This window comes from Coturnix japonica, chromosome 1, assembly GCF_001577835.2.
Source record: "Coturnix japonica isolate 7356 chromosome 1, Coturnix japonica 2.1, whole genome shotgun sequence".
NCBI classification, from domain to species: domain Eukaryota; kingdom Metazoa; phylum Chordata; class Aves; order Galliformes; family Phasianidae; genus Coturnix; species Coturnix japonica.
Genome location: NC_029516.1, coordinates 148,796,988 through 148,913,723, shown reverse-complemented (window position 1 = coordinate 148,913,723; position 116,736 = coordinate 148,796,988). Strand labels below are relative to the sequence as shown.

Below are 116,736 nucleotides of genomic sequence, written 5' to 3'. Positions count from 1 at the left end.
ATCCACAGCCTATGTTCAGAACTGAACGCTCAGTTCCTCAGTTATGTCCTGCTGACAGATGTGTTCCCACAGTCAACTTATTAGGCCTTTTGATACAAGTTGGGAAGCATCACAAAATAAGTCTATAGAAAGGAGCTCTGTGCTGCACGGAGACTGTTTCAGATGCTCTGAGATTCTTATCCAACACCTTGGAACATGTTCTGGAGTCACATCCTTTCCGTGCATTGTGTTTACTTTGAAGGATGCGATAACACCGTCATTATGTTACACAAGAGCGTACAAATAATAACCAGAGCTAGCTAGGGAGTCAGATTTTTATTCTACAGGAAATTCCAACTTGTCAATATTTTGTTTCATCAAGCATAGGAACAAAATGCATTGGCTCTGAAGCCTTTCTGGCAAAAAAATGGAACAATCTATTTCTTTGCCAGCTGTCGTGCCTTGGGGAGCCAAGAAACCAACTGAGCTGTCGGCAGATTGCCAGGGAGAGGGAGGGAAGAGAGGGGGGGATCAGCTCCGCCAGTCAGCTGAGCTAAAGTAAACAGCCAGCTTGGTTGGATTGCTGGCCAGCTGCCACAGCCGTATCACGGCTTCAGCTTCTGTCAAAAGTTTTGATGGAACCACTACTAGCCAACATTTCCGCTGCCGATCTGCTCAATTGGAAACTGCTCAAACAGCCTCCAGATAACTGACTACTGTCAGGAAGGAGCGCGACTGTCCTTCACTTTGGATTACTTATGGATTTCTTCAGCTTTGTCTTGTGATTTATGCACCTTTCCCCCTCTCTGCCAATGAATAAAAATGAGCAAAGAGTTTTTCCTTAGAGAAGTGATGGCGCTCAGGCCTGTGGGGGATTATTCAGGGTGTTCATTGTTGCTACTTTTGTAGCTACAATTATTAGAATAATACTGGATGCTAGGAGTACCTATTAAAATCTGTTCTTGTATGCTTGCTAACCAGAAGATTTTGCTACTGTGGACAGCTCACAATGAGATTGAAATGAACTCTTACGACTGTTGTCAGATACGCACTGACTCGTCTTCTGTTGGCATTTATGGATGAAACTAAGTTAGGATGAACTTGCTAACATGCAATAATGAGGAAAATATATCTTCTGAACTAGGTAAAAGATCATGGTCTTTATGCTGTACTGCATAGTTGGTAATATCGAGGTCAGCACTAATACAGACAGACCCCTTCATCTTCAGAACTAGCAGTACTGAAGTGTTAGGTTTGCTGAGGATAATCATAGAATCAGAATGGTTTGGGTTGGAAGGGACCTTTAAGATCACATAGTTCCAACCCCCTGCTGTAGGCAGGGACACCTCCCTCTACACCAGGTTGCTCACAGCCCCATCCAGCCTGGCCTTGAATGCTTCCAGAGAGGGGCATCCACAGCCTCTCTGGGCAACCTGTTCCAGTGTCTCACCACCCTCACGGTAAAGAATTTCTTCCTACTTTATTTAGTCTAAATCTACCCTCTTCCATTTTAAAACCATTTGCTCTCATTCTGTCGCTACATGCCTTCATAAAATGCATGCTTCCAGCTTTCCTGTAGGCCCCTTCAGCTACTGGAAGGTCCCCAAGCCACCTATTTGAAACATCTCAATAATTTCTGTATTAGGATAAATCTTATTATTTTTACGTTTCTGCAAGAAATCTCTCAGTTGTTTCCAACCTGTTGCTGCACATGCTGATTAAAGCCCAAGGATGTCATATACCATTGTTAGTTCAGCTGTGCTAACTGTAGGGAATAATGAATTCCCTTACAAAACTTAAGGGGTAATTAAATTTTCTGCATCTTCATCTGTTTAAGTAGTCTCTTACACTCCTGCTGTGAAATCAGAGGAACAACGGATGCTTTGCTGAGCTACATTTTAAACCTTGTTCCTTCCGCTTGTAAATAAACCTGACTCTTACTTTCGAGTCCTCTCTCATTCATTCAACTGCAGTGTCAATGCTACAGCAATCTTGGTGAATCCCACTCTGTTACCATCTGGATTCCACATGACTTTTATTGTGATTGCTTTGCTTTACATTGACCTTTGTCTTTTATATGCATGGCTCACTTTATTGCTGCTTTTAGAGCATATTTTTGAACTGGAAATAATTTGCACTGCGAACCTTTTCCCACAGTAAAAATAGTCTTAAGTGCAACCTGTGGGGTACTTTTTTTCTGCACTCCTGGTGGAGTTGTGCATTTTGCTGTGCACTGGTTGAATCGCCATCCCTGGATGTGTTTAAGAGCTGTTTGGATGTGGTGCTCAGGGATATGATTTAGCAGAGGGTTGTTAGAGTTAGGGTACTATGGTTAGGCTGCGGTTGGACTTGATGATCTTCAAGGTCTTTTCCAACCAGGGTAATTCTATGATTCTCTGATTCTTAATACATCCTTATTATATGCATTAACTGTGGGCTAAAACATGTATGGAATATGGGGTCTGCAGTCTGTTGGGCCAGTGGGCAGGGTAAATATAAACTATGCTCAACTCTAAATAAGAATGATTTTAAAAGTCTCTGCATCCAGAGACATCTGGATAATGATCACAGCAGTGTCTGTAATGTTCTATAGATAAGTTAAGCTGCAGCTTGTGCAAGAGCAAATCCAGCACTTTCTAGAAGAAGCAACTCCATCATTTGGGTTTGATAAGTAAAACTGTGGGGAAAGGGAACAGACTGTGGCTTCTAAGAACAAGTCCCCATATTTTCATGTTGTGGATGCCCCATCCCTGGAGGCATTCAAGGCCAGGCTGGATGTGACTCTGGGCAGCCTGGTCTGGTGGCTGGCAACCCTGCACATAGCAGGGGGGTTGAAACTGGATGATCATTGTAGTCCTTTTCAACCCAGGCCATTTTGTGATTCTATGATTCTATTTTTCTATGATACATCCTGGTAAGACCATTAGTTGCTTTATCAGACCATATTCTCATGATGTACTAGTCATGCTCCTAAGAAAATAGCTGTTCTATTAAGAAAAACAATTTCAAAGTTTGCTGAAAGAAAAATATCATCTTCTATGTAGTCACTGATGCTTTAAAACCATGACAGTGTTTAAAAAAAGGTTTGCCATTGATTGAAAGGGGAATGACACATTCTCTTCTTGGTTGTTTGCAAGAAAAGCGACAAGGAATATTTCAAAATGTGAATAATAATAGTAATAAGACTATATTAAAATTAATGTGTTTGAACTTAAACAATGTATCATCATTTACAATGGATAAGATGCTGTTCTCATCTATAAGCAAATAAAGAAGCAGAAATAACATTTGCTTTCAAATATCTGCGTGGGTCATGTGCTGCATGATAAAACAGATGTGCTATTGATAAGCTGCCATTTGATTCTGAGAGCTGTGCAGTAAAAATATAACATTGTTTTTCTTTTTCCTTGTCTACTACTACTACTACTACTGCTGCTACTACTACTACTACTAATAATAATAATAATAATCCCGAGTTGCCAGCAGCTTTTCATTTCATCAGCTTTGAAGATGTGGAAATACTGAGGCTTGTCCCTGTGAGATGGTTGTCTTGAAAGACTGTAGTGAGAAGGTTTCCTAAGCATTGCCCAGCCCTCAGAGGGCTGGATCACCTCCCCTGTGAAGACAGGTTGAGGGAGCTGGGCTTGATCAGCCTGGAGAAGGCTGTGGGGTGACCTCATTGCAGCCTTTCTGTACCTAAAGGGAGCCTATAAACAGGAAGGGAGTCAACTTTTTGAAAGGATGGATAACAGCAGGACAAGGGGAAATGGTTTTAAGTTGAAGGGGGAAAGATTTAGGCTGGATGTCAGGGGGAAGCTCATTACCAAGAGAGTGGTGAGGTGCTGGCACAGGCTGCCCAGAGAGGCTGTGGATGCCCCATCCCTGGAGGTGTTCAAGGCCAGGTTGGATGGGACCCTGGGCAGCCTGGTCTAGTATTAAATGTGGAGGTTGGTAGCCCTGCCTGTGTGGGGGTTGGAACTTGATTGATCCTTGAGGTCTTTTCCAACCCAGGCCATTCTATGATTCTGTGATTGTCCTGCTACTGACAATGAAGCGAGGGTTGGCAGATTGCAAATGTTCTGCTTTTCAGGGGCAATGAAGATGGGACAGAGGAAAGAAATTAATGGTGAAGCCTCTGTAGTACTCATAGTTCTTTTACTTCATATTAAAAAGCACACAACTAAACTGTACGATCCTTTATGAGCTGAAGTTAATAGTGTAATAAAGTCACAGAAGGGTAAGTTATATTTACATACAGATGATGGATTCTGCAGCAATACAACATATAAAACACATCATACCAAAGGAGAAGAATGGAAGTGGATTGCATTTTCCTCTAGGCCTAACTTTACTGTTTTTATATCAGAAAACAAAGTTACATTAATCTGATTTAGGAACTTCATTGGCAAAATTACATTGATTTTTTAGGGCTTTGGAAGCATTCTTTGAATTGATTGATAGGAATGGCTTGTATGAGGAATACCAAGAACTTCAAGGTTTCTAAAAGACCACTCCCACTAAAAGAATCTCTTTTAGTAGGGACAAGATATTCTGTCAATTTGACAAAAGGTATCTCCTTTGAATCACAGAATCACCAAGGTTGGAAAAGACCTACAAGATCATCCAGTCCAATCATCACCAATAGCTCCCACTAAACCATGTCCCTCAACCCAACATCCAAACATTCCTTGAACACATCCAGGCTCAATGACTCCACCTCCCTGGGCAGCCCATTCCTATACCTGACCACTCTTGAAGTAGCTGACGAGCAGCTGCACAACATACACATACAGTCGTATATAGTACAAGTTCCAAAGTATTATAGTCTGAGATTCCTGTAGGTGTTACTGATATGGATCTGATCCCCCTAAACAGCATTATGACCTGTTTGGTTTTCTTTTAAGTGAAACTCCTGCAGTTCTTTGAAAGTCAACTATGGCAAACTACTGATGGAAGCAAAGCTGTAACTGAAAGGCTGGACCTGTGCAAAATAATAATAATAATAATAACAACAACAACAACAATAAATAAACAAAAGAGAGATGTTATGAAATGCCAAGTCAGCCATGCTGAGTTTGGCTGTGCTACACCACGGGCAGGGCTGAACAGTTCACACAGAATCACACAGAATCACAGAATGACCTGGGTTGGAAGGGACCTCAAGGATCATGTAGTTCCAACCCCCCTGCCTGGCAGGGCCACCAAACATACACATTTACTAGATCAGGTTGCCCAGGGCCCCGTCCAACCTGGTCTTGAACACCTCCAAGGACGGGGCATCCACAACCTCCCTGGGCAGCCTGTTCCAGGGCCTAACCACTCTCTCAATTCCGTATTTGCAGTTACTACATAGGCACCAAACAAACAAACAAACAAACAAACAAACACCTCACCTCTCAACTGGGATGACAGGGAGAATTTAGCTAAGGTGGAGAACATCAGTCCAGTGTGAGATTCAGACAGGACTGACCATCACCAGAATTAAGGCACACTCTGAAAAGCCCCATAGACCTTGAATGGCTACAGCTGGTTGTTTTTTTCTGCTTTTGTCCCACTGGGAGGAGGAAGGAGAGCTCCCTTAGTAAGCTGGGATGCTGGTTACACCAATAGCTGTCACAAGGAACTAATCAGACAGCTACAAAATTAGCAAGCACCATTTCAAGAGAGGCTTTTTTGGCTTGCTTTGGAGATGTCACGTTTCCAGTATGGAAACTGCTTAGCTCACGGGTTTTTAATAGCACTTGTTAAAGGAGTGGGGCTTTTCTCTACTGGTGGTGACATTCTAGAGAAAGAGAAGTTGCTGGTGTTTCTAACTTAAGCTGCTTTAGTTCAGTTAACCCATCACATCGATGCGGTCACTGCCTGTTCTTGCCCATGTTAGGGAGTTACAGGAGTTGGCAAAGAAGTCTGATAGAAAACAGTGCTGGAGCTGAGCAAGCTGCAGAGAGCAAGGCAAGGAATCAGCAAGATCAGCTGGTGTAAAGTCACAGTCTGAAATTTCTGCTCTTCAGCTTTCATTATAACACAGCTCATAGTATGGATTGAATAGCAGCAAGTAGCTTCACGCTTTAAGGGGAGCGCAAATGAGGGGACACGCTGCTGGCTGTGGGTTTTTCCCTGTGATGTAGCTCTGTAAGCGCTAGGTGGCCTGCTTCGAAAGGAAACTGGAAAGCCCGTCTGGTTCAGGATGTGAGAGAGGACTAAAAGTGCGATTCGCTCGAAGTTATTTAAGTATTTTATAAATAGTGTTATTCTATGAAGAATTCGGGGAGTATCTATTGACATTTATTACAGTGCAGTGGAATCACAGAGCATTGTACTCACCTCATAAATAGTAGAGGTGATTTCTCAGATTGTTTAGACACCAGATCAAGTTAATAAATGAAAATATCTGCATGCAGGCTCTCGCTGTCCCTTAGTTTAAACTTCTTCCATACTTACTGTGACAGATGCAGAGTTACCATTGCTCAGCTGACATGGTATCCTATGATGTGATCATAAACACGAGCTATTTGGGGCCATACTTTCAAGTCAACAGAAGACACAGCAGTTAAGGACAGATTCTGTATACTACGGTTCAATCTGAGTTTCCAGAAGTGAACTGCCTCATTCCTGGGTTCCCTCCCACAAAAAGTCTTAAACTCTTCTGTAAAAACACAGTCATATACATACATGAGATTACAACCAATGTGGTGTTGGGTGCCCTCAAAGCTACTGAGGGGAAAGGGAGAATGGGAGGTAGTGTTACCAACGGCCTTTTTGATTCAGTGTTATTTTTTTCACTATCAAAAGGGGAAGATGATGAGAGAGAAAGTAAAGATGGGATTCAGCTGAAAAAAGGAACAAGTGAGTCTAACAGTCGCAGTGGGTACGTTAACAGCTAAGTAAAATGTCATGTAACACCTTTCCAGTGATGGTTCCTGTGTTGTTGTTCCAGGCAGATCCCCTCCACCAACCCAGAAACAACTTAAGGATCAGCCTCCCACAAGTCACAAAGCAACCTACTGAGGACCTTAAATTAATGAATATCTTCTCTCTATCCACTTCTCTGGGAGTTGGTTTGGATATCAAAAGCTGGATGCTAGGTTTATGTTAATAAAAGAAACACAAAGCTTGATGGTCCAGACTTTTCTCCACATAATCCATCAAGAGAAAATATCTTTAATAAAATCCCAGATCAATTGGCCATCTCGGATCCCACAGGACATTGGATCATACTTTCAAAATATATACATTTCAAAAGGGAATTTACATTGACTAAAGCAGACATGACCTACTATTTACTTTGCTGGCAAATAATATGAGTTAATAATTTAGCCTCTATTTAAGAAATAGTGCTTCATCAAACCTTAGTTGAGCTTAGCCAGCCATTAGTTATGGCTCTTATTGACTGAGAAATAAATGGTGATTGATCTTCCTAACATAATTAATAGTTATTGTATTTTGGAGGTATTTAGGCTCATTTGCCCATGCTGCTCTAACTACAATGTTAGGAAAAATTAATTAATATCCCTATCAATATTTTAAATAGGCTCAAGAACCTGAAATCTGGATCAAATGAAAACTGGAGCCTAGAATCCACCTGCCCCTCTCAGTGCTTTTAAAAGCTGGGAAAATCTATAAGGCACTACCTGGCTAGAAAGCATTACCTACCAAGCTCTTTCTGCAGATATTCTATAGTCACATGTGAAACTACTATGCCAAAATTTGCAGCTTCCCCCCACTCCAAACAAGCTGTGTTTCCCAAGCAGCTCCATGGCATCTTCAGCCACTCTTGGAATTTTCTTTCTATTTCACTCACCTGAAAATATTCGTCTAACGATTCTGATTGACCGAATCCACGCTTTTAGTCGAACAGCTGGGAAGTCATCAGGCATAAGTTTAAAAGCACATATTCTGGTCGTGCCAGGGCAGCAGCTGCTTGCAGGCTTCAATGCAAGAACTTGCTGACTTGACCTTCAGAGACCTGAATGCTTCCACAGAGCGATGGAGTTTTGGCAGCATGTGAGAAAACACGCTGCTTGTTAACGAGTTACAACATTAGCAGGCTTTTACCAGGGACAGCGTGTGACGATTCGGAGGTGTTAAACGTGTGATTTTTAATTAATGAACTGAGTAACTGAGAGGACAGCACAGTGAAGCCATGGGCTCAGGGGGTATGTGCAGACACAGCTCTATGCTGCTGCCAGATATGGCGAATAACATGAAGTAAAGCCCCAGCAGAAATCCTGCTGCTTCAATGTGGAAGTGCATCTGCCACATTCCAGGATGTCCCATTTCATCACTGTGAAATCTATCCACCTCTCCCCCTATAAAAAGAAATATGCACTTCCTTGTAGATCCTTTCAGTTCCTGTTCGGAAGAAAAGGACACTGATCAGCTGCTGTTCTCACTCATGTGTTATGCATTCTGATGGGAAAGAAAATATTGCACCTCCTTTGTTCTGTAACGCTTGGCATGCAAATCTGATCTGTGAAGCGTTCCTGCCATTAGGTGACTGGGGTGAACAAGGTCCTAGTTTGCTTACCATGGGTTATTTTATTTCCTAAGAGCACGCCAGCAAATGAGATCAGAACTGCAATCGTCTAGTTCAAAAAACACTCCAAAAGAATTGGAGTCAGTAGTTAATTACTCGACCAGTTTGGGTTAATAGCACACTCTGTCATCTGTTTGCAAGACATGGGAACACAAACACAATAAACACAAACTTCCAGTGGCTTGAATGGCATCATCTTTAATTAGTTTCCTTCCCTGCTTTTTACCACATGCGTGTATGTGAAAGGCTAACAGGGCTAACACGAAGTGGGGGAGCTGCTTATAATGCTGCCAGTTTCACTTTTCCTCCTGTATTTTGTCTCTCCATGCTCACTAAACCTTTTTAAATAGAATCACTGAGGTTGGAAAAGACCTTAAAATCATGAAGTCCAACCATCAACTGACACTAACAAGAACACCACAAAACCACATCCCCACTTCAGCGTGTGTTAGGAATGGTGACTCTACCACTTCCTTGGGCTGCATGCTTTAATGTCTAAACACTCCTTCTGTGAAGAAAATCTTCCAGATGTCCAATGTAATCCTCCCATGACACAACTTGAGGCTGTTGCCCTGCATACTGTCACTTGTCAGGCCAACATTCTCCTCTCAGGTAGCTGTAGAGAGCGATGAGGCCTCCCCTCAGCCTCACATTTTCTCCAGGCCAAACCACCCTAGGTCACCCTCAGCCACTCCACAGAGATCTTGTTTCTTAGTTCTTTCATCAGTTTTGTTGCTCTTTGCACTTACTCAAGCAAATCACTGTCCTTGTTGTGAATGGCCCCCAAACGAACACAGTACTCAAGGTGCGGCCTCACCAAGTGCTGTGTACAAGGCTTATTTCACTTCCCTGCTGCTGTTGGCCATACTATTTCTGATGCAGGCCAAAAAGACATTGGCCTTCTTTGCCACCAGTGTATGCTGTTGGCTCATGTTGGCTATTGACCAATAGTATCCCCAGCTCCTATTCTGCTGGGCAGCCTTCCATCCACTCTTCCTATACAACTGCATGGGATTGCTGTGACCTAAGTTTTCCATTACATGATATGTGATGGCAGTCATGATGATCTGCTTCATGACATTTCCTGGCACTGAGAGAATCTCTGTTTGGTTTCTTCTCCTTCCTACATGACCCTTTTTGATAAACTGAACAGATGAGAATACCTGTAGACTTTCATCTAGGGGTTTCATGCCTTCAGGAGATGGAATATAAACTCTGGGCTCCATCAAAAGAGGTGTGGCCAACAGGGGGAGGGAGGGGATTATCCCCCTCTGTTCTGCCCTTGCGAGGCCCCATCTGGAGTCCAGCATCCAGGCTTGGGCCCCCCAGCACAAGATGGATGTAGATGGAGTGGGTCCTGAGGAGGTCACACTGGTAATCAGAGGGCTGGAGCACCTCTCCTATGAAGAAAGGTTGTTCAGCTTGGAGAAAAGAAGGCTTTGGGGAGACCTCATTGCTTTCTTCTGGTACTTAAAGGGAGCTCATAAGCAGGAGGAAGACCAGCTTTTTACATGGTCTACATTAAGGAAATGGAATACACACAAAATGCACTCAGAATTAAAGTACAGGCTTCAAATGCTACAAGAGCTTGTAAGCACCTGGAATTCACTGTGCATTAAAACTTACAGCTCTGACCTTTAAACAATCTAGACTATCCATAAACATGCCTCTCACACACACACTCACATCAGGACAACAGGATCTCAGCTCCAGGACCAGCCCCAAACAACCGGCTTAAGCTCACCTAGGCTGTACTTTGTCTTCTGCCATACACCGTGACAATTACTCTCACATCACGCCTTGAGCTAAGTGCTAACCTAATAGCTCACTGACCCACAACGCGGTAGTTGATCGTTGCCTGCAGAATCGCCTTCTGTCTTCAGGTCTTGGCATGGAATAAACTCCAGCGACTGTTTACCTGGGTCGTTGTTACAGAGGTTCAGCATATACCGCTAGGGAAAATGTGTTTGTTTTACTGCTGCTGACCTTGGAGAAATGGGCACTACTGTATATTATGTTTTAACGGCTGTTGTTACTATGGATGCAAATGTAAGCCTATTTTTACATTTAATACGCTGTATGCCAGCAAGACCTAGCGGAAGATCCCTGCAAATGTAAACACCTACATGCAGGGTGACCTACTTACACGTGGCCTTGCACGTAGCCATATAAAGTGCTGCATTCAAAGCCTGCAATTTAACACAATTTCAGTGCAGTGTGTGGCAGACTGAACAGAAATGATGCTTGGTAGTCATTCATCCACATTTTATTTATAGTTTTAACATACACGGTTTTCTTTTAAGTTACAAAGGCTTACACTGTGCCAAGAAGTTACTGCTGTATTGATTTCAGGGGGGGAATTTGGTTTTAGATTTGGTGACGTCGCTGCCAGCACACGTTTTGAGTGGGTGACGTCTAAGATTCAGTGTAATGATCGAGGATCTCCATCCATTTCCAGACACAGAAAGAATTCAAAGACTTACGTACATTGAATGCATTCTGTTTATTTGAGAAGGAAGATCTCGTATGAGTGCCCGATACGGAAGGCATCTTTTATCATGTACAATAAAATCAACCATTGCTTCCAGCAGAATACAAAAATACACATCTCAGTGACTTCCATACAATAATAAATATGTAATCATGCATCCAACAATAAAAAGGCACGGAAAACTGGTCACTTAGTAGTCATAAAAATTACTAACTATATTAACAAAGCCACCCAAATTATCTGTACAAGGAAATGTAACAATATATTCCAAAGGTGAAAACACATAAAACATCTTTAAAATAGTATATGCAATAAATACCTCAATTGTTTTTATATATTAAAAATAAAACTGTGCCATTGTAAACAGTATGTAAACAAACAAAATTCACTGTTCCTTACCATTATTACAAGTAAATAAAGCTGAAAGTTACACCCCTGCTCTATTAGATAGACTTCATTGGCAAGTTTTGTCAGGCAGTTTAAAGTTTGACTCTTTTCTGCAGCAAACAGAGCCCGCTATGATGCACGTAATAATTGCAGTACTGTAGCAATTGCTAAGCTTCAATACTGACTACTCAGGATGTAGAATGTCATTAAATAGCCAGAGCTGAAACCGGAATAAAAGCCATTTCTGCAGTGTTAAGGACCAAAGTTATTTATGCTACATAGAATAGTGTCAGTAGAACTTAGCCACTTGTGTATCACTGCTTTTCTATAGGGTCCCAGGGGCTGTACCAGGTGGTGAGCATTCTTCCTTCCCACAGGCAGAAAAAGAGGCACACAGAGGTAACCCACCTGTCCTGGTCCTCAGCACATGAAGCCAAAAGCAGAACCTGCGGCCCCCATCTGCCCACCTACCTCATTCCATCTGATATCCTGTACCCATCGCGGCCCTTCTGATAAATAACAGTGAGTCCTGAAGCCCATTCCTGATTAGAATTACAGAAAGACAAAGAGCAAGCAAAAGGAAAGCTGCCTGCTTGCTTGGGCACCCACCTGCTCCATCTAACGCCCATGTCAGATCGACATCAGCAGACCAGCGAGCCCAGTCTGAGCCCTGTGCATCCCCCAGGAGCTCACTGCTCGCCACCACTGCTCGCCATTTGGGATTTCTATAGCTAAAAAACTCCTGGCAAGTTCAACCAGCTGCTTCCTTCCTCGTTAGCAATGTGAAGAGCGCAAACTGGCATATTATCCTTTCTTAAACAGAAGTACAGCAAAAGATGCTTGGGGGTGGTGGGCGTGTTCTGTACAGAGGTCTTCAGAATGAGGCTTAAAGGGTAGTATGGTAACATACTGACAGTACTGTTGATAAATACCTCATTTTTAAAAAGTCCTGCTGTGTCCCTGCGATGACTCCCTATAATGATAGGTAGGAGGAAATTTTAGAAGGAAGTTTTTCATACAGAGGGTGGTGATGCACTGGAACAGGTTGCCCAAGGAGGTTGTGGATGCCCCATCCCTGGAGGCATTCAAGGCCAGGCTGGATGTGGCTCTGGGCAGCCTGGTCTGGTGGTTGGCAGCTCTGCACATAGCAGGGGGGTTGAAACTGGATGATCATTGTGGTCCTTTCCAACCCAGGCCATTCTACGATTCCATGATTACAAACTTACTTATCCTGGACACACACTTTTCAAAGTGCACAACAGCTCTTGTTTGAAAACAATATTTTTAGCCTTAAATAAAGAAATGAATTTGTATTTATGCAGCTGTTTCTCATCCTTCTGCCTTTTTACAGGAAGAATAAACACGTAGCATCCACAATTAAAAGATACCCTGGAAAGGGATTTAGGAAGCACTGCATGACAGTAATTTTCCTCCCTGCTGCTACTGAAGAACTGATCCTTCTGCCTCTAAACAAACCATTTCTCTAATATCAAGCAGTTGTCTGGTTTACCCTCCCACTTAAACTTTGCATAATTTTATTCACTTGTGAAACATTACAAGAGTCATCCTTCAGACAAGCTCTGAAGTTACCTCCATGTCTTGAGATAGTTTAAAGCTGTATAGAATATAAAGGATGTTTTTAGGTAAGGTACTTTTGGATAAGGTACTTAAAAGTGACTCACTTCAGGTCCACAGAGCCAGGCGAGCTGTAGGAAATCAGTAGGTATAGAAAAGAGAAGGGACATTTCTATTGGCCAATAAATAGTCCTTCATTTTCGCCTACCACACTACATGCCAACTGTGTAGAGAGGTGTGAAACGTGATCAATTTTTATAAGATTCTGTATTAAATCTCACAAAAAAAAAAAAAAAGGTCTTTTAGAAGCCATTTTCACAGACATATTCAAGGACCGGAACAATGAAAAAGTCTGTACATTCAACGAGGTGTATATTCCCACGGGTTGTATTTTGCAGGTTCTCTAGAAAAAAAAATCCAAACAGCGACTGCAAATTTCACATTGGGGAAAAATAAATACATTTCACTCGCTCCAAAACAAATAATAACAATATCACAGTAGGAAAACAGCCTTTAAACAACAGATTCAGAGGGGTTTCATCTTGGCCGCCATGAGGTCAATGGGAGTTTTGCCATGGATTTCCACAAAGCCAAAACTTCACCCAGAATCTTGCACAATTCTTTAGCTGACAACCATAAGACATCCTGCCACGCCGTTGTATAAGTTAAATAGTAACGAGCATCTGTAAATATCCTGCCATTCATCTCATATATAAAAAATATTATCATAAAAACAATGCAGCATCTCAAGCACTGTATATATGTAAGTTTTTTGGCTCTGCACACAAGCTGGTGTCCTTACATTGGGCAAAACCAGGGTGCGTATATACATATATATATGTACAAGTGTGCATGCACACACACACGACTGACTACATACTGCATATATACACGCATGCACACACAATACTGGCAAGAGAATAACACTCATAGGTACAGCATTCAGAAGCTCACCAATGATCGATCCGAAGACAACTTTCACATGAGGAAGAACTTCTACCTACCCAAAACTTCTGGAGGCTCACGTATAAATGCGAAAAGAAAGGACTAAAGTGCTGTTTGAAGCTAAGAGCGTGCATTAAGTGCCAACAGATCCGTGGCCTTACTCTGCATATTTGCAAAAACAACAGATCTGCCTGTAGGGTGAACAGGACCAAGTGAAAATGAACAGTAGAAGCTACAGAAGCTGGTTGGACCAGATGACCTCCACCGGTGCCTTCCAATCCAAACCACCCTGCGAGCCTGTGATTATTTTTTATTTACCTAAGAGAGAGCAAATCATGTTCAGTACTTCCCTTTCCTCATGGATATATATATATATATATATGTTAATATATATATATATTGAATGGTGCACTTCAGCTTTTTGCTTCAAAACCTCATTCAAACCCAAAGATAGGAGTCGTGCATAAAATGACAGCGCCGCATTTCTGAATGCAGTGCATTCTGCAGCACTTGCTTGTGTGCCTTATGCAGTCCCTCATGCAAACAAGTGAATGCTACAGCATTGGTTCACACCTGTGTAATGAATACCAGCTGAATACTCACTGAAGAGACAAGCCTGGCTAAAAAGAACACCTCTGTAATATGATTAGATGAAATCAGCTCTTTTTTCTACATGCCAGAACACACACTGCCAACAAAATCATACCATTCTGTAGCACTCCTCATTTAAAGATACCTTCACTGTACACAGTAGGGAAACTTTCTACCTTTCTGGAGAAAATAGTAATGGGCATAATAAAATAACCATCAGTGGAGAGATTTAAACAAGGGCTGACTTAGCTTCTGGATTTGACTGGTGTTTAAGATATTATTTATTAAGATAGTTGATATGTATCTGGTCTGGTGGTTGGCAACCCTGCACATAGCAGGAGGGTTGAAAGTGGGTGATCATTGTGGTCCTTTTCAACCCAGGCCATTCTATGATTCTATGACTCTAAGAACAGTCATGTTAATGTCACTGTCAGGTTATTAATTAAGAACTAAGCAGTTTTCCAACGTAATTAGTTGATTCAAAGTAGGACTCCCTGTATTAATTCCCTCTAAATATTCACTGTAGGTATTTGGGGCACTGTGGAGGTTTGTATTTATTAAAAAATAATCAGATGGCTTTGAGCTTGCAATTTGTCTGAGAATACTTTCAGGTCTATAGCTGCCAGAATGCTGCTGGTTTGCCAAACTGTTATCAGTACTAATATTTTATTACTATTATTATTGTTTTTACTGATAATAGTGGATGATACGACCCTGCTCATGGCAGGAGAGTTGGGCTAAATGAGGTCCCTTCCATCTCAAACAATTTTATGAGTCCACAATTCTATGATAGAATTTTTAGTTCCAAAGACTTCAAAAACACAACTTTCACAAACACTCCCTTAGCTTATCAACTTGAGGGCAATCATATCAAGCCTACGAAAGTCACTATGAACGCTGTCATTAGCCCCAAATGGCTGCAGGAATGGCTTCCTGGAACTCTCCAGATGGCTTCCAAATGGAATACACTTGGTGAGAAACAGTCTGGGCTTCCGTATGGCAGAAAATGAGCACTTCAAGTATATAAGCCAAACATCAGCAGAGATTTTTAACCTAATGCAACAGTGGTAGAAAAGAACTAGAAATTTTCTTCTCCTTTTGTAAAAAAAGATTGAGTTGCACACCAAGTTCTCAATATAAATACAGGAATTTATACAACCAGTAAAGTTTTTCAGCTGACAATTACCACGTGATGCTCTATCAATCCTGCTGACAGATGAAGAGGCAGCAGGAAGAGTTTAAGACCTGTCCAAACTCCTCGGTTTCCTCAAGTGATCAAAAACCTCTTTTGCTTAAGACAAACATACAGTCATGCACAGAACCTGCAAACATTAAATCTTAGTAGTGAGCGTAAGCAGCATCGAAATTGATGATATGAAAATCATACCGCGAAACACACAATCTAAGAGAACAACCAAAAAATGGGAGAGCCCGTGGCACAAATGTAACACTCAGGGCACTGCAGCTGAGAGGTACATTGGGGTGAAAAAACAGAACTTCATACAGTTTTCTGTGGCTCTCACTTATACAAGTGACCAGATGATCTCCTGGCTGTAAGTAGAATATACTCCTCCAGCACTGTTATCCTCAACAACATACACTGCTTGTAACATTAACGTTCACAAATAAACTTTACACTGCTAATTATTAAGTTACCAGAACTGTCAAACTTGCATTCAATAAATTAATAATTAGGGGCACGGGGAAAGCAAAGGGAAAAGAGCAGTAAACATTAGCAGTGCAATCATTAATAGCAAGCATTGAGCAAAACGGAATCACTGGGGTCTGGAGGTTTTATTCCAACATATCCACTGTGGAATGACCTGTGAATAATATATCAATTTATATTTATTTTAAAAGCAATACTGCTGTATTTCCTCTCCTATTTATTTTATATATTACTTTTATATTACATGTGGAAAGGTTTTCTGCCAGTCTTCTACAAAAGAAAACGATATGCAGTAAGAAAAATGGATTATTTTACGCCGTAATAAGATCTATGTGCTATCAAGGCTTTATGAATTTTTCATCATTAAGTGAATTAGTATTACTGAGTTCAATTAAAGAGTCAAAATGGGCAGGTTTTGTGTTTCTATATGAAGAGCACAGGAAAATACAAAATGGGCCATTATAAAACAAATCAATTCCTCCTGCCTGAATTACAGTCATACAGTGTTTCAGTCTGAATTTCTCTAAGCAGGGATGGAGAGAGAAGGATGTTTTCTATTTGTTATTAAGAGGACCCAAGGATATTTGCTCCAGTCCCAGAGTAAGGAATACTGGATTAACATGGTTTAGGAGGGTTTTTGAACACCTGCTTTCTATTTTACCATTCTTCAATAAGTTTAATACATTTTTCTTTGACAGAAATTGGTATTTGGGAGAAAAAACGTCTATGGGGAAATAGATAAAAATATATCATGAATAAAATTTTCAATTTTTTGCCATCATATGAAAAAAAAATGCACTTTTTTTTTTTTCTGTAAAGAACTGTAGAAAAAACAAAACAAAACAAAACAAAACAAAACACCAAAACCCTAAGAACACACATTTGGATGATATGATCCAGTTTCTAAAAAGAAGGCATTATGTATCACAAAGGCAATATTTGCATCACCCAAATCAGAGGCTGCTACGACACCTGGATGTAGTCAGCTGGAAAAAAACTATAGGAAAACGATGAAAAACAGAAGCATGTTGAGCAATGTACTGCCATTTTACAACCTGCTTCTCCTCTTCTTTTTGAAGTGCAGCACATTAATCTACATGAATACCATCCACTTCCAAAAAAATGCTGGTTGCTTGGCATTGCTTTTGTGGACTTTAAGGTACAATGACAGACAGTAGAGTTAAGTGTGTTAGACTACAGAAAAAAATGAACCTGGTAAATCCTGTATAGTGAATTTCATCTTAATGAATCTAAAACATTGAATTAGTCACCACAAAAGCTACTGGGATAACTAGTTTTCCAGAAAATTAACTACTTTAAGGGAATTTGATTACCTTCTTTGTGTTGAAAGGCTCCAAGAAGACCTCACTGTGGCCTTTCAATACTTGAAGGGAGCATATAAACAGGAGGGGAAACAGCTGTTTACAAGGGTGGATAGTGATAGGTTAAGGGGGAATGGTTTTAATCTGAGACAGGGGAGGTTTAGGTTGGAGATTAGGAGGAAGTTTTTCCACCACTGAAAGGGGAGACACACTGGAACAGGTTGCCCAAGGAGGCTGTGGATGCCCCATCCCTGGATGCATTCAAGGCCAGGCTGGATGTGGCTCTGGGCAGCCTGGTCTGGTAGTTGGTGATCCTGCACATAGCAAGGGGGTTGAAACGAGGTGATCACAGAATCATAGAATGGCCTGGGTTGAAAAGGCCCTCAAAGATCATCTACTTTCAACCCCTCTGCCACAGGCAGGATCGCCAACCACCAGACCAAGCTGCCCAGAGCCACATCATTATGGTCCTTTTCAACCCAGGCCATTCCATTATTCTATAATGATTCCATGAAATGTTAGAAAGCATAATTTGAAGTGATCTAAGCATCGAGATTAGAGGGTAAAGAATTCTGTGTGTTAAAAATGAAACTATGTGTGTCCTCAGTTCTGGGAGTTGGGACTTTGAGAGCAGTAGGGAAAAAAACAACGCTTGGAAATCTACAATAATCACAAGATAGTACCATTGTGTTCGAAAATCAATCTTGATGAAAGCCACATCTCGTAACACAGATACAAAACATCACCTCAATAGAGAAATTCTTTAAAATATTTTGAACCTCCTTGTCCAGCATGTTTGGAACTAATATTCAAAACCATTCTAAGGCAGAAAGTTGCATGAAACGCGCTCTCTTGGACATTTACTAAGTATAACATAACTGTTGCCTAAAACACTTATTCTACTTGCACTTGTTTTAAAAAACCCTCTGCTTTAGGACAATAAAAATTGAAATCTTTGGTGGTCATTATAAATAATGGAACTTTGTAAAAACAAGTTGTCCTATAATGAGGTACTTTGAAGACTGTCATGAGAAAGCTGCATTCCAAAACAACACTTGGTCATTCTCCCGGCCTAAAAGCATCTCTCATGTTTTTTTTATACTCAGTGTAGGCCTTTGTAGCTGTCATCACATGGCCTTATCTCAATCCTGTTCTAGAGCCCGTCTTACTGCAGTGCATACAGCAAGACTGAAAGCTGTGGTGAAAGTGAATCCTACAGTCAGGAAAGCAAAGAAAATGATGTCATGAATTATGTCCTCGACTTGACCAGGAGGTTTAACTACATCATCAACCACAACACTGATGTTTTAGAATCGTGCAACACATTAAAATATAGCTTAGCTTACAAGGAAACAAAAAGAAAAGGAAATATAACTTGTGAAGACTCGACAGAATGACATTTGGTCATCATTAAAGGGGTCAACGTCAAGTACATGGAAGAAAAACCTTTCCACTGTTTGCATATGCTTTTAATACAACAGCATGAAAATAATGTCACTTGGTGAACAGCTTCTGTTTTTTTCTGGACTGAAAAACTAATGGAACATTGCCTTTTACTTTTGTTTGTTGACCAGAACAATCAATTATGTCAACAAAGCTCTCAGAGCGCTGACGGTTTAACCTACAGCAGCAAGAACATGCAGTACTATAAATGGATATAAACAAAGCTTGCCTTCCTCCTTTTTAACGTTTCTTGCAATAGAACGATGAGGAGAGAACATCTGACTTCCCAAGGGATAAATCCCACCATCGTCCTGAGAAAGGGAGGACAAAACCTGGCTGTGGTACTTGGCGTTGTCCCCTTTAAGTAAGGAAAAGCTTTCGGCAACACAAATGAAACCTTACTCCACTGTCTATTAGGAAAACACAAATAGATATTAACATGGTTGTTAACTTGTAAGAATCAACAAAGATACTCAATAATGTATAAATCAAGAGTTCCTGGGGTGGGAATGCTGCACTGATCAGAACAGCAAGACAAGCAAGTTCTCTGGCATGTGACACAGCATCATCTCATCTCAGCCACTGAAGTAGGTTCTGTGTGTCTTAACCCCTAGATATATGTATGCTGTTTTTCTACTAGATTAATACTTTGTGAGAAATTAACCAGGAAATTCAATTATGAAGCTATGTTTTGTTTAAGTAAATTGTAAATAGCCTTATAAACTCTAGTCTAATGCAATTACTAAACAAAGATGGTTTTCATTTTTAACCTTATAACACTCATAGATTACTAGTTTGCATGTGAATCATATTTGCATGCATAGTGTAAAACTTCAGAGTCTTAATTTTTTTTATGATTTACTGATGTAGGAGTGCTGACAAACAAATTGATGCCTCTGTAAAAAAACACATATATATAATTTTTTTAAATTAATAGTAAATAAGTGATGAGTATAAGCTGACCCCACAAAAATCAAATCAGCTGCTACATTTTAACACTTTCCTTATGTGCGATAAATAGATCAAATTTTCCTGTAAGAAATTTTCATTAATCTTTCCACCTGCTTTTTGCACAGCAGAATAAATAAAACCATTAGTTCCTAAAAGCTCCGATATGCTACAGATGTTTAAGATATCTGGATAACTACATTTAATGCACCGTGAGAAAATTCCTTATCGTTTTCCATGCAGGAAGCCAACTGATATTTTTGTGAGGTACTGGTCTTTCAAAAATACTCATAAGTTAAGTTACCTGATACACCTTCTGTACATGGTATATTTAAAAATCTAACTGTACAACGTCCCAATCATATATAATGCATATAACTTGCTGAATATGGCACAAATGCTTAAGTTTCCACACCCACACATCCTTTGCCATAGAACTCATTTAGGAATAACACAACACTGAAGAATAGAAAAGTGCCTGGAACTGAAAAAGGACACTCAAGTAGTAATAAATTAATTCTCATTCAAACCGATATAAAAGTTGTTCAAGTGTTTAAAGTATCAGAAGTGTCATGCAACGGAACTACAGACAAGTCAGGCAGGCACACCATGCATTATAGTTGGCATTCAGAGTACAAGAAGGTATCTTTCCCCATCCTGCGTGGCCCGTGAGCGCCTGGTACCTGAGGCATTGCCAGACCCGCGTGTGAAACCTTGGAAGCGGCCAACTCTCAGGCTCCTGCACAGGAAGCTGTAGGGGATCTGTGCCCAGGAAGGGCAACCAGACAACCTCGTGCTATACGGCGGCATCTTGCTGCGTTGTAAGAGAGGCATACTGAGCTGCATGTAAGCAAAGCGATCATTTCCTTGATATATTTTCCAGTCAATACAGTTCACCGTCAACTGATTTACCAAAATGTGCTTATCTGAACTGGCCAAGTGTGAACACCAAGAAAACTCCTTCACAGAATGTATAACCATTTCCTCTTTTCTCTCTTTTTTTTTTTTTTTGGCACAAATTCTTTTATGCTCTTGCAACAAGCTCTTCGCCACACAAGTACTGGGCAACGCTAGCCTGCATGAACATGCTAGCACTTATTCTTTCATAATAAACTACAAAGACAGCCAAGTGCCTGCAACAGCTTTGCTTCTCCAGCAATGTTCCCTCTTTCTTCTGAGAGCACCAGCACAATTACACTTCAGACAAAGGGGTGTTCTTGCCAAGCTCCTTAATTCCCTGGAGAATTCGCTTCATATGACCCACTTTCGTTATCCCCAGGTCCTACAGAAACCAAGAAAAAAAGGGAGAGAAAAAGAAGAAAGGTTATTGATTTATTTATTAAAAGGCCACAGCTATGATTTAAACATCCAAAAGATGTCTAGAAATGTGCTTACTGCAATCAACGTTAACTTGAAAATAACCTATGGCTCTAGCAAGTGTCACCTAAAAAAATGCTTACAGCACACAGCGTATCTCTGTTGGAAAGTTACTTACCTGCAATAACCATGTTACCAAAAGTATTACAATCTATCAAAAACATCTTTTACTTGACTTGTAAGTACAAATCATTTCGTAATTTCTAGAAAAGCGAACAATCTCCCTCTCCTCTCTAATGCAGCAATCAAATGCTTGGTAGGATAAGATGGATTAGAGCTTCAGTCCAGCTATGTTACTTGATCTGTGGCCCTATGATGTCTGTCTTCAGCAAATAGCACACATGTACCCAGTCTCTCAAGTGAAAGTGGACATAATGTCTATTGGCATGTAGGACAACTTCCCTTCAGAGAGCAACAGAAAATGTAAGCATTTGTTTTTTCATTCTAAAATGGTTCAGCTTCCTAACATGGATTGCCTTAATGATTACAGAGTTGGAAGAAATATTCTCATAGACATTACTGTCACATCCTGAGGGAAATGGTAGAAACACAAATGCAGAAGTCTTTTAGGCACCCCTGACACAAACATAGCAGTCAAAGTATTTCTAGTATCAGTTTCTTGGACCCATCTCTGTGTAAGTGACAACAGGCATGAAATTTTTGCAGCAAAACTCTTCCAGCATTAACAATAGCCTAAAGAACATTATTTTCCTATTTTTGCTTGTCCAATGATCAGAGAAACAGAAGGGGATGCCCAGCTGTGTTAATCAACTCCAACTGCACTAATGAATTTTCATCTAATCTGGGTGGAAACCTGTTTCTATTGTCTGTCAAACCCAGCTTTGAGAAACTCTTTGAAATCCTTGCTTTGGTCATGTTGACTAAGTGGTGGATTCCAATAGTATAGTAATTTGTAGAATAAACCTTATATAAACAGATGGTGATTAAATAAAAATCTTAACAAATTTCTATACCTATCCTCCTGAAATAAAAATCTTTTTGTTTTAGTAGGAGACTTTTCCATTATGAAGACATAAAAAGGAATGGAGTTGAATTAATGGCTTGAAATAATTGCTTTCATACGGAATGAAAAAAGAATCTAAATAGAACATTCTTTGAAACACTCACATAAAGGCTGCATCTAACCTTCTACAGCCACAGGAACCTCAGAAAACCTGCAGTGCACATTATTTAAAAGCATGCAATTCACTTTGCATTTGCATTTCATCAAAGCAAGAAAAGGTTGTCATGAATTAATTATTTGGGGCTAAACGCACAGATTAAACAGGTGCATTAATTTTCAGAGTCAAGGCTAGAGATTAGAGATGAAAAAAAAAAAAACACCTGGTTGTTATTAAGTGTAAATAACCACAATACAACAACATCCATTACAGCACTTTGGCATAAAGGTGTCAATGTCAAAGAGTTCACAGTGTGCTCAGGTCCTCAAACTAAGTGCTGTTCACAAAGCTATCAGAAAAAAAAAAAGAAAAAAAGAAAAAAAAAAAAAAACTTGATTTTTTCTGTGTCGCATACATTTGTATTTTGTTTCCACTAATGCATATTCACATCAGTTTGTGGAGAAAAATAAAATAAAATTAAGAACAGACTATAAGGTAGCACTCATTTTTAAGTTAAAAATGTTGGCAAACTTGTTAAACTCATCCAACAATGATGTTATCCTTTTTCATTGTGAATTTGAATTTGCTGGAGAATGTTAATCTTAATTTTTCAACGAATCAGAACTATGTGAGCGTATTGAAACTACTGAAATTTCCCTGTTGCTCTGTGGCAGAAATTTTTAAACATAAGGAGAAACTTTTTCTCTCAGAGTGTGGTCAGGCACTGGAATGGCTGCCCAGGGTGGTGGTGGAGTCGCCACCCCTGGCAGTGTTCAAGAGGTGTCTGGATGAGGAGCTATGAGAGATGGTTTAGTGGTTTGCTGTAGCTACGGGAATGGGAGGATGGTTGGACAAGATGATCTTGTAGGTCTTTTCCAACCTTGTGATTCTGTGATGCTATGATCCAGTGAAAAACCTGTAGGACACTTTCCAAACTGCAAGAAGCCACGTGTATGCAAGTTTAAGTACATACAAATCTTTCAAAACAGTACTCATGAGTAGAACTGTTGGATAAGCAACATAGCAACATTATGTCACACTTCAAAGATCAGAAAAAAGATTTGATATTATGAAACTCCCAGAAAGCTAAGCCACTTTTTCCAACAGCTTTCTCAAAGTGTCATCACCAATGCCTATGCTACAATGACTAAAGATTTTAGTTTTGTTTCCATCTTAGTTGGACGTGCTATAACATAGATGAGACGATGAGCAAATCTCAAGAGATTTACCTCAATTTATGCTAAATAAAAAAAACAAAAACAAAAACAAATGAATAAACAAAACACCCCAATCTCTGAATTTCCACATCTGTGTAATAGGCTGGTTTGAAGGAAATTATGAGTTACGCATTCTTGATGCCAGATGCTATCTCAATTTACTACTGATCTGGGGAAGTCTGCAGAAATTCTTTCATCTCAGGCTAAAAAGGTCTGCTACAGAAGCCTTCCAAGCATCATTCCCAAAATGATCTCTAAAGATACCTAAACAGAGTATGAGGAAGAAACCAACCTGTTTTTTAATGTTTTCCTAGCTATGGCCTTAAAACTACAGGTAACCTCTCCATATGCTCTCCCTACCCACTTTAACCATCTCTAATCATCTCTATGTCTTCAACAGGGAAGCCTCAAAATATCTTCAAAAAACCCCAAAGCCCCCCCCACCACCACCAACAACAAAATACAAAAACAATGGGGATGAAAATTATTGCAACAGGTTCACGGAGTTTTTCATCTGCATTACATAATAGTGATTAGCACTGTCTGCTTAGCGAACAACAAGTTTATTCTAGATTTGCCCAACAAATGTTGTTGGTAGAATATACAACCAGTGTAAAACTACCGAGCATTTTACATAAGCAGGGCTCAGGGCTTACTATTGATGTCTTCCAGATTAGAACCTAGTGGAGCTCCCATTGCTAAAGCACATCACGAGTTCCTACAGCCTAGTAAATCTTGCCAACCATTTTCCATGCAAGAAGTTTTCCTAAATGTGATACTGCAAAAGATGCAGGTGAGATGCCATAGTCCTTAGCATGTTCTTAGCCTTTGACTCCTCATTAAGATGACAATAAACATGGAAAACCTTCATGGAAGACAACATTGCTATGGAGGAGTTCTAAGGAAACTTCAACCTAGTCCTACCAAATGTGTTGCAATTCTGATTATTACTAAGTTGCACGTATAGAGACGGTGCTAGAGTCTAGTTTTCAATGAATTTAATCATGAAAGAAGGCTACAAAAATCACAAGTCTCTTTCTGTATTTTCTACAGCACATTTCACAGTTTCCAGCCTTTCCTCAGTGGAGAGCAAATCAAATGGTTGCAAAAGTCTAAGATTGCCCTAACTAAGATCAGGAATATGAGGCTAGAGAAAGGGTATTACTGGAGGTGACAGAGGGACAGAGGTATCTGTTTCCTCATGTAACATTTGCCATTTGCTACACATACAGCTAAACTGGAATAGGTCCACAAGCTATGCAGGTATATAAAGACAGATATCCTACTCAATTCTTCAGTAACAGTACTGATCTATTTCAGTGACACTTGCAAAGGGAGTTTCATCAAATCCATCCCCTTACAGCTTTTCATTTCTGCTTCTGACACACATAGAAAGGTGAGCCCAAGGGACTGAATTAATATGGGCACCTTTTTTTCCAGTTATAGACCTGAAAGGTCACCAGGATAAATGCACATGGATTTAGAGATTGTGAATTGATGACTGTGCCAATTACTTTGGCAAGAAAGCACAAGCCTTGCACTGGAGGAGTGGCTGTATGTAGAATATTGCTCACAGAGGAACCAAAGACTCATCTGCACATGTCAATAGACAAATAGAGAAAAATTTAGCAGGGCAGCTTGTGACATCTGGACCTGCTGTTCTACATATCACATTCTACCTTGACACTAGTTCAGGTCACTAGTCAGAAAAATGCAGTGCTCCAGAGCCACCCTTAATTATCTACCTGCAGAGATCAGGTCCCACATGTAATGAACAACATGAGTACCACATCCTGTTATTTAAGCTCAGCTCAGTTTAACACTGGTCTTCACCACTATCTTTGGCAGTTGAACTCAATTATCTTGGTACATCCCTTCAAACTGAGCTATTCTACTCATGACACACTTCAACAAACTTGACATTGTATTTTTATAAACATTCCATAACATTTTAGAACAATTTTGCATTGTATGATGCTAAATTTCCCAGTTAAACTTCAAATGTAACATCCATCACTGGAGCACTATGGTTGCTTGCCTGGAAGGACTGCCATGCAGTTTTCTGTGAGGAGGGGGATAGGAGGATTATCTTGTACAATCCTGAAAGAAAGGAATTTAACTCCCACAGAAAGCTTACATGTTCTAGAACCAACAGGTGAAATAATATACAACAACTGATCACATCATATCTAGACACATCTATCATCAGCAGCTACACTATTGTTAACTCCCATGAAATGCCAGCACTACCTTATAGGACTGCTAACTATGTAAGAAACTTTACGAAAAATGGCCCATCTGCCTGAAAGTATTTCCCATATCTGGAGACTACTGCACCATGGCTGGAGTGATGACCTGCACCCTAAAATGTAAATGTTTGCCGTTTATACTGTATCCTATTTCCTCTCTTACACGCTAAAAGCAGTTGCAAAACACATTACCAAGGACTCATTACTACTGAGTTCCTGGAAAAGCTAATGTAATGAATCCCCAAAGATATGGCCCCTATTACATGAAATGGATGCACTTAAATCATTCTTGAAAAAGACCAGCAAGCTCAAATAACCATCTCAGACTGCTAGGTAATATTTATCTCTGCAAAACTTTAAGACAATCAGAAAGACAAAAGAAAATGTTCTTTTTTAAGCCTATATAGCTAAAAAGCAGGAAGAGGTTGGTTGGAAATAAGAAATGCTACTGTGAAAGTCTACTCTGATGCACAAACATCAATTCCACGTATGTCCAGTGCTATCATTTATTAAGCTCCCTGTCTTTCCCACACCTACTTTATCCAGTTTATGCACAATAAATCACTTGAAGCAGGTCAGCTGCTTGCAGCTGCTGACCTTGTAGGAGATATATTCACAATCATCATACCAGCTTAAGAAACTGATCCATACTGATCCTGATTAGTGGAAACTGACCTCTTGAAGATAACATTGTATTACACTGATGTCAGTAAGATATCAACACACTTTTCCTGTGCCTTCTGACATAAATTATAATGCTGTCATTCTACATAAGGTGTAAAAAGGAAATTTCTCATAACACAGGTATTTCTGGTTGCAAACTACAATTCAGCACTAAGAAATTCAGGCCAAAGGACAGCGCATATTAGTTTATTGCATATTTGCACAGTGTAAGCCAAGCTAAAAGCATATAAAAAGTGCAGGGAAAGAAGAAAAGTTGGTTGTTGTTTTGTCAAAGAAAATGGTCAATAGCAGAAAAGTAGCACAAAGGAAATACCTTAAGATCTCGCCTTTCCAGATGTAAAAGCTCAGAGCCTCGGATGTCATGGCTGATGAAGATTTCTTTGTACTCTCCCAAACTGAGCAGATCCAGCCAAGCAGCAACTTCATCTGTGCCCCATTTTTGAACTACCAAAGTTAAGAGCAAAACCCCCTTAATTTCTACATGCTCAAATGCATTACAAGCAAAGGTTAGGCCAAAGAGAATGGAAAACAGAGTAGAATTGCCGTGCTAGCAAAGGGAAAGGTTAGAAGTGTCATTTCCAGAAAAAAACGACAATTTCCTTTTTACATGCAGGTTATAGGTTAGCAGTTAACATGAGAAAGTATCTAAACAAAGTTGGGGTTCTTTGCTTTGCAGCCATGCTTTCAGCTTTACTACAGTTTCTTCAGTAAAGCCTTTCAAACCTCATGTCTCTATAAATTCACCATCTTAGGATCAGTGACGCAAAGTCTAATGTTCTCCTTTATGCCATTAATTTATTAGTAATCATCCATGGAGAGGAGGAAGCCTTCAAAATCTAATCAACGGGTAAAATTAATACATAAACCATACTTCATATATAGCAATGGCAGCAAGCAAGTTCAGAAAAAAACATTTTCTAGTACTAAATAATACACAAGTATTCTTTAAGCTACTGTGTTACATAGGCCACAAATAAGCTCTCTGTAAAACATTGTTCTCTAAGGTTAGTTGCCCACATTAGTCCCAAAAAACAGCTATGCTACTTATTGGTACAGTTTTGCAACATCATCCAATGCTGATGTGAATTCACTTACAGTGAAGTGAATCTGAAGTCTAATCTGAAATCTAAAAGTTTAACCAACAATGGCAAAATTTTGCAGATTGTCCATTAAAAAGACAAAGATGCAGAAACAGTTTTAGGACCATTTGATCACTGATTAACTCCTGGACATAATATTAAGGAAGTAAGTTGATGGATAACAGAGGGAAGAGAGGAGAGTGGAGTTTGTTCAGCTACTACTAATTAAAAGATCAATATTGACTATCATGGCTTTTTGTTTGACTTGCCCAACTTACTGAACTCAAACTCATCTGAAATTTAAGAATAACTGGTTAATTAAACCAGTGTGATAAAAGGATTACACAGCTCCTGAAACTAACCTGAAAAACCTGAATCAAAGGGAAATGATGTGTTTATGTGTGGCTTGTATTACTACAGGTTAATCAATTGTAACCATCAGCGAAGACACAGGTCCTGTTTCTTGACCAAAAAAAAGTAGCAATCTAAATATCTGTGCAGTAGTTCTTTGGCTCATCTGAAAGTCTTAGGATGCTACTGAATGTTTTCTAAACTCACTGAAGGAAATCTTCATCCTAATGAAAATCCCAGTTATTTCAGCTGCCTTTCACTTTATCAGGGTCAAGAGCTTTCAGTTTGGTGGAATACATCATTTCAATTTTTATCAAAAAAAAAAAAAAGACAAAAAACTTCCATCTAAACACAAAATTACATACTGCTCAAATGCTACTATTTTTCTTGTACTTTCAAAACACATACCAGGCTGAGGGCTGGTCTTATGCTTCTGAACTTTTTCTTTTTTAAACTTTGGCACTATGCGGAACACTGTACTTCTGTTATTTCTTTTAGCATAATCCAGAGGGGGATCCTGCATGAAAGAACAGAATCAGTTACTTTTAATTAACGTTTAACTTGAAATTGAGACAGGAAGTCAAAAGTTAATCTCAGAAACTAAGTCCAAATTTCACTTCCGTAAAGCATTATATCAGGATTTATTTCCATACCTGTTTAATTTCCTAAATAACCATTCAAAACACTTTCAAGGAGGGAGAAAAATATATAATAAAAATATGCCCTATGCTTAGAAACTTGCTCACAGCAGACAGCATCATTACTGAAACTGTATCTCTAGATTATCAGGAGTGTAATTTACTCTTTCCTCTTAACAGGAAAATAATTCTAATTAGAAACAGGAAGTATTAATCAAACTCACCTCATCATCATTTGGTTGAAAAACATAATAAAGCCAAGGTATCTCAGCAAGTTTTCTCAACTCTATTTCCACGCTGTGCAAAGCATCAGACAACAACTCTTCATGGGGAGCTTCCAACTGCTGTTTATAAGCAGGCCAGAAAAACAGTACTTTCAGTTTTGTTAATATGTAACATTCAAAGCTAGATAGGTTGATACTACACACAAACCAGTGCAAACAAACAATGAAATAGAAGACTTTGTATGAAAAAGGCTGCAGAAAAACTGAACACAGGGTAGTAGGCCCAAGTTGTTATTGGTGATCTCTGAGGTCTTTCCCAACCTGAGTGATTCTGTGATTCTATGATTCATTGTCCTATTTTTTCATTTCACTGAGAATATTTTTTCTAGCTAATTCACTATTTGATGTTACCTAGGTAATAACACTGTATGTAATTTATTAACCTTATAGAAGGTGAAAGACTGTATATGTATTTACATATACTCTTATATGCATTTACTCTTTGGAAGCCATAATGGAAAGACTTGGAGCTTGTAAGTGGCAACCAAAAAAGCTTACCCGGTAATATAAGTAATGAAGGCATCAATTTACAGCTATAGGGAGCTCTGATCACACAAGAGAGAGATGAGGGAAAATTGAAGAGGCACAAAATTAAAAAGAGGAAATTTACAGAAAGAATGAAAGAATGTTTGGCAGAGGAGAAAGACTGGAGAACCATGTATGAAGGTAGCAGCTGACAGATCAATAAATGCCCTACGTTTCATATATCTCTGATTTAATAGTGTGATTTAATAGCACATAAGCAGCCACAGCAATTATAAAATAACGGCAATAAGGTTACCAAGATGCCTTGTTATTGTGGACTGTGGGTACTATTCGAACTAAAAATGCTGACAAATGAGTGTAACAGGCATCTCAAAGAAAACATCTTCCAAGCAACCTTTTTATGACAAAAATTTATTTGACCCATGAAGACATATGCACAGCCCACAATGAGAAGCAGAACTACAGTATGTAAAAACAAGAGGAGGATAAATCAATTGAATTAAACTTTAGAGCTTGTACATGGGACAGTTTAACATGTTGAGAAGTAGTGTTTCAATTGAAAATTTTCTGTAATAATGTTATTTCTACTACCTTTCCTTTCTAATACGTCATAAAATAGATCATATGAACCCAAACTTTGACAGTCTTAATAAACTGAGACACGCTCTCAGATCATAACTCTCTGGAGGGACAAGAGACCTTGCAGAGGGATCTAGATAGATTGGAGCATTGGGCAATCATCAATGGCATGAAACTCAACTATGGAAAATGAAGTCTGTAAGTACCATCAGAAGTTTCTTGAACACTTACCAGTTAAAGTTTACAGAATAATTCCTGCTAGGTATTAAAGTAAATCTGAGATTTACATGCCCAAATTAGATCTGTAGAAGTTAAATACATGTGTCTGAATAGCTCTCGCTCAAAGCTCTCTTTAAACTCCAAAGGTAATCACACAATAGTACTCTGAAATAGTACTCTGAAGTTCTCTGAAATATTAAACCTCCAGATGATGATTTATCTTTTCCTAAGATATGCCTCTTTGGCAGCAGGTGGCAAATGAGCCTCAACAGGGATATTATTTTTCTCCACTGACTAATAAAAAGGGCAGCCCAGGCACTGACTTACAGATATCTGGAGTGATGGAAGATGCACACTAACCTAGGACAAGAATTCATAACTCATCCTGATTCCAGGCATAAATGCAGTGTAAAATCTTCAACCTGGCCTTACAGAGCTGCTTACTGCACGTCATAAATTCTGTGCTACTATCCTAAATCAAAGAACAAATCACACCAAGTATGAGGGAATAAAATCATGTATTTTGTCAGCTTACCAAAGGAACTCTTCCTACTAGCAGAGATTCAGTTTCATTATGTAAGGCCTTCACGTTGACAGCTATCTCCATGGCAGTGTTTCTGGTAAGGCTCTGGAGAATAAGAAGCATAAAAACTATTTGATGGAATGCTAGTTGGACTGAGAGTAAGTACTTTGTGCTTACAGCATTCACCATGTATTCTTCTAGGAGAAATACATCAGTTTATAGTGCTACACTGACAACTTCTTCAGCACTGAGATGATAAAAAAGAAAATATATTATCTATTTACTGTCTTTCCGCAACTTTATTTACTATGACCTTATCCAATCATTAAGAGCCAGTAAGCAGCCCCTGTGAGATGAATTCATGATTTTCATGGATGGCAATGGACTGTCGATCTGAATCACCCACCTTAGAATCACCTTCCATAGATTAACTTAGCTTCTAGCCATATTGTAAGAACCAAAGGTTAACTACCATAGTTTCCATAAATAAACTTAGGTTAGTTAAAACTAAGTAGAAAGACTCTACCTAATTATTCATCTTTGGGTCCAACCCCTGAAAACTGCATTGCCAACTGTGAAGGAGACAGCCCTCTGCTCCCTTGGCATTCTGTGAATAACATTTGAATAACAATTAAGCATGAAAACTTCTATGAACACACCCACAAGAATTGACCTGTATGTGGTAATATAATTTTCTGAGCCTTTATCATGCCTTTAATTGTGTCTGAGGACATGTCTAAACAACCGTCTGCAAGTAGATGTCAGCTTACTTGGCATACTGTTTTTGCTATTAGCTGATATGAGTCTGGTTTACTCCTGCTTAGAACTGTATTAGGACCATCACCTTGCTTGATCTAAAATGCCCTATTGCCTAACTTCAGGATGAACTCTCTAGACTATGTGTTTTCTCTACAGATGTACTGAATTCTCCACTGCTTCCAAAAGACAACACACTTTCTCTGTGCCTCCAATCTTCCCTTTGGCTATTTCCCCACCACAACAAAATTCAGATGTTCCTCGTATTCAGCCATTCTAACATCCAACACTCACAAAAGGGAACATTAGCTGAGTGTGATAATGAAACTACATATTCTGCTTTCTAAGATACCATGTAGATCAGGAGGGGACTCTTCTCCCTCTTCTGTGGCACCCATCAACATTCACTGACACTTGCTGAATGTTATGCTGAATGTTGCTGAAGACCTAACATAGGATGAGAGCACACTAAGGCAGTGGGTGACATGCTTCAGCAATGGCAACAGCAACAGTGGGTCACCTCTGCTGCTGCAGACTGTTATGAGCACGGCATGGAGGCTCTTGGCCATTGCTGGAGTAAATGCACAGCCATTGGTAGTAACTGTGATAAAGAACAGTGTTTTGTAGCTGAGCATTTGCTCTATCAAACAGTGTTATTCTATCTGTTTGTATCTGTTGTAGTTTCTATGGGAATAAATAGAAGAGGCAATACTTTATGAGTAATCTGTGTATATCTATCCCCCTTCACTTTCACCTTAGAAGAAGGGACAAAAACAAGAGGATACAGCATCCATTCATCTGTTAAGCAATTTCATTTTAAACGTGACTTTGGTGAGTGTATTTCTGAGCCTTGTTTATAAAAACGTCCTGAACTATCACCCAACACATTACAGTATGGGAATGGGGATTACAAACTGATCCTATGTCACAGCTTCACACATATCTTTACTTGTAATGCATTCACTTAAACACAATGAAAGCGTAATGGAAACTTTCGTTCTTCCTTTACCTCAGGAAACCTTGGGTTGGCTTTATTTAATGCATGTGAACATGCATTAACAGCATGGGCAAGCTCCTGCTCCAAGAGGCCATGTATTTTTGCTGCTTCACAGATTCTAGAAAAATAAACACAGGGAAAAGATACAAATATTTCTTACCTCCCTTCGAGAGCAATTCTTAAGAGTATACAATATTACTGTATGAAAATACACAAAAATCATGAAATACTTAAGAAATACAGTTCTTTATAACAGAAGTTCAATCACAAGTATCACTGGAAGCAGCTCATTATCTCACATAAATGACATCCATAAGACTGGAGATTTATTCTGCTCTGACATAGCAAAAATGTGGGGCTCTTAACTCAAATGAGACACAAAGGAAAACCGCCACATGAACTTATTTGAGAGTACCTTAAAAAGTACTAAATATACTTCATAAAGAGCACCCACCAATATTCCATTACATGCTGTTACCATGTAAAAGATGGTAGCGGAGGGGCTGTCTGACACAATGGCGTCTGACATGGAAGTGCATACAATGCACAGGGGTGACAGCGAATTCCTTCAAGAGGAATAAATGGAGCTCACTGACATTCACTGACATTTGCTGAAGGTTTATGGAGATCTAATAGTGGATATGGGCACAGTGAGGCAGTCAGTGGTGCATTTCAACAGTGGGGATGATGACAGTGGGTCACCTCTGCTGGTACAGATTGTTACGAGCACATCTAGCAGGCTCTTGTTAATCACTGGTGAAAATGCCTATCTAACGGTAGAAAAAGAGTGTTTTAAGGATGAAATTTTGCTCTTTTAAATAGCATTATTGTTTTCTTTGTACCTGTTGTTGCTTCCATGGAAATAATTAGGAGGCATTACTTTCAGAGCAACTTAAGTAGATGCAGCTCTAGATAATTCCTGTTCATTCATTGCAGCCCAGAGAAGCCAGAAGGCTGGAAAACCCATAATCTACACATTACTGACTCCTAATGTAGATTTCCAAGGTTTTCTTCTTCCCAGTAAATACATCTTTGTTTTTGATTAAAATGAGATGCTTCAATCAAAAGTCTCTCCGTAAAGAAGCTTTCCAGTTTTCTGCGTCTACTGATCCTTCAGAAAGTCAGTTTTCTTAAGACTGATAATTCTGTCCAATTACATACACAAACAATTTGAGCCTCAAAATTAACTAAAAAATAATAATAAAATACACAATACTAAGTCTATGCCTGTACTTGTATAAATGATTCTATCTTGGCTATATGTGTTGCCAAATTGATTTTTCTTACTCTAGTGTACCTTGTAATAAGTTCTTCTGCAGCTTGTGAACACAGCTGGACCTGTGTGACTTCTTCTTCTGTAGCCAACTCAACAGCCTGCTGAGGGTACAGGGGAGATCGAATGACAGATTTGCAGGAATCATACTTCTGTTTGTCTTCCCAAGACTTCAGGGTGTTTTCAAATGCCTGATCAAAACAAATTACACATTCAGTTCACAGCATTTGCAGCACTTATGTTTATATATGTAAAAGCATGTGGAATTGCACACAATTATATATAAGAAACACAAGCTCTCTAACTCCTTAAATTACTTTTCTTTTTAAACTTAGTACAGAGAATAAGTCACTTCTGAAAGTATCACTTTCACTCATATCAATAAGTGTCTTCCAAAGATGTAAGAACGCAAAGGCCATAACCGAAATACATTCTGTGAGGACAGTAAGGTCAAATCTGAAAGTAAAGCAAGGTTCAAATCTAAAGAAAAAAGTTAACATTTTAATAATAGATTTTAATAATATTAAAAATAATCGGAAGACAGTTTCAGTGCCATTAATTCCATGCTAAGTTCAACATTCAACATTCAATTAGAGGACAGTGAACTGAGGGACAGTTAAGCCTTTAGCATGGTAATCCTAGATAAGTATGAATGTTAGTGCTTTTGTGACACTGCTTGTATCTCTCCTTTCTGAACTGTCACACGGGATGTAGGGTTAGTAGAACGGAGAGAGAAAAGTCTGCAAAAGCTATAAGGAAAAACAGACATTATACAACCCTTGCTAAACTTCCAGTATGTGACTGTCTGTACACCTACTGCCTCAAAAGGAAAATGCATAACATTTTGACTATTCTTCTTAGTGTATATTAATAAGAAAACAGGAATAGCACTAACTTAACTGATAAAGGCCCACAAAGAGCTGTGTCTCTCATAGAAAAGAATTATTCTCTGTCTGGCTTATTATGGAAGTGATATAACTACAAGTAACTATATAAGTTATATAAATAGTTACAAAACATTCTTATAAGCACTGTTTTTTCCTATTATAACTAAATCAAATTACTATAGAAAATAATGTCAGCGAAGGTATATCATAACACACTTTCTGCCACATACTCTGTCTCTTGTTAGCATCTGAGCTCTGTTTTTATGTACAATTTTAATAACTCCTGGGGGCTGGATCCATGCCTCTCCATCGACTTGCACTGGAACCCCTTCATCTCCAAGTATGGTGATCTTTACTGACCGACACTGGAAAAGAACAAACATGTTATTTTACAGAGCCATAAATATTAATCAGGCTGACAGGCCACCTGAAATATGTTGATTACTAGGAGCTGTGGAATCTCTCCAGATTGGATTCAAGGGTGTAGCATTTTCATACTTCATCCATCATTTAAGACAATTTGTTATCCACTAAAATTAAAACACTGTCAGTGCTTTATTAATGTGTGGGGCAGTGGTCATCCAGAGTACCCCCACACTTCAGCATCCCAAACTGATGACAACTATGTTATGTGCTTTCAAGTAAGAAACAGACCTGAGCTATCCGGTGGTGCTGCAGTTTGATAACTCTTGAAACTGCCATCTGCATGCTGCCAAATACAGCCACAACTTCAAGGATTTTATCATCAAAAGATGGGGCCCCGAATATCTGAAAGGAAAAGAAAATATTCCATTTTCCATGGTTAACCCAGTGCGTGTTAAATGATAAACAAACTCAGCCTTCTTTTCTGTAGGTTCACTTACAGATTCAATTTCGACATTTAAATTCATTTAAATGTCTTAGAATAACTACACCATCCTTACAAATGCCACACAAGTGAAATATCGTAGGCAGAAGGCAACTACTATCTTAAAGACGTGATGACAACAACATTTCAACTATCTGGATGACATCCCTTTATACAAAGGACAGCACAGTTCAGTATGCAGACTAAGGAATGTTTTTCAACACAAGAGGAAGGGCTAGTTCAAACCTCCACTCAGCTAAGGTATTTAATATCTAAGAGATTCTTGAAGTTAAGATGAGCAATGATGGTGTGGATTTTTTTCCTCAGAAATGCTTATATTCCCATAGTCTGTATTCTCTGGAAACCAGTGTTTGAGCCCACTCTCATCTTTGATAAATGCTGCTTTAACAGTGAGAAGAATCTTGTTTTCAGCGTAAATAATTATCTGCTGTAAATGTGAAAGCTGCTTTTGCGTGGAACAAACATCCTGATCCAGTCAGGGCTCTGAATTTCCCTGAGTTCACAAAAGTGCACAAAGCCAAGTGTGTGCCACTGGCAGCTGATGTACTGCAGCAAAACTCAGACATGTTGGAGGGGTATCTCAGGCTGGAGTTCAATTTGTTCAAGTGCGATAGGGTCTAAGCCCACCCCTAAGGCCCTTGAAGACTGACCATTTCATATTGATATAGAATAGGGAGCAATAAGGGAGAAAAATGAGCAGATGTAACTCCAGTAAGATTAGAGTGGGTAAAGAGACCATTTCTCTGAGTGGTACTCAGGCAAACTCAATTGTCACTATGCATAAAGTAAGCTGCTTCAATGACATCAGACACCATACAAAAGAAAAGCCTCCAAAGAAGCCCAAAGCCAAAACTAGTCAGATCCTGCTCCTTGAACATGGATTTCCTGGAGGTGAAAAATAAATGAATGAAGATCCGGGACTGCTTAAACCATTCAATCACTGCAGCAATGTCTGAGGGAGGGTGAGGATGGGAAATGAGGAAGAACTTTGGTCACTGCTGCTCCTCTGGCCAATGGGAGTCTTCACCCCAGTGCAGTGAGGTGGTTTTGGCCCAGGAACTGAGGAAATCCTCTCAGGCAAAAGGCTGCACAGTTGCCAACATTTACTACCCCATCCAGGTAGCAACTGTTCTCAGAGCATCTCAGGATGGCACTGAGGTAAGTCTTGAACAGACAAGTGTCAAAGAATGAAAATGCAACTGTACTGGGCCTGGAATCACAGCCATCAAGGCAACATCTTCCTTTTGTCCAGATAAGCAGAACCGGAGCTTTTCAGATCATCACCATCAATGACATCAGTCACTCAGGATTGCAGTAAAGCAGTGAATTACGTTCCTAACATTGTCCAGAATAAACATGTCACTTTTCTGGCAACATACAACCACAAATACCAATAAAACTGCTCTAAGATATATACACTTGCTGTACACCAATATGACAGCTAGGACAGATCTCTCTCAGTGAAGCGGCCCAGGGAGAAAAAGATCTCCCGAATAGGAGCTAAGCAGATGTTAGAGATGCTTCAAGGTTATGAACGTGAACATGACAAATATAAAAACATTAAATACCCAAAGCCAAATATAAACGTAACTGCCATTCTCTGACATATACCAAAAGTAAGAAAAGGATAATGAAACACGTTCAGGATTGGGTTTTTTTTTGTGTGTGTGTGACTTTTATGTATGTATTAACCAGAGAATCGTTAAGTCAAAAGAACGCAAAGCATTCTAGTGAAAAAAGGCCTGGATTGTTGATATTAAAACCACACTCTAATTTGCCAGTACAGTTTTAGGTGAGTCAGAGCTCACAGTAAATTGGGACATTCAGAACTGAGATAATCTGCTAGCAATTACAACGGCTGCACTGGGCATGAAGCAGAGAGCAGCAGTCAGGCTTCTTCACATTGTAAAACATTCAGGTATCTGCGTCGTGCAATGTTTCTTAACAGATCTGAGGCAGAAAGGAAAAAAGCTCAATGAAAATAGTATTTAAAAAGCAGATTATTATCCCAATTTAATTAACAATCAGTAAACGTATCTGTCCTTATTTCTGAATGACCATCCATTAGCCCAAAGCTGTTTGACAAGCAGGAGGAAAATTGGGATATAAACTGTGTGATTATCTTTGCCCGTTTTCATTACTGTTAGAATGTAACAGAGGAATATTTGCATTGAGAAACCTCATTTACAGCAGAATGTGACAAAAAACAATGCAAAATCACAGCATATATACTCTCAATTAAAAAATCAAACACAAGAAGATACGGTTTAAACTCAAGTAGACTCCCTAAAACGTTACTTCTGTTCAGTATTACTCACATCATCTTCCTTGGTTCCTCCCCAGAAATTGGTCCCACCAGCATAGCTGGGAATGTTTAGCACAGCTATGCCCTGCAGACTTGGAAGAGGGATGTACTGTCCATCACACTGTAATGGATAAAAGCTCGTTCAGTATATAAATAACATGATAACAGCAGTTGGCTGTTTTAATACATGAAGAATCACTAGAGCTGTTGGGGAGGACAGACTCATTAATAGGTTGACAGAAGCCTATTCCACCCACGCTGCAGAGCAGCTCTAATAATCTTTCCCTCGCCAATTTCAGCAACAATTTTTGCAGAGATGACGAGTGTCTACAGCAGTCGTGTTCTATGATTCTTCCAAGAAGCATTTTAACACTCCTAACTGCTAAATCCCTCATACATTTTAACCACGCGCTGTCTATCAAGGATTACAAACCTCTGTGCAATGAGGGACAGCTAATTCTTTGAGTGTACACGGTAAGACAGTCATGCCCATTGACATTACAAAAGCTTGATTCACCCACCCAGTATCTGCACTGCCAAAATTGCAATTTGCTTGTTATTTAGGTAACCCCATTAAGTGGACAAAATAAACCAAAAGTCCAACACAAAATGAATTATAAAATATAAAAACATATTGTGGCATGGCCACAAACATGTTAAACATGAACACTGTTAGGACTTGGCGTACATGGTTTCCTGCACAAATAACTCATTCTCCTCCCAAAAGTGCAGAGACAAATCTAGGACTGGCTCCAGATTTGTCACCTTGTCTGTGTGCAGGAGTTTGGTGGGGAGGGGCTGCAGGTAAGAGGTTGGTCCTCTTTACAGAATCACAGAATGGATGGGCTGGAAGGGACCTCAAGGATTATCAATCTCCAACCTTTACCAGGCTGCCCAGGGCCCCATCCAAACTGGCCTTGAACATGTCCAGGGATGGAGCATCTACAAACTCACTAGACACAAACTCACTGTAAAGTGAACAGGACATCTAAGAACCTACATGCTGTATTCAAGGTCACTTTGGAGATAATTCATTTGCAGGTAAAGTTTCTTTTAAAGAAGACTGCTGAATTACCAAGTTTCTAGTGTTGTGGAAATAGGATTATACAAATGAAGTAGAAATCCCTAGAAAATAAGGAGGAAATCTTCAGCAATCGTATCAAGAGGAGAAAGAGATACAGAATACTTCCAGAATATGATTAGCATTTTCTTTCTATGCTTTAATGTCAGCAGCAAGACACAGTTTAACATTTCCATCAAAATGTGTCAGTAGCCAACATATGCTCTGATATTAACAGATGCTGCATAGCCGTATGTATTGCAGTAGAGGTTTGCCTCCAATTCCTGAAATGGATATGTTTAATTTTCCAAAGCTGAGCACCTCATCACAAGTTTTAACATAAGGCTGATATTATGCAAGGCAATAAGAAATACGAATTTTCTACTCGCTGTTTTACTTGCAGATATATTCGAAGATAATTATGGAGAGGTCAGACATGAATACCTTTTTGAATCTTATTTGAATCTGATTCAAATATCATTAAATTAGGATTCTATCTGCAGCATATATAACACCCTTTGCTGTCATTACATTCACTAACTACAGCATAATTCCATGATAATTATTCAATTGTTAGATAACAACAAGCTGATTCTACCATACAGTATCCTCCTACAGCTCAGTGAGAGAAAGAGCTCCAAGGTGTTCAAGAAACATGGAGGTGTACTGAGGGACATAGTTTAGTGGGGAAATATGGGTGTAGGTGGATGGTTGGACTGGATGATCTTGGAGGTCATTACCAACCTTGATGGTTCTATGAACTTACAATGATATATAACATAACATAAATTTATGATGTTTCTCTTCATATAAACATCATAAAATTCCACTTAGAATAATTAGCATGAAGAAAAAAAAAGACACTATTTTATTTCTCTGTCAACCTCCAGCCTAAATATTCTCTGAGTGAATACAACCATGACTGTCGCACAGCCATTTTGTGTGCTTGGTAACTATTTCTATCATCCCCTGTAAAGTCCCAGTATTGTGAATAACACTTAGATTTGGTGCTAGAACTGAATTATATTCAGATAATTTATACCGCACTTGTTGATGCTGTGATAATACCTTTCTCTGTCTCTGTGTCACTATCTCAAACACCTATTTGAGTAAGACTCTGTAGGTATAACTGTGCTTCTTGAGATTCTCACTCAGAATCTCCCCTCTTCTGTTAGGATGTTTTTTTCCTAAGGCCATCTGTGTGCTCTCTCTATATGCATAACCAGGCTGTCAGAGAGTTTAAAATGAACCTGAAGGATTAAAATTTGGTAACCTTTCCTTCTGTTTAGAGTATCCACATTTCACAGCAAATCACATTACAACAAATATGAAACCAGATATCTTGAGATATTTAAATGCTGACATTCAACTCCAACAAATCACCTGGGGAATCACCTCTTACATACAGTTTTTTCAGACAGGGCATTTGAGGGAAGGATTTTACAAGCCTGGGCTGACACAGGAACTCAAATAGTTTTCAAGGGGAATCATATTCATCACTACATGTTGCAGAAGCAAAAAGTTAATTCTACCTATGAACAAAAATTACCTCGAGTTGAACTTTTTGTTCCAAGTTCTTGTAAGTTCTCTGCAGCAGCTCCTTGGTGCCCAGAACTCCATACCACATCATGTTTTTTGTCCGACTTCTGCAAACAGGTAAAATAACACACTGAAATACAAACATTATGTCTTGTATTTGTAGGAGAAAGAAAAAGTGACGAACATGATTAAAGAGAGAAGGAAAATAAGATGTATAGAAATGTCTCAGCTCTGTTACTGACAATTACCTGCATTTTTCAGGGTGCTCTTCTCTCTTGTTATTAAATTCAAGTGAAATTTTTGCATCTAACCCAATTCCAAAATAGTTGTTCATGACACATTTTTCTGAATATCCCTCCCTTTTAGAAGAAAAGAGATGGTTAGTTGTACATTTTTACAGTTCCTAGGCACACAGAACTATGACCAAGATGCTGGATACTCCCAGAACAGACACATTAACAGGATACATCACAAGACCATCCTCTGAACCTTCCTGAGGAAGCCTAATGTCAAGGAGACAGATTGGCTGCTGTCTCCTTTGCAAGTGCAAGTAGTTTCTGGTAGGGCAAAGAAGAAACTGTAACATACCCCAGTATCTCCACCAAACCCAAAATAACAGTGGAATAGGAGGAAAGATCTGCCCTGTACACAGCTCTGAGACAGCAGCACCGAAGTGGGCTGAGCACCAAGGCTGCATTTAGACATGCTGGTGGTACTGGCACAGCAGTGCTTTGTTTTAGACTCCCCACACAGGGCCGCAGCCCACAACCCAGATGCCATCTGTAAGTCTCTGTCAGTGCTACATCCAGTTCTGAGAAGCAGAGACAATTTAAAAGACAAAATTTCTGCCTTGGTGTCCCAACCCTTAGGCAGACCCTTTTTCCTCCAGCCCAAGACCCTGCTTCAGCGTTTTCCTGGCAGCTTAGCTTGTGTGCATGCAAACTAGCACTTCAGGCAAGGGAATCCAGTTCTGATATACTGATGTTCTCTCAGAGACTGTGCAAAGGGTAAGCGAGCAAATGTTTCCTATTATTTCTGCTCCTACAAGACAATCCTGGGCTACTCATAACTAAGGGCTTATTCTAAAATGGCACAATCCAACATGTTTCCAGACCTTGAGGTCTACAGAAAATAGATAGCAAAACAGAATTTCATAAGTAAAAAGCTTAAGTGAAGCTAAGTGAAGTGAAACAGTAAATTATGGAAAAGGAATTCGCTTACAGTGAATCTGGATCCGGGTCAATAAATGGTGTAGCACCAAATGGATCAATGTTAGCTAGTAACATTTTGCTAATAATTGAACTTCCTGCAATAGAAGCAGCTAGGCCAGCCCTTAAACCTGATAAAAAGAAACAAAAACAGCAAGAAAATAACTAAACAGTTCTGATAAATAGAGAAACATCATTAGAGTTTTTTACTCAGCCTAATTTTCATCTCTAAACTCATCGCAATTTTCTTTTCATCCTGTCCTTTGGAAATCAACTGTTGTAAGATCAACATTCACGTGGTTGGTCCTGGAACTAGCAACTATCCCAACTATCTTTCAGTGAATGCTTATATATTTAGCTTGGTAAGCATGAGCTGAGTGAGAGGCTTCAGAAGACTTGATGAACTCTCCATGCTTACTTTGACCATGGAGCACAACACAAAATACTGTGTAATGCAAGTAAATAGGGAAAAGTACTTTCTAAAAGCTTTCGCTTAAATTAACCTGAAGAAAAATGTAAACTCATATCCATCATTCATTAAATGTATTAACTAAGTTAGTCAAAACTTAGTTAGTGCCCTCTACTATTAATTGCATTTGGATAGGAACAGATTTGTTTCAGCTGTACAGCAGCTTAAGAGCCTCCAATGGTTAGAATGAATGATAGAAGACCCTGCATTCTAATTTTTCATCATTCAGAATCAAATGCAACACTTTCGCTACAACTGGTGTTGTACCAAATGACCAGCAGTATTCTACATTCCTTTGCACTTCCTACTACATGATACAACATGAAGGTAGGTTTGTCAGTTCAGATGATTTTGGAGGGTTCTATTTCCACGTAGAGCACCAGGCATGAAGTGTTATTTGACAGCCAGAAGGACAACAGAAGGCAATGTTAACAGAGTGTGATGGACTCCAGATTTTAAAATCATAGTTACCTGGGCAGATAATCCTAGTGTTAAGGACAGGGAGGTTCTCTTTGCTGGCAGCCAAAGCTGGAGCAGAGAAAGAGCCTGTCTGAGAATGGATACCTCGACTTGTACGTCGATCAGGAGATCTCGGTGCAGTTTTACCTGTTCAGAAGTAAAAGAGAGAGAACTCACTAGAGCTATTGTGGTGAATACACTGCTTTTACAGCCTTGAAAGTATTTCAAAAGCATCTGTTAAGCTTCAGTGAAAAACATCTTTGTCCCTCACACAACATATTTTCTTCTAAAAACAAGGAAGAAAACTCAGAACAGGACGGGGGACAGCTGTTTACATGGATGGAAAGTGACAGGACAAGGGGGAAAGGTTTTAAACTGAGACAGAGGAGGTTTAGGTTAGATATTAGGAGCAAATTTTTCACTCAGAGGGTGGTGATGCACTGGAACATGTTGCCCAAGGAGGCTGTGGATGCCCCATCCCTGGAGGCATTCAAGGCCAGGCTGGATGTGGCTCTGGGCAGCCTGGTCTGGTGGTTGACAACCCTGCACATAGCAGGGGGGTTGAAACTGGATGATCATTGTGTCCTTTTCAACCCAGGCCACTCTATGATTCTATGGTCAAGTTTCACAAAAATGCAGACATCAGAAAGCAAAAAAAAAAAAATCAATTATTATTAAAGGATAAATGTCAATGAATTAATACAAATTTGAACTTAAATTTAAGAAACATTTAGTTATAAATGTACCTACATTATATATTAAATATAATATAATAGAAACCAAAATATTATATGTTTATAGTAATTTTGTTATAAATAGCTATTACAAAACCCAGGCTGAAATTAGGCCACCTTATAGACAGCCATAATCCTTGCTCTAAGCAGCTAAAGTAGACCTCCTGCCTGCAGCAGGTTTCTGAAAACATCAACCAAAACTCTGATATCTTTATCTACAACCAAACTGAAAAGTGCAAGGGAAGAGAGAGCCACATTCAGATATTTTTATCTTCTGCACAAATCACAAAGGAGATCAGTTTGCCGTTATTTCTTTTTCACAAATAGAAGGAATTCCCTGAATAGTTGAAAACATTTATGTGTTAAAAATTGTACAGAATATGGATGAAGAAAATCTTGCAACATATCAATTTGGCAGCTGGTCAAACTATTGTTGACAAAGGCAAGTAATAGCCCAGGAAAAAGGGAAGAAAGTCAAGGAGAAAGTGAAGATATGATAAGAATAGGAGCCAGCCCTATGCCCAGGTGTCCAAGAAGGCCAATAATACAGTACAACTACTTTGTACATGGGAATGATAAAACACTGTACTGTAACATTAAAAAAGTGAAACAAAAATGGCAAACTACATCCAGCAGGAGTTATGAAATATTCAAATGATTTTAATTAATATACTGAATAATATTACCTTCATCAAGTGACCAGAAATAATCTTGGAGGGTAAAATGTAATATTCAGGACACATTCAGCTTATATTTTTCTTTACACTACTGAAAAATTCACAGTGCTATTCATACAGTCTGTTCTCTCTGTACATGGGAACCAGGCAGTTACATTAAACAGGAAAATCAACAGAACAGCTGCTCTTTATTTGACAGATGAGGCTCATGGGGATAACTACAATAAAGATAAACTTTTGCTGTTCATGCTTTGAAAAAAACAACAGAGCTCTAATGAGTATAACTGATGTTTCATTGCAGATAATTGAATCCATGTTTCATGCTCTCTCCCTCAGCAGCTATCTCCCACTGACAACATTAATATGCACTCTATTTCACATATTTCAGATGTATGAAGAATAACACATCCTGCAACAGGCACAGAAATTGTGCTACTGAGAAACCAGGGGCTTATATATATATATAAACACACATGAGCATGTGTATAATTTTATTTTACATCAGTGGCATTAGGACCAGGTCATTCTTAGTGCCAGCATCCTCTGTGAGCTGGATCTGTTGAAAGTGGACATCACCAATCTAATGATATATTTCTAAGGTAGGAAACACTGACACAGATGCCAGCTTTAATGCAGAACCTCAGGAGTACAGCATTTCTGAAGATTTGTCATGGCTTAGGGTAAGTGAGGGTCCCTCACAGACAGACGTTCTTTCACTGCAGCCAACTGCTGTCAGATTTTGTAATGGACACATGAAGGAGAGATTTTACCCTATCATTTCAACGTGTGAATTACTACTATTACTTTACAGAAAGGGCAGTCAAGTACTGGAATAGGCTCCCCTGGGAGGTGGCTGAATCACCATCCCTGGTTGTGTTTAAGAACCGTTTGGATGTGGTGCTCAGGGATATGATTTAGTGGAGGGTTTTTAGAGTTAGGGTACTGGTTAGGCTGCAGTTGGACTTGATGATCTTCGAGGTCTTTTCCAACCTGCGTAATTCTATGATTCTATGATTCTATGCTGTGTCAGGACTTAAGTTATCAACACTATTCCATAAATACTAATTTACACACAGTAATCAAGCACTTGATTAGCCATATGAAACATTATAGACAAAGATGTTTCTCAGAGAGCAGAAAAAGCAATGCTAATAATAAACCATTTTAAACTATGCAACCGACTATGTAAGAAGACTGTACACTTGAAAATTATTTTATTGCTATTTTACTCACTTGACTGGGATTCAAATTCCTTTGTATCTTCCTCTTTTTCCTCTTCTTTGGATTCGTCCAACTCCTTGCTATATTCTACTGGGGACTGGTTCACTTGTTCTTCACTATGAGCATTCTGCTCATCCACAACTGCTTATTTAAAAAAAAAAATAAAATAAAATAACAATAAAAAAAAGTTTAAAGATCTCTACAAAAAATATACCTAAAATAAAAACTAGCATAAGGGTAGTTGTTTTTCTGTAGCTTTAAGTTTCAAAATATTCATGAGAGATTTCAATTGCCTCTCTGATGAAAATGATTCTATAGCATTCCTTTGCCCATCAATATAATTCCATCACAAACTGTCATTTTCTGAAGGTTAATAATTACAAAGGACACACACATGCATAAATATGCATTCATATGTGCAAACAGACCACCACCAACTTCTAAACATGCTGCATTTCTGTCCTTGCAGTTCATAATAACCTCACGCACTGTAAGAATACAGATTTCAAGCTTCAATGTCAAAATTTATGCTAGCTCTAAGGAAAAATAAAAAGCATCCTTATCCATAAAGATGAACGTGCACCTTTTTCTGCTTGTTCAATGATCTGCCTCACAGCCTTCTTTAAGCTGTTTGCCCGGAGCATCAACTGTTCTCTTGGTTTGAAGAGTTTCTGGGTGGAAGACTTTGCAACACACTCCGCTAACTGCTCTTTACTTTCGGACAAGGATTCCTCACTTGAAAACTCCTCTCCCTCTTCTTCAACAATGGGGGGAGTGATGCCTGGGAGAATAGGAGCAGCCTGGGCTTCTGTGTGAAGCGCTTGGAGCAACAGGTCAAGCTTCTCATTTAGTTCTGAACACTAAGAAAAGGGGGAAAGAATACACATATGCTAAGAAGAAACAAAGGTGAACATCTTGAGGAAATTAAGCATGATATTACAGAGAGAGATCTACATTCTCCATTTGGTATGAACTAAGATTGTGCCTACGTCTCTATGAAATTATCTATGTAAAATCCAAACGTGGATTCAACATTTTGCATTATCAGATTATGAGTAGGTTTGTACCGCCTGTTGGTAGACAGACCCTTCAGAAAAGCTGTGGATGTCCCATCCCTGAAAGTGTTCAAGGCCAGCTTGATCAGGTGGATGGCAGCCCTGCCTATAGCAAGGGAGCTGGAAGTAGGTGATCTTTAAAGTCCCCTCCAAACTAAACCACTCAGTGATTCCATGAACCATGAATCATGAAGTAATTGCCATTTGTTAATCTCTGAACTCTGGGATTGTTAGTTATTTGTTATTTTATTTACTTCTTTTGAGTTCATGAAATATTTTTCATCAATCAAAACCCTCCTGTCTTCTTCAGTGCTTCTGCAACTTGATCTCTACAATTTGTAGCTTAAACTTTTATTTTTAACGCTATAATTTTTCTTCCATTCATTCTTCCATCATAACTCTCCTACTAGTTGGTTGTTTTCCTGTAGCTAACGTAACCACCTTCAGACAAAAGTATAAGTACGAATGCAAACAAACTCCATCTCTTCATACATTCAGTGTTTTATCTTTTGTAAAGGCAAAAAATATGTAGAGTTTGTAGAGATCTCACAGTGCAAAGATGGTCTAAGCACTCAGGAGAGCAGAATTTTAAAGTTATTGAGTGAAATGGGAGCTGAAATGGGCATCCTAAAGCCATTTGAAAATTAAACACACCCACGTGCCAGAAACTAAAGAAAAAGAAAAGAAAAAAGAAGAAAATCTTAACTCAGAAAATAGTCACAGTCTTACTTTAATGGCCATGGCATCAGCTTCATCTGCATTTTCCACTGGTTTTTCATAAATCTTCCCTATTTTGGCAACAAAGTCCTTTACAGTTTCACACAATATTATTGGCAATAATAGAAAAGGGGAGAAATAAAATAAAATAAGCACGTTTTGAATAGAAAAATCTTATGGCAAGTGATTTATGTGTATACAGTCACAGACTATTTTTGTTGTCAAATGAGATTTGCAAACAATATTTTTCTCTGTGGTTTGCAAAATTCAAGTGAAAATCTATTAAAAGAAGGTCTCCTTCTTCTTTTATTTAAGCCTTAGCATGCATCCTATATCTAAGAACTTATATTAATATGACCGGTATTAATTTATTTTACGTGGACTAAATATATTTAACAAGATATGGATACAATTTAGAATTTGGAATGATAATCAAATTCTGCAGTTTAACTTTCAACACGGTCTATATGAATACTTATTTCAGAGACGCCCATGATGTGCAGAGCAATTTTAAGCTTCTGTTTGCAGAAAGAGAAAATACCTGGTTGTCGGAGACCACTGATTATAGAACTGCCACAAACTGCTGTAACAAAGCTACTGATTTGAAATTCTGCTTCACAGCAGTGAAGCTCTTTGCCCTCTTAATGATACAGGAACGCATAAGACAAAACAGAATCAATGTGATGTGAAGTAGGTCACATATTTATGTTAGCAACTGTATGTTTCATATGTAATCTGTGTGAATTTTGAGTGAATTAAAAGCATTTTATATTATGTGATTTGTTTTAAAATGCTAATGCTTTCATTATTATCTATTTCCAATTTTACTACATAAAACCTTTGCAGAACAAACATCTGCTCCAAGGTATTAAGTCAGACCAGCTGGGCCTACCATAACCAAACTGGGCTTAGACAGAAGGTTATCATGATTGTAACATTACACAGAGGATTTATCCTACACAGCACATAAAAACGACCAACTCACTTGGCAGAAGATATGACAACTGAGTGCTGATCAGAATTGAGAATTTTTGCAAGATGAGCAGCAACTGAATCCTCATAAGCAGATATCTGAAAACAGAGAGGAAAGAAGACTTCAATTGCCACCTTTTTCAGCATTTTAACACCAACTTGTGTGTCAAAACACCTTAAACATAGCAGGATTTCCACAGCAGACCTACTGCAATGTCAAGCAGCTGGGAATGCTGCTCCTATCTACACACTAAATTTCACATAACAAGTTTTTAATATTCAAAGTAAAACTGTATCTGAGAACTTGATCCAGAGCTCTTTTCCTCCTCTCTCTAAAAAAAAGGTAAAAGTAGCCCACGAGGTAGAAACAATCTACCAACTTTTCGGGTTTGTTACATACTAAACAATCATAATCTAATTTCTTTTATTTCCAAAACAAGCAAAGCTTCCATGAAGCCAAGCAGCTTGACTAAGAATAAATCAAATGTCTGTGGTTATTATATTGAATTTTTTTTTTTTGCTGTCAAATGGTATCTTACTCCCCAAGCACTCCCACTGACAAAGGCTGTAAAACGTGATATAATGTTATCAAAGAAAATCCTTTGTGATTCACCCCTATTTAGATTTCATAAAAAGTGTTTGGAAGAAAAGTGTGTGCATTTTCCTACTTTCCTTGCCAAGAGGAATTCCTGAGTGTTACAAGAGTTACAAAAGATTCAGAAGAGATCAGAAACATGTTCACACACTGTCCTGCCTCAAAACAGGCATGGGTCTAGATCTCCTTTTTAACAGCAAATTCTAACAACATTTTAGTTGAAGCTAAAAAGTAACTGCAGTTTGAAACTTTCTGATGGCTTCCTGTAGGAATCTCTTAAGATGTCTCAATGTGTTTTTGTCCTGGACATGTACCTATAACTCTTTTTCTAATATTCACTTTAATACTTAATATTTACCAGATATATCAATTTTTAACTTCTAAAATCCAATCTTAATTGTAGAGCTCTGATGATAAATCAATTGTGTGTACTGGTAATGCAGAAGGCATCAAGAGAAGTGTGACCAGCAGGTTGAGCAACCTGTAATAGAGGGAGGTGGCCCTGCCTACAGCAGCGGGTTGGAACTACGTGATCTTAAATGTCCCTTCCAACCCAAATTATTCTGTGAATTTTAATTTCAAGGGAGGAAAACAATACCTACATTTAATCTGTAAGAATGAACAACTGCATGAAGTTGAATAGTAAAGTCTTCTGGGACCAAACCAAGTGAAGTAGTTCTCTTGAAACTCAAAGAATGAGCTATGTACTTATAGTTAATTTTGGCACTGCACTTGAACACATTAATTTCTTGTAAGGTTAGTTATCTGTTCCAAAATATCATATCTCAATAAATTAAAGACAAAGAGATTAAACAGCATGCTCAAAAGAAAATGGCTTTCTCCAAATCAGAGTAATAGGCTGCAGAATTGATTTTCCAAAGAAGAGGTTTTATATAACTATTCAGTTATATTTTCAGGAGAGGCTAAACATAATTTCAGAGCCAGAACAAACAAGAAGAAAATGTATTTCCAAGGTGAAGATAAACCAGAAAATCTTAAATCTTGCAAAATTAGAGAAGAAAAAACCTCAAATTTGCACTGCTGACACTGGAAACAACTACATTAGAATTACAGTCAGAGCAGCCCCAGTCTCTCTGTATCTCCATATCCAACAAGCTGCCAAAGGTTACAACCTCCCTGCAGATTCAGACAGCCTGAATCATTAAATCATTCAAGAACCCCCTGATTAATTATTGCTTCTCAAGTACTTTTGAGCTAAAGTTGACATGCATTAAGTTCCTCAGGAATAAATTACTTTGTCATCTTAATCAATCTTTTTATGTCAATTGATTTGATCTAAGCATCTCATTCTCCAAACGAAATTGAATCCTCATCAGACAGCACAAACACAAATCTAGTTTTAAAGACAGACTACGCTTTCCTTTTTCTGAAGTCACTAATGATTTCAAGCTCTCTAAAAGGACAACAGCAGGTGGTATCACCCAATGTAGCTGACTTCTACAAGCTCCAACAGCTTCTCTCTTTCAGAAAACAACCATCACCTTCAAAGTGTTTTTCTCAATGCTTATTCCAAATTCACATGTATTTCTAGAACCAATTTACTTCTACAGTTCTGCTGAAGATTCTTTAGCTTCATTCATTTTTTGTAACACAGAACATGAAACCGTGACTGCTTGATATCCACACAGTGAGAAGGTATTAACTGCCCTGAGTTAGCAGATCAGAAAACATCTGTTTCTATTATGCATAGAAGTGTTGTAATGATATTTCAAACTCTGTCATATCAGCGACTCAAAGTTAAACCCATGAAAAAGAAATCGAAACATCACCTGGCATTCCTCTGACTCCTCTTCTACAGTGACTGAAGGAATAGAAGGCTTTGCTGGTAATTTTAGTTCATATGACATTATACTCCACCTAAAAGAAACATAATGGCTTTTGTGTTTCCAGATTATTAGAGATATTATTCTTTTTGTGAAGAAATTCTGGGACATTTAATGAAGCTAACGAGGACAGTTGGGGGTTGAGGACAGGCTCTGCACCAGATGGTGGTGGGCATGGAACAGCTCCAAGATGCCAGAGTTCATGGAGTGTTTCGACAGTGCTCTCATATATACAGTCTAGTTTTTGGGTTGTCCTTTGTGGAGCCAGGAGTTGGAATCTACATTATGGGTTCCTTCCAACTCAGGATATTCTGTGACTCTGCGACTCTACAAAAAAGCTCTAGCATCACAATTTCATGGATGGAGGCAGGAAAACAAAGCAAATTCTGAAGTAACTTCATTTTCATTGACTTATATATATTTTTCCCCTGGTAAAGGACAGTACAGCATAGGAAGTATGAAATTGCTAATATCATCACCCTTCACACCTGCTGAAAAGAGCAAGAGATCACTGAAGATGGTCTTGAGAGCAACTCCGTTGAAGTTAGAGCACAAAGTGAACTAAGTTCTTTTCAGTACAGAAGAAGAATGTATGAATTAATCTGTGAATATTTCAGAAAGCCCAGGTCAGCAATTATTTCTAAAGATCAGTAACAAGTACCTCTATATACATTTTTCTGTAGAGTGATCTCACAGTTTGCAATCATGACTGTTCATTTGCTTTATGTATAAAAACATCTGGCCAGCAATTTAGCATAGAAAATCAGGGATCCAGTTCGCCTGGCATCTTGCCTACAGCTGCTGATGCGTCAGGCATGCAAGAGCAAAGGCACAACACGCAAATTCTCCCCACTCTTGAAGATACAGAACTCAGGTATTTCTTAAATAACGATGCTACCTGTAATGCTATTTAGTAGCACACAGGGAGTCTGTGAAATTGCCCAGAATGGTTTTGAATCTATGAAATTTCTTAATATTTATAACTTCTAACAAACAGCTCCATCAGTTCATCATCTTTGTGTAAAACAACAATTCTCATCAACCACCCTCCCCTCTGACCCTTTGGTTTGAAGCAGACAGTGGATATTTGTCTCAGTTACTGTTTTGACTTTCCTCATGAATAGGATCTGTACCCTTCTACAGACAGACATTTCAACATGGTCCAAGGCACCCTTTTGTGGGTATCACTGCTGCAGCAAGGGCTGGACCAGATGGACCAAGAGGTCCCCGCCAACTTCAATCATACCATGATTCTGTTATTAAGTTTCTATGATGGGTTCAGACCACAAGAAACCCAAATACAATTCAAATCTCATGATAAATCAGGCATATACACACGTCAGTTTACCTGTCTAACATTTTTGTGCTGGCTCGTTCCAATTTCTCCAGAATCTGAGGAAGTTGCGTATCGTCATCACAGGATCCTCCCCAGCCAAGGACACGAGCAAGGTCATTTCCAGTACCAAGGGGTAACACCCCTAACTGACACTGAAACACAACACAGGAGAAAATCTACTATTGAAAACTAGAAGGAGAAAGTAAATCTATTACAAATACTTGTTAGTTCAATAACGTGAGTTATTCAGCTGGTGTCAAAAGCTTGTAAATCAAACAGTGTAATTATGGTGCATTAAAAAAAATGTCATTTAACAGAGTTTTGACTATATACAAATAAATGAGAAAGAACCAAACTGAGGAAGAATAAGCTTACAAAAGCACAGTGAGTATAGCAAAGGAAAATAAATATACACACTTGCCTGTTTGTGCAAGCTGAGCTTATCGATTTCTGACAGCACCCAACCCACGCTTCCATCTCCACCACATACAAGAATCCGGAAGTTGTCAAACTTCTGAAATAGCCGCAAACTGGAGAGAAAATGGAACCTATTAGAGCCAGTCACGTTCACCACTAAGACACCAGTCATACTTATGAGCAAACATGACATGAATACGCGGTATCCAGCACCTCAATGGCAAGTCTTTTATTATTATGAGGTATGTGGATGCAACCAGCTACTGTAGTAAAACTATCTGCATATCCCATTTGTTGCTGTATATTTAACTTATACTGGCATTTCCAATAAATAACATGCAGAGTTTTATTTTAAAAGAATTCCCTTGATATTGTTTTCAGGATTTTATTATTATTATTATTCAAAAAAAAAAAAAATTCTAAGCTTCAAAATTACAGCTGTTCTGTGCTTCCCGCTAAGGTCAGAAGCATAGGGAATTTTTTCACCAGAAGCTGTTAAGATGTAACAACAGGATATCCTCCACAACACCACTGGGTTTTCGCCAATTTGTGGCTGATTAAACGTAAGGACAGTTGTAAGCAATTATTACAGGCAAGGTGATGACAACAGAAAACAAATAATGTATTTCATATTACATACTCAAAGCAATATCCTGCTCTTACTTCTTATAGCTCTACACAATATGCTACCCTTCACCAGAACAGAAAAGAAGAGGAAGAAATAATAAGCAGAACAATTGACAGAACAGGGGGCAATGGGTACACACTGGAACCCAAGTTCCATATGAACATGAGGAAAAGCTTATTTACTTATTTACTTGGTGGGCTACAGAGCACTGGAACAGGCTGCCCAGAGAGGTCTTGGAGTCTCATTCTCTGGAGACATTCAAAACCCGCCTGGGCTCATTTCTGTGCAAACTACTGCAGAGAACCTGCTTTAGCATGGGGCTTGGGCTAGTGGTCTATAGAGGTCCCTTCCAACCCCTACAGTTCTGTGGCTCTGTGTGATTCTGTGAAATATGAGACAGAGAGGAAAGGGGAATGAGATATGGAGAAACAACCAAGAGGTAAGAACAACAGGGATTTAAAAGCAAAATAAGTAAATCTAAAATGAATGAATTTTAAAAATGCTAGCTTTTAAAATAACAGAAATAAATATGTTTATCTTAATGCATGTTATTTTCCAGAATATGTATAATTTGAGAACTGTTTCTAAAAGCAACATATTAGGATCACTGTTTGTTGAAGCTTTTATATTTTGTCAAGTAAATAATGTCATTTGTACATGATAGGCAGTCTGAGAACAAAATATACATTTATCTGAGGAAAGAATGCAACTAAGCTTTTTAGATGGACTAGAAAAAAGTAGACATCGTTACTACCGGATAGAATAACTGCTAAGGACCTCTGTTTGGAAACTGTTTGAGGAAGAATGTTTAAAGGCAACTAATCTGACCTACGATTACTGTGCAAAATGCAAAGTGAACCTCTTGGATCATGGTGTTGATATATAAAAGCACAAGAGGAAAGAGAGCCTTCAAACAGATGTATTTTTCAGATTGTCTCAAAATTCTCTCCAGTTAAAATAATCCTTCCTTACTTTCATCCGTTATGATAATTACATGGACAAAATGTTAGCTGAAAGTGACATAGATTAAAAAGATTACAATAAAAGATACTACAAGTTAAAGAGCTAGTATAATTTAAAAACACAGCACTAACTATAAAGACACAAGTTGTACTCCGTTGCATTTGTGTTATTTGCTCATTAAGTTTGTCATTTGCTTGGGTTTGAATCTTATCATGCAAGCATAATTCTCCATCTCTAAGACTACAAAAAATAATGTTTCCAGTGGCCTTAACTGATCTTAGTATGCCACTGAACCACAGGTCTACAACTGAGCAGAATTAGGTTACACAACAGAAAAGTGCATGAATTTAATCTTTACGAATGTGCAAAGATGCTGGGGTTGTGGCCTCCAGTATTCAAACCCCACCTCTAGCTCTCCAACAATTAACCTTTAGATTTTGTTGGATGCCTGGTGGTTTTAATTGTGGGCTGACTCCAAATTTATGTGAGATGCTCATTTTCATGTCCTCTTGCATTTGTTATCTAAATCACACTTTGAATGTACTTCTACAGTGATGGAAGTCTTTGAGTACTTCATCACCTGCTGCAGATGAGGCTTCCTAAAAGGAAAATATTAACCTGCAATCCCTTCACCCACCAGAATTCATACAGAAACTCTGTCATCTACTGTTAATTTTAAATAGGAAGTCACATGCTAGATATTGGTGATAGAATTATTGCAATGAGGGGACAACACAATACTATGCTTTGCACTAAATTCCCTCACAGAAAGGATGGCTCAAGATTTCCAAGGTCATTACCCTAAGTGAGGTCCTCCATTCATTAAATCGAACACCTGAGCTGGATTTAACGACTGTTTGAATCGACGAAGAAACTTTACTCCCTGATTGTCTCCACTCTTTGAGTTAACAAAAACTAAAAGAGGACTGGCACAGGATGGCGGGCATGTGGCTTTCCAGAAACCTGTGAACATAGTTAGAAAGAATGAAATAAATAAGGCTTTCTAATATGAACAACACAAAAAGAAATCATGGAAAAGAGGAAGAAAGGAATGAAAGACAAAAGAAGTACATTTTATCATGCATTGTGTAAATGCTAAACTGAATATCAGCCCTTCAAGGAAAATGTAATTGCTCGAGATTTACCAGCTCATTTTTTCTCTCCAATACTTTCAGTGTCTATATTTAGTAAAATCCTGAAGACAATAGCTTTATTTTCTTCCACAGTAAACAAGGTTGACTTTTTAGCATATTGCTCAAATCTCTTTACAGATTATCACAGAATTAAATACGCATTTCAGCTGGAAGTGTTTGGTTTCTCATCTGATCTTTCTTTACTAGGTTGAACTGGATCATCCAAGCCTGAATTTTCTAAGAATACACACAGATTTTAAAAGTTCTCATGTTCATTTTCTCTTCTTGTGAGAACTTTTTGGGGGGCTGAAGTCAGAGTATTAATTATATTAGACTCACTGAACAAGAGACCTTCAGTTGTGATTAAAGGTTATTAATATCAACACAGGTCTTAAATGATTACAGCAAGCTCTCAGTAAGAGTCTCAATAGGCACTAATGGACACTTCTTGTTACCAACATAAATATTCCATGGACATAGTGCTTTCTCAGCATCACTTCAAAATCAGATATCACAGGCGTGGGTGTTGACATGTATTTCATGCAATATTAAAATAACTGTGCCATTTTTACTGCCTAAAACAAATGCTAAAGCTATAACATAAAAAAAAAGCCATTAAAGGATGCTACTATAATTCCACATTATCATTATGCATAATTTTAAATAAAATTTCTTTAATTTATTGTAGTGCCAATCAAAGTCATTTCAAATATAGAACAATCTTGTTATCATGAATAATAGGTAGTAGAACAGTGCTCTGATCTGGAGACCAAAGAGCAAATAAATAGCAGAGTGTTTATAGAAAGTATAAACAAGGACTTATATTATCTTCATACAATAAAAATCATTAAACTGTGTTAAATTTGCTGGTCTACATTCAGTATCAACATGAACTATAGAAAGAAAACTGCTGGATCATGATAGTCTGTATTCATTCGATTCCCTGCCTTCAAGTACAGTCTGCTCACATATCTCTATTCTGAGACATCAAGGAGCACCTCTGAGTTTGGAATATTTGCTGAGTGTCTTTATCAGTGTGTTGCATGATTCTTAATTTTATTTGAAAGATATTTGAAGAAACCACATGAGCCATTCTGCTCTTTAGCCTGAAAAGGCAGCTGCTGAATTAGAGCCATTCGGCCAGCTTACATTCAGTAGCATGTAATATGAAGCAGTTATCTGACTTTGAGAGCTCATTCTACGAAGGGATGTATGTCAGGCAGGCATTGGGCTACTTTAACTAATTACTGAGGTTTATTCAGTTAAAAATTTTTAAGAGTTATAAACAAAAAATGGAGAACATTTCTAGCAGGGTAACTTTTAAAAATGTTCTGGAATAGATAACCCTATAAAAAGCTACATGGAAAACTGCACTTTTCTCTAACTGTGAAGACAACATTCACCTGTTCAAGTGAAGGATTTTAGCCTTGCTTAGTCATACAGAATTCAATAGTCATTGCAAGTCCAGAACTGCCACTGAACATGCTACAATACTACGTACCATCAGAGTCTATACTGTTTAGTGCTGTTGGAGGTATGATCGATACCTTACATTGGCCAAGTGGACATTTACGAGGGTACAGATCCTTACACGCAGTATGAACCTAGAAAATAAAGAAAAAATTATTTCCCTAATCTGCAGTGGTGGAACTACAACAGATAGAGTATCTGTGGAACAAAAGCAGACTAAAATATAACGTTTAGGCATAGAGGGACTGTACAAAAATATATGTGTTTAACCACAAAAGCTGGTTACACATTCTACAAAATGTAAGTTTGGAGAACTTCATCTCTGACTACCCCTATGGCAGGTATGAATTGTCCTTTCAATTGAATGGCTTACCTCCATCCCTTAGCAAGTTAGGACCAAATTCCCAGCAGCCAGCATCTATGCTGAGCAGAGCAGGCACACTCTGCACATGCAAAGCTATTGCTCCATACTTGCAGTTCACTTGGATATTCTGGAAGATGAACAAGCCAGCCAAAACAGCTGAAAACATATCCAATGTCCCATAAAATATGTGCTATATTATCTTCTTCCATAGCTATTGGAATATCAGGCACACATATGGAAGGAGATGTAGTTTATCTAATTTCAAATAACCTCTTGAGATGCCAGTCACTTTCCACTGCCAACACAAAGAGCCTTAGAAATCTATATACTGAGAGCTTCAAGAATAAAAAGCTGCTGACTTCTTAGTTCTATAATTTAGCATATGTATATATATATGTATATATTCTAACATACATTCTAGCATTCTTTGTAGAAAAACTAAAAAAAAATAAGTAAAAAATTATATTCTGAGGGGGAAAGCAATTGCACTGTCATAAAATTTCAATCAGCTGTTGACAAAGTATACTAAAGAAGAGAACGTCAAGAGTCTTGCAGTAATATTGTTAAAGATGAATGCAAGTTAACTGTTATGAAAGAGACAAAAATGTTAACATATGTTTATTACGCATACAGAACAGGCATCTGAACCTCCACAGCTATCAGTTAGGAGAAAGCAGAGAAATCACATTGGGTAACACCTATTAGAGAAAACCGCATTTGTGGGTGTATTAAATATTAAGTGAAAGAAGTAGAACAGTGATGAGAAATGTTGAACGTTAGAAAGACCTGAGTTTGCATAAGCTGCCTCTCCCTACTTAATCTAAAAGCACAGTTATGAAATGAAAAACTAAAAATAATGGCAAGCAATGGAGCTGGCAAAATCTTAGGCACTTGGATGTGGCACCTACCATAGCTTTACACCAAAGGCACTTCCAATCTTGTAGGCGTAAAACACTGCCACAGGTTTTGTCGCAGACTGCGCATTTGGCACTGACGGGCAAATTACCCTCTAACCACTGGTGAGGCATAGCTATCTGTGAAAAAGTAGCCATAGAAGTTAAACACCCAGATACAGAAATCATACCATTTGTCTCTCAATTACAGGTGGACTATAACTACTTCCATAGCTCTATCTTTTCATCCAAAAAATGACAGAGTAAGTGAAGTGACACTGATTCTTGGTAGGCAACTGCTATCAAAATGGACTGTGGTGCTGTTTCATATGCTAGGTAGAAAGTGTGGCAGCTGAATCATAGAATCACAAGACTGGAAAGGACCTACAAGATCATCTAGTCCAACCATCCTCCTATCACCATCACTACCACTGAGCTACTCAGACATATCTCATAGTAAAAGAAGGGATATACTTCTCACTCAACCATTCATGACACTGTGCAACCATCACAAAACAATGAGGTAGTTAAATCTAGAGATTCTCTAAAACAAATTTGTACCCAGTCACTTAATACATACTACATAGCACAAACCCATCACACAACAATTAAATTCAGAAGAACAGCCAGAAGAGTAGAGATCACCTGTGGTTTTATGTACCACCTCAGTCATCCAAGATTGATAATTCACAGCTCTATAAGTGCGCTCACTGTCCCATTAATAATAAGTTGTGCATTAAAAGAAATTCGTAGGTGTGCAATTTAGTATTAATTCCTAACATGCCTTCTGGGGAACAGCTATCAGTAAGGAGGGCACAAAATAGAATGCCAAAACAGCTTGGTAATGCTGCAAAATACCACCCTTGCTTAAGAGCAGTAGGAAATTCTCAGAGCAATTATTCACCTTCAGTTTCTCTGCATGTGGTCTTTAAAATCTCGCACCACGCACACAATCTAGTGTCCACAGACATTAAGCTTGTCTTGTAAGAAAGAAATATAACATTTTGTTTTAAATACCATGATAATCTTTGAAAACTGTTTGGGAATACTGCCATGTACCATTAGTTCAATGGGTCTCATGACAACATTTCTATGCTTAGCCATTTTTTCCATTAAGAACCAGTTATTGGAAAGTACTGTAAATAAGAATAGTACTTACACCATCTTCATCTTCTATGATATCTTTTCCAATGGAGGCTAATGTAGTCCATTTGCAGTTATTTGTTGCTCTGACAGCACATCTTTTATGTGCTTTAAACTTACACACTGCAAGACACACATGAACATGTAAACTGTGTTATTTGTTGCATTTCAGTGATACATGTTCTAAAAGATTAAACAGACATATTCCATAAAACAGCCAACAACATGCCACTTACTGTTGCACACATGACATAAACTAACACAAAGAAAATTCACTTTATAATCATGCCAGCTGTAACACGCTAAATTGGATTTAAGGACAACATATCCTTTATGCAGCCTTGGTAGTTTTTTCATAAACTCTTTGAAAGAGTTCAACATATCATAGAATCATAGAATGGCCTGGGTTGAAAAGGACCACAGTGATGATCTCGTTTCAACCCCCTGCTATGTGCAGGGTCACCACCCACCAGACCAGGCTGCCCAGAGCCACATCCAGCCTGGCCTTGAATGCCTCCAAGGATGGGGCATCCACAGCCTCCTTGAGCAACCTGGTCCAGTGTTCAAAACCATTGCCCCTTGCCCTATCGTTATCCACCCTTGTAAACAGCCATTCTCCCTCCTGTTCATATGCTCCCTTCAAGTACTGGAAGGCCACAATGAGGTCTCTCTGGAGCCTTCTCTTCTCTGAGCTAAACAAGCCCAGTTCCCTCAGCCTTTCCTCACACGAGAGGTGCTCCAGCCCTCTGATCATCTTAGTGTCCCTCCTCTGAACCCACTCCAAGAGCTCCACGTCCTTCCTTTACTGGGGGCCCCAGGCCTGGACGCAGTACTGCAGATGGGGCCTCACAAGAGCTGAGTGGAGGGGGACAATCACCTCCCTCTCTGTTGGTCACCCCTCTTTTAATGCAGCCCAGAACACAGTTGGCCTTCTGGGCTGCAAGCACACACTGCTGGCTCAGGTATATCTTCAAACCTCCACAACATGAACGAGTGGCCAAGCTCAAAGGCTCTGCTGGAAGGATGGTGAGAAAGCTCAGCAGCTGAGAACTACCCTGCTTTGATTCCTTAGCTGTAGCCCATGTTAACTGTGTCCTCAAATTCACACCAATGCCCGTTTTTCACATACAGTGCAATGCGCTGAGTCACTAACATACTTCTAACACACCTCCATGTTTTTGCCTATTGTTATAGAGGCACAAATCATATTGGTGTTTTAAATCTTTAAGATGTAGTGGGAGAGTGTCTGGGAGAAGAGTGTTTCTTCAGGAGCTCAGTTTCTTTGGTTAAAGGATTCCTTTTACACACTGCACCATGCTGGCTTTCCCAGAAGCTGAGAAGGGGAAGAATGAAGTGATGATATATTTATTCAGGCAAGAAGTGGTTACAGTATTTTCTAAGAGGTTACAGTAAGAGACACCTGACTTCTTAATGGATTATTTATAAGAAATGCACTAACTGTCATAACTCAGCACAGACATCTAGTACAGTCAGACAAACTAATAACTATTTGTATCTCATTACGCTTAATTAGTATCACTAGCTAACGATATCACTCTACCCCAAACACTGTGATGCATGCAACCGTGGGTATTTCTTCTTACTGGAAGCATATGAGATCATTCTGTTTAGAGTGCATTATATAAATTATTTTAGCAAAAACCATTAAAGGTTTATGAGAACTAGCCAGCAGACCAAAAGAAGTAGTCTCTTTGGAACAAATATTTGACAGGAAACAATCAAAAGGTTTGGCCCATCACTTGTCCACCATTAAAAACATTAAGCCACGGTACAAAAGGTCTTGTGAATCATACATTTCTCATTTTCATTTCACTGATCTATTGCCAGATCAATTTTAAAAGTGGATGGAAACTAGGTAAGCAACACTTGAGTTTGGAAGTCAACATCCCTGTGCTGGGAGATGTGTGACAGTATGTGTTTAGATCAAAGAAAGAAATGGAAACAGAAGAAGTTTTGTTGCTTTACAGCAGCTCCCCTGGCCATTTCAAAAAGCAGCATTCAAAGCTCCCAACCAACAGGATAGGCTTGCATTTTCAGAACAGCTCAGCATCATACTGTGCATTTGCCAATGCAGACTGGTTCCACTTGCCTCAAATCTCATCTGTCAGACAAGTGCAGAAACAAAGACTGTGTTTCCAGCCTGTTGGGCCTTAGCAGTTTTGCCTCTTGAATATTTTGGAGAAGACGTGCCACCAAATTCAGTTTCTAACTCACAAATGACATGTATTTGTCTTTGCTGTGAGGTACAACAAGGTACAACACATCAGGGATGAGGGGCAGTAGGAAATTCCAAATGTCTAAGGCATAGGAAAGTAACAATTTTCAAACCCTATTCATCTACCACCTAGACCTCAGAGCTCTGTATTCACCCTCTCTCAACCAAGCAGGAACAAATTCAAACCAAGAATTTGAAGAGCTGCAGAAAGCCACACCATGGACAATATTCCGGCAAGCTACAACTGGATTACTAGCGCAACGATACATCATCAGTAGGGTAAAACTAACCTGTCTCACAATGGCCTAAGTTTGATTTGTGGGCACAATATAATTCAAATCTGAGACCATATTTTCTGCAAATCACTCCACTGCAGACCCAATATCATCAAACAAATATTATTGCTCATTTGAGCATGGAACAAACATTTCTAGAAACAGTGATCCTAAGGCCCAGATGGAAATTTCAAGACAAACACATCACTGTGCAGAAGAGAGAGGTAAAAGAAGGGACATTTCAAATCAAATCTCAAGCACTACCCCCTAATTTCTTTTATCTCGGGTGATACTGCATTACATTCATGGATTAATTTGATATCTGAAATCTTCTGGAAACATGCAGGCATGTTGCTAAGCATCAATTGCCATTACTTTGCCACTGAAATTTAAATGATGAGAAAAGGAGAAAAATAGCCCATCAAAATCGAGACTATTTGTAGAACAACATTTCACATTTTAATTTCCTGTGTAAATATTTCTAGCTGGAATATGAAGCTGATCTCTCTGAAAACCAACCAAGAGAACCACTTAATTAGCGAACAGTTGTCACAGTTGCACCAACATCTGCTCTCAGACAGTGATTAAATCTGCAGCTATTATTATCTATAATGAAGAAAAGTCAACATTACTGAATGCCATCACAGAATCTCTTGCATTCAAAATAGAGATCTTTGCAATGAAACAAACACTTCTGCCTCAAAGGCCTTCCATTCTATCCACCCATCAATTAATTCAGCTACACTGAGGAAAAGGCATTGAGTGTCCTGCCAAAGTTACCACTCTATCACTAGTTTATGATGAGTTTTCTAATCTGTATTCTTTGAAAACCAAAAAACTCTGACTGTACTTTTCCAGCTTCAAAAGCCAAAGCTGAAGTCTTGAAACTGAAGAACCCTGAGCCGATAGTTGTATGTTGTCTACATGGGATTTATATTGGAGAGCAGTCCATGAAACCTGATGTTTTGTTTCCAAAACCACAATCACACGGAGGACTGAAAAACCTCAGTGAAAATGGAGTGACTCACGTGAGAACAGCAACCTAACTTCACTCCTAGTTGCAGACTATGCTTATGTTATGAAGGATAAAATTCAGTAGGTTCTTGATAGCTTTTACTATTTTCATTCCGGTAACTAAGTTAATTTATTTTACAAAGACAGCACTAAAAGAATGTTCATATTAAAAAGTCAAGGACCACAAAATTCAGTTAGTCATGCAACTTAAATTTAGCTTCCATATGCAGGTGGTAAGTCTTCGGTTACATAATTATACTCTTTTTGAGAAGAGGACCGTCATTCACTTCATGGACTATATGATTCTTGTCAAGTATGCAGCTGCACCACAGTCTTGTTCATAGCAGTCTTCAACAAGTATTTGTCTCATTTAACAAAAGCTAATTAAACATTGCTTTTTTAGACACAAACATTCATTTCTTTCTAGCCCTTCTATTTAATTATTATGTTTAGTACTACACTGAATACAATAAATCAGAGGCGGAATTGACTGACTATCCAATCCAATCAGAAAATAAAAAACATCTAGCTACTGATTTGATCCAATATCATTTGGGTGATTTCCCCAGGATTACAGAGGGATGCAGTATGATACAAAGGCACAAAATACTGTTATTTATTATAGCTTAGTTGTTTATGAATGTCCTTTCCCTTATGGGTAGCTTCACTCACTATTCACTCTCCAGTCTTTAGAAAATGTGGCAAAAATCCTGGAAATGATGAACATCCAAAGAGCATATGTGCAATGCCCTGTGCAGTGGGTAAGAAGATGAGTTCTGTGGGGAAAAAAAGCAATCAACAAAAAAAGAACAAGTGCATGAAGAGAAATTACTGAGATAATTTAATCCCAGTGTTTTCTTATTGCTTGAGTCATGATTGTAAAGTGTTCTTTCAACATTGCTTTGTCCATGCAATTCATCATAGTAGAAAGCATCTCATTTAAACTGTAATCTTCAGCTTATTACATATGTTCTGCAATCAAGATTCAGTCATGATAACAAAAACACTACAAAGAAAATAAATTTTTAAAAAAAACAACACAAAACACCTGCATTCCACTGTCAAAGACTTGGACAGAAAATTGGTGTTAATACAGAGTAATTGAGGCTAAAGAGCTTTGAGAGAGTGTCTGTAGGTAGTGATCAAGATCTATAGGCTGAAGCATTACGTATATTCCTGTCTTTACCTGACAGCCTCTTAGACTCCTAAGTCTACAAGTAAGCTATGCTCTGAATAACAGAAACATTTGAGGAGCATAAAGAACAGAAGCCTTACTTGATTCAGATTCTTTGGGACAACTTTCAAAGAAAATATTTAATCTCCCTGTCCTAGTAAAGACTGTGGATGAATGTAGAGGAAGATCATCCCTTTAGATATCTAGAGGAAAATATCTGTTCATCAACATCACACACAGACAACACTTAAGAAGTACATAATCTTTGAGAAGACACAGAAAAAGAAATTGGTGGGCGAAACATCCCTGTACAACTGCACAAATACATTTAAATTTATTGTTTTTAGCAGTTAAAGGAATGCAGCCCAGTTTGATAGTTTGATATGAATTTACATCTTCGGCTTGACAAAAGTATCAGTTCTTTGACTTCTGAAGTGATGTAAGTTCACACTATATTCAATCACCCACTAAAGGCATTAATGCACTCTGCTTCCCAACCATGGCTTACAACAAACTTACAGGGGCATTCTCAGAGTAGCCTGCAATTAATTTGGCCAACTTCTGCCAAAGGTTATTGGAAGGGAAGAGGTGCTAAAAAAAAGCAGGCACCTGCCTTACTTCCAAAAGAAATGAGGCTTGTGAAGTCAGGCATGAACAAACATTTGGGTAGTGCTGCTGGAGACCAGCAGATCTAAGAGAATAAAATACGAGAGGACTAATCTTTCAATGTATTGTAAACTGCAAAACATTAGAATGAAACTGTTTTTTATATTTACCTATATCTAGTAGTCAAGAGTCAGATCAAAAGAGCACAAAGTAGCTCTCCAAGCTACTCTCAAGATAGCTTGGTGTGCCAGTAACCCAGACCACTGGAAAGGAGGAAGAGTTTCAATATCTCTCAAGAAGAAGCCTCTCATGCTTTTCAACACATAAGATAATATAGAGAATCTCGAGATCAATGACCACACATATAATTGAATTTAGTATAGATATAAATGGATTCCCAGAGTAAAGTAGCACTGGAGGCTTCAGATGTCAGGCATGAATATTTAAACAGGTTTATTTCCAAAACGCAATGAGAAAAAGTAGAAGAGAACACATCCAGGGAATATTAAGTCTCAGTACCTACTATATCATCTTTTCAAACAATATATATTGCTAGCACGGGGTAAGTAGGAAATAGATGGTCAACTGCATCAGAAGTGCACATGACGGAAGCAAGTAAACATGAACTCAAGTCACATAACAGTTTCAGAGGAAGAACTAGCATCAAACCAAAGTATATTTTTGCATGAGGAGGTTTTCATGGAACTGGAGGAGAATTATGAGTATTTCCAGACCAAAGCCAACCATCAACTGATTTAGATTAGACGGATAATTAAGGTACTCCTTTTACTTTTTAAAATACTGGGGGGAAAGAAAGATAAAATAGATACTAACTTGTACCAAAGAAGAAAGCAGAGGTTCTTAACAGACAGATGGGTACCACAATATATATATTTAAACCAATCCAGGCCATAAATGCTTACGAAACTGAGGGCAAAGGAGAAGCCAATCCAGTCTTTGGTAAGAATTGATGAAAGATCAATTGGCACCAGAAAAGTGAATAAAGGTAGTAATAGTTTGTAGTAAGTTATGCAGACAGGTGACAAAGTCCAAATGTGGAAATTTCCTTCAAGTTAACATAAGCCCCTTGGAAAAAAGAACTGTACTTGGAAGCACTAAAACCACACTTAGAAAACACTTAGAAAAATGATGAGCTACGACCATTAATATCAATGATCTTATAAGAATAACTCCCACTAATCAATCTTTTAAAATAGCCATAATATTAACTTACAAAAGGATAAATACATTATGAAGGGAAAGGAGCCTTTCTTTTCCTTTTCCTGATTAAATATAGCTGTATCCGCACATAGAGGCAGTACAACTGCATTTTAGTTAAGCATATGATTCTTCCATCTGCCAATATCAGACATGGGAAATACCAAACTTGCTTTAAAATTGCCCAAATGACTTACACACAGCAGAAAACATATACCAGAGAAGCTGGATGTAACTATGCTACTTCTACTTTCTATGAAATGGATCTGTACGGTTCCTTGTCAACTGCACCATTAACTACCTAAAGGTATTGATAACACACATAATCATACGCAGACCTTCAGTATTATAACAGATAAAAGAAATGCATTTGCAGCATGCTGACATGCATCCAAAAATGAAGTACTGAATGCAGTGATAACCGTTACTCCTTTCTGGATAGTTAGCTATTTGTAATTAAGTATTTCACATATAGCAAGAAACTGACACTAAAACTTGTCTCTACACTTCATACACATCATAAGGTCACAATTACACTTTATTTTCTGCTGTATTTTAACACTGACAGACTTGCCACAGCTCTTTAAGACTACTCGCAGCAGGAAATACATAAGCTGTTGCAGGTTTATGACAAATACTTGTTTGCAAAAGATCATTTCTCCAGAGCTTAATTCCGAAGTTTTAGTCACACCTCCTTTTTGTTTCTACTGGATTTGTTTAACCAGAAACTGCAAAGACATTTACAACCTTTCCCCCCTCACTGCATGACAGAACTTTTAAAGCAATAAATCCCTCCTCAGTGCAGAACAAAAAGCGTTAATCATTTTTATAGACGTGGGGTAGAAAGTACCGTTATGACTTCTTTTTTCTTTCCTGAGGAATGCTGATTCTGCGCACCAGCAAGACTATTTTGTTACACATCTGTGTTTTTCAAGTGCAAATCAAATAAATCCTATCTTTCCTTGCAAACCATCCACCCAGGCAAGCACATTCCAAACTGGTAGCTGCAGCAGAAGGAAATATTTTATTGAAATGAGTTAGAAAAAGGCACCTGGAGCACAAAGAGGGGGAGCCATATCATTAGTGGCCGGTATCCCCAAGAGAAAGCCACTCTAGTGAATAGATCTCTCCCGTCAGGCTTTTTGCTTACTCATTATTTTCAGAATCATTATTTGTCTTAAGCTGTCGATAATTTATATGTGTACACAGCATTGTAAATGGAGGGAAGAAAGCATTCATTTTACCTTCGCAGGACAGGCCATGAGAAGTGACTCCAGAGAGGCTCTCTCTGCACACGTTGCAGAAGGTGGGTCGAGCATGGGAGCAGGCGTACCAGTTGTGCATCCCTGAGAAATGTTCCACATTAAACTGTGCCGTCTAGTAAAGGAGAAGTTAAGACAAATTTGCAAGTACAGAACACAGCTACGGTGACTGAAATTACCTACTGTTCCACATTACAGGGGAGAGTGCGATGTTAGCAACAAATATTTTCACAAGGATACTTAGCTCGCTCTACCTCCAGACTTCTAAAGGAAACTATCACAAGAATCCAGTAGCAAGCTCTTAATTGAAGCTTTATCCTGACACTATGTAGACTTTTCATACTAATAACAGTCAGCTACTCTATCTCTGTGTCCTGTTGCTTGATCTGTTCAGCTGGAGCAGGTAGAACCAACAGGGAGCTCAACTTACCTCATAGTGTTCCCGGGACTGTACAGACTTCAGAGAGCTTATCCAGTCCTCCATTTCTTTTCTGTTCTCAGCACACAATATCAGTCTCCTGAACGGAGTGATTATCTGAAAAAGATTTGCATTCTGGTGATTCTAGACGGCAAAACTCATGACAGAATATAGTACCCAATGCAATATTTTCCATGAGATGATGCAAAAGGAAGACACGCCCTAGACCACAAGACATTCAGCACTTAACAGTAATATGTTTGTTACTACACTACCAACCATGAAAGAGTTTGCTTTTCCTTCTGCAGCTCCTAAGACTCTAATCAGTCTTCAATATAAGCTTTCACAATGCCTATTGATCGTGCCTCCTTCTCAGCTCTTTGTGCACCGAGGCTTAAGTACTCAAACAGAAGGCACCGAAACCACTAAAAGAACTGTTCTAGAAATCAGTAATTGATAAAAATTGCAATCCTAGTTCATAACAGAGTTACAGAAACTGCAAGGTCCATTCAGATTACAAGAATCCAAATAAATAAATACATACTTAAAAACCAAAAGCCCGGAAGTGTTAAAACAACAACAATAATTTCACTGTACTTCCCTACATTGTATATTGACAATAAACTTACTCAGTTTTACGCATACAAACAGTTAAACCAGAACTTTTATATATAAAGTCTAGGAACACATACAAATCTTTATATAGAGACACAGAGAACAAATGCAAACATCTGAAATCAAAATCCTACGATCCTACTGGAGCAGTCGAATGAATTCCTGGAGCAAGTTGATGCTGAGGAGATTGCAGTGGTCTGGCTTTAGATACTAGAATTCTGAAAATGCTCTATCTAGGAGGTTTATTCAGAGCAGAAGCTGTTTCTCCCTTTCCCTCACCAGTAGGAAAATAATTAAAATACCAGCAAGGCATCAGAAACTATCATCAGCTAACTCCCACTGAAATTATTTTGAGCAACGCACAAAAGCAGACGAAGCAGTTCCTTTCACAGCAAAGAATTTAAAACAAAACAGGTACGTGAAATTAGAGGGAAGTTATTAATAGTCGGCTTTTTTGTTTTGTTTTGTTTTGTTTCTGCAGGAAGTCCGAAAAAATTAAGTGTAATCTCTATCACTCACACCTAAATCCACTGCGTAGCACCTACAAACCACACTTGCAAATTACTTAAATAAAACAAAGAAAGGACCACCAAAAAATGCCATCCCTGAGCATTGCTTGAAATGCTACAGGCTATGGATAATAACATTGGCACAACATCAGCAAGCACTCACCTACATCTGCATTTACTTACCCAGTCTCTGCTGCAAATAGTCTCTAGCCTTGATTTGTCCTACCCGCTCCTTCATTAAACTGAGATGCACTTAACGTATCTCAGAGGCAATGAAACTGAAGTGCAGCAAGCTGCAAGTCACATGGAAGAGAGGCAAAACCCTTTGGGTTTGCTTTCTTCTCCTCTTTTTTTTTTTTTTTTTTTTTTTTTTTTTAAACGTATGCACTTCAAATGGAAGGGAACAGTTTCTCTGTTTTCTATTTCTTTCAGTCTTGCTTAAGCTTTTTAATAAGGTTTAATAGTAGCTATCTGTGACTCTTCCTAAAGAACAGTTAATGCAAAGAGCAATGCTTCTCTCATTAGTTTGGAGCCAAACAGACGCTTTATTACTTCAAAATGTTTTTCTAGGCCAGGTCATCAAATGAAGCCCAGAAAAGCTATTAAATCATAATATAACCCTGGCTCCAACAACAATCAGCATTCTTCAGGAATTTCCAGGTTTCAGCAGACTCAGAAATCTTATTTGTGCAAATTCTGCCACCAGATTATTTCTTATTATCTAGTTTGACATTATATACAGATTAAACAAGGACAAAGCCCACCCAAAATGCTGCACTTCAAATCTGTGCTCATTCCTACTTCAGCCCTGTAACCAGATGTTGTAGAACACCACTAAGCAACAGTAACTGCATTTGTTGCTGAAGATTACTAAAAATCTTTATATTTTCAAGTATCATCTATTTATACTGCTCATGTCTTTTAACAGTATCTATTGTGGAAACCCCCTGGGTATTCTCTCACTTTCTTCTCCCAAAATCAAGACCTCAGTTCAGCTTCTCACGCAGAATTATCTACTGCCAGTTCAGATCAGAGAATCGCAGAATCATACAATGGCCTAGGTTGGAAGAGACCTCAAGGATCACCAGGCTCCAACCTCCCTGGTGCAGGCAGGGCCGACAACCTCCACATTTAATACTAGACCAGGCTGCCCAGGGGCCCATTCAACCTGGCCTTGAACACTTCCAGGGACAAGGCATCCACAGCCTCTCTGGGAAGCCTGGACCCTCTCCAACAGCTCCCTGTCTTTCTCGTACTGGGGCCCCAGACCTGAACAGTGTACTCCAAATGGAGCCTCAAGAGGGAGAGAGGCACAATCACTTCCCTGTCCCTCCCTACCCCTACCAAGATGCCCTTTGGTAAACCAATGTGCATCAGCACAGAGCTGGTAAATATGACAGAGGACAACAGCAGCTGCAGAAGAAAGGAGTTTGGTGGGCACACAAATGTCCTGGCAACCAAATTATGGCACCAAACATCACTAACTAATGCAAACCAACAGCAGAAATTCCTGTATCCCAAGTTCTTATTAAGTATCCACTCAGAGTACTTCAAGATCCAAAAAGTTACTTTATATATTCATTTATACACTTTGCTTCATACGCACTTCCATATCAGATAACATTCTGTCAGACTGCCCCTCTGCTGCCATCTGTCACACAACAACAGAATGGAACAAGATACTGGTGGGAAGGTTTGGCTTCTACTGCTGTACCACCAACATCCACCTCTGTAGTCATGGGCCAACAATAAAATAGGAAGCATTACTTTCAGAGCAGTTCTCATAATTTACATAATATAACAACTTGAGGAACCAAGGAAATGACTGTCAAACAAAAAGTGGTGGTGGTTGGGTTTTTTTTGTAACTCGTCATTAAGACTTGAAAAAGTATTTCCAAAGGCAGTGTAGGAGACTAAAGTTTTAAATGTCTAAAAGGTATCTGACAATTTCATCAAGAATAGATGTGTCATGTACTGTAAAACACAATATCTCCAATCCTTCATCTTAGGAAGTCCATAAAGTCCAAAAATTTCTAAACTTTACAAAGTTATGCAGGAAGAACCACTGAATATGTCCTGCTTCTTAAAGTCCCATGAACAACTGCTACTGCTGTTATATTACTCTGACTCAGTAGTTTAATGAACTTTCCAATGACTCAGTATCTTGCTTGTCCTAAACTGAGAATGATTTCCTAGGCCATCTTATATGCATTTATACAAAAGAAGTGCTTTCTCATAAAGGCTTGTGGAACACTATGATAAACTAACCTCAGTAGGATGCAGGCATAATCAAAATTAAAATGGTCGTAATCATCTACAAAGTTAATTTGTGACCATGTAAACTTGGTAATCTCACCTTATTGCATGCAGCCACATTCACACGCCTGTTCTCTGTATCATTCTTCTATTACATATACAATTTTTTTCATGATTAATGTTCACTACCCCAAATATTATTATGTATTATTATTCATTTATTATTTTTAATATTATATGTATATTATATTACATATAACTGGAGAAAAGAATTAATTGTATAATACAATGACAAAGGAAGCACCACAGAAACCACTGGAAGATCAGTAAAGGAACAAAATAGTAAAATGATTCTTAAATCTTGGGGGAATTCAAGTGCTAATGGTTCACATGCTGACAAAGCAGCAAACGAATCAAGAAGAATGAAGACAGACAATGGGCTTTAGAATAAGCAGATTTAATTTAGAAGATTAAGTTGCTTTGAAAATTTTCACCCTTGTCAGATAGCCAGGAAGAAGTCATTGCTGGTTTGGGGAGAGAAAATTACCAAAGCCAGATTCTTCAGTATATTGGAAAGTAATGAAATTGAGGTAGTGGGAATAAAGTAGATGTTTAATGCAGAAGGTATAGGAAAGAGAGAGGATGTACTGTCTGAAAAGCCAAAAGGAAACAAAACAAATCCTGAAGCATCAGAAGGAATAAAGAATGTCTGTATAGAAAGAAAAATGGCCCACTGTTGTCACAACATCACTGTTCTGTTCAGAAAAATAAGGGGCTTTTTCACTGGAAATAAAGGACAGATGAAGAGGACATTTATCAGACTGTAACCGTATAAGACTTGCCATACATTTGGATTTTCTGACATATTGAAGCTAAGACAATTTAGCTTCTAAAAAAGTATGCATACTCATACATCATCTAGAAATTGTTTTGATGGTAATGACAAAATCAAGTTCTGCACCACTACTGCAACTTTTATTTCAAACAGCGCTTACTAGGAAAAAGCTTAACACTCAGAAAGAGATAAAGTTACCATTACATGCACAGCAGATCTGAAATAACAATTTGCTCTCAAGAGGGCTAACTTTACCAGTAACACTCTGTATGACTTCAAATCCATGGGCTTATATCTGGGGAGCGACTGTTTATGAGGGTGGATATGACAGGACAAGGAGGAATGATTTTAAACTGAGACAGGGGAGATTTAGGTTAGGTTTTACTTGTGCATGTGTGAATGTCCCTAGAATCACAAATTCACTTTTAATTATTTGGAAAAGCTGGTATTTCACAAGTGCTGAACAATACTGTAATCTGCTATCAAAACTCAAGCCAAAACACCAATTCAAAGAAAACGAACACATTACATTTTCTAATCAAGAAAATAATGGTTCGCATCTCATCAGCAACGGCAAAGTACCCTACTTCCTGCAACATGATATTTGCATTAGAGCACCTTGTGCTGCTCTGAACTATTATCAAGCATTAGACTAATAGCACTTTGTATAACAGGTCTTGAATTGGCTTAGTAATGTAAAAACATCACTTAGAACAAGAAGCAGGTGGGAGAATAGTTTTCCTCTTCTTCGAACAGATATATTAAAAATATATTTCTGGAACCAACAAAGAGAAGGCAATTTAACAAGAGAGCACACCCACACCTTTCCACTCAGGGACAGCACCTAATGGGGCATGAATATAAGAGAATGGATGCTTTGTCATTTCTCTGTCCTACAAAGTGTTGGGGAGTGAGTTCTGGGAAATACCACCATGTCAGGGCAATGGTTCTTTCCTGATCTCTGTCTGCCCCTCAGTTTCTCCTATGAGGAAAGGTGGAGGGAACCGGGCTTGCTTAGCTTGGAGAAGAGAAGGCTCTGAGTAGACATCATTGTGGCCTTCCAATACTTGAAGGGAACACAGAAACAGGAGGGGAGGATGACTGTTTACAAGGGTGGATAGTGATAGGACAAGGGGGAAGGCTTTTAAACTGAGAGAGGGGAGGTTTATGTTTGATATTTAGGAGAAAGCTTTTCACACAGAGGGTGGTGACACACTGGAACAGGTTGCCCAAGGAGGTTGTAGATGCCCCATCCCTGGAGGCATTCAAGGCCAGGCTGGATGTGGCTCTGGGCAGCCTGGTCTGGTGGCTAGTGACCCTGCACATAGCAGGGGGGTTGATACTAGATGATCTTAGAGATCCCTTTCAACCCAGGACATTCTATGATTCTGTGATTCAATGAGTCTATGATTTCCCTGTTCTCATGGAAATGAGGACCACATCACTTTCACATGGGCCTTCTAGGATGAATGAATGCATCTCTGTCATAGGCATTAGGGTAGGCTGCTGCGGTCATTGATGCATATCAATCTACCAGAGCTTGTCTGCAAACATCACAGTGATAACTACACATGATAAGCTCCTCATATGGAAGTTGATGAAGTTACAACTGTAAGTATGGGCTGGATAAACACACAGTTTAGTGGACTGTAAACAGCACGAATGGCTGCATCTGTGATGCAAAGTTTAGCTGGAGGCCAATAACAAGCAGTGCACCACAGGGGGTCAATGCAGGGTGCAGTACTGTTTAATATCTTAATGACCTAGATGATGGGGCATAGCATACCCTTAGCAAGTCTGCAGATGACATAAAACTGAGAGTAGTGGCCAATGCACCAGAAGGCTGACTGTGACAAACCAAAGAAATGGACTGATGGGGAACCACACATTACAGCAGGTCAGTTACAAGACCCGGTGTAGGAAAGACTTGTGAATTTGGACTGAAGAGTTAGAAATTTACATTAAATCAATGCTGAAGTACAATAAAGGCAAATGTTTTGTAAATGTAGATTGGGAACCACTCCACATTGTCCAAAGTCTGCGCATTTCTTTAAGATTCTCATGTAAAGCTTTGTGTTGTATCTCACTTAGCATGCTACACTCATAGTGCCTGCTTCACAAGCTCATTACACAACAGCAGGTGGGATGGCTTCAGTGCTTAAAGGAAAACACTGCGTTATGCATTCGATGGCATTAGGTGCAAGTTACATAAAATAGAAGAGCAGCTATCCTCTTCTTCTGTCATAACAGATTCCTGTCTAAACATAATCCGGCTGTTTGAAGTTAAGGATCCTAGCTCAGGAGAAGCAGGAAATTTATTCAGAAAAATAAAAGAAACCTTCCATTTATTTGGTCATTTTGTTGTGTTTCAATAATAATAATAATAGTACTAAAAACCTCTTAGAAAACTACAGGAAGAAAAAGTAACTTGTGTTTCCCTGAATGACTTAAGAAAAAGTTCTGCTTTTTCTGTGGGAAACAACCTCCAGGTAAACGCAGCCAGAACCAAAATATACAACACAGGCCACAGTGTTCACATTTTAATCACCCCGTTTTTTTCTCTTCTGAAAATTGTTCAGCTTTATCGTAATAGCTCAATCCCAAGTGATTTATCTATGGATTTCAGCCACGTAGCTGAAATGCTTTATTGCTTTTTCATAATGAAACATAAAGCTTCAATGTCTCCAGATACTCTTGGGAAAGGGAGACAGCGCATCATTCAGAAATGAGGAGCTTCAAACTTGAAAGTCACACCCAAAGCTTCCCAAAGAGCTCTCGGCTTCATTACCTCTTCTTGTCACTGTCAGAGGGTGGGAGAAATAGAGCAAATGCTAAATGGAGGAAAAAATCTAAGTGCATTACAACTGCACACTAATTGCTTTTGTCTCTCCATCTTTTTTTTTCCACAGCATAATTAATTTGCTATATCAGTATTTGTTTTGTTTCTGAGCTGCCTGAATATAGAAAAAAAAAAAAAAAATGGACTAGAAAATTGAACAAAATGGAATAAAAAGCACTTTCCCTCTGTTTCTGTGGTTTGAATATTGCTTAGGCTCGGTGCATCAAAAAGCCTTCTGTCATTTAGAGGCTAATCAGTATCTGTGTGGAACAGCAGATAGCTCACAACTGGGGAAAAGCTGTATCCATCCAAATAGTTAGCTGTCCATTGAAGGCTGAGTCACTCTGGGGAGGCCAGCAACACAAGAACCTGAACTGTTTCCAGCCACATCGCCCCTTCCTGAGACATCAAACGGATAGGAGATACTTAAGGATGTTACTCCAGGACTTCTGTCTACCTTGCTCTAGACTGCAAACAGAGCATGGCGAATGCCTGCATGTACCATCCATGTCTGGAAATTGTGCCTTCTCCTTCTGATAACACCAAGTGCAACATTGAAAACACAGTGTTGCTGGGAGGAGGATTCAGCTTAAGCAAAAGCATTTTAAGTAAAGGCACATACAAATGTGTTTGAGCTCCCAGCGTGTGCTGTTAAGATGTTGTAACTGAACTTGTACTCAAAGGAAACACAAGTCTGCCCAAACCCAGGAAATTGTTACAAAACCATTACTATTTATTTTAAATGATTATGCAACTGACATGGGAGGATACAATGAAGATAAAGTCAGGTTCTTTTCACTGGTGCCAGGCATTAGGAAGAGCACTGGCACAGGCTGCCCAGCGGTTGTGGGGTCTCCTCCTTGGGGATCTCCCAGAGCTGCCTGGACGTGGCCCTGGGCACCCTGCTCTGGGTGTCCCTGCTGGGGCAGGGGCTGGAGCAGAGGGACCCAGAGGGCCCTGACAACCTCAGCCATGCTGGGGTTCTGAGTTGAGATACACCGATAGAGATTCAAGCACTCTAGGGAGTATTCATACAAGACTGCATTCAGTAAGGTTAATGTGAAAACTATACTACTCTGGAGTTCAAAGGTTAATCATCCAGCTAAGAACAAGGCAGTGATACAGAATTATTTCATTTCTTCACATCTTAAAAGCACTGAGAGAAGCTACCCTAAATCTCACTACTATGGAAACTCTCCAGCCAGATCCACAAAGAGAAGCAAACAGACAATGGCAAATGAGGGAAGTCAAATGGAAGGACAGCACATCCCATCACTGGAAGTGTTCAAAGTCACGTTTGATGGAATTTTAATCAAACTGATCTAATGAAAGATGTCTCTGCACACATCAGGAAAAGAGAAGCAGCAGAAAGACCAGAAAAGGTCAACGCACCCTCTAAGTCACTGGACAGAAGAAAAAGTCTAAAAAAATTACTGAAGTAAAGTCTGTCTGAAAGAGGCTTGAGGCTATGATCAAAGAAACAATCTAATGTTCATTGAGACTGAACTGCAGCAAATTGAATTTTGTAAGCAACAAAGACATCATCAGAGACATAACTCCACTGTCATCCATAAGCACTTCTGCACTTAACAAATATATAAAGCCTCCAACCCAAGCCATTCTATGATTCTATGGCCCTAAACTTTGAGCTAATCACTTGCAATGATTTCCAATAAAAACATCAAACTTGGGTTAGACCATCCAAACAGGAAAAGAAACAATACAAGGATGATTATATCATCATAGAATGTCCACAATGATCGTTCAGTTTCAACCCCCCTGCTGTGTGCAGGGTCACCAACCACCAGACCAGGCTGCCCAGAGACACATCCAGCCTGGCCTTGAATGCCTCCAGGGATGGGGCATCCACAACCTCCTTGGGCAACCTATTCTACTACATCATCTTAGTGGCCCTTCTCTGGACATGTTCCAAAACCTCTAAGTCTTTCTTGTACTGGAGACCCCAGGACTGGATGCAGTACTCCAGATGGGGCCTCGCAAGAGCTGAGCAGAGGGGGACAATCACCTCCCTCTCTCTGCTGGCCATTCCTCTTTTAATGCAGCCCAGAACACAGGTGGCCTTCTGGGCTGCAAGTGCACACTGCTGGCTCAGGTTCAGCTTATCATCCACCAGGACCCCCAAGTCCTTCTCCACTGGGCTGCTCTCAAGGGGTTCTTCACCCAGTCTGTATAAACACCTGGGATTGCCCTAGCCCAGCTTGGAGATTCTGTGTTTATCTCTGATATACAAAGGCTACAGTGCCCAAACGTAAAGAAGAGGTTTGATAATCCTTTGGGAAAACGCTCTTCTCATTTCCCCTTGATACAGCTTAGGGAAAGTTAAGCATTTCTCCTGTTCCCTAAAGCTTTCCATCCCTGAAAAAAAAGCCTCATTTCGAACTCAGTCTGGGTGATAAGACAGGAAGCAAAACCTGTCCAAGTCTCAAAGAAATTTTCACACCGTCTACTCAACATATTGCAAAGGTCTGGCAACACATCGTTTTAAAAGCCCATAGATAATATTAAAATTTAATCTTCTAAAATCAATTAGAAGCAGCTAATCACGACAATGGGCACAGAGCTGACAGACGAAGCAGCGCTGAAATAAACTGCTAAAAAGCAATATGCCTTCAAGCCCCTGTTATAATACTCAACTTTAAATTCTGCTGAATGTCCTGAATCAACTAGCACAAGTGGGCAATCTCCCATTGAAACCAGCAAGTGTACAGGAAGACGCCAAGATGAGTTGAACTATTTTATACTTCAAGCTGGTTCCACGCAATTTATACACTGTTAAATTTTACACCTATGGTCAAGATGAAGGATCAAAAATATAGATAGGAAATAATAGGGTAATCAGAATTCTAGAGGAAAACAAGATAAACTTCAACCAATGAAGTTGTTGCAATGGATTATTTGGTCTCTCTATTCTATGTAGATAGCTCTTAAAGTAATGCCTTCTATTTATTTCCATGGAAACTACAACAGACACAAAGAACACAATACCACTGGTTCATAGAAGAACTTCGTAAAACAAAACAAAACAAAACAAAACAAAGAGTAATACAGAAAAATAATAAGTATATCTCAATTACAGAGAGCATCAAATTAACAGGAAAAGGGACCTTGGTGTTGTACTCACAGGGAAAAAAAAATACATAACATGTGGCTGCTGCTGCAAACAGGCAGAATGTGGAATCCAACAGGAATGCAAGGGAGAATCATTATAGAAAATATTATCAACCTCACATGTTTTTGACTTGTATTCACCTGGAACCCTTAGTGTCAAACTGGTCACTTCATTTACAAAACGACTACAGAAAAAGAGGCAGAAGAGCAAGAATGAGTAAGAGTACAAAAGAATATTTATAAAGATTATTTATCTTAGAAAATGGGCAAGTCCAAAGGAGGCAACAAAAAGGATACAACAAAGAAGAGTTTATGGGCTTCTACTGGCTTTGCTTAGCACTAGGTGGGAATACTTAAAGCCCAGGTTTCTACCTAAGGAAATATTTTTTCACAGAATGGAAAATTAAACTCCCACGTGGTCTTCAGCATTACTAAAACAAATAAATCAGCAGAAAGAAAAAAGAAAAAGAAGATATTGGACATTTCTGCAAGCATACCCAGAATCACCATAATCAAAGTAATTGGCTGGAATACAAATCTTCATTTCCAGACAGTTTCTGATTATTAAGAACTGCAATAGGTTTTCCAGGGCAGCCAATCTGTCTACTGTAGCTTCCATCCCCTCAAAATGACCATTCTCTGATGCTGCATATTCAATCAATGGATTTGATTCAGAAAGCTGAAAGTCGGAGTCTACATTTTTGGTTGCCTGGATGACAAAGCTCTTATCGCAGCTACTGGAGATTTAGTTAATTATCAGTGGAGTCTTTATTTAATTGAGCAAATATTGGAATCTTCTTTAAACGGATGTTAATCTTATTGTTGTCGCATAGATTTGAGGGTCTCTAAACCCATCACTGAATCCCAATTTGAAGATATGGCAAGCTGAATCCCTAATTCAAGTATTATCCGGTACATTAATTACCATATTCCTAGAGGGCACCTTCCAGAAAAACAGAGAAATTATTTCCTCTGTTACTGCCAGATACAATTTGATAAAGGTTTAATCCCATCAGAATTTTCACAGTTCAGAATATAAGAAATAAAACATAAGTAAAAAATTGAGCATCCATTGTTTTGTGTAAGAGTCTTATACAAACTAGAAGTTGCTTAACTTAAATGCATGAAGGCCACTGTACAATGTACTACCTCAAAGCTAGAAATTTTACCCTGAAATTATTGTTTGACATCATATTTATCACAGAGGAGCATAATTAAATGTCTTAAACAATACAGATGCAGCCACAGAATGCCTGTGTATTTTACATGAAACTAAGCTGCATTTATAATTACAAAGGGCATTTAAACCATGAATGTGGCTCAGTCATTGAAAGGAGGCATGGTTAACATCTACAAATTTCTTTTCTTGCTGATGCTCTTTAAAAGTTCTTAAAGATACCTAGACCAAAAATTAGCCTGTCAAGACCTATTTAGGAAGAAATTATTTGCTCAGAGAGCAGTGAGGCACTGGCATAGGCTGCTCAGAGAACCTGTGGTTGCCCTATCTCTGGAGGCATTCAAGGTCAGGTTGGATGGTGCCCTCAGCAGCCTGAGCTGGTGGCTGCCAGTGGGTTACAACTGGATGGTCTTTAAGGCTTATTCCAACCCAAGTCATTCTGTGATTCTTGGGTGCTTCATAATTGCCTTTCTTTCCCTGAAGAATTTCATTAATCATATAAACCTGTTCAAGAATCATTATATAGTTTAAAAAATCCAATTTCTTATACCTACTAGAATATAAGCATACCACGAAATTGCACTTGCCTAAGTCTCCATGCTTACATGTTGGAGACTATTCTTCAGTCTCATTCAGTCTCAGTCTTGTTTAGTGAACAATGAAGATACTTTCCCAAAGGCACTAAAATATTAGCAATTCATCTGCCATCCCTACAAACCAAAACATGTGAGGAATGAGAGCTCTAGGCAAAATTGGTCACTGCCCCATTTGTTTTTATGCAATAATAGAGGACACTGATTCATCCTAATAGTGTCCCCAAGAGGTAATATGCTGTGCATCTACGCTCCTCAGGATGTTCAGAGAGAAGATAAACAATCCATAGAGGCAGAAGCAAAGCAAAGTGGAAAAAACATTCAGCAGAGCACTCAAAAACATCAGCATACATCAGTCCCACCAAGCTGTAGGCACAGGCAGACCAGAAAACCCAGTAGACTCCTATGTTGCTGATGGAGAAGGAAACGTAAGTCTTTGATTTGTTGAATCAACTCCTTCAACTGGTTTTCTCCCTTACTATGGACTAAGATGGATGTGAGAAGAATCCGGCCCTAAGGGTCTGATTCAAAGCCTGCTGAAACCACAGGACATCATTTCCTCTGTGTGTGAGGGCAGACAGAAATACGAAATGCCTGTAGTCTATTAGAAGCTAGTCTAATGCAAGCTTGTTCACTGAAAAGCAATAAAGAAAAAAGTAATAAAGAAAAAGTAAATGCAAAAGATAAGCTGTTCTAAGTAGCTCCTGATTTTCATTAGCATCTATTTATTTACATTAACTTTCCCCTTAGCCTCAATTTGTTTGTTGCAAGAAAGGAGAGGTAATTCTGGTGTATAAACACTGATATTTAGTTACATAAAATATTTTATGAGCACACACATCACAAACAAACTCAACCTTAAACGTGTGTTTAATGGCTAATTTTAGGACTTGAGTTTCATCCAAAAAAGAGCATGGAAAATCTTGACAAGCACACTTCAGTCCCCAAATAGACAAACTGGAAAGGGCAAAGGAAGGCAAAACTGTAGCTTCCACAAGCCATGGAATAAGAGCTTAAAGTACATTTCTTATAACTGTGTTTTTTCTTTAAATACCACTGTATGTCCTATGGTGGATATTAATCATTGAATCACAGAATCACAAGGTTGGAAATGACCTTCAAGATCACCTACTCCAACCATATTCCATCTAATGAAGTCTATGTTAAAAATATATGCTACTAGGCCAAAGAAAAAGGAGGAATATATCAACTACAGAAGGCAAGAGTTCAGGTTTATTTTTTTTTTTACTTTTTTAACACACACACACACACAAATGCTAATAGATTTATGCTTTTAAAGATAGAAGAACAAAATGTTCGTTTTTATTTATAAGGAGTACTGCAGGAAAGCTACCACCACCTCCCCCTCAAAACCATTGCAGGCAGGGCCAGAGGCACCTTTACCAAGTCATGTTGCTGGGAGACCGAGTTCAGCAAACACAAAGGAAGAAGCCAAAAGATTAAGCAAGATGATGACTATTACCATCTTTCACAGTCAAATCAGATGGCACTTCAGTCCTCAATTCAACACACCAGTAATTTCTCAAAATGAATTCTAGCACTCCTTAGAGAAAGCCCTGTTTGCTCCAAATTACACAGGATGTGAAAATAAATTGGTTTCCGAATCTATTAAAGCTGTAGTCCCTAAGATTTCTTTTTCACTGCTGTCTTCCCCAGAAACCTTGAAGCTAGTTACAAAGCACAACTTTGGTGAACAGTGGATGGATTTAAAGGACTCTACGTGAACTTAAAACATAAAACACTTGCTTTAAGAAATAGCAAGGAAAAAAATCATAACACCTGACTCTCTCAAAATTTCACCAAGATGAAAGTCTTACTTCTCAACTCAGTAACTTTATTGCCAAAGACCATTAAAGAAATGACAGTGAGAGAAGTTTAGAACATGAGGGCTTGCTGAGTCCTACATGCCGAGTCTCCCCGAATAACAAGTTACAGTCATAGTTACTGGGATTCTCAACTCATCATCTTTGCACATCTCTTGATTTCTCAGCTTTCCTGATGCCTGCCTGACAGCTGTAAAGCTGTTCTGGGGACAGACAGAAGCAACTTCCCAGCACCAAGAAGGACCTTTCTGGAAGGCGAGCCAGTATCGCACCATCACCCCCCATCGGAGACCTCCAGGCAAATTAAGCTTTTTAATTAAAATTAAATTAGTATTTTAATTGTCAGCAAAGAAACTTATACTGACATAACACAGTTTTGTGTGAATTTCAGAATGTCCTCTCATTGCCCAGGGAGGTGATGGATGCCATGTCCCTGGAAACACTCCAGGTCAGGCTGGATGGGGCTCTGAGCAACCTGATCAAGCTGTAGATGTCCCTGTTCATTGCAGGGGACTTGGACTACACGGCCTTTAAAGGTTCCTTCCCACTCAAACAGTTCTATGATTCTATAACATTCTGGGCTGCTCAGGCCAATGTGAACATAAAGTTGAAGTTTTCTGAATGCTTCTGTGACTGTCATGTAAGTACTAGCACAGGGAAGAGCTGACAAATCTTCGATGAGGCCTCCATTGGACTACTCTGAATTATAGTCTTGACAGCTCAGACCATCTGTGACGACAGAAATCCTCAGGAAAATAGAAAATCTGCATTTTAGTAGAGAATAAGGGATATGTAGTTTAAGAGAAATTACACTGTTGCAGTTAGTGCGATGATTAGTGACCTTTAGAAGGACAACATGACCCACAGTCTTCCCCAATGCTTTTTCTTGTTCAAAAAATTTACTTTTCCAGCATAGGAAGTGTGTCCAATGCTTCCAGACATGTAATCAAACAATAGACGGCAAAACCTCTGTGGAAAACACACTTGTAAACTTACAAGACCCTTATTTCTTATACCACTATCGGATTCAAGGCACAGTTGTGAGGCCAGTTTTTCACATAACTTAGAAATTGTTAAAATAAGGATATGATCAGCAATTAAAAAAATATAGACTTTCATATGACAGAATAGCAAAAATATTGTTATAGGAAATTAAAGCAATTACGTAATTACATTTGAATCAATCTAGCATGCCACTTCAAAGACAAACTACAGTATAAAACCAAAAGTACCAATATCAAAGCTTGCTAAATTTTTAATGTCTTGTGTCAGCATCTTTTGAAGTAAATGTTACCTAATAGATAGTTATCTAACCTTCCAAATTCCATTTAAAAAATTCATCTACAAAACTACCAATATAGCTGATGAGATATGCCATTTCCAAATATGGGGTGTTTCCAAACAGAGGACAATGAGAAGGCATTCAGAGGATTACTGTTTTTCTTCATAATATGTTCTACCTACAGCTTTCAAGACCAATATTATAATGGTTCCATACCGTGAAGCTGTTGTTGACATTTTTTGTGCTCGATTCAGCTACGCTGGCATCAGACAGGTCAACTTCATCAAATATTAGAGACTGTGAATGGAAAAGAACACAAAAACATTAAATATAGCCTGTGTCCAATGTGAAGCATGCTTATACTCCCTGCTTTCATTTCCTCATGTCCACTCTAACTGGAAAATAAAAATAAAGTAAAATCAAGAAAGCAAAACTAGGAAACACTAGTGAGGTGATAGAACTTCCTTCTTCACCACCAAAGACATTTCTATTTGCTGAGAGAATGCAAAACATTGGCTCCCAAAATACATACTGCACTTAGGTTTGAGGCAACTCCAGATATCAGTGCAGACTGCGAGAAGAAATCATTGAGAACAGTCCTGAAGAGAGGTTGTGGATGCCCCATTCCAGGAGGCATTTGAAGGCCAGGTTGGATGGGGCCCTGGACAGCCTGAGATACTGGGTGGCCACCCTTTCCATGGTAGGAGGTTGGAGCTAGGTATCTTTAAGGTCCCCTCCAATTTAAATAACTCTGTGATTCTATGATATTTCTTTAAAGCTAGATAGATACAACTTTGGGCTATCTGCAGTGTACCTTAAATGCGGTATCAGAGGCAAAAGATTCACACACAGTAAGATAAAATTTGATTAGTCATACGATGGAATTCTCAATTCATGAAAGAGAATCTATGATATAGTATCAGTAAGGTGGGAAAACAGAGCTCAAGAGCCACAATGGGTCACGAAGCATAAGAAAGTCTAACAGAATCATCTTGCTCCTTCTTAGCCATATTTCACTCTTTCTCTTTTATGCTATAGGAAGGAGAAATAAAATAACTGCTTACTGTATGATCGAGCATGCAACCACTGTTTGGTGAGACTTAGCAAGTCTGGGGAGTCAGTGCTGCAGGGTATTCGTGCAACTGCCTACTCACTACTCCTCCTTGTCTCATCTTTATGACACAGATAACATTGTCATTCTCACAGCTCATATATATAGTGATTTTTAAGACATAAACTGCTTGGGGTAGCAACAAGCGCACAAAGGTGTAATAGCACAGGTAATTCAGTGCTAGACTCCCTGTTGAGACTATGTCTTCTTCGGTTCATCACAGCCGTACAAGTTTGTACTATGCAGCCAAGGGTCAGAAAGAGGTTTTAGTGCCTCAGCAATAGAACATTGTTAAGAGGGTCAGATGGAGATAATGATGGAGATCTGAAGAACGTCACCTACATCTCCTGTCAGTTGCTGCAACATCACATGATACAGAAAAGTAATGATCATTGAAATGGAACAGCGCAATCTGAGTCTTTTCAGCATTAAGTATGCATTGAGTACATGGCATTAGATACTAATACCGTTGAATTACCTTGGAATCCTTAGCATAGTAAAGGGTACGACCTCGAAGCTTGAAGTAACGCTTTTTCCACCTCTGAAAAGAACTGGTTTGCTTCAGTAGTAATCCTTCTTTAATACTTGTCTGAAAAATATTAAAATACAGTAGATGAAGTCAATATGTATCTAAATAGCTAAGCATGTAGCTCAAACTTATTAGGGTGTTTTGGTTTTTTTTTTCTATTAGTTATGTTACATGTATGGTATAGATTTCTAACTATTCACATTCAATTGAGACCAACTCTCTGGGCAACCAAATGGCACAGCTGTTTTTTCAACAATGCCAGTGCTGACAAAATGCTAATCTTGCATGAAAAACAGGCAATCAAGAGGTATATAACTGGTGTAAAGATTACCACAACACAATTCAAGTGTTTGAACAGCTATGAAACCACAAATATTAAAGCAAGAGCCAACTGGTGGCGACACAACGCAGACAAATGCTAAAACCAGCCTATGTGAGGTCAGTTCTCAGTGCCAGAGTCTGATTACATTGAGCAGAAAAATGATCACCGCGTAGGCCGTAATGCAACAAGGTGCTTGAAAGTGTCTCAATCAAGCATAGGAATTATGCAAATTGTGCACGACTCCAAGTACGTTGCTGAACTAAGGTCTTCAGCATGCAACCAGCATACAACTACAGAATCACAGATTGACAAAGGCTGGAAAAGATCTCCAACCTCACCCAGCCCAACAATAATTGGAATCATTATGTTATGGCAAGTGTGAGAGCTGTGATCTCTTTAGTCAATAAATGTTCTGCTGATCCCAACTATTCCACTGCAAACTGAACCCTGCGCATTTACAGCCCATTCCTTGGAATTCAGAGGGTGCAAATTAGTGTATTTTAAATGCTTGCGTAGCTTTAGCCAGCATGTGTGAGATTCATCAACCCGATGACATAAATTCTCCACTTAATCAGACAAAATGACACCACACAGCTAGCTAATTGCATGAATCCTGCAATCCATTTTCTTCAGCTTTCAAGCTTGCAAAGAGTATGAGAAAATGTAAGTGCATTTGGATATTATATTCCAAAATGGTCTCTAATGCATAAGATTTCCAATTTGTATTGCAGTAAAGCGATGCAAATCTTGTAATACAATTTCTAGACAGCATGATATAAATATCATCTGAAGTTATTCTAGACTTTTCGAGGCTAAATCACACCTGATTTAAAGTTCACACGCATTTTAAAAGATACTAAATCGCCCTTAAATTCAATGCAAGTAATAAAAATAGAGAAAAATCAGAAAGCACTTAAATGTTCCTACCATTCCCTTTAAATGAGAGGCATCATTGCTATGAACATAGCACCCTTCATTTAGATATTCCTAATGCAATGAAGTCCGATTACAGCCCAGTGACCACAAAGCAATTGAATTAACGCTCTCTAAAAGGCTGTCCTCTCAGATGAGATCCTGTGGATGAAACCTTTGCTGCATCTCACTTTACATGTCAATGGTTCAGAGCATGGCATCCCCTCAGCCACTCTGCTCCAGCTAAAGAGTAGCAATTCCCAACTGAAAAGGAATGGAGAGCATACTTGATGCACACAACTTCATGACTGCCTGCAATTTTCTGACCAGGCCTTATGATATTCAAAAGAGTTGATATCATAGTATCGACTCTTTCATGGCTTTTTATCACTTAGAAAAGGTGTAAAAAATAAGGAGAAATGCCTATTTCTCCTTATTTCTGTTCATCTCTTAGAATACTTCTATCCCTAAATTAAAACCAAGAGCTTGTACATTAAATCCATTTTGCATTCAGCTCGTTAAAATGAACTCACTGCCATCAAATAACTGTGAAGGCTCTGCAGAATGTATTTTTGTACCGAAATGCTACAAAAATACTAGATTGATAAATATTTCCCCAAGGAATGTAAGCACTTCATGAAACATACATCTGAAGTCTACATTTTACCACAAATATGTATTCTGGACTGAGATTTAAATATGTCAGATAGCCAATTCCACAGCTGCAGAGTCCAAATTTGAGCGTAAAACTTTGGACAATTATCTTTAATTAACTTCATTTTGCCTTTAAAATGTGCAGAAAATCCCCAGCTTCTGACTGAGTCATCAGTTAATCTGCTAATAACGCTTTCCTGAATCTACATACAAGTCTCAGCACATACAGGAATTTAAGATTAGATGGAACCTCCGGGGGGACTGAATTTGGGTTCCCATTAATTACATCATGTAATTAGGTCATGTAAGGTTTTTTCAAAGCATTCACCAGGATATACATACACCAGAAGAAAGCATTCAGTACCTTTTCTCTCGCAATTGCAGGTAGAACAGTGCTACAAGATCCCACTGTTCTGAGAGACCTTCTCCTAATTAATCTCAGCTGGACATTAAATCTGAAGCATAAGCAATAATCATTGCCAATTACACTAACTGCTTGCCTAGTGCAATTCAGAAGAAACAAAAAGATGCATATCCCACAGTTCTATGCTATTTATCACATTTAGAGAATCGCTGCTCACCTCTTCTTGCCAGTCTCCAACTTCCCCATCTGGCCAGTTGTACAACCCAGTTGTATATAACATCCCTCCAGAGGTATGCAAAGGCAAATGGTTAACGGGTACAACAAAGACTCATAGTTAACATAAATGGTTCCACAGTAAGCGTAACACTTCCCATTTATAGGAACTCACAAAGATAGGTACTGAAATAAAACCATCCTTCTCCCTTTCAGTATCATGGAGGATTTGGTACACTCACACAATCTGCCTGGGTTTGGCTGCAGGCTGACAGAACCGTTGTTATGTTGCAAGGTAAAATCTATTGTTATCAAAATTTGACGATCAGACTCTTAATTTTGATTTAAATTACGACCTGATTATTCTAGGCTTTTGGTTTTCCTGACAATCTCAGCACAGCAGCTTCCATTACTGTCATTTATCCTGACACATATTTCATTAATTGTGTCAAAATAAAGACAAAATTCATCTACGGAGAACAAAAACTTAATCAGCTGCTCAGCTCAAGGTTGCATTTTTATTGAGGACTGCCTATCATGCAATCTGACACACGAAAACTAGAACCAAACCAAGAACTATGTAATGGTTGTGAATATGTACAAATAAAAACGACCAAAGTAAAAATGAAATTGAAAACTAATATAATCGTATTGACTACAAAACACTACTTCAATTTCAAGAGTATCTTGACTTAATAAGCATCATCAAGAACTGAATGGTAATGACTGATCAAGCAAATGTAATTAGTAACTGAGAAACCACAAAGTGTCAAGTTGCATACGGTCAACCCAACATTGTAGATGAATTCTCCCAGCAGAATGTCTGGATACCTTTGAGAAACCATATCTCCAAAAGCTTCAAAGGAACGCTGGTCACACTCCCCCCCCCACTCCCTACCACAAGACCAGTATGTGATTAAGCAGCACAATTTTTTGTCTAACAACAAAACAGGATGTTCTTCCAAAGTTATTTTATATAACGTATTTCTGGGGCTCCTTTATGTGAATGGATTCTAGCCTAAGCGAAACTGTAATACAAATGAACGCAATTATGCAGCTCATGCAGTTCCTCAACCTTGTTATTCCCCCAGGTTCCCTTCCAGCCTATGCTGAGGACACAGATTTTGCATTACTGTTAAACTAAAAAATATATATATATGATTTTCAGATTCCTCTATTTCGCACTGCAACAAAACATGAACCAACATAAAACTGTGGATAAAATGACACTGTAAAAATATATTGGTAACAAGATGAAGTTGAATTAGCAAACTGTCTTAAAAATAATGGTTGGAGAATGTATCAAAAATTAACAAGATATTGCCATGCCAGGATGAATAACTACACTGAGAATTAAAATAAATAAATATCTTAGTTATAAAATATATCAGACTGAGAATCAGAGAACAAACTTCAGCTGCTGTGCAAGTGTTAAGCTCATAATTTCCATCCCTATACAACTTGTTGATCTCAGCCTCTGTACTCATTAATCAGGGAATGAAAAAGCTATAATATTCTGAGAAAGGATTAAACAATTCATAGGATCGTGGCTTGGGGGAAAATATCTAAGGATCTGGGTTTTATTTCACAACAGAGCTAAGAGAGTCATATTTTACAGCTACTGTGTGGAGCTTCAATAGGCGTTCCTTTTTAAGCACACATGCTCTGGGGGGAAAGATTTAAAACAGCTATGTTTCAATGGTTTTGAGACAAAAGAATATAAATGGAATATTTCTTACAGGAAAAGACAAGAAAAATACCAAACATAACAAACAGTCAAAGCATTCAGCTGGCAAGATCTTCTTCACCACGGTTATTTACATCTTGCTCTTGGTTTCAACTAAATAGGAGTAGCAATCAACGCACTGGCCAGTCTGTAAAGTCAGTGCAGAATACGTCCAAAATAGACCATTAGAAATGGATTTCTCTATGGAAATGCCTTACTTCCATAGAGAAAACTCTTCCTCTAGCTCTGTTGAGTGCCAGTATGCAAATAGCAGTTGATCAGTCACTTGAGGAAATCACAGAAGCATCATATAACAAAAATATATTAAACGCTGCTACAAACCTCAAGTGATCCTTTCTTGCAAACAACTCAGAAGTTAAACCTGTCATAACAAACCCTCCGTGTTTTACTTATTGCAGTTTTAATTTTTTTTTCTCCTTGCAGAATGTTTAAACAAATTCCAGTGATGAGGTCAGACTTCCTACGAGCTCCATTTGGTAGAGGAGAGCCTACAAAGAACAAGTTAAAGCTTGTGCCTCCGCAGGGAAAACTGGGGAGCAATTCACACCAAGTCACGAAGTTGTAAACATACATTTTTGGGAAATATCAGCATTACATAAACGTGTTCGCAAAGAGCAGGTTCTCAGAATCCTTACATTTTTCCTTTTCTTCAAGTAGAGAAAAAATCTAAAGTTGCCGCTCCCTCCATTCTTAAACTCCTTCTAAACAACCCGTTATTTTAGACAGTGATCGGTCATTGCATAAATACTCAAGTCTATACAGACGTATAGCCAACAACTTCACATATTCTACATAGTTTAGCATTATAAACCTAGAAGCTTATTAAATGAATATCCAAGCATTCCTGAATTTTTATAGTGTTTCCTATTGCTGCAGATATATTAAGAGTACATGCTTTAATCTAATTCAGTAGTTGCACTACATTTCAAGTTTATATTGGCCTCAATTTTGTTTTACTGGATGGCAAATAAAATCCTGGATACACATTAATCATGTTTTGAATTACATTTTCTAGGGTTGTTTTTCTTTTTTCTTTAACGGTCCTATTTTAACCATCTATTTCTAGAACAGTTAACAAAACCTTTAATTCCATAATAACTCAGAAGTAAGGATCTCTTGCTTACCTGCAGATCTTTCGAGGCTTAGGGAGAAAATAAAGTAATACACTCTCAATTACTGAGAAAGCCATCTTTAAGTAAGTAGACTGGGAGGCTCACTTGAACAACCACAGTACAATACATGGGTAAGGATCACCACCCTACATCTGCTGGCAAGTCTTTGCAATACAGCTGGGAAAGCTGTAGGCATTCTTTGCTGCAAGGGCATTTGAGGATTCACCATCAGCCTGCTAAGGTTGTTTCTCCTCAGGGGCACAACCTGGCAATTGCCTTTGCTGAGCTATCAGGTTAGTCAGGGATTACTACCCCTTCATAAATCCATGCTGATTACTCCCAATCACCTTCTTGTCCTTCACATGTTTGGAAATGATTTCCAGGATTATTTGCTCCATCACCTTCCCAATGACCAAGGTAAGACTAACTGGCCAGATCCTCCTTCTTGTTCTTCATGAAAATGACTTTCTCCTTTCTCCCAGGCCTTAGTAGTTGCGATCTTTGAAATGGAGAATGGCTTTGCAGTACCACCAACCCAAAAATATGTAACACATCACCTCCAGTGAATATCCATGCTATTTATACCAAAATGGATCTTTCTCTACCTAAGGGAGGTCTTCCTTGCTCCTAACTTTCCCACTGCTCTCAGGGACTCGGGATTGCTAAAGAATAATCTTACCAATAAAGACTAAGGTGAAGAAGGCATTGACTCTTCATCACCAGGTCCCCCACTTCAGCCCACAGCAGACATGCATATGCCCTGTTCTTCCTTTTGTTGCTGATATACTTGAAGGAGACCTTCTTGTTAGCTTTCAAATCCCTTGCTAGATTCAGCTTAGGCATTGACTTTCCTAAGCCCATCCCTACATGACTGAATTTCTCCTGGGTCACTTGCCCCAGGCTCCACCTTCTGTATGCCTCCTTCTTACGTCTGAAATGTTTCAAAAGGATCTTGATGCAATAGAGTGCTCTGAAAGTTGTAGGACTACCACAGACAGACAGATTCTCACTCTCTTTCATTCTACTTTTCTGTTTTTCTAAGTTTAATTTATAATTCTTTACAAATGTTACTGAGTTATCCTTGCACCATTTCGACCAATCAAGAATTATACACAACTCCAGCAGTCTAGACAATGTCTGGAGTTCAAACTGGCATCAGAACGCCTAGTTTCAGTTACTATATTTTATACAATGCAGAGTTATTCTTTTAGTGCGTAAGTATTTTATGGTTTGGTATATTTTGGAAGAAAATAAAGAACAGTCTGCATTGGAACACAGAACAAGTGCCAAATAGATTTGAAGTTTATTGTTTGGGCAAAGACAATCCTCTGTATCGTCTGATAGGCTGCTTATTCGTTGCCTCTTGACTCTTAAGTATGCTGAAAGGAGTAATATTTTCTTTCCTGTCAGAGATAGGCTATGTTGATACATTCACTGGTTTGCATTTGTGCAGCCACGTCTAACACGTGTACCTACTGGATGTGTATTTAGGGAATAGTTTAGTAGTGCAGGAGTACTGCTGAATTCCCCAGAGCAACAAAACACTTTGTAAAGGACAAGGTCTGAAGCACTTCTAGCTTTTTGTAGCATTTCCTACAGTAAAATTATAATTTACTCAGCAGCCCTTAGCAGAAGCCACAGTGGAAGCAGAACTCTCAAATTACAACCAAAGGAGGAAACTCTCACTTGAGCCCATGAGACTGGAAAGCAGAAGAATAACATACAATGGATCCTCCCTTCCCTTCTGTTTACCAATGGGAAATACGGGCCTGTAATTACTTGTGAATCCACATTCCCTCAATGCTGAGGCTCATTCATGTACGCGCTATTTTCTCTCATTCAGAAAACACAATAAGGCAGCTTCTCCAAAAGCACACATCCCTGGAAAGGGACAGATCAGTACTTTGCAGAGCTACGTACAGCACAGCCTTACTCATCTGTCCAACACAGAACACAAGCTCGTGTTCTTACTCTGTGTCAAACCCTTGGGTCGTGAAACACAACCCAATGCCTCCTTCAGGCACACAGAAAATCAGGGGGAGTCCTCTTGAAACATATTCCTGGGCACACAAAGGAGTAGGTGGTGACTTTGAATCACTGGTACGAACTTATCAAAGGCAAATTGTGCCTAAACCCAAGGGAATCTTTCCTAAACACCCTTGCATCAGAAAATCACATAGCACCCCCTGCTTGATATTTAACAGCTATAGTGGCTAAAATATATCAACAGCACTCACTCACTCACTTTTTTTCCTTTCAACGAGTTAAGCAGTTAAATATGGATTTTGCCTTTTCAGTTTTTAACAGCTCAGTGGTCATTTTTTCCACTTAATTCAAACTGCTATTGAAAATAGCCCTAGCATAAAAGCAAATGAAACTACAAACATGGAAATGCATGCACTAGAATAAAACAAGATTAAACTTCAACTTGAATACATGTGTTCGTTTCGGTTTTGCTTTTTCATTCTGTTCTTATTATAATTATTATTGAGGAAAGTGCTTCCAGATAAATAAGTTTTAGAAAACTTGTCACTTTGCATATCCATTGTGTAAGAGGACTTGGAGCTTTCAAGGTAAGAGCACGGATGCATTTCACATTGTGCTTGCTTGCAGAACGTTATGCAAAAGCTGCTTTTCAGGGAAGCTAAAAAAAGGCAAAGTCTATTTCAGCTTTAATAAAACCTCAAACATGTTCTTAAATCTTAATTTAACAGCACATGCACTAACAAAATAAGACTCATAAAAGGCCTGGCAGAGGCACAATAAAGATCTTTTAGTCCCTATTCTTCTCAAAGTCAAGACAGACCACGTACAGATTTGAAAAAACCGGTAACCTATCATTTTATTTGGGGGCCCCATTTTCTCACTTGGCTCAAAAGCAATTCCTTTTTCATAATACCTCATGAGAGAAAGAACAGGGAAAACAGCAATCCCTTGATGATTGCTATTACACTTGCATGGCATGTCCTGATTATCTTTTGTTCAAATCACAAAGTTTTCAACAAGAGATAATCCTACATACATGCAGTTATTAAACGAGTCACAAGGTTGCTTTGCTTTCCTGTCCAAATTAATAAATTTACACCTAGGTGTATTTTTAAACCGAACAAAAACAGAGAATTGCAGATGGTTTTCCACTGAGGATGTAGGTTGTGAAAGTCTTACCATGCACCAGGCTTAGCATGCTGCCCATGCAGTATGAAACCTCTCAATGAAGAGTCCTCTTCAAGAGCTTTCTCTATGAGAAGTTCTGCTCTCCTCCAGGATGTGAAATGAGTATGCCCTATTTTTTTTCACTGGCCTTTCACACAAAAGTGGAAAGCATGGAAAATGTTTTTAAAATATATGTGGTTTCTTCTTATGTTTCCTCATCACGTTTTTCTGCTATTGACTTCCTTCTCCTTAAAGTATTTTTCTTCTCATTATTGGTTACCATTGGCTTTCTTGGCCGCCTGGGTACACTGCTGGCTCATATTGGTTTTTCATACATAATATGAGCATACAGCAAAAGCATTGGGTATTTTAATTACAAATCAGAAATGCACCAGGCTTTCCTCTCTAAACTACAGATCAGAATTGCTGAACCCTAACAAAGGCTTTCGCTCGTACATCAAAACACTGCTCCCCTACTCTCAGAAGTGGCAGAATACATACGAAGGACTGGGCCTACGCTTCCTTTCATTAGCTGACATGGTAAATGGCCAATGAACATATGTGCTGTCAGCACAATGTATGAGGTGCAGACACAGCATCCTTAAGCCCCTTTATTGTTCACGGGCAGTCAGTTTAATTTATATACCTGTTAGTTAATCTAGGTCTTAAACTTGCAAGAGAAACCTGCAGGGGAGAAAGCACAGACAGCCCCTGACAAGGTAATACACAACAAGAGCAGCAGGGAGTCTTGAATAGGTTGGTGACAGAGGCCTAATGGGCTCCTCCATCCTCCCTATGACCACGTCATCCATCTTCAGAGCAGCACCAAGCCACAGAAACCCACTTGATTAATGGGTCCTGCTAGGCAACAGGCTTTTTGCTTTTCATCTGTGTTAGGAGCTGGATGGGTTATCATTCTGAATGAGAAAGCAGGTGGTCTCTTCATTCCTTAATTTTATTTTAAGACTGATGGGATCACAATATTTATTTTCTATACATAAAAAAAGAAAATCTGTACAAGTTTGAGACACAGTTAGGGATGCCTTTCTTACATTCCCAGGGCAGACAGTCTTTTTATTCTATACTCTTTCATTTTAATACTTGGCTTCGATGGAGTAGAAGGTCAATGAAAAGCGTAACAAAAATAAATATTCTGACACACAAAGCACAGCAACTGGAGGGGGGAAAGTGCTTTATTTGTGGGTTTTGAGGTTTTTCTGAAAAAGTTTTAGGGTAATTTTACTTTCTGCTTCCTTAATCACATGTTGAACCTGCTGTGCCCTGGAGAATCCCTTTGGTGCTATTTTTATTTGGTCCAAAAGTGGGTTGAATATGGCCCAAGGTACAAAACAAGAAGTTACTGCCTCAAGGAGCCTGCATCTATAAACACTGAAATGCAAAATGGAACACTAAGGAAGAAATGCATCAGTTTTTAACTAAGCAAAATTATATTGCTATTTGAATATCAAAAGGAGATGAGAGAATTTCGTTGAATAGAGATAAGTGGCACACATGAAATGAGAAGGAAGGTCGTTATAGAAGCACTGACACAGAAGAAAGGACAAGACCAGAAAAAAAAGAGACAGGATTATAAATTCTAACATGCTGGGAAAAGCCATACACAAATCAACAAGTCTCCTGTAGTGTGAGCATACAGCTTCTGATTTATAGTAACCATTCACATGTTTTATGAATGATCAAGCACTGAGAAACAACTACACTTGGGAGCTTCAGCTTATATTTGTTAATAACATTTACTGCCATTTCATACGCTGTGCCATTGATACCATACAATTGAGTTTAGCTGCCTAATTCACCTATCTGGAAACCAGCTCAATGAGCAAACAGAATCAACACTTGACGCATAAACCTATGAGGGAAGAATGCGCATCAATATTGCTATCAAGAGACGAGAAATCTTTCTGGGTAAGAAAACCACAGCAGTATTAAAAAGAAGAATGATATCAAATACATGTCCACATCTGTCAATACACAAAGTCAAATACTGCTGTTTGTGAAGCTGGTTCTCACCACCTGCCTGAAAACGAGCCACAACAAAGTAAATAAATATAAATAGAATCAATTTTAAAACTGCACTAACACTTGTCTGGTATGGAAGAGAAATGAAGAGAGCCCAATGAGAATATAATTGGATACTATTCCAGAAGGGAATGTTAATACAGATTTCTTGTGGCTTATAAGAAAAATTAATGTATTATGATTTGAATAATAAATTACAACCACTAACTTCTGTGCATTTAGAGAAGACTGAGGCAAGTGGAAGAAAAAGCCCTCTTCATCACAAACCATGCCAGCACATCCCATGGTGCTAAATTACAGATGCCAGGTGTAGCAGGAGTACTCTGGGTCTTGAAGGCTGGGAAGTACCGCCATTAAGCAACCCCAGAAATGATGTGCTATAGTTGCACCAAGGGTGAGGAGGAAGATGATACAGGAACTAACTGTATGCAGGAATCATATACACAGAAACCCCAAGTGTATACAACCCTATATCCAAGTGAGTTAGTTTGCAAGGGAAGATGCGGAGACAGCTCTACTGCCAACCTGATACTAATTATAAGGAAATGTGATGAAATTCATTAATGGTAGTGATAATTTTGACTTTAAAGATATATCATTAACCTGTATTAATGAAGTTCAATCCTCTGTAAATTCTAAGAGAGATAATTATGAAGCAGTAAATCATCAAGAGTCAAAAGTTTCCTTCAGTGTTTCAAATAATACATTGTAATTATTCCTACAAATTAATTACATACTGAAATGATTAAATAAAATAGGTAAAAGTAAGAATGACTTTTTTATCTAGTGTGAGCATTTTATACTCATATACTCAATATAATTAATACCAACCTATTGTGTCCTAGGAAGAGATAGAAAACTTGTAACTACTAATTCTGCTTTCTACAATGAACAGAGAATTCACACAAACAAACAGCATCTGCACACCTTCTTAGAGGTTATCCTTCCTTTTGAAAAACCTAATATTTTATTAATGTCTTATTGATATTCCTCTGAGCACACCCGTTCTTTGCATTGCTCTTTTACACTGTGGGACGTCATGGGCATTTCTAATGGGTGCACTGCTTCTGGGTGTAAAAACTACCTTGGAGATACAAACTGCACCTAATTTTTTAGTGCAGTAAGATAGCTGTTGCCAGTGAAATCTCATGTTAAATGCCTTCATTTCATTTCATTTCATTTCATTTCATTTCATTTCATTTCATTTCATTTCATTTCATTTTCTTACGGTTTATTAAGATGCTTTCAGAAATTCTGTATCTGAAATTTGTAGATGTATTTCTCTAATCAATCCCTTAAAAGTTGCTGGAAAAGCCAGTTCCTATTGCAACTTCATAAGTAACATTGACTCTGTGACAAAATGATGTGAAACTAAGAGTTATAGAATCGTAGAATCACAGAATGGCCTGGATTGAAAGGGACCACAATGATCATTTGATTTCAACCCCTCTGCTATGAGCAAGGTCACCAACCACCAGACCAGGCTGCCCAAAGCCACATCCATCCACTCTGATTTTGATCACCTCCCATTAATCTCCATCTAATGTCTTAAACAAATAGTAAAGTAAAAACACAAGCAGCATCCTTCGAAAAACATTAGCCCCTAAATGAAAAGGATCCACAGCTGGAGTTTTCATTCTGTTTTATACAATGGAATGCCCACTCCTGGCCACAGGGGGGTAGCAGCGTGATGGCAACGTTCATGCACAGTGAGCAAGCTTTTGCTTGGGAACGCGTTTCTGCTGCAGGTTTTGGACATCTCGGATTCGTTATAGCACATGTACTTTACCTACAAGACATACTTGCATGTGGCTGACTGCATTATCAAAATACAAAATTTGGGAGAATCAGGGGGAGAAATAGTGTAAGTTATCCCTACCTTCTATAGAGAAGTTACTATGGAAAAATAAAGCAGTCATAAACTTACGTTAAGTGAGGAAATGTATAAAGGAGTAGTTGGCCATCACGTCACTGACATTTTCAATCACCAGGTAACGAAAGGGTAAACATCTTTTGCTAAGACAAATCGATAAGTTATCAGTGGTTAACTACTTATGGACCTAAATATTGATTTAAGTCTTCTGTATATAATAGAGCGTGCTTGTGTTTTACTCTCATCAAAATAAAGGTTAATTACAATTCTCTTTCAGTGTAAATAGGGTCAGTCTGTTTTTCTCTTACATATATTAGCCCTTATCATATATAATACACATAGAAGAGTCAGTCTTGTGAAAACCACTAAAGATTTTAAGACAAGTATATAAATATTTATTAGATTCATATTGCAACCAAAGAAAAGAGAGGAAGAAAGGAAAAAGTGGTGACCTCCCATATAAACAGCTATAAGTACATGCAAGATCATACAAGTGTAACTAAGGACTGTAATAAATTGGTTGTGCATTATGAATTGTCCTTATCCAGCTATGATGATTCACGCTTTGTATTATTTGACTCCATGATTCTGTATTGTAGTTTATATTATTATACATACAAATACAGATTATTTTTACTAGCATGATAACCCAAAATTCATTTAGTAGTGTTGCCATACATGGTTAGAGACAGATTGTCAAGGATATAAAGGTAAGAAAATAAAGAAGCCTTTCAGTTGGCAAACCAGGCTGAGCCACCATGTACTGATTTGTTCCTCTCCAATCTTTCTTTCCTTGTGCTACTGCACATAATCCGTTGCAAAGTCAATAAACACCAGCCCTGCTATAAGCTACGTACAGGCAGTGTTAGTACTCAAATCTAAATAGCTATTGTTAGGGGCTTGCCCAGGCTTGAAAGTGAATGCAGATTACGGGAGTGCTTGACACTAATGCGCAATAGCTGCTTCGTAACCCAACGTGCAGTCATTCCTACCCACAAGCAAAGGCATCACATTCCTGTTTTGCCTAATCCCCAGCTCAAGAACAACTTCTTTCCTGACAGGATGATTCAGTAAATCAACAGCTACATCTGAAATATTTCCTCTTCAAAAGAGATTCAGCTCTGACAACCCATGAAAAAAAAAAAAGGGCAAGGCATTTTGTGGTAAAAGCAGAAAAAGACAATGATGGACAAGTGAGGGCTGTATCATCGCCAGCAGTTACTGCAAAACCTGACACAGTTCAAGAGCACACAACTTCCTTCACAATGCCACTGCTGCCTAGAGAAGATGAAGTTGCTTTTGAATAGGAATTTCAACTGCCTGGTTCAGCACGGTGTCATCCTGCTTTATCTGAATGATTTTACCTTTCATTGCAATACTTCCAGGCAACATTTGGTAGTCGATGTCCTTTACCCCGAGCCAGACAAGGCTGAACAATTTGTGCCGGCAAAACTACTTTGGCAACTAAAATGCCTGCTTTAATTGGGCTTAAAATGACCATAATCAAAGGAGATTAGAAAAGCCATTATTGTTTTTACTTTTCATGTTTGCTAAATCTTTTATAAAACTGTCACTTGGATTCAGTTCTTCCCCTTGGTAAGGCTTTCCACAGAGAAGCAGCAAAAGAGATTGCAAAACAGCAATAAAATTGGGGGAAAGCCACCTCATTAAAAGAAAAGGAATGTGTTAAGAATATGACATTCATTGAAATTTTGTTAAGAGTGTATTTCTGCCCTTCAAATTGCAACAATCAAAGCCATCAGGCAGAAAACAAGGTAGGAAGAGTAGTGTATTTGTAGGCTGAGCTGCTGATACTGTAGAAAACCAAAAAGACTTGCGTAAGGTTGTGATGAGTCAGCGCCAACAGAACAGCAAACCTAAATCCTAATCCCATTCTCAAACTACTGGATTGACTCATTTCCCACATCTAAGTTACTCTGCTTTTACTTTATGCAGTGCATCACTCAGACCACAAAGTTGCTTTTGTAAATGGAATTTTTCATGTTGCATTCCCCCCACGTAAATCGAAGAAACGTTTCATTACTTTTCAATGAACTCTTGTGATCTCACTTCCCATGTCATGCTGTATATCCTTGCTTTAACGCTCGACAAATGAGTCAAGTTCAGCATTCCAGATGACTGATTTTAAATACTTTTGAGGCATCTTCTTAAGAATGTGTGCAGGAATATGTCTCTGCAAAACCCCCTGATGACAAACTGATTGAGCTATGACCTAAATGTCATAACATCTGTAAATCAACACAGAATAGTCTTCAGAAATCAACCATTCTGGGCTAGAGAAAGAATTAAGACGAGATAACTTAATGATCTCCAAATGCCAAAACATCTTAATGAAGCATCCCAAGAAAGTAACCTGCAGCTGATCACTGAACTTCTAGAGCTATCTGCTGAAAAATGAGCAGCATGTAATTCTCACACTGTCTCCAACTGTTATGGACAACATGGATAAAATTCTGTGTAAATACCAAGGGCTTTTTCTTTGCACTTCATCCACACCTGTAAGCCTGCAGTTTTCATTGGCAAGAGTAAAAGCTACTTTTTTCGTCAAAAGTGAAAGCTTTGATGGAGTCGAAGAACTTGTCATAACTGCATTTAATCTATTCCTATACAGCAGAAATCCCATAGGTCTCAGGACTAAGTGAACACAGCTCAAACTGGTTGTTGGGTACCCACAGTATTTCACCAGCCACATTAAAGAACCCAAAACTTCACCCTGAAGTGTTAAGTGGAATCAGAATTACTTTTGATGTTGGCATTTTCCAGCTTCATACCAACTTCAAAATTGCCTTTCATTTCTTCATTTGCTAGCAAACCAAAAGGAACTTGGTTGTTGTTATATTAAACTATTGCACATAGGAAATAGTTGAATTTCTTATCACTCTGTTGCAATTTCCCCATACCTTTCAAGTTTGCAGCAGCACAGCCTATCAGTCACATAATGGGAAGTGGGAAAGATGTGACATCCTGCCCAGAGACTGTCATCACACAAGAATTCCCTTGTGCCATGTGTTCTATTTCCAGAGCAAAACTTGGATGCATGATACACCTGGTTGTGTAAAGTTGTCTAGATACTACCAGGTAGTTCACTGACCCAATTTATAGAGCATCCCTGTCAATGTGAAGCCTTCTGAAGTACCTGAGAGATGACAATAAGATGTTTGTTACACATATTTTTAAACACCCTGCAAAAAAATTTAAGGCAAAGGTAACTGAGAACATTCTAACATAGAAATACATAAAGGTAAAGAAGACGAACTTTCAAAGAGAAAAGAGTAGACTGGTTATGGAGCCACTGCAACATGCATTTCTTGCTCATCATCTTTTAAATGAAACTTTCTGTTACCAGTTGTTCAAGAGTTGAAAGATGATGCATTAGCTGCACACGAGGTATCATGGACTACTCGTACTCACAAGGCTGCAAACACATGCTACTGCTTTAGAAGAAAACCACAGAGGTATAGAATCATTAAGGTTGGAAAAGACCTCTAACATCTAGTCCAAATGTCAACCTATCACCACCATGCTCACTGACCACGTCCCTACAGGCTGCATCCACACATTTCTTGAACACCTCCAGGGACAATGACTCCACCACCTCCCTGGGCAGCCCGTTACAATACTTCACCACTCTTTCCGAGAGGAACTTTTTTTCCCTAATATCCAAATTGAGCCTCCGTGGCACAACTTATGGCCATTTCTTCTCATCCTATCACTACTCACATGGGAAAAATGGCCATCCCCCACACTGCTACAACCTCTTTTCAGGTCGAGTTGGAGCTAGGGTCCACATTCAGGACCTTTACGTTCAATTTCTGTTTAAGTATCAGCCAGCCCCAAATTTTACCAAACTCCATGTACGTAAGATGAGAAGGTGAAAACAACAAACTCAGTAGAATTCCAGTACAGACTGCACTCTCCCATGCTGCATGCTGACACACAGACAGAAAACATTTCTGAATTAAACAGGAAAACTTGAAAATGTCAAGATCACAACAGCAAATAAAGAAAGCTCCTCTGGTCAGTATCACACTTGTGGAAATAAAGTCAAGTTCACAAAGACTGTCATTATTTAATATACTGCTAAGAGCACTGCCATCCATCAGAAAATATCTGTTTTAAAAAATGAAGTGCACAAAATACCGTAATAGATCAGTACTGCACCATAATATAACAGTGGCTGGTTTTGATTGAAACCTTCCCTACTGCTTGGACAGGTGTAATTTTGAAACAAAGCTAAAAAAATAAACCAAAGCCTTACTTCCAAATATTTATCTTGGAGTAAAGAAATAGTATTTTTAGACAAACAAGACTGGGATTAAGTTTTCCAGATTCAAAACCCCTCCCTTCTGACTCATTAAATAACCTTGGGAAGCCTGTACTGTTTTCTAGCACTCCAGATTCCCAGGATATGAAGTGCATGCCTCTGCCATCAGAGAAGATGAAGATTTACTTTGTCTTTGGATGCATTTTGATCTCCAAGTATCTTACAGATCCTCAGGTTAACAAATCAGGAGCACCATCCATGCTGGTTAGAACTATTTATGATAAAATGTTTCAAAATTTGGACTATTATTTACTGTGAGTGTGGTGAGACAATGGAACAGGTTGCCAGTGAGGCTGTGGATACCCCCTCCCTGGAGACTTTCAATACTAGGATGGATGGGACTGTGAGCAACCTGGTCTAGAGGGAAGTGTCCCTGCCTATAGCAGAGGGTTGGAACTACATGATCTTAAAGGTCCCTTCCAACCCAAACCATTCTGTGATTCTATGATGATATGAATCTAACCACAAGACTGTTTCACAAACGTCAATGGAAAATCACTTTCATGTGTAGAAAAGATCTGAAAACATTATGAGAAGCCTGTTTGTTTTTCTTTTAATCTGAGAAGTAATAATTTGCAGAAGGCAGAGGTACAACACAGTCAACACTGGATAATTTCAGTATGCCACTTGTACAAAATCTGTATGTTCTGGCACATCTGAAGGAGCAGCATTTTGCACAGTATTTTTTCCCCTACTACCTAATAAACAAGGGCTGGTCAAAGCTTTTAAGCATGTAGAGAACAGGTGTTTTTCCACTGATGTGTCATATCTCTACTGGTGGAATATACAAATCTGCCTATTCTAGTTACTGCCATCAGAAATTTGCATCTCCAGAGCCGCAACAAATATAGGGGTGCAACAACTTCTCTCCCCAGTAAGCTACATCACTTTATTCTGCTTTTCTGCAGTGCTGCTTATAAAGTAGGTACTATTTTATTATGCTACTCATAATAAACCTCTTCCAATAATTTGGAAGAATTCCTCTGTAAGGCTGTTTTTTCAGGTTTATACACTAGGATGATCAGAGGGCTGGAGATTGTCTCCTATAAGGAAAGGTTGAAGGAACTGGGCTTGGTTAGCTTGCAGAAGAAAAGGCTCCGGCGAGGCCTCATTGTGGCCTTCCAGAACTTGAAGAGAACATATAAACAGGTGGGGGAACAGCTGTTTATGAGGGTGGATAGTGACAGAGCAAGGGGGAATGGTTTTAAACTGAAATAGGAGAGGTTTAGGTTAGATATTATGAGGAAGTTTTTCACACAGAGGGTGGTGATGCACTGGAACAGGTTGCCCAAGGAGGCTGTGGACGCCCCATCCCTGGAGGCATTCAAGGCCAGGCTGGATGTGGCTCTGGGCAGCCTGGTCTGGTAGTTGGTGACCCTGTACATAGCAGAGGGTTGGAACTGGATGATCACTGGGATCCTTTTTCAACCCAGGCCATTCTATGATTCTATGAACTGTATACATATGATCTTTGCTCACCTCCGTGCCTATAGTACAGGAGAAACCTGAAGAAAACCTCTACAGTTACCTATAAATTACAATCACCGTGATGCAAAATCCTCTCAGCCATCACATCCACTGAGCCTTCTTTCATTGCCCAAAATTAAAAAATAAAAAGAAAACATGTAAGCAGTCCCTTTCCTGATGCAAAATGTCACAGGGAACCCCTCCTTGTTCTACAAACATTTTTTTGCTGCTTAGTTGAGACAGAGTACACCCGGAGCAGCCGCTCTCCCCGCAGCATGACCTCCCACAACCTTCCTGTCAGGCTTATGCAACTAGGAAACCAAAAGCAGTTCTCTGCAACTTGGCTAATTGCAACCAATCAGGCCCTTTTAAATTTAAAAAAAAGTCGCTGGTAAAAGATGCCAGGTGGATGTTTCTGCGACAATTTCAAATGTACCTCCCACCCTAAGCCTGCATTAGTCATATGATTTATGCCAATGTTTTACTGTAATAAAAACTCCATACGTTGCATTTCATTAGTTTTGCTTCAGCTTAACAACACCCTACTCCAGAAGACCATTTAAAAATAAACCATACAGTTGCTTTCTAGGGAAATAATACAGACTCTCTGAACATTTACACTCATTCTAAAAGGCGAATATAAATTTATACATACGTATGAACAGAGAGAATATTGTCCACTGTTACCAAACCATGGAAGAAGTATGTATGGGTACATGGATACATGAGTGTGATCAACCGTAATGCACAGAATGCTAACAGAAATTTTGTCCACTACAGGCATGTCTGCATACAGAGATACCTGCATACCCCAAGCTTCTTTGAGTAGGCTCAGGGAAGATCTTATTGCTCTGAAAGGAGGTTGTAGCGAGGTGGGGTTGGCCTCTTCTCCCAGGTAACAGCAATAGAAATGAGAGGGAATGGCCTCAAGCTGTACCAGAGGAGGCTCAGGTTGGGTATTAGGAAAAGATTCTTCTCAGACAGAGCACTGGCACAGGCTGCCCAGGGAGGTGGTGGAGTCACCATCCCTGGAAGTCTTCAAGATACGTGTATATGCTTAACTGAGGGACACAGTTTGTGGGGATGGCTGTGATGGTCTGACAGTTGGACCAGACGATGCTGGAGGTCTCTTTCAACTTTAATTATTCTATCATTCTCTTGTGTAGGTGAGACCAAGCTACTGGATTTTTCCTGTTGTGCCAACAGAGTATCTTCTGGTGAAAGAGGATATTCCTCCTGGTCACTACATTCAAACCAATGAACAATAAAGGTAGCTTAGTGGGAAGTTTATGGAACTACAAACGTGGACACCCCACTTCTCAAAGAGATTCTTAGGGAAGGGGTAAAGGCAAAACCAGAGACAGAACAGTCCTCATTGCATCCCACACTGATCCACCCTCACTGGATCCCTCTTCCAAAAATGTGGCTGAAATCACAGGCAAGGACAATGTGTCTTCTACTCTTCCACTCAGAGAGGATGAGCACACACCATCATCTAATTGATTCTAACTAAGTGATCTCACCACAGCAGAAGATCAGACCCCTAGCAAACAGCTACATTGTGCTGCAGCTTGAAAAATAGCTGCTCCTCTGAAACAGTGGACAGATGAAAATGAGAAAATACTGTTTTTTTAAGGGTAGGTGACTCCAGATGTAAGAAACTTAGCTTCCAGTTATCAGCAAAATTACAGCTGGAAGCTGGAGAGAAACCAAGCCTACCAAAAGTTTCACCTCTCCAACTGCATCCAACTTCACATTGAATAGGACAGACAACAACGGATGGACAGCAGCTGAAACAAATACAGCGTCCAAGTAACTCATTTTTATCGCATTTAAATAATGATTTACTTTAAAAAAAAAGAGTAATGAATACTATTTCCTTTGGCCTTAAGAAAATCCTTCCATTTCACCATCACTATTAGACTCTGCTCTTTTTCTCATTTAGCTAAAAATGACCTCAAGAAAATCCTCAAGTTTATACACGGAATTTTCAAATAATAACAAACTTTTATACATGCGTGTAAAGTGACCGTTCAAAAGAGTGATTATAAAGTGCTGCTGCTCACCTCTTTACCATCGCTTCAGTACTGAAGGACAAACAGAAATGATGGGCTGATCCTGAAATTGGTCTATACTCCCACTCAAAGCATTTCAAGATAAAACCCAGGTCATAAACCTGCTCATAAGCTCCTGATTATGTTACATTAACCCTAGGCTCATTGCCTCACTCGGTTTACCGAGTACCTATTTTCATCACGACCACACTTGTAATAGTAATAGGTTACGGGAGGACAACACAGCACGGTAAAAAAAAGGAAAATCAATATGCTCAATAGATACATATTAATATATCCACAGTGGCCAGTGGAAGAGATCCCAGCTTGCCATAACCTTTCAGTTGAAGCTGCAACCACAAAGTTACTAAAACTAATTTTTTTCCTTCAGAAGAATTGATTTTCATTTGCAAGGCAGACATTGCACTTCTGCATTAATCCAATCGTTTCAGTTCAAATTACTGAAAGTCAACATGAGAGGGATAACTGTTGGGAAACAGATAGGAAGCTCGGCAATTTGTGCTTAATATAGTGAAATAATTGCAAATTAAAAAGAAATAATTTATCAAAATTTGCTCTATCTATATTCTGCTGCTTGCCAGGGTGTAAGACTCGGTTCAGTGCTCTTTGTGTTAAAAAAGAATTGCTGAGAGGGAAAGAAGTTTTAAAAGCCTCCACCATCCTTTTAAAGTAAAAAGAAACATCTGGTAAAGACGATTACACATAATCACTTCTAACAACACTAAGTAACAAACAAACTAACAAATACTGACTCTGTGATCCTGACAGAACAAGTAAAGCATCCCTTTTTATATTCTAGACCATAATGCTTAATTTTAGCTTCTCTTCAAACACCCGGCAAAAGGTGAAGCCTTTGGAAAGCTCAAATACATTTCCTAGCGTGGATTCTTCTCACAGAACCCAAGGCCAAAGAGAGAAGGACGTGAAGAACAGGTTTCTACTGTCATTTAATAGCATTTTTAAAGAAAATACATTTCTTAGCTGTCTGGTTGTCCTCACCTTGTAAGACTGAACACCATGAGAAAGCAATGGGTTGCAGCCGCCTCTGCCCAATGTCAGCAAATCACAGACTCATAGAGAGGTTTGGGTTGGAAGGAATATTAAAGCCTGTTCCAACTCCTTGCCATGAGCAGGGCTGCCACCCACCAGGGCAGGCTATCCAAAGCTCCATCCAACCTGGCTTCACAAGTAGAAGCCATTTTACCGAATTTTTGCAATGTACAATTTTTCATTTCAGTTCTACAAACCTGGGAAAATATAACCCCTATGGAAATGATGGAGGTACCACCACATTTATACAGCCTTCAGCATTCACATCAGACAGCCAGCAGCCTTGCACCATTCTGCATGTGATGGGAAACGCGTCACCTGCTTCTCTCTACTTCTCAATACAGCGCTCTTTGCTTAGTGTGAGCTAGAAAAAAAATGTGCTATAAGAAAAAATATAACATAGAAAGGAGCAATGTTCCATCAGTTCCTACCCATCTCACATATGTTCCCCTTGGTAGTTCTACATTACAAATGAGTGATGCCAGGACGCACATAGAACCTATGCAATGTTTCAAACCCCAACTTCTTTGGCTGATATATCTGAGAGCACAGAAAAACCACATTTTTTTCATGACTGCATTATTATAGAGACAAAAATGTGAGGCTTATTCTCTGTTTAAAAGCAGATAATTAAAGCACCAGACACTGAGAGGCTTGAGGGAAAATGCAAAAAATTTCAAGCAATTTCTGAAGAGATTCTCCAAAGCACAAACACTGGAAAATAAAGCACTATCCCTGAGTAAGCATAATGACTTGGTAAATTACTTTCCCTTTTAACCCGTTAATCATCTGGCTTTCACTCTGGAGGGGAAGCGGAGTTTCATCTGCTTTTGTACTGCAACATTAAACCAAGAAAATGGCCAGTGGCAAAACAAACATTATAATGCTTCATGTAAGGTTTCCAAGATCCTGGTGGGAGCTCTGCACAGAAGTATTTCTGTGCTCTGGGTTACGACATTCTGTTATTTCAGTATTAATAAAACAGTGATGTAAACCACATTAGAAAAGAAAACAAATCTTTTCAATTAAGCTTTATTTTTAGAACGGGTCCCAGGATTCCGAATGCAGCAGCGTTTTCTGAACACAGTGTTTTTCCCTTAAGATTTCTAACTGGCAAGGTTCCATAATCTGCTCAGTGATGGGAGGCAGAACTTCTGTAGGCAGAACAGATGCAGTTGAAAGGGCACCTCCGTACACTTCCAAATGGACGGGCAGCGCACAGAATAGCTGCCGCGAGGGTTAAACACTCCATTCAGGTGAGTACTTAAAGTAAACTTCAAGTTTTTAGTGGAAGAAAATGCCTAGTTGGGAGAATGCTTTTCCAAGAGAAGTCAGCAAACTGAACCCTGACAGATTCAAGAGAGAAACACAAGTGGAACAGGGCAAAGCAATGCTACAACAAACCTAATTTATTCACCGGACTGATGCAATTTGGCCTCAACCAGATTGTATTGTCACATCTTCACGTGGAAAAAATATACATATATTTCAAAAGCTGTTATTTTTAGGAAGAAAAAACAATATTTCTTTAATGTTGCTGGACAAAAGCCAGCAGCACAGGGCCACGTCAAGATGATGGAATAACTCAGCCGTACAACTCTAAGCATCATGGTCACAGGAAACAGAGGCCAAGGCTAAAATGTGACCTGTGGTGGGAGGATTTAGTTAATCTCAGGCTTTAAGGAGAGTGATTTCTTACCAAGGAAAAAAAAAAAAAAAAAAAAAAAGAGGGAAAAAAAATACCTAAATAGATAAGTACCCAGGTCATGCCACATTTGTTTAGCAACCATAAAATAACCACTTGCACTCTCCATGCCACACTTCCATGACGGAGAAAACAGACAACATGCAACTCTACGTCCTCTCAAAGGGTCAGCCAGAAACAAGACACCAAGCTTCTCAGCAGAAGACCTGAAAGGCTCCCCTTATGCACATGCACAAATGTATGCTGTGATACAAGGGAGCAGGAACCCCACTGTGTATTTAGGAGAAATAGCAGAGTCCATGCCTAGAATGGAGATAGAGGGAAGCTGACAGCCAAGTGCCAGAACTACCAGTCAACTACCATACACTTAAGAAAACTATTTCTCCTGGCCCCTGCTTGTTGAGTGTGCATCTGTGAGCAAGCACAAACAGAACGTGGTTGGTCAAGTGAGTCATATATATTGCCCTTGCAAAGAATGTACAGCATTTGTAAATACAAGCAATCAGTAACTCTGTTATTTCAGTAAACCCCCAATGCATATTGTCCCATACAAACTATACAGAAGCATCACATCAGTAAATAGCCAAGGCATTTCACCATAAGTACGGCAGTGACGGTAAGATTTACTAAAGATCAAAGGCATGGATAATGTCAAAAATAATTATAATAAAGTCTTAGCTTTCAATCATGGAAACTGAAATAGTAACAATAGGATACAGACTTCACACTTTACATATTTAAATGCATGCACCTCTCAAAGAGAAAGAAAGATAGAAGCAGATGTGATACCATACTTCATTATAGGTCTGGAAGATAATCATAACCCTCCTGTTAGGAGCAAAGTTTTTCATGCAGAGGGTGGTGACACACTGGAACAGGTTGCCCAAGGAGGCTGTGGATGCCCCATCCCTGGAGGCACTCAAGACCAGGCTGGATGTGGCTCTGGGCAGTCTGGTCTGGTGGTTGGTGACCCTGCACATAGCAGGGGGGTTGTAACCAAATGATCATTGTGGTCCTTTTCAACCCAGGACATTCTGTGATTCTACGATTAGTGAACAACTAGGAGTCATGTACACATGCATGATGGAAAGAAAAGTAATTAAATATATAAATAAATTGCCCAAAAGCAAGAGCACACTAAGAGAAAGCTCATTTCGGCCATAAGCCAACCTCAAAACATCCCCACAGTAACTTTCTGCATAACAGTACCTCTGAAATTAACATATCAAAACTGCCAGTGTGGATCTGTCCCTGTGTCAGTTGAGCAAGCCTGTGAAATGTGAAAAGCTTCCAGAGGAGTGGAGAAAAGAAGCAGAGAAGGCTTTAAGTACACTGTAAAGGTCTCTACTGCTGCCTGATACGGTGATGCCTCATTGCTCACTACAGTCTGAGAACAGTTAATGGGGTCATGAAAAACCAGCAGTCTCATAACAAACTTGGGAACCATTCTGTAAGGCAAAGAGGTTATGTTCCAAAAGTTTTATCTATGTGTTGTTCTTTTTACAGTCCATGAAAGTGTACGGACCACCTTGTTTTTAAGTACCAGGGCTGATGTAGTTTTATGCTTGGTTCTTTTCAAAGTACCCTGATTAATTTCAGTTCACACCTTCAGTCAGCCCTGAGGATAACTAACTACAAGTTTTTAATCTTTGCATCCTGTGTACCGTGCATTTCTAAAGTTTATATTCATTAAAATACATTATCCAAAGTGTTTTTAAAGCCAGCCATGGAGAGCGCCATAAAAAAGCACACTTTTCTCAACAGAAACTATGCTATATCCTCTCTTACTCTGTAACACGGTTGGGATTCTCAGCATACCCCAGCGGTATCTGATCCAGCAGGTGTTGTCAACATAAACGTGCACAGAACACACACAGAGAAAGAGGTTTGCACAAAAGAGCAATCACAATCACTTCCATTCAGAGGCGTACAAAAGGACTGATGGTCCAGTAGCTTCCAATTTAGCTTAAGGCTCCACGAAATCTGATTGCACTCCATTCTTCAGATGAGGAGTCTCAAACCCCTGTGTCCCTTTTGAAGACAATAACTCCGCTAGAAGCTGTCTAGCTCTGAAGCAGTGTCACACTCATTCTGCTGAAACCGTGCCACTTCACGAAGAATAATTAGCAACATTCAAAGGGCTTCCAAAAAGCGGCACGGCTCCATGCGCTGACAGATCCTTCCCCACAAAGCAGAAAACCCATCTTCTGACCTCAGCTCCAACGACTGTTGGTGCAGCACATCTTACACAGTCACTGGAAACCCAAGTTGTAAACTGCGGAGTTTTTCACTTGGATCCATCACCGTAGGGTTTTAATCCTGTGATTTTTCATCCATAAAGTCACAATGACGTCTTTGCAACTCAGATCTTGAGAAACGTATATAATATCAAAATCAAAACGGGGGTGATATCTTATCCTAACTATCTCTGAAGAATGCCAATGCTTTCTGCTTGCTTTACCTTTTCCTTTTTTTTTCCTTCTATTTCTATGGTTTCTACCTTGGAATGCATTTCATATCCAGAAGTGGTAGGTATTGTACATCCAGAAATGGTACTTGACCCATAGAGAGTCCACAAACTTTGACTGAATCTACAAAAATGAAATAAAATAAAGAGCACGGCTTTATTTCCAGAGTGAAACAATAAACATCTAGTTTCACGGGTGTATTTAGACCACAGAAAGTTGTAAATATTTAGATTCCCATCTCAGTTTTACGTCTGTACCTTTTCAAGTCCCCTGACAATAAGGTTCTTTTCTATCAGCAAGTCAATTACTTCAATCACCTGTACCTCAAAATAGCTCCTTTGGAATGTGATCCGCTATATTTGACACTCCTCTGACGATTAATACTCTGGTTTACCAAGTGAGGCTGCAACTTGCTACGTCTATTTTAATCTCTATGAATACTTTGGTTGCTGAAATTTCCATTTGTTTAAAATGAACATGACAGGGAAAAAAAAAACCAACACCCTTCTACCACATTAACACCGTAATGTCTAAGCCTGTGGATAATCACCAAATAGATGTTTTCAAGAGTTACTGAGCCATTTAGAGTGAAGGCAGGTGATCGGATTAAATTCAAGGCACAAGAAAAATACATGATTTCCTGTTCTTCACATACTGGTAGCACTAGCATGAGTGACTTGTAAATGGAAGTACTTCTGAATACTGGCTGCTAATTGCTTTTCTTCCAGCACGCTCTCTCAACGGGGAACACAGCTTCTTCCTTTTTGAGTTGATTCAGGCAGTCCCAGGGGCAGACTCGGCAATCTGCAATGTGTGGGTCTGATTCAAGGTCCCCTCAAAGTCAACAGCAAAAGTTGTTTAGTTTTCTATAAGGAAAGAATTATTTTCTCCAAGAACTCACAGCTCAGAAACTCTTGCAAGTACCTTCACACCCTGGGCCCTGTGTGGATTTTCACTGCATCTTCCCTATCCTCAGCTCAGCTGCACAAACAGAAAATCTCCATGCACGCTTGTAATCAAATAAGATGCATATTTCATTTAGATGCAGATTTCAGAGCACTCCAGAACTTAATGCTAACTCAGACACGCATCTGTGCCGTCCCATCTGTTCCTGCTGTACTTTAGATCAGTCTACAGCATAGTTTGGCACGTTTTCTTTTCTTGCCACCTGAAGTCAGAAGGATTTTTTGTTACGAAAAAGAACACATTAGACTAAAATCACACAACTTCCTCTACTTTGGGACTGCTGTTTCAGGCAACATTACAAACGTTTTCTTTTGCAACTTACTGGTTTGCTATTCGTGTTCATTAAAGTATATGCAGCAACCAAGACTGCAGCGCCAATTGTAAATAAGTAGTATACACAGTCACACATTATGTTATTTCATTAACATTTCTGTCAGATAAAGTAAATAAGCACCTAACTGTGGGAATACCAAGTCTTGGCTTGCACTTATACTACAGATAATGAAATATTGATGCATTTACAGAAAATTTATCCTCAATTGAATCAGATCTGCTCCAAGAACCCTTGTGAATTTCAACTGTTGATTTTCTATGACATTTAGTCTTAAAGAACAAGAAAAAATTCAGAACCAGCCTGTGCAATCTACATCAAGATTTGAAATTTTACACCAAAAAAACCAACTGCGAGTACAAGAAAAATACCTTCTGCATTCTGCACCTTGAAATCAACACCTCTTACAAACGCTCACATGGGCAAACGTGTTAAGAGTCAGCTTATAGGTCTGATGGTGCCTCTTTTCTCATGTAAGCTCAGAAGAGAGGAGCCTCGGAGACACAGGGGATGGAAATACACTTTGTATCCCTTCCAGTTCCATGTCACACCTAAAAGTAAATTTACAAGTACAGATTTCTTGTGGAATATAGACAGTACTGAGAATTTAGTTTTACCAAACACTATAAGAAGCCCTGGAAAAACAGCGTGGCAAAGGCATTACTTGTGAACCAGGAATCGAGACTCAATTTCCACCTGTCTCAGGCTTCCTTATTACTTCCTTATTCCTTATTGCATGAGGCAACCTTTCGCTTTTTTACCTTCATTTCACAGTTGGAAATAGCAAAAATACTTTCTTATTCATGGAAGAGGGAAAAGATAAATTTAGTTATTTTTATGATTCATTCAGACACAATAGCAATGGGAGTCATTCTAATACCCAGAATAAGAAAGGCAGGCATTACTGACAGAAGTTTCAAACAATCCTTACGCAGTGTGATATTATACTGCAGTCTATCCAACATGCAGAAGTGAACCTTCTATTATACTAAAAACCATTCATACAAGATTTCCAGAGAAGCAAAAAGACTGTACAGCCTGATTAATTTAACACAGTATTAAAGCAGTCTTAAATAGTAGTTTGTCCTATTAAGTGGTTTTTGATATTCGTAGGTCATTCCAAAAGTGATGCCTCCTATTTATTTCCATGGAAACTACAACATATACAAACAAGACAATTACACAACTTTATAGAGCAAATTCTCAACTATAAAACACTGGTTTTTTTTCAACACCACCACAGCTAGGCATCTTTGCTAGTGATGAACAAAAGCCTGCATGCTGTGCTCGTAAAAATCTGCACCAGTAGTGATCCGCTGTTTCACAGCCGCCATGATGGCATAGCTGCTAGGAAAATGTTGTCCATACTGTCCATCTTTCATCAGAACAGATGGAAGTCAGAAGGTGCCAAAATTGGACTATACAGTGGGTGTGGCAGCAGAGTGCTGCCAAGATTGCCACTGTGCTCCCCAGTCTTCAAATCAGTATGGGGCCTGACATCATTGTGTTGCAAAAGCAAGGTTGTCTTCTTCTCCGGCCTCAGTCTGGTAGTTCAACCTCTACTGCCAAATCACCAAGATACATTAATGACTTCATGGATCAACATAATAAAACAGGAGGCATTACTTTCAGAGCAGCCCCTGTGCATCTTCTAAGGCAGCAGCTTTGTAACTATATTTTCCAGCAGCATCTGCAGTCAGTCCAGTCCCCGCATAGACTGTAACAGCTCCTTAATTTACTTCAGAAGCCTATTTGGAAGCGCTGCTTACCTTTACACAAGGAAGAAAGTTTGACTCTAACTGGGGACCTTCTAGAGTAGAATACACAGCGTATTTCTAAATATAAAACATTTCTCCCTGCATGTTTAAAAATCTTTACACAAAGCAGACAATTTTTATCTGAAGTGTTTAGACGAAGAGGATGATTTTAGCTGCAGGAATCCTAGGAAGAATGTTTTGAGAGCGTTTAGATTAATATCCGCAAAGTTGTTAAAATCTAGTCAGAAATTAAAAACAGTAATAAGGTCAGATGTGCTAACCTAAACACCAGATAGAATGAATTTCAGGCAGACAGAATATCAAAACTGCTTTTTCATCCAGATCAATGTATCAAGGTAGGTATCCAACTTAGAGATATTCCCAGTACTACTTAATGTCTTAAGTTATAGCCATATATTCACTTTAAGAAGTGAAATAACTTGAGTTAAACTGAAAAACAGAGATCTAAATCCCACCCTGGTAATGCCCGATCTTGTCTGATCAAAGTCTAGCCCAGAACAATATCTGAAATTAGCTGGGGCCTCTTTGTATACTTAATTTATCACAACTTTGAAATGTCAGAACACAGTAGCCATGATACATAAATCTATCCACCCCAAACCCAAATCTAGTAAGTGAACTGTGAAAATGTGTGTCAGATGTACACTACCAACAACTCCTTCTTGCTACTCAGAGCCAATTTCAAGGCTCTGTTTGGAGTCTACACAATGACATAATCGAGAACTTCATGTAAAGAAGTGTGATAATTTCAGAGTTCAGCATCATCAACACAAAATCAATTATAAGAGAGGCATTCCATGTATATTGAAGTCATTTGTTCCAAACTCAATTAAGCTACCAGTATCTCCATTTTCAAATATTTGCCTGTCATTACCCTTTATTTTTTCTAATGTACTTCTGAGGACAATCTATTTTAGTGATATTTATCCTAGCTAAAAATAAGTGAGCACTTATTTCTCAGCTATCTCAACCTCTAATTAAAACCAGTTCAACAGCCAGACACAGACACTATGCTAAAAAGAAACAGCCTTAAGTAATGCAATTTTCATTGTTAAAGAAAGTGGCTCATAAGCAATTATATCTTGTCAGCTCTAACAGTTAACCTAACCTCTTCAGCGACACCCAGTTATTTTCACACTCAACATCCTGCCACAAACCAGTAATTATAGCCCATACTTGCTAGCTCTGCTGACACTGATTTCCAGACTACACAGATATAGGCAAACGAGCTTATAACCTTAAGATAACCAAAGGACACTGAAGAGGTTATTTTTTGCAACATGACATTTATTCCTGAAATTGTTTGACCATTAAACAACAATCATCTCATCGTTTAATCTGATTCTAACAGGCTGCTACAAATGGAAAGCTTTTCCACCGTATCATTTTTTACACTTGCAGCAAGTCATTAAAACAAAATTCATACAGGATGAATATAGCGTAATAAAGGGAAAAAAATTCTGTAGGTCTTATACTTCCAGAAGACTGAGATTTCTTTGCTGGACAAGGGTAAGAAGGGAGAATGAATGCTGTCAAGCAGCAGTTGCAGAAGCAGAGACTCTAACTTCCTTCTCACACCTTCCCAGAAATGACTGGCAAAATACATCAATTCTCAGCGCTTGTTTGCATCTGACAGAAGTGATGTCAGAACATCAGCAATAACCTTTGAGAAGTCTTGGAGCCAGGGAAGTATGGCTCAGGAAGACCAAAGAGAAAAATGCTGCCTTCTTCTTAAAAAAAAAAAGAAAGAGAGAGAATAAAAGACAAAAGATAATTGCTGAAATATTTTCCTACAAAAATGATGAGAAATATGTTAAACTGATTTTCTCATATGATAATAAACCTGTGCATATAGCAAAAAAAACCCATCACTTTCTATACCTTTACACCCACAAGAATTTGACAATCTCTGACATTCTCAATGAAAGATACGAAGTTAGTCTTGGGTGGTTGCTAAAGTGCCTTGGGCAGCTTCATTTGGGGAAAACAAATATAGAAGCAAAACATTTCAAAAGGTAATGCGGGTTATTTTCAGACTTCATGAGCTTCAAGGCCATAAAGGAATAGATTTCACAGTTAAACACTGCAATGTTAATAGTAAGCATAAGCAAAATAGACTATAGGCTATCTTTCTACATATCGGCCTGAGAACACAAAGTATAAGCTGTTCCTGTAGAGTTTGCAAACCAATATAAGGGTATTAAGCACTAAAAAGAAGGAACTGAAGAGATGACGTGATCTTATTCCCCTGCTATGAACAGCTGCTTCTTAAAATGCAGAGGCACTGTGTTACACCAACAAAACATGATGCATCGTCTGTGATTTACACCGTTTTCTTCAGTGTCCTCTCTCATTTACACCTGATAACCAAAGCTATAATACAACTGATGTTAAAACAAACTATCCTTTCGATTGTGGAACAGACCTTCCAGATCTGACTGGAAATTAATTTTCTGATACAGACTACACAAGGGGTCAAGTCTTTAAGGAAAGGATGAAAACACAGAATATTACTGAATAAAAGGAAGCCATCGTGTTACCCAAGACATACTAATATACTTCATTTTCTCTGGCTCTGTGTTCATATTATCAAAAGTTCCATCTCAAAGAACCAGATCTCCTGGTTACCGAACTGAAAGATTCAAAACTTTCATATTCTTACTTTTCCTTCTCCACTTTCACACTCTGTAGTTTGCCAACTGCCTTTCAGTGCCCAAATGTCCACTGAAAGGAAGTTCTAACTCAGTCAAGAAAATCAAAAGAGCTTGGAGGCTGCACAGATGGAGAATCATTAGATGAAAACCATTAAAGGCAAAGACGTTAAACGCGGTCTCATTGCTTAAAGTGATTAACTCTTCAAAAGTTCATTTCATTAATACTACTTGTTTTATAAAATGAAAATCACCAATGAATTCAAGAGACCTAAGGAAAATACTTTTGCCATGGCATCTTCAGGCTTTAGGAACATTCTTGTATAACAAGTTACCAAATTGTCGATACATAAATTTGGTCTCATCAAACAGTAAATGATGATTGAACAGCCAAATGGGTTTGGACATCCATATACAGCTTCACTGACTTGAGGGAACATTCCTTCACAGTACAGCATCCCACACACAGATATTTCAATGCAAGAGCAGATACTAACTGAAACTGAAGCGGTATTTTAACATATTTTCTCTTCCATGTAATTATTTTATTTTGTTCAGCATAAGACTTATTTCTAAGATTGAACTAAGAACTAAGTAAAAAAAGATGGCAGCACAACCCTCTGGTGAGTCATCCACTCCCCCCATTTTCATGCCATCCATGAATCTCCTGAGGATGCATTCCATCATTAATGAAGATATTAAACAAGACTAGATCCACTCTTAGTGCCCTCCAACCTGCTGTTGAACCAGTGACCCCCTGGGTCCAGCCATTCAGCCAGTTTTCAATCAGCCTCAATGCCTGCTCATCCAAGCCATATTTCAACAGCTTCTCTATGAGGATATTATGGAATATAGTAGCAAAAGCCTTAATGAAGTCCAGAAAGACAATATTCACTGCTCTTCACTCATCCATTGGGTTGGCAATTCCATTACAGATGATTACTGGGTTGGTCAGGCATGACTTTGCCAGACAAATCCATGCTGACTGCTCCTGATGGTTTTCTTCTCCTTAAGGTACCTCAATAATGTTTCCAGAATTAGCTGCTTCATCATCTTCCCAGAGACTGAGATGAGGTGAACTGGTCTGTAGTTCTTTTATCCTCTTTCTTTCACTTCGTGAAGATAGGAGCAACATTTGCTTTCCTCCAGTCTGTAGGCACCTCTCTCAGCTCTGTCAGTGCCCATGGTTGCATCCCATCAGAGTCCATGGATTGAGAATGTTCACCTTGCACAAGTATTCCCTGACTTGGTCCTCTTCCACCAAAAGGTGGCATCTGGGACCTGAGGGCAGTTTTGCTGGTAAATACTGCAGCAAAGAGAGATTCCATACCTTGTCCTTTCCACTGCCCCCACGTAACCCAGTCTTCTTTTTCCTCCTGGAGAGGGCCCAAATTTTTCCCAGTCTTCCTTTTGTCTCTGAGGTACTTGTTGAAGTCCTTCTCACTGTCCTTGTCCAGATTCAATTCTACCAGGGCTTCAGCTTTCCTAGCTTAATTCCCAGCTGCTCAGATAATGCGTGTGTATTTTAATATTAAATACTAATATTAATTAATAACTAATGCTAATCCAACTATTTTAATGCTAACTACGGATACAAAACTTATGACACAAGTCACATTCTCAATAGAAATAAGAGTAGCTAAGTCATGAATTTGTAACTAGAAACTAACAACAGACAGTGCTTTTTTCTGCTGCCTTCTTGGCTCAGAACAGGTAATGTCAAGTTCTCAAAACACACAGGAGGCAAGAAATCTGTTTAAACATTCCCCATATTGTATGCAGCACATTAATAATCTCGTATAAGGAATACTTTAGTAAATGTACTTTCTTTTGTTCCTACGGCACTCTAGGAACATAACAACAAAAACCACAGGAGTACAAGCAGAGAGCTGAGCTATAAATAGACTTTTTT

General features: G+C 38.9%; 1 protein-coding gene across 6 annotated transcripts; it reads right to left on the bottom strand.

The window, feature by feature from the left end:
• Positions 1-20,882: 20,882 nt before the first annotated feature.
• LOC107308109 (diacylglycerol kinase eta) lies at positions 20,883-83,676 on the bottom strand. 6 transcript variants are annotated; one of them, XM_032442085.1, is made up of 29 exons: positions 83,548-83,676; positions 82,175-82,255; positions 66,892-66,996; positions 66,444-66,576; positions 58,693-58,799; positions 57,549-57,674; positions 56,308-56,410; positions 54,474-54,636; positions 52,087-52,195; positions 51,678-51,817; positions 50,276-50,363; positions 47,904-47,989; positions 46,931-47,030; positions 45,730-46,006; positions 45,159-45,287; positions 42,527-42,661; positions 41,600-41,717; positions 40,627-40,737; positions 40,389-40,485; positions 37,793-37,900; positions 35,261-35,374; positions 34,837-34,971; positions 33,744-33,910; positions 32,459-32,564; positions 30,706-30,798; positions 28,827-28,946; positions 28,373-28,481; positions 26,848-26,978; positions 20,883-21,168 (listed from the first exon to the last, which is right to left on the bottom strand). In XM_032442085.1, the coding sequence occupies exons 3-29, from the start codon at positions 66,943-66,945 to the stop codon at positions 21,079-21,081; spliced, it is 3,249 nt and encodes a 1,082-aa protein (XP_032297976.1). In that variant the 5' UTR covers positions 66,946-66,996; positions 82,175-82,255; positions 83,548-83,676; the 3' UTR covers positions 20,883-21,078. The 6 variants fall into 6 exon arrangements, with proteins under 6 accessions (XP_032297976.1, XP_032297972.1, XP_032297973.1 ...); XM_032442081.1 differs by lacking the exons at positions 82,175-82,255; positions 83,548-83,676 and adding an exon at positions 68,187-68,355; XM_032442082.1 differs by lacking the exons at positions 82,175-82,255; positions 83,548-83,676 and adding an exon at positions 67,637-67,778.
• Positions 83,677-116,736: the final 33,060 nt, after the last annotated feature.

Coding starts and splice junctions, on each gene's coding strand:
- LOC107308109 (XM_032442085.1), bottom strand. CDS start 66,945: ATGGAGGACTGGATAAGCTCTCTGAAGTCTGTACAGTCCCGGGAACAC. Junction 40,738..41,599: donor GACCCGGATCCAGATTCACT/GTAAGCGAATTC, acceptor TTCTTCTAAAAG/GGAGGGATATTCAGAAAAAT. Junction 40,486..40,626: donor GAGCACCCTGAAAAATGCAG/GTAATTGTCAGT, acceptor ACCTGTTTGCAG/AAGTCGGACAAAAAACATGA.